The 143,250-nt window shown below is 44.6% G+C and overlaps 2 protein-coding genes across 2 annotated transcripts; both read left to right on the top strand.

Moving 5' to 3' along the window:
- Window positions 1–3,149: 3,149 nt before the first annotated feature.
- MMP17 (matrix metallopeptidase 17) lies at window positions 3,150–35,611 on the top strand. The gene is made up of 9 exons (XM_032229910.1): window positions 3,150–3,210; window positions 7,138–7,264; window positions 14,810–15,093; window positions 18,107–18,283; window positions 19,670–19,769; window positions 25,958–26,040; window positions 32,869–33,021; window positions 34,289–34,546; window positions 35,275–35,611. The coding sequence occupies exons 1-9, from the start codon at window positions 3,165–3,167 to the stop codon at window positions 35,595–35,597; spliced, it is 1,551 nt and encodes a 516-aa protein (XP_032085801.1). The 5' UTR covers window positions 3,150–3,164; the 3' UTR covers window positions 35,598–35,611.
- Window positions 35,612–53,483: 17,872 nt separating this feature from the next.
- ULK1 (unc-51 like autophagy activating kinase 1) lies at window positions 53,484–142,838 on the top strand. Its single transcript, XM_032229225.1, has 31 exons — window positions 53,484–53,834; window positions 54,476–54,547; window positions 54,990–55,086; window positions 56,527–56,619; window positions 56,751–56,792; window positions 73,714–73,746; window positions 73,950–73,986; window positions 76,981–77,154; window positions 78,110–78,183; window positions 87,213–87,314; window positions 101,023–101,081; window positions 104,882–104,964; window positions 105,950–106,000; window positions 115,373–115,461; window positions 116,853–117,012; window positions 119,463–119,523; window positions 120,756–120,845; window positions 121,820–121,948; window positions 125,995–126,149; window positions 127,358–127,441; window positions 128,891–129,153; window positions 130,082–130,266; window positions 130,689–130,792; window positions 130,947–131,090; window positions 132,233–132,420; window positions 138,096–138,274; window positions 138,399–138,517; window positions 140,396–140,553; window positions 141,727–141,862; window positions 141,973–142,058; window positions 142,792–142,838. The coding sequence occupies exons 3-30, from the start codon at window positions 54,997–54,999 to the stop codon at window positions 142,026–142,028; spliced, it is 3,138 nt and encodes a 1,045-aa protein (XP_032085116.1). The 5' UTR covers window positions 53,484–53,834; window positions 54,476–54,547; window positions 54,990–54,996; the 3' UTR covers window positions 142,029–142,058; window positions 142,792–142,838.
- The last annotated feature ends 412 nt before the right edge of the window (window positions 142,839–143,250 follow it).

The raw sequence follows: 143,250 nt of genomic DNA, 5'->3' as shown, positions 1-143,250 counted from the left end.
TATTCTATTCCATTCCATATTCTATTCCATTCCATATTCTATTCCATTCCATATTCTATTCTATTCCATTCTATTCCATTCCATTCCAAATTCAATTCTATTCCATTCCATTTCATTCCATATTCTATTCTATTCCATTCTATTCTATTCCATTCCATTCTATTCTATTCCATTCCATTCCATATTCTATTCTATTCCATTCTATTCCATTCCATATTCTATTCCATTCTAATCCATTCCATATTCTATTCTATTCTTCTATTCTATTCTATTCCATATTCCATTCTATTCCATTCCATATTCTATTCTATTCCATTCTATTCCATATTCTCTTCTATTCTATTCCATTCCATATTCTATTCTATTCTATTCCATATTCTATTCTTGAAGTTTTTAAAAAGAGATTGGATAACCATTTGTTTTAAGTGGTGTAGGGTTTCCTGCCTGAGCAAAAGGTTGGACTAGAAGACCTCCAAGGTCCCTTCCAACTCTGTTATTCTGTTCAATTTGATGGGATGATAGTCAGATGCTGAATCTTCTGACCAGAAGATCTAAAAAGAGAGTGAGCTTAGAGTTGTATCAAACTCTTCCCTCACATGTTACAAGATTCCCTAAGCAGGGAAGGTAACCAAGGTCGTGGTTGAGTGGCGATGGCGGCCTGGCTCCGGTGCTAGTCCAGCCTTCTGATTGACACCTGTCTGTCCCGTCCCATTTCTTCTTCCCTCAAAGCTGAATGGGTAGTCATGGCGATGGCCGCGGTGCAAACCTTCCGTTAGGCGTGCAAATGTTGCTTCTGCATTCTAGTCATTGCTTAAACCTATTATGGATGATTAGCAAACTCTGTGCAACCGTAAACAGCCTGAAAGAGGATCTAGGGCAATTTAAGCGGTGTGGGAAGAGTCCCTTTTGATTCTCGGTGTATCTCTGCAACGGGATCCACTTTTCTGTTGTCTCAATTTTCCCTCCTTTTCTAAGCGCAAGGTTTCTCTCGTTTGCGAAGGAAGCTCTTTTTCTCCGCTCAGCACTGCTCCTATTAAGATCTTCCCTTACCCTCCGTTGAATTCTCAAATTGATGAGCTGCCAGGTCCGACAAAGTAGAAAATCAAAGATGGAGGCGCGCGGGCTGCGGGCCGTAATCCGAGATGTTTTCTTAGTTGGTTGAGAGAATTAAATGTCAGCCCTGGAACGCATGAAGGTCACTGGATTTTATTACCTAAAGTAATGTACACAGATCTGCCTTGACACGTCCATTGATCAGGCAGGGACAGCCATTGAGTGGGAGCTGGGTGGAGATATGCAAATGAGTGAGACTAGAGGATAGGATAGGAGAAGTCAAATCAATTCAGGATAGGATAGAACAGGGTAAAGTAAAGGCAAAGGTTCCCCTCTCATACATGTACTAGTCATTCCCAACTCTAGGGCGCGGTGCTCATTTCCGTTTCAAAGCCGAAGAGCCAGCGCTATCCAAAAACGTCTCCGTGGTCTGTGGCCGGCATGACTCAACGCCGAAGGCACACGGAACACTGTTCTCTTCCCACCAAAGATGGATCCTATTTTTCTACTTGCATTTTTTACGTGCTTTCAAACAGCTAGGTTGGCAGAAGCTGGGACAAGTCACGGGAGCTCATTCCGTTATGCGGCGCTAGGGATTTGAACCACCAAACTGCTGACCTTTCTGATTAATAAGCTCAGCACTTTAGCTACTGTCCCTTCCTAGGATAGGATAGGATAGGATAGGATAAGTCAAATCAAGTAAGGATAGGATAAGATAAGCCAAGTTCTCAGGATAGGATAGAATAGGGTAGGGTAGGGTAGGATAGGATTGGATAGGATAGGATAGGATAGGATAAGCCAAGTTCTCAGGATAGGATAGGATAGGATAGGATTGGATAGGATAGGATAGGATAGGATAGGATAGGATAGGATAGGATAGGATAGGATAGGATAAGCCAAGTTCTCAGGATAGGATAGAATAGGGTAGGGTAGGATAGAATAGGATAGGATTGGATAGGATAGAATTGGATAGGATAGGATAGGATAAGCCAAGTTCTCAGGATAGGATAGGATAGGATAGGATAGGATAGGATAGGATAGGATAGGATAAGACAAATCAAGTCAGGATAGGATAGGATAGGATACATCAGTTCTCAGGACAGGATAGGATAGGATAAGTCAAGTTCTCAGGATAGGATAGGATAAGTCAAATCAACTCAGGATAGAATAGGATAGGATAAATCAAGTCAGGATAGGATATGATATGAAAAGTCAAGACAAGATAAGATAACCTTTAAAATGATCCATGCGCATACATAACAAACATATATACATGCCGTATTAATATATAGTTCAAGCATCACTTAAGTGCCATGTCCTGGATAGAATAAACCATATGATGAATGGTTGAGAGAACTAGGTCCGTCTAATCTAATGGGGAAAAGGGTTAGGGATGACATGATAGCAGTGTTCCAATCTCTCAGGGGCTGCCCCAAAGAAGAGGGAGTCAAGCTGTTCTCCAAAGCGCCTGAAGGTGGGACAAGAAGCAATGGGTGGAAACTAAGCAAAAAGGCATCCAACATGGAACTAAGGAGAAATTTCCTAGCAGTTAGAAGAATTAATCAGTGGAATGACTTGCCTCCAGAAGTTGTGGGTGCTCCATCACTGGAGGTTTTCAAGAAAAGATTGGACAACCCTTTGTCAGGAATGGTACAGGGTCTCCTGCCTGGGCAGGGGGTTGGACTAGAAGACCCCCAAGGTCCCTTCCAACTCTGTTATTCTGTTCTGTTTGGTTCTGCTTGAGCAGCGGGTTGGACTAGAAGACCTCCTAGGCTCCCTCCCAACCCTATTGTCCTATCTTCTAGAACAGTATTTCTCAACCTTGGCAACTTGAAGATGTCTGGACTTCAACTCCCAGAATTCCCCAGCCAGCATTCGCTGGCTGGGGAATTCTGGGAGTTGAAGTCCAGACATCTTCAAGTTGCCAAGGTTGAGAAACACTGTTCTAGATGAAGCAGAATCAAAAGGACTTTGGGCTTTTCTGAATCCTCTTCTTTCTTTCTCCCTCTTTTCATTTCCAACAGGATTGGCTGACCAAGTTTGGCTACCTGCCTCCACCGGATCCCATCACAGGACAACTGCAGACCCAAGAAGAGCTCACCAAAGCCATTATGGTCATGCAACAGTTTGGAGGGCTTGAAGCCACGGGGATTCTAGGTGAGTCAAGAACCAGGAATGATTTGGGACAGCGGTCACCAACTGGTGGTCCATGGACCACTGGTAGCCCACAAGAAAATTTGGGTGGTCCACAGAAAAATCAATTGCATTTTTTATATTGCACTCAATCAGGGGTCCTCAAACTACGTCCCCTGGGATGGATACGTGCAATGAATGCTTATGTTGCTGCAGAGAGTCTCCCCCTTTGGGGTCTTTTTGTGTGGGTCAGAGGGGGGCAGAAATTCCGACGTGGGGTCTGCTTCAGCCCCCTGGTCTGGGGCTTTGGCCGAAGGCTGGAGGGAAGCACCGCTGATGGTGAAGAGCCGGAGGGCCTCGTTCCAGTGGGACGGCATCATGGCCTGGAACTGGCTGACCATCTCAGCCTGCTGAGCCTCCAGGCGGCGGCACCTGGCCTTTCACTCCCGCAGGTCTTCCCTCTGCTTGGAAAGCCTATGCTGGTAGTCCTCAGTGAGGAACTTCTGCTGAGCCTCCTTCTCGGTCAGATCCAATTTGAACTGAGCTGTTTTGCCAACTCTTTCTCCTGGTGGCTGCTTAGCTCCAGCAACTGCTTCCCGTTGGGGCCCTAAGGAGCCCGGGTGGGCAGGGGAGGAGGGGCTGGGAGGGGAGGGGAGAGTAGAGGATGGCGAGGCGCCCCTTGATGTGAGTGACATTGAGTTGGCCACGCCCACCCAAGTCACATGACCACCTAGCCACGCCCACACAGCCAGTCATTAGGCAGATCGTATTAGTGGTCTGCGGGATTTAAAATTATGAATTTAGTGGTCCCTGAGGTCCGAAAGGTTGGGAACCCCTGGTTTGGGAGACAATAGTTCCATTTATGTTCCAGGTAAAGATAAAGGCTCCCCAGTGGTGGGATTCAGCCAGTTCATACCATTCAGGAGAATCGGTTGTTAACTTTCTGAGCAGTTTGGTGAACTGGTTGTTGGAAGAAATCATGAGGGCAGAGAGCCGGTTGTTCAATTATTTGAATCCCACCGGTGATGGGATGCAGGCATCACGGGAGAGGCCTCCCCTACATCTTCAAGGAAAAACATTCTGTGCTGAGGAGTTGAAGGACAAGCCATAAATCCATGGATGCCTTTTGGGCTTTCCCAGACCAATCTCGGAAATTGGAGGCTTCAAGCCAGGGAATTCAAGGACAGCCTTCTGATAAGATCTATTGATAGCACGAAGGCCCTTCGTCATGAAGGAAAGCAGTGGCTGCCAACTCTAGGATTGAAGTCTGATGCCCCGCACTCTCTAGATGCAGATCCTCTGGCATTTTCTCCAGCCCTTGGGTGTGGTCATGGGATGAGAACTGTGGGGTCCTCGGGGGTCTCTGAGCTTGTTGGTTTCCTTGCAGGCATTTCATTAGCAAGCTAGAAAAGGCTAGCACTGATGATAGCAATAGCAGTAGACTTATATACCGCTTCATAGGCCTTTCAGGCCTCTCTAAGCGGTTTACAGAGAGTCAGCATATTGCCCCCAACAATCTGGGTCCTCAGATGTTAGCTAGTTGGATAATGAAAGGTCTGCAAAGAAACCTCCAAGCTTAGAGACCAGCAAGGACCTCCCCCTCCTCTTCCTCTCCACAACCCCACTCCCTTGTAGCACTGATGATGTTATCTAGTTAGGTAGTGAAATGTCTGCAAGAAAACTGCAAAGCTCAGAGACCAACAAGGACCTCACACTCCTCCTCCTCCTTCTGCTCTTCTTCCTCCTCTTCTTCTTCTTCTTCACAACCTCCCCTCCCTTCTAGCACTGATAACATTACCTAATTGGGTAATGAAACATCTGCAAACAAACCATCCAGCTCAGAGACCACCAAGGACATCATCATCATCATCATCATCATCATCATCATCATCATCATCATCATCATCCCTCTTCCTCCCCTCCCCTTCCTCCTACTCTTCCTCTACCCAAATCCCTTCCTACACTAATGACATCACCTAGTTCAATAATGAAACTTCTGCAAGCAAACTGCCAAGCTCAGAAACCATCAAGGACCTTATCATCATCATCATCATCATCATCATCATCATCATCCTTTCTCTTCCTCTTCCTCCTCTTTCTCCCCTCCCCTTTCCTCCTCCTCTTCCTCTCCACAATCCACCCACCCCCAGCACTGATGACGTTACCTAGTTGGGTAATGAAATACCTGCAAGCAAACCACCGAGCTCAGAGACCACCAAGGACCTTACACTCCTTCTCCTCCTCCTCCTCCTCCTCCTCCTCCTCCTCCTCCTCCTCACAACTCCCCTCCTTTCTAGCACTGATGATGTTACCTAGTTGGGTAATGAAACATCTGCAAGCAAACCACCAAAGCTCAGAGGCCACCAAGGAAAGGAAAACACTCCTTGTATATGTTGCGTCCTCCCGTGCCAGCTGACGGGCGGGGCCGGAGCAGCTGTTACCTGATTGGCTGCGGCGCACCTGCCGGCTGGCGGGAGAACAGCCGATCACCCATTGGCTGGCCAACTGACAGCTCGGGTATATAAAGAGCTGTCAGTTGGTCAGGGTCTGTCCGCGTTCTGAATCCTCTCTGTAGCTGGACCTGTTACAATAAATCTGTTAGAAACCGTTACTGTTACAACGACAACTCTAGCCTCGTTACTTAAAAGTATAAGATCGCCCCCTTGCCAGCATGGAAAGTCCAAAAGCCGCATTGCCCTGCCTGTAAAACCAGCCAGCTTTCCCATCACCCATGCCATCCTCTGCCCTCAGATGGCCTTCTGCTCATTAGAGAGCCCCCCCTCTTGTGAACAAGGAGGACGGGACCGCTGATTGGCTGCTTAGGGGACTCCGCAACCCCTGCCTCTTTTCTGGCAGCCCTCTTCAAAGGCTCTTCGCCCCATCCTCCAGCAGCCCTTGGCCAGAGTTCTTGTCGCCTTGTTTCTTAATTAAGGAGCTGTCATTATTATTATGGAGTTTTTTCCCCCCTTTTCTTTTCCTTTCCTTTCCCATCTTATTAGATGCTCCAAGTCGCCTGGGAGCGAAACGAAGAACGGTTGAGTCTCTTCTTCTTTTTTCTTCCAAACACATCCGCTCTCCAAGGGCTGAGATGGAAAAGGCACGCCACTTAAGGTTCAAAACCGAGCGTGCAGCAGCTTCTTCTCTTTGGAAAGGCTAATCGAAAGAACATTTCTTGCAAAAGTTATTATTGTTTTTTCTCTTTCCCATTTCTGGCCTTGTTGTTGTTTCTTAATACTTTTTTATTTTTTTAAATGCAAATAATACAAAAGTAATACACACACACACACACACACACACACTAAGAGTCTGAGGCTTGGGCTTCCTCAAAACTTCTTATTAAAGTTCTTCTTCTTATTAAAGAAGCCATGTTGGCACATCTGGGAAAACCTGGATCTGAAAGTTTCCCGGTTTTCCCACCCAGTTGAAAGTTCATGATCTTGCCCCCAAACCCACAAGTCCATCACATGGTCCAATCTTCCACTGCCATGCTGACAGTTCCATCCATCCAGTTCTGGTCAGATGCAGAGACAAAGATGACCTTGAGTTTCCAAGAAGAATGTTACTATGGCTACATATTACCCAACTCCGTGTAATTCCCCTTCCCATTTCCCCACAATAGAAATGTGGACAATAGAAAGAGTGGCAGGCCTGAAGTCCAAAAGAAAAGATGGCTTGCAGGCCTGACAACATATATATCTAAATACAAAAAGAAAAGAAAGAAAGAAAAAGGAAAAAAAAAACTAATATTACAGTGCATCCCCATCCCCTGGAGACCCTGTTTTCCCCCATTATATTTCTCCTTCTGTAACAACTAAAAAATATACAATATATTCTAATTATGCCCCTATCCCCACCAAAACAACATATATTCTTGAGTAGGTTTATTCCCTTTGCCTTCCACCAACACTGATTTTGTAAAAAATAAAAAAAACACTTATATTTCATCTGTAGATGAAGCCACCTTCAAACTGATGAAGACACCACGTTGCTCTTTGCCGGATCTTGGGGAATCAAAGACGAGGAAGAAGCGGTATACCCAAGGGGCTGCCAAATGGAACAAAAGGAATTTATCCTGGAGGTAGGAAATGAAATCATTCATGCCATTCACGTCATCCCTTTGGGTGAGGGATGAAGGAAGGTCTTCTCACCAAGGATCAGGGGTGGGTTGCTGTCGATGTTACTGCTTTATACGCCCGCTTTGCACAGTTGCTTGTAAATTGATCTGCACATGCGCAAAAGAGATGGACTAAAAAACATGCCGGTAATGGCAGCAGAGATCAGAGAACTGGTTCGGGGGCATGGCCAGCCTGTGTCACTGCCAATTCTGCAACCCAGGCCAACATGCCATTATCAATTCATCCAAACCGGTGCGAACCAGTAGCAACCTATCTCTGCCAAGGATAGTATAATCACCTGGGCTGATGCCATTTAACACAGGTTGGATGAAAACACTCTCAAATTTAGTCTCTGTTATAATTAAAAGTGGTGAGGTGTCTTGGTTCCTTCAGCCTCCAGAAAGAGCTTTGGTTTGCTTGTGGTCAAAACTGAAGAGTTCTACCATGATTCCCCGGAAATAAGACAGGGTCTAATTTTCTTTCAACTCCCCCCCCCCCCCCAAAATAAGCGCTTGGCCTTACTTTCGGGCAGGTCTCATTATTTTTGAGGTGCAGGAGGCGGCAAGTGTGGTCACCTCATGGCTGCTGCTGTGTTGCAATAGTTTTGGGGAGGGATTATTTTTGGGGGAGATCGTATTTTAGAGCATGCGCTCAAAAGCCTGACTGGACTTATTATCCCGAGAGGTCTTATTTTTGGGGAAACAGGGTAGCTTGTTGGGTTGTTTGGTAAGTTTTGTTGGTCAGGTTACAAATCGTGATTTGGCGAGGAAATAATAGAAAGATTAGAAGTTTATAGATGTTTAAACAATATAATGAAGATTACTCAATTTTGATGAATGTGATAAAGATTATTAACATTGTTAATAACATTGTTATTAACATAATAACATAATTATATTGTGTTATATTAACATATTATTAACATAATAACAATACTGTAATAACATTGTTACTGTGAATTGGATTAATATGAATGATACCCAGAACCAACTATGTTCAAACATATTATGGATGCATATTTAAAAAAATTATATTATATATAGTATTATATATATATAGTAAAAATTATATTATATACATAGTGTGTGTGTGTGTGTGTGTGTGTGTATATATATATATATAGTCTATGTGTATATGTATGTATGTATGTATGTATATATGTGTGTGTGTTTGTATGTGTGTGTGTGTGTATAGATAGATAGATAGATAGATAGATGATAGATAGATAGATAGATAGAGAGGGAGGGAGGGAGGGAGGGAGGGAGGGAGGGAGGGAGATATAGTATATATAAGCTCCTGTTACTTGTCCCGGCTTCTGCCAACCTAGCAGTTCGAAAGCACATAAAAAATGCAAGGAGAAAAATAGGAACCACCTTTGGGGGGAAGGTAACAGCGTTCCGTGCGCCTTCAGCATTGAGTCATGCTGGCCACAAGACCACGGAGACATCTTCGGACAATGCTGGCTCTTCGGCTTTGAAACAGCACCGCCCTCTAGAGTCGGGAACGACTAGTACATATGTGTGAGAGGAACCTTTACCTTTTCATATATGTATAAAAACTGAAAGCAGAAGGATCTAGGAATTAGGCTGAAGAGGCAGTGGGGGGAGGGGGAAATAGAAGGGGAAGTTTTCGCAGAATGGGTTGTGAGTTACTAAACCCTCTTAACTACCGTTCCCCTGCCACCGAGGTCTTTGGATCTGAACCTAGATCGTGTGGGGAAAGAGATCAATTTGGCCATTGGGCATGATTTATTTCCTCTCTAGGACTCTTAACATCAATGTGAGCCAGGGAGCTCTCTCTCCGGAGAGAATTTTGCACAATGAACAAGTTCTTCCATTGGCTTCTCTTGACCTCAGCAACACATCCAAATTCAGTGATGTGGCCAGAGCTCCCTCTACTGCCGCTTTGGAGAGTTGGTGGCGAGTTTGTGATGATACCGATCAAGAAGAGTGTAAGGAAGGAAAGCGTGGAGGAAGAAGCCCTCCCGAGAGGTCCTCAGGCTGCAGCTCCATCACTGGAGGTCTTCAAAAAAAGAAAATTGGATAGCCGTTTGTCCAAGATGCAAGATGGTCTCCTGCCTTAGGCAAAGAGTTAGACTAGAAGACCTCCAAGGTCCCTTCCACTCCTAGGATTCCTTGCCGCTGTGTGCCTGAGCAGCATCCTAGGTTTTCCAAAAATCTTGCAGAAGGAAGGAGCCTCTTCTCCAACTACTGCTCCCCAAAGATGGTGGCTACAGCCACCCATTGATTTCTGGACCAGAACAAAGCCCAGAAGGCTGGTTGGTGTCCATAGCAGAAAGGGTGTAAACAAGGCAGCGGAGCGGAACTGAGGATCGCAGAGTGATTAGAGGAGAACAGAGAAGCTCTGGCTTCTTCTCAAGGCTCCACAGTGAAGATCAACAAGCTTGCCATGATCCCGTTGTGTTGAGCCCCTTCAGGTTCAGCGACTAAGCCACTAGTCACTGTAGGAACTGTGGTTGGTTAAGTGAACATGGAGTAAGGAGAAAGAGAGAGGAGGGAGGGAGGGAGGGCCTACTACCTGTTTGTTTCCCCCTCCTCCCTCCACCCTGCCTCTTTATCCTCCTTCTCCTTCCCCCTCCTCCTCCCTGCCTCTTTATCCTCCTCTTCCTCCTCCTTCCCCCTCTCTTTCTCCTCCCCTCCTTTTCCTCCTCCTTCTCCCTCCTCTTTTTCCTCCCCTCTTTATCCTCATCCTCACTTCCTTTTTTCTTCCTCCTCCTCTTCCTCCCTTCCTTTTTTCCTCCTCCTCCTCCTCTTCCTCCTCCTTCCTCCTCCTTCCCCTTCCTCTTTCTCCTCCCCTCCTTTTCCTCCTCCTCCTCCCTTCCTTTTTTCCTCCTCCTCCTCCTTTTTCTCCTCTTCCTTCTCTTTCTCTTTCCCTCCTCTTCCTCCTCCTCCTCCTCCCTTCCTTTTCTCTTCCTCCTCCTCCTGCTCTTCCTTCCCTCCTCTTCTTCCTCCTCCTCCTCTTCCTCCTCCCCTCCTTCCCCCCTCCTTCTTTTACCATTCCAGGTGTCAGGAGAGCTGCAGAGTCCTGACTTGCTCTTCTGGAGGCCTCCACCATCGTTATATGATGGTATTATAGGCCATCTTTAATATCTTGTCCCTCCATCTTCTTCCATTTCTGCTTCACCTTCTTTGACCTGACTTTGTTTTCCCAATTTGTCATTTTCCCTGGAGTCAAGAATGGAAAGAAGGAAGAGCCCTCTGGCCTACTTCTCATGAGGACATTCTGAGTCCCCAAACAGCAACTATGGGACTGCAAACCTGTACCAGCCTGGCCGCTCACTCAGCTGCATCCACCTCTGGACAGGTGTAAACCTGTTGAGACCTGGTGGGGAGACAAAGCAAAGAAACTCCATCCTCCTTTGCCTGCTTCCTCTGAATTATTTCCTCTCCTGCTTCAGATTCCCCCGCCTGAATCTGGTCGGACATAAAAGAGGTTAAAAACGCAATCCATTAATAAAGCAGCGCCTGGAGCTAGGTCTTCTTTTATGGCTGCGGATGTTCAGTGGAGGATAAGAAGACCTTTGCAGGTGCCAAAAGCGGAAAGAAAATGCTTTACCTGCATGTGGAGATAATGAGCCATTTATGGGCTTCTGGGCGAGCAGCGAGAGTTTATTCGTTGACACTTTGAACTGACGAATTTCTCCACTTGGCTTCCTGCGAATGCGGACCTTGCCAAATCAGAAATGAATTTCGGTCCCTTGTGATGACTGGATGAAAAGCCACCAGCTTCCCAAAAAAATCAGCTGTTTTCCACCCCAGTTTTATCAGAAAGCTCGACCAGCAACTAGTGGACTCTGCTCTGTGTCATAGTCCAATAGATTGCCGTCTTTCAGCCTTCATCCTTAAAGGAGCCAGAAGGAAGGGAGGGAGGGAGGGAGGGAGAGAGAGAGAGACAGGGGTAAGAAGGAAGGGGGGAGGGAGAAAGGAAAGGAAAGAGAAAGGAAAGAGAAAGAGGAGCGAGGGATGAAGGAAGGAAGGAGATTAAAGAAGGGAGAGAGAGAAGAAGGAAGGAGATGATGGAGGGTGGAAAGAAGGAGAGGAAGGGAAGAGAGGGAGGAAGGAGAAAGAAAGAAAGAAAGAGAGAGAGAGAGAGAAAGGAAGGAAGGAAGGAAGGAAGGAAGGTTGATTGATTCGCAGGATTTTTTAAAATAGCAATAGCAATAGCTGTTAGACTTATATACTGCTTCATAGGGCTTTCAGCCCTCTCTAAGCAGTTTACAGAGTCAGCATATCGCCCCCACAATCTGGGTCCTCATTTTACCCACCTCGGAAGGATGGAAGGCTGAGTCAACCCTGAGCCGGTGAGATTTGAACCACTGAACTGCAGATAGCAGTCAGCTGAAGTGGCCTGCAGTACTGCACTCTACCCACTGCGCCACCTTCAAAAAGAGTTACTCATATGAAGCTAAGCTCATAATGCTGTATTATCTGTGAGTGAGGGTTTTTTCCAGTGGTTTATGGCAACTGTTGAGAGTTGAGCTTTGCTGACGAAAACAAATCACTTTTTCATTAAATCATTTTGCAAGCAAGCTCTTGGAGGCAGGGGAATAAAACACCAGCTCTGGACAGATTGTTTAAAAAACGGTGAAGCTCTCCGCTTCTATGGACGGCACTTGAATCCAGCCGGCTCTAGATAAGCAGATCCGTTTTTTTCGCTGTAGGAGATGCTCTCTGCAGAAATGCGGAGAGCATGATGTATAGATTGCTCTATCCAGGGCGAAGGATGCATAGCTTTAAACAAATGACTTGAAATTTACTTTATTGATCAGTTCAGCTTTCTTTAAGTAGCCATCGTGCTTCATTTTTAAATAATTGTCTGGTTTTATGGCTTTTTTTGTAAGCCATAAAGGCTTACAAAAAAGTCATAAAACCAGACAATTATTTAAAAATGAAGCATGAGAGCTAGTTAAAGAAAACTGAGCTGATCAGCTCAGAGGGACGCAGTGGCTCAGAGGCCAAGACACTGAGCTTGTCAATCAGAAAGGTCAGCAGTTCAGCGGTTCGAATCCCTAGCGCTGCGTAATGCAGTGAGCTCCCGTTACTTGTCCCAGCTTCTGCCAACCTAGCAGTTTGAAAGCACATAAAAAATGCAAGTAGAAAAATAGGAATCACCTTTGGTGGGAAGGGAACAGTGTTCTGTGCACCTTCGGCATTGAGTCATGCCAGCCACATGACCATGGAGACGTCTTCGGACAGCGCTGGCTCTTCGGCTTTGAAACGGAGGTGAGCACCGCTCCCTAGAGTCAGGAACGACTAGCACAGATGTGCAAGGGGAACCTTTACCTTTATGCCATAAATAACTTAATGGAGTTAAATAAGGAGGTTGGCATTACTCCAGGGAGTCCTTAACTTATGACCATCATTTGAGCCCCAAATGTCCGTGGTTAAGTGAGACATTTGATCAAATGAGTTTTGTCCCGTTTAACAACCTTTCTTGCCACAGTTGTTAAGTGAATCATAGGCAGTTGATTAGTTTAAAAACCCAGTTGTTAAGTGAATCTAACTTCTCCATTGTGTTTGCTTGTCAGTAGGTTGCAAAAAGGGATCACGAGACTCCGAGACATGGCAACGGTCATAAGTATGAACCCATTGCCAAGCATCTGAATTTTGATTCCATGAGCATAGCTATGCGGCTGTGAAAAACGGTCATAAGTCACTTTTTTTCAGTGCCATTGTAACTTTGGACTGTCACTAAATGAACTGTTGTAAGTCAAGAATTTTCAAAATTCTTAGCTAAGTTTTTTCCATTTTTTTTTTCCAATTCTGGGAGTTGCAGGACCACAAGCTACGAAAGGCAGAGATATATTGTAGTGGTTGAAAGATGGATGTCCCAAAGGTCCTTAATTTTCCAAGAGACTCCTGGACTTTCTGGTTTTTTCCCTTGAATGCGTTTCGTATTCTCATCCAAGAAGCTTCTTCAGTTCTGACTGGATGGTGGGGAACGGAAGGATTGATACTCCTTGCAGACAGCTAGTCATTTGCATCCTTTTGGATGGTCACTGAGGCCACCTGGAGGTTTATTTGTGTCCTCAGAGTCACCTGAGTGGTGCAAATGGGTTGAAAGAGGGGTCAAAGAGGCCATCAATGTCAAAATTGGCACCCTTCTCTCAACAGAGGAGGAAGGATCTGACATTGTCTATCTCCAGTCTACAACACAGGAATCCTTTCAGCAGTTCCGAGAAGGCTCCGCATCCATTTGCACCACTCAGGTGACCCTGAGGACACAGACAAGCCTCCAAGCAGACTCAATGGCCCTCTAAAAGGATGCAAATGACCAGCTGTCTGCAAGGAGTGGAAATCCTTCCATTCCCCACCACCCTGTCAAAGTAGAAGAAGCTTCTTGGATGAGAAGTGAAAAGTCTTCAAAGAAAAACCAGAAAAACCAGTTGCCTCTTGAAAAAAAGCACCTTTGGGACAACCACAACCTGGACGACTGAGAATCTCCATATTCCTTCCCTTCCCTTCCCTTCCTCCTTTCCTTTCCTTTCTTTTCCTTCCTCCTTCCCTTCCTTCCCTTCCCTTCCTTCTTTCCTTCCTTCTTTCCTTTCCCTTCTTTTACTTCCCTTCCCTTCCCTTCCGTTCCTCCGTTCCTTCCCTTCCTCCTTTCCTTTCCTTCCCTTCCTCCTTTCCTTTCTTTTCCTTCCCTTCCTCCTTTCCTTCCCTTCCCTTTCTTTTCCTTCCTCCTTTCCTTTCCTTCCTTTCCTCCTTTCCTTTCCTTTCTTTTACTTCCCTTTTCTTTCCTTTCCTTCCCTTCCTCCTTTCCTTTCCTTTCTTTTCCTTCTCTTCCTCCTTTCCTTTCCTTTCTTTTCCTTCTCTTCCTCCTTTCCTTTCCTTTCTTTTCCTTCTCTTCCTCCTTTCCTTTCCTTCCCTTCCTCCATTTCTTTCCTTCCCTTCCTCCTTTCCTTTCCTTTCTTTTCCTTCCCTTCCTCCTTTCCTTTCCTTTCCTTCCCTTTCTTTTCCTTCCTCCTTCCCTTCCCTTTCCTTCCCTTCCCTCCTTTCCCTTCCTTTCCTTCTCTTCCTCCTTTCCTTTTCTTCCTTTCCTTCCCTTCCTCCTTTTCTTTCCTTTCCTTTCTTTTCCTTCCCTTCCTCCTTCCCTTCCCTTCCGTCCTCCTTTCCTTTCTCTTCCTTCCCTTCCCTTCCTTCTTTCCTTTCCTTTTCTTCCCTTCCCTTCCCTTCCCTTTTTTCCTTTCCTTTTCTTTCCTTTCCTTCCCTTCCCTTCCCTTCTTTCCCCAAAGTGCTCTTTCACGAGACAACTAGACTTTCTTGTTTTTCTCTGAAGACATTTCACTTCTCATCCAAGAAGCTTCTTCAGCTCTTGCTCAGTTGGATGAAAAGCAAAACGTCTTCAAAGGGGGAAAAACCCCCAGAAAGTCCAGTTGCCTCTTGGAAAAAAAAAAGCACCTTTGGGGCAACCATGGCCTGGAGGACTAAGAATCTCCATAGACATTTGAAAGGATGCTTTGTTGATCCAAGTTTCTTCTCTTTCAGGGTTCGGACATTCCCCAAAGAATCCCACCTGGGCCACGACACGGTTCGCGCCCTGATGTACTACGCCTTGAAGGTGTGGAGTGACATCACACCCCTGAATTTCCATGAAGTGGCCGGCAACAATGCGGACATCCAGATTGACTTCTCCAAAACCGATCACAATGATGACTACCCCTTTGATGGCCCTGGGGGCACGGTAGCCCATGCGTTCTTCCCAGGAGAACATCATACTGCTGGAGACACTCACTTTGATGACGATGAATATTGGACCTTCCGGTCATCAGGTACATGGGCCAGGAGAAGGACCAAGGACCACCCTCAAGGAGCAAAGTGTTTGAAACCATGGGATGGATGATTGAGGGAACTTGGGCACATCTAGTCTGATGAAGAGAAGGTCTAAGGGTGACATGATAGCAGTCTTCCAGTACTTGAGGGGCTGTCACAGTGAAGAAGGGGTTGACTTGTTCTCCAAAGTCATCTGGAGGCAGGACAAGAAGTAATGGATGGAAACTTAGGAGAGATCCAATCTAGAACTTAGGAGAAATTCCTGACAGTGAAAACAATCAATGGAACAACTTGCCTTCAGAAGTTGTGGATGCTCCATCTCTGGAAGCTTTCAAGAAGAGATTGGGCAGCTACTTGTCCAGAATAGCAATAGCACTTAGACTTATATACCACTTCACAGTGCTTTACTCTAAGCGGTTTACAGAGCCAGCCTCTTGCCCCCAACAATCTGGCTCCTCATTTTACCCACCTCGGAAGGACGGAAGGCTGAGTCAACCTTGAGCCTGGTGAGATTCAATCTGCCAAATTGCAGGCAGGCGGCAGGCAGCAGAAGGAGCCTGCAGTACTGCATTCTAACCACTGCACCACCACGGCTCTTGGTATAGCATCTCCTATTGAGCAAGGGATTGGACTAAAAGGTCCCCCTCCAACCCTATCGTTCTCTGTTCTTCTTCATTCTAATTTATAAAAGATGGTTTTGCATCAGTGTTAACAATGCAGGAATGAAAGAGTAAGAATAAGACCAAAGCAAGATAGGCTAAAAGTATCCAACCATGGAGACTCAACAGGATAGGGAAAAGCCAAGATGTTGCACTGTCAACATCTAGATTGCAGAGGCAAACTGGAGTTGCGGAAGAGTTGGCTCAATAGAGTTGGGGTTGAATTTAAGAAGATGAGACTAGAATAGAATAGAATAGAGACTAGATTAGACTAGACTAGAGAGTTAGAAGGGACCTTGGAGGTCTTCTAGTCCAACCCCCTGCTTAGGCAGGAAACACTACACCACTTCAGACAAATGGTTGTCCAGTCTCATCTTTAAAACTTCCAGTGTTGGAGCATTCACAACATCAGTACTCAACGTTTGCTAACAGTTGCAAAACTTACAATAGCTCACGGCACTTTCTAACAGCCAGCTTCCAAAACACTCAGATCAGATCAGCCGAGCATCTAACGAAACAGAGAGAGAACTAACAGTCGTTCTGGCTCCCTCTTATGGCCGATTGAGGAAAACAGCAACCAATCACATTTTACAGTATGATTCAATGAAACAGGTACAACATTGTTACATGATTTATATATTGCCAACTCAACCATTAGATTATATTCCTAACAATCTGTATTCAAACTGTTCCACTGATTAATCATTCTCACTGTCAGGAATATTTTCCTTAATTCTAGGTTGCTTCTCTCCTTGATGAGTTTCCATCCTTTGCTTCTTGTCCTGCCCTCAGGTGCTTTGGAGAATAGGTGGACTCCCTCTTCTTTGGGGCAGCCCCTCAAATATTGGAACACTGCTATCATGTCACCCTTAGTCAGTGGTGCAATTCAACCAGTTTAACAACCAGTTCGATGAATGCGTGATTGGCGCATGCACGCAGCCTTCAAAACCCACTCATTTTAAGCTAAAACTTACCTTCTATTGCAACTCCAGTGAGTAAAACAGCTGAGGTGCGACAATCCACTGTGCTGAGCCAATCAACTGAGCTGAAAACCATGGAAATATAGGACAGAAGAGCGCAGGGGTGGGTGGGCAGTGCCAACTGATAATTGGAACTACCAGTTCTCCCACCCCTGCCCCTAGTTCCGTCATGGCGAATGTATGCACCAGCTGACTTTGGCCTTCTTTTAAGGCTGTTTTAGGCTGTTTTTCGCCCTCTGGAGGCTTTCTTGAAGCCTCCAGAGTGTGGGGAAAAAAACGGAAGTTCGGGAACAGACTTCCGGTTTGCTCATAGGGCCGGTTTTCGCCCTCCTGAAGGCTCCTAAAGCCTCCTGAAGGCTCAGGAGGGCAAAAAACAACCCTCCAAGCAAACCGGAAGTCCATTCCCGAACTTCCTGTTTGCCCTTAGGGCTGGTTTTTCACACTCTGGAGGCTTCAGGGAGGCTCCTGAAGCCTCCAGGGGGCAGGGAGGCTGTTTTTGCCCTCCCCAGGCTCCTAGAAAGCCTCTGGAGCCTGGGGAGGGCAAAAAAGCACTCCAAAAGCAGGGGGAAGTGCTGGTCGCACACACAGGCACACTGGGGTTGTATGCACATGCGGGCTGGGGTCACGCACATAGCATTATGGGTGTGGGCACACCCGCGCACGACCCCACTGTGCTTCCCTTGCTTTTGGTGCGCGATCCAAAAAAGGTTAGCCATCCCTGCCCTAGCCCTTCTTTTCATCAGACTAGACCAGGGGTCAGCAAACTGTGGCTCTGGAGCCACATGTGGCTCTTTCATCCCGCTGCTGTGGCTCCCTGTTGCCAGTCGGCACCACAATTTTGAGAGGAGCTTCCGGTTTGGGGAAGGGGGAAGCAGGGTGCACCAAAAGGAGACTCTATGGCAAGGGGCGGGTTTTCTCATGATAGGGCTTTTGGTTAGGGCAGGAAGAGGAAAAAGGATGCCGCACTAGGAGGAGACTCTATGGTGGGGAAACCAGACATCCGGTCGGCTCCAGAATTGAACAGGGGGCTTCCGGTTAGGACCTTTGTGGCTCTTTGAGTATTTAAGATTGCTGACCCCTGGGGTAGACATACCCAGTTCCCGCAACCGTTCTTTATATGTTGTACCACAATAGCAGGAGAGTTGCGTCAACCGATAGCACAGGCTGACTTCCCACCAGACAGCCATAGCAAGCAACAGTCAGGCCTACCTTAAATCAACATTTTCAGCCAAGGACTATCTAGGACTGTCTTACGGTGCCAATGGAAGACCCAGTAATTTTTTTAAATTTTATATGTGTACGAGAACCTACGGGAAAGTTAGAAGTTCCTCATTTATGCATCGGTCTACATCGCTCTTCCCTCTTAATTTCAGATACCGACGGGATGGATCTGTTCGCTGTGGCAGTCCACGAATTTGGCCACGCCATCGGCTTAACCCACATCTCTGCCACCGAATCAATCATGAGGCCGTACTACCAGGGACCTGTTGGAGACCCCTTGAAATATGATTTGCCGTATGAAGACAAAGTGCGGATTTGGCAGTTGTACGGTGAATGTCCGACGCCTCCCAGCTAATTGGAGAAGGGCACATGTTTTATTATTTTAAAAATAAAAACCCTAAAAGGCCATTACAGGTAGTCCTCAACTTACAACTGTTTCTTCGGCACAACAGTACTGAAAAGAGGGATTTATGCCTGTTTTTCACATTTACAACCATTGCAGCATCTCCGTGATCACGTGATCAAAACTTCGATGCTTGGCAACTGGCATGTACTTATGACGGTTGCAGTGTCCTGGGGTGTCCCCTTTTTGCGACCCTCTGACAAGCAAAGTCAATGGGGAAGGCAGTGTCAGCTTGCAAAACATCCCTGGCCTGCTCTCGAGTTGCCATAGACAGGATGGGGGGGGGAATTGAATGGAGCAACCAGAAGAACATTCCACGCATACCTTTCTCAAGGCTGTCTCCCAGGTTACCTGCAACAACCGGAGGGGTGTGACAGCCCGCAAAAGTGCTTCATTGGAGAATGTGATTTATGACACACCCTGGGAGGAGGGGGGGAAAACAGGGTCATAATTGGGCCGTAAGTTACATGGGGTCAGAGCTGGCTTCACTTGCTGACATGTTGCTCCTAATAAATAACTGGATTTCTTTGGACGCTTGGCTGTCAGAATCCTGACAGCAAGATTCACTTGACAACCGTCTTACTAACATAGCAGCTGCAGGGATTCAGTTAGCAACTATGGCAAGAAAGGTCCTGAAATAGGGCAAAATTAACTTAAGAACTTTCTCGCCTAGCAACAGAAGTTTGGGACCCCATTGTGGTCATAAATCGAGGACTACTTGCATTGACGTTGATCCAGAGTTATGGTTCTTGTGGCTCTTTCTCCCATTACATAAAAGTGAGAATGGCAGTATCCAATTCTTTAATGCAGAGGTCTTCAAACTTGGCAACTTTAAGACTTGTGGACTTCAATTCCCAGAATTCTCCAGCCAGCTCTACTTTGACTTATATACCACTTTGCAGTGCTCTACAGCACACCTCTAAGCAGTTTACAGAGTCAGCCTCTTGTCCCCAACAATCTGGCTCCTCATTTTACCCACCTTGGAAGGACGGAAGGCTGAGTCAACCTTGAGCCTGGTGAGATTCGATCTGCCAAACTGCTGGCAGCCGGTGATCAGCAGAAGTAGGCTGCAAGTACTGCGCTCTACTAACCACTGCGCCACTACGGCTCATCAATCTAGCTCTGCACTGGTGACAGGAAGGGCATCTGGCCAGTAAACACCTAGCCCCATTCAGTTGCCCAGACTCCACTTTGCAAAGGATTATGGGGTTGTTAAAAGATGATCTTGGAAATTGCTGTCCCTGGAAACATGGCCTGGATGATCTGCTTGACATCCATTTTGCTTTAATCCATCCTTGTTTTTCCTCTGCAGGAGTCAGAGAATCTGTGTCTCCGACGGCCAAGCCTGAAATATCGAACGCAGGTGACCATCCCGTCCTCCCAGATTTCCCTGAGAATCGCTCCACTGTCCCGTAAGCTCAATTGTACATCCCCATTTCTTTGGGAAGGAATAGAAGCTGAAAGGACCATTGAACTAGAATCGGGCGAAATTTGGGTTTCGCATCAGCAGAACAGATGTATTCTGCCATCTCAACTCCAGATGTCCTCTCTTCAATTTAGAGCAGGAAATAGTTGACTTCATGAATCGGGTGCATCTATCAAAGATGTAGGCCTTTCTATAGAATGAATGAGCTGGAAGGGACCTTGGAGGTCTTCTAGTCCAGCCCCCTGCTCAAGCAGGAGAACTTATAATATTTCAGATAAGTGACTGTCTAGACTCCTCTTAAAATTCTCCAGGGATGAAGCACCCATGATTACTGGAAGCAACTTCTGTTCCACTGGTTAATTGTCCTCACTGTCAGGAAATGTCTCCTTAATTCCAGGTTGCTTCTCTCCTTGATTAGTTTCCATCCATTGTTTCTTGTCCTGCCTTCAGGTGCTTTGGTGAATAATTTGACACCTCCCCCCTCTTTGTGGCAGCCCCTCAAGTGCTTCAAACAAGGAAGGTGCGTAGCAGCCATCAGATGTCCGCAGAAATGGTGGATATTATGGAGTTGAAGATCAAATTCTGGAGAGGAGACATCTAAGATAGATTGGTAGATGGGGTTATTGTGTCCTAAATTCCCATTTTGGAAAGATTGGGAATCCAGTTTTAAACACTAATGGGACCATGAGGATATAACCATGAGTTTCAAACACAATCTTTGTTTGAACCTGGTTTTCTTGGAGAGATCTCATATGGACCTGATGTTTGATGAACATCACCTTGGAGTCCAAGATTCCTTGCGATTTTTCACCACTGCTCCACAAAATGACGTTTGCCTCCTTCATCCCGTTCTTTGGGGAGAGACCCATACTTGGCCAATAAGAAGAGGTGGCTTTCTGATTGGAAGACAAAAGTGGCCACTCTTTAGAAGAGGAAGAAGAAGAAGAAGAAGAAGAAGAAGAAGAAGAAGAAGAAGAAGAAGAGGAGGAGGAGGAGGAGGAGGAGGAGGAGGAGGAGGAGGAGGAGGAGGAGGAGGAGGAGGAGGAGGAGGAGGAGGAGGAGGAAGAGGAAGAAGAAGAGGAAGAGGAAGAGGAACAACAACAACAACAACCTCCTTGAAAATGGCCAATCTCTCGTGTCCCATTTTCACAAACCCCAGTGATGAAGAGACATTAGCGGTGCTTTCTCCTTCAAAGTCATTTTATTTTTATTTTTCGCAGGAAGCAGAGTGCAGGCCACAGCTTCCAAGCCTGCTCAGTTGCACCCAATTTCTCTCCTCTCTTCGGCAGATGTAATTTTGTGATAACTTCAGATGAATTTGAGTAAATTAGAGCTGCAGAATTTTGCTTTTTTTTAAAAAAATGCCAGGACAATAGGTCATTCCCATCCTATATGCTGCCTGGATTTTGCAAACCTGCTTGATAACGAGTCCCTCCCAGGATGTTAATTTAAAAAATAAATAAATAAAGGGAGAAGACCTTTAAGGTAGACAAACATAGGTCGCCTCCGCTTCCTTGGTTCTCCTTGGCACATTCCAAATATCTCTTGCAGAAATTGACAAGAATTAAAAGAATTTTCATTTGAGTTTGAGCCAAAGGTAGATGCAATCCTAAGTTGCATTAACAGAGGGATACAATCAAGATGAAGGGAGGTACTAATACCACTCTATAAAGCCTTAGTAAGATCACATCTAGAGTACTGCATCCAGTTTTGGTCACCACACTACAAAAAAGATGTTGAGACTCTAGAAAGAGTGCAGAAAAAAGCACCCAAGATGATAGCAATAGCAATAGCAGTTAGACTTATATACCGCTTCATAGGGCTTTCAGCCCTCTCTAAGCGGTTTACAGAGTCAGCATATTGCCCCCACAGTCTGGGTCCTCATTTTACCCACCTCGGAAGGATGGAAGGCTGAGTCAACCTTGAGCCAGTGAGATTTGAACCGCTGAACTGCAAATAACAGTCAGCTGAAGTGGCTTGCAGTACTGCACCCTAACCACTGCGGCACCTCGGCTGATGAGGGGACTGGAGGCCAAAACATACCATGGACGGTTGCAGGAACTGGGCATAGCTAGTCTAGTGAAGAGAAGGACCAGGGGAGACAGGAGAACAGCCTTCCAATACTTGAGGGGCTGCCCCAGAGAAGAGGGGGTCAAGCTATTTCCCAAAGCACCCGAAGGCCAGACAAGGAATAATGGATGGAAACTGACCAAGGAGAGATTCAACTGAGAAATAAGGAGAAATTTCCTGACAGTGAGAACAATCAACCCATGGAACAGAAGTTGCCATCACAAGTTGTGGGAGCTTCATCACTGGAGGCTTTCTTTTTTTTTTTTTTTTATTAAATGTTTTATTCATTTTCAATTTTGTACATTCACTTATATACTGGATATTTGCAATAATAATAATATAATAGTAAGAAAAGAAAAACCCCAACCTAAACACAACTCATAAACCCAACCTATCGCTTTCATACACCCCTTCTTCTCCCCCTCCAACTTTCCTTTCTCCCTCCAACGATCACCCCTCCTACTTCCCTTTCCCCTCCTATCTTCCTTTCTCGCCTTCCTCACCCTCCTTCCCCTCTCATCCTCCTTACATTCCCCTCTTCCTCCCTCCTTACTTCTCCCTCTTCCTTTCCTCTACTTCTCACTATGGTGCATTTCTCTATTCCTTAATCTATTCAGTTACACTAAAAAGAAAAAAGAAAGGAAAAAAGCAAAAAGAAAAAAAAAGAGAAAAATAAAAAGAAAATATAAGGATCAACAGTATACAAGTGTATTCTTCTTATTCTATATATTGAAACTATATCTCCACCCGCCCACCCACCCCCAATGAACCCCCCTCCCTAACCCCCTCCAACTTCCCAGGTCCCACACCCGGCACAGTTCAGTACCATTCACCTTCAAAATATCTTATTAACAATAATAATGAAAATAAAATAAAAAGAACAGTCCGAAAAAGAAAAAGAAAAAAACGAAAAAGTAAATAAAAAAAAAAATTAAAAATCTTTTGCATTATGCTCAGCCTCCCATCATTCTTAAAATTTAAACAGTGTGAATCATTCCATTTATATTTTGTCCTCGTCCCTTACTTCTTTGATATTTACCCCCATCTTCCTGTAGACTCTCCAGATAGCCTTTCTTAACCTTATATTCAAATATTAGTTTATACAAAAATCAATTTATCTTCAAATACAGAGCAGTCTAATCATACTTTCGCTACTCATCTTCCTACCCTTCGTTTCACGTCTCCATTCCTCCCAAGCCCAAATTGCATAAGATTAGGATCTCGCTCTTCACTTTAAAATCCTGAGCTTTTTATGTTATACTTCAAGCATGTAAATCCGTAAAATGTGTGCCCAAAATCCATACCAGTTCATTCAATCCCAAGATCCCTTCATCAATATCCCGCTCCACCTTCCTTTCTGCCCCACTCCTCCCAACTCCATTCATCCCAAACTGCAATTCAAATAAATCTTAGTCCCCGCTTTCCTCACAGAAAACACTTCATGCGCAGTTTGGATTGAGATTCAAATAAGTCTTGTAAAAGTCCCGTATAATATCTGTCTAGAATAAGCAATGCTTCTTTCCATTCCTCATCATTACACAGCTTTACCATTTCATACCAAACAGAAATCCTAAAGTTTTAATCAGTCCAAAAGCTTAGAAAGTATTTTAAAGACATCGCTGGATCTATATTCTTTACTCTTCTGCCCTTTCGGAAAGAGAAGGCTACCCTCTCCCTTATAACCACGTGTCCCGCTGCTTTGAAAATATGGCTGAATCCTCAGTTTCCGCTCTTCTGCCTCTCCAGTAGGGGGAGAACAACTCCCTCCTTCTTGTAACCAAGTGACTTGCTGCTTGTCTTTCCTTCACCTTGTCCTTCCGCGTTTCCGAGTGAGTCAAGAAGCCCCGCCTTCAGAGTTTTATAATAAAAGTCCCGAGCTTCCAAAACAGAATTAATACGAAATCTTTGATTTTCAAATGTAACTGTGATTCCAACTGGAGCTTCCCATTTATACTGTATTTGACGATTTCTAAGTTCTTGGGTTAAAAAAGTATAGCCTCTCCTTGCTTGCAGCATCTGGAGCGGGATTTCTTTAAAGACAAACAAATCATGGCCATCGATTCGGAGCCTGTTATTGTAAAACTTTTGAGTGATCGCATTTCTGGATTCTCTTGTGAAAAAGTATATAATTATGTCTCTTGGAAGCTGTCGTTGCTCTGCTACACGCGAATTCTGGCGATAGATTTTTCGAATATTCCAATCAAAATTGAGTCCCGGACCTCCCACCGCTTGGCTGAAAGCTTCTACAAACGTCTGTTTCAAGTTCTCTCCTTTCTTTTCGGGCAGTCCTCTGACTCTTATTGCAGACGCCTTTCTGTTATAATTTATCATTGTAAGTTGTGTTTGAGTATCTCTAATCTCTTGTTGTAATGCTTGGATATTAGAAGTCAAATTAAAATTAGCCCCCTCCAAAGTTTCCAGTTTAGTCTCCATTTCTTCGATATAATCTGTCAAAGTAGACGTAACTTCAAACATATCCGCCTTTATTTGGGCAATTTTAGTCTGTATTTTATCGCATAAATCCAGCACAAATTCTTTAATTTCTTGTTTAAAGTCATTAATTATTTGAAAGAAAAGCTCCTGTGTCAAGGAATCTCCAGTAGGTGGTGTAGGAGACAAAGGCAGCGATTTACTAACAAGTTCTTTAAGCACATGCGGGGGGGATTTTTTTGCCTGCTTAGACCTGGGAGGCATTATAGATAAAAGCTGAGAATAAACAGATAAACAGTGTCTTCAGCTGGTCAGTTCTCAATAAATTATTTGTAGATTTTGCTTGATAATGAGTAGCAGTCTCCGGGGAGATAAAGCCGGTTAATTACGTCATCAATCACCAACACAGTAAAAACGCCATTTTGTATCCCAATTGCACAGAGAAGTTTCAAAGGAAAAACAAGGCTGGTGTTTAGATAGTTATAAAAAAAAAAACATCACAGGAGTGAGACCCGCTCGTGTTAGCTTAAGTTGCTTTAAACAATTTATCATTGTCCTGAGTGGGGGGGGTCGCCTGTCTAGGGCTGCAAAAAGGCAGCTGCGAGGAACTGGCTGGAGATAAGAGCTCAGTTACGCTGGATCTCTTCTCCGTTCGCAGCCCAAAAAAAAAAGAAAGGGGGCTGTGAACTACGAATAAATCCTAGCACCTGAGCTTCTGCCTGCCCCTTTCTGCCAGAAAGGGGTGATATCTATTGATCTTAATTAGATATACAGACCAGAACTCTGAGAGGGGCTCCGTTGAGCTCCTTCGGCGACAGGCTCCTCCCACAGGAAGTCATCACTGGAGGCTTTCAAGAGGAGACTGTACTGCCATCTGTTGGAAATGGTGTAGGGTCTTCTGCTTGAGCTGGGGGTTTCACTAGATGATGTACAAGGTCCCTTCCAACTATGTTAATTGATTAATCTGTTTTAGTGAATAACCAGCTAAATATGAGGCAGCAGTATGTGGCGGCAGCCAAAAAAGCCAATGCAATCCTAAATTGCATCTACAGAGGGATACAATCAAGATCAAGTGAGGTACTAATATCACTCTATAAAGCCTTAGTAAGACCACACCTAGACTTCTGCATCCAGTTTTGGTCACCACAGTATAAGAAAGATATTGAGACTCTAGAAAAAGTGCAGAGAAGAGCAACCAGGATGATGAGGGGACTGGGGATAAAATCTACGATGAACGGTTGCAGGAACTGGGCATGGCTAGTCTAGTGAAGAGAAGGACCAGGGGAGACAGAATAGCAGTCTTCCAATATTTGTGGGGTTGCCACAGAGATGAGGGGGTGAAGCTATTTCCTAAAGCACCTGAAGGCCAGACAAGGAATAATGGATGGAAACTGACCAAGAGATTCAACCTGGAAATAAGGAGAAGTTTCCTGACAGCGAGAACAATTAACAGAAGGAACAGAAGTTGCCTTCCAAAGTTGTGGCAGCTTCATCCCTGGAGGCTTTTAAGAAGAGACTGGACTGCCATTGGTCAGAAATGCTTTAGGGTCTCCTGCTTGGGCATGGGGGTTGGACTAGATGACCTGTAAGGTCCCTTCCAACTCTGTTAATCTGTTAGATGACGGCTTTGTGATATTTTTTGTCATATTTTTCAATCTCCCCCTTTTCCGTCAGGTTTAGAAGAGACGTGCCAAATAGATGCAGCACCCACTTCGATGCCGTGGCTCAAATCCGGGGAGAGGTTTTCTTTTTCAAAGGTGAGCTAATGTCAGAAATACAGGTGACGTGCTCGACTTACAATCGTTTCGTTCAGTGACCATTCGAAGTTACGACGGCAATGGTACCAGTGACCGGTGATTGTTTTTCACACTCACAACCGTTGTGACATTCCCCTGTGGTCACATGATCAAAATTCAGACACTTGGCAACTGGCCTGGACTGTATTTATGATGGGTGTAGATGGGATCACCTTTGGGGACCTTCTGAGAAGGAAAGACAAGGGGGTAGAGAAATAGGGGGTCCTGGGTGCTCTCTGAGCTGGGTAGTTTTCTTGCAGGCATTTCATGACCTAACTAGGTAACATAATCAGTGCTAGAAGGGAGTGGGGCAGAGAGTGGGAGGAGGAGGAGGAGGAGGAGGAGGAGGAGGAGGAGGAGGAGGAGGAGGAGGAGGAGGAGGAAGAAGAATTACTGTGGAGTCCTTGGTGCTCTCTGAGCTGGGTGGTTTTGAGTTCTGGGGGACTTTAATTTGCCATCGCTCGGTGAACGCTCTGATGGGGCGCAGGAGTTCATGGCTTCCATGACAGCCATGGGCTTGACCCAGGTAATTCGGGGCCCAACCCATGCAGCGGGTCACATGCTCGACCTCGTATTCCTCTCGGAGCAGTGGATGTGTGATCTTGGTCTGAGGGGTAATGAGATCATACCCCTGTCGTGGTCAGACCACTGCCTACTGAGGCTTGACTTCCGGAGGCCAAACCCCCACCGTAGGGAGGAGGAACCGACCAGGTGGTTCCACCCCAGGCGACTTATGGACCCGTTGAGGTTCCAGACGGAGCTTGGGGTTATTCCTGATACTTTCGCCCACAGTTCGGCGGAGACTCTGGTTGCCGCCTGGTATTCGGCGGCGTCGGAGTCTCTTGATCGGATTGCGCCACTACGGCCCCTCCGGGTCAGCGGATCCCGGAGACCTCCTTGGTTCACCGAGGAGCTCCGGGAGAAGAAACGCCGGAGGAGACGCCTAGAGCACCTGTGGAGGTCCGATAAGTCCGAGGCGAACCGAGCACTTCTGACTACCTGCACCAAGGACTACGTCCGGGCACTAAGAGCTGCCAAAAGAACACACATCTCCGCCTTGGTAGCGTCCGCCGAGTCACGCCCAGCCGCCCTGTTTAGGATCACCCGCTCCCTCCTTAATAGGAGGGATGCGGGAGACTCCTTGCAGGGTAGGGCTGGGGACTATGCTCAGTTCTTGGCGGACAAAGTGGCTCGGTTTCGGTCGGACTTGGACTCCACCGCAGTAGACCCAGCCGAGACACAGGAGGATTACTTGGCAAATCATCTCTGGGTTGAGTTCCAGGATGTTGCCTCTGGGGATGTGGACAAGGCCATTCGAGCTGTAAGTGCCTCCACCTGTATTCTGGACCCGTGTCCCTCCTGGCTGGTTGCCAACAGCAGGGAGGTGACACATGGCTGGATCCAGGCGGTCGTGACCGCCTCCCTTCGGGAGGGGCACTTCCCCGCCGTACTCAAAACGGCGGTGGTGAGACCCCTCCTGAAGAAACCATCCTTGGATCCAGCCATTTTAAACAACTTTCGTCCTGTCTCCAACCTCCCCTTTATTGGGAAGGTTGTGGAGAAGGTGGTGGCCTTCCAGCTTCAACGGGCCTTGGAGGAAGCTAGTTATCTTGACCCCTTCCAGTCCGGCTTCAGACCTGGTTACAGCACAGAAACCGCTTTGGTCGCATTGACCGATGATCTCTGGAGGGCCAGAGATGGAGGCTATGCGTCCATCCTGGTTCTCCTTGACCTCTCAGCGGCTTTCGATACCATCGACCATGGTATCCTTCTGCGACGACTGCGGGAGGTGGGGGTGGGAGGCACTGTTTTGCAGTGGTTCTCCTCCTACCTCTCGGACAGGTCGCAGTCGGTGTTGGTCGGGGGGCAGAGATCGTCCCTGAGGCCCCTAACATGCGGGGTGCCGCAGGGTTCGGTCTTATCTCCCCTACTATTTAACATATACATGAAACCGCTGGGCGAGATCATTCGGAGGCACGGGATAAAATACCACCAATATGCGGACGATACGCAACTGTATCTGTCCGCCCCGTGCCAACTCAATGAAGCGGTGGACGTGATGAACCAGGGTCTTGAGGCCGTTAAGAACTGGATGAGCGCTAACAAACTGGTACTCAACCCGGACAAGACCGAGTGGCTGTTGTGTTTCCCTCCCAACAATTTGGCCAATGTTCCAACACTTAGGCTGGGGGGTCAAATTTTATACCCCTCAGATAGGGTCCGCAACCTAGGAGTCCTCCTGGATCCACAGCTGACTTTTGACCACCAGTTGTCAGCTGTGACCAGGGGGGCATTTGCCCAGGTTCGCCTGGTCCGTCAGTTGCGGCCCTACCTAAACCGGGAGGCTCTCGCAACAGTCACTCGAGCCCTTGTGATCTCTAGGCTGGAATACTGCAATGGGCTCTACATGGGGTTGCCCTTGAAGTGCATCCGGTGACTGCAGTTAGTCCAGAATGCAGCCGCACGAGTGATAGTGGGCGCACCGCGGTTCGCCCACGCTACACCCATCCTCCGCGAGCTGCACTGGCTACCTGTCGATCTCCGGGTGCGCTTCAGGGTACTGATGACCACCTTTAAAGCACTCCATGGTAGTGGATCTGGGTACTTGAGAGACCGCCTTCTGCCGATTACCTCCCTCCGACCGATTAGATCGCACAGACTGGGCCTCCTCCGAATGTCAATGTCGACTGGCGACTACACGGAGGAGAGCCTTTTCTGTTGCAGCTCCGACCCTGTGGAACGACCTCCCCATCGAGATCCGCACCCTCACCACCATCCAGACCTTCCGCGCAGCCCTCAAGACCTGGCTCTCCCATCAGGCCTGGGGATAGGTTCCCAATTTACCCGCCCGAGTGTTGACTGTTGAATGAAAGTTGTGTTTTATTATTTTCTTCTGTTCGCACATTGTTTGTCTTCTGATATTGCACCCCCTTCCCTGTGATTGTAAGCCGCCCTGAGTCCCCTCAGGGAAAAGGGCGGCCTATAAATCTTAATAAAATGTAAAAAATGTAAATGTTTCCTTGCAGACGTTTCATGGCCCAACTAGGCAACATCATCAGTGCTAGGAGGGAATGGGGGAGGAAGAGGAGGAGGACTGTGGAGTCCTTGCTGCTCTCTGAGCTTGGTGGTTTCCTTTCAGACGTTTCATGACCAAACTAGGTGACATCATCAGTGCTAGAAGGAAGTGGGGTTTCTGGAGTGGAGTAGAGGAGGAGGATTGTATAATCCTTGATGCTCCCTGAGTTTAGTGGTTTCGTGACCAAAGTAGGTTACATCATCAATACTCAAGTAAAACTCGCTTCCTTTTAGCACTGATGATGTAACTTAGTTGGGTCATGAAACGTCTGCAAGAAAACCACCAAGCTCAGAGAGCATGAAGGACCCCACATCCATCCTCCTTCTCCTCCCTTCCCCCTTCAGTCTAGAAATCCCACTCCCTTCTAGCACTGATGATGTTACCTAGTTAGGTCATGAAATGTCTGCAAGAAAACCACCAAGCTCAGAGAGCACCACGGACCCCACAATCTTCCTCCTCCTACTCCCTTCTAGCACTGATGATGTTAGCTAGTTGGGTTACAAAACATCTGCAAGAAACCCCCCAAGCTCAGAGAATATCTGGGAGCCCACTGACATGAAGAATGTCAGCCTCTGCCAAGTTCAATTTCTCTGGGTTTCCTGCCTTGTAATCATTCTTTCCCCAAATTCCTCCCCTGGTGAATCTCGACCAAGTTTTACCTTTTTAATGGCCTCCAACAGGAATTTCTCATCCCAGTTTAGAGCTGCCACGAACGAAACCTGTAAGCGTTGGTATGCGAAGCGCGTGCCGTCTCCAACCTCTGCATCCCTCATGCCGTTTCTCCTCCTGTCAAATTAGTTTCTGGAGCACATTGAACTTTGAGCTTCCAAAATATCATTTTAGGAGAAGAAGCCACTTAAATCATTGGCATTTCTCCCAAAGACATCGGAAACGAAATGGTCTGATCCCCCATGGCGCGGTAAAAGCCTCATTTCCGATGTTGATTTTATCACATCAAGTTCTCATAAGGATTGAGGCACGCGGTGGCACAGTGGCTATGACGCTGAGCTAGTTGATCAAAAAAGTCGGCAGTTCGGCGGTTTGAATCCCTAGCGCTGCGTAACGGAGTGAGCTCCCGTGACTTGTCCCAGCTTCTGCCAAGTTCGAAAGCACGTTAAAAAATGCAAGTAGGAAAATAGGAACCACCTTTGGTGGGAAGGTAACAGTGTTCCGTGCACCTTCGGCATTGAGTCATGCCGGCCACATGACCATGGAGATGTCTTCGGGCAGCGCTGGCTCTTTGGCTTTGAAAGGGAGATGAGCAGCGCCCCCTAGAGTCGGGAACGACTAGAATATATGTGCAAGGGGAAAGTATAAAGATGCAAAGGGGCCACCTTGGCTCCCTGGCTTATTCCATCTTCCCATCTTCCCTCCCTTTCGCTGTTATGTAAGGATTTATAAATCCCACTTCCTTGGGATGGGGGTGTTATTCCCACATCGATCAATGTCAAATAAAGCGAAGGAGGAAAGAAGGAGCAAAGCAATCTGAATTTACAGAATGGTAATTTAATTTAAAAAAAAATTTTAAGAGCTATTCTGCAGATGTTTCAGGGGCTAGACATTCTGCTCGGTTCTCTGTTTTTCAGTTGGGGCTTAATGTCCCCCAAGAGTGTAAATGCAATGTCACCAGCTGCTAACACTGGAGAAGGCCGATGATCTCCTGGATATGTATTTTTTTGGGAGTGGTGGGGTGGACTATCTTGACTTCCAAAAAGGTTTTTTTTTTTTTTTTTTTTTTTTTTTTGCTATGGGGAGATTTGGCCTTGCAGTCTCTGCCTTTGAGACGCCAGAAATTCTTCAAAGAGCCATACATGTCCTCCACTGAGCTATGCAAATCTCTACAGCAGTGGGGACAGATTTAATCCTTTCTCGCTACCTTTTTGGGTTTAGTCCAGAATCAGAATAGAGCTGGAAGGGACCTTGGAGGTCTTCTAGCAATAGCAGTTAGCAATAGCAGTTAGACTTACATACCGCTTCATAGGGCTTTCAGCCCTCTCTAAGCGGTTTACAGAGTCAGCATATTGCCCCCAACATCAATCCGGGTCCTCATTTTACCCACCTCGGAAGGATGGAAGGCTGAGTCAACCCTGAGCCGGTGAGATTTGAACAGCCGAACTGCAGAAATGCAGTCAGCTGAAGTAGCCTGAAGTGCTGCATTTATCCACTGCGCCACTTCGGCTCTTCTAGTCCAACCCTTTGCTCAAGCAGGGCACCCTATGCCCGGGATGGCTAAACTTTTCCAGACTGAGTGCTTGCATGCAAACCTCCGAAATGCAATACCCGCACAGCCCCAGGGGTGTGCCCCACCCCCTGGGCATGCATGCAGTCACTCCGCATGTGCCCCACCCCCATGCAGGCCCACCTTGCACGCACCCCCCCCCCATGCACATGCATATGGCCACTTGCATGCCCCCTACGTATGCTATGCGGGGCAGAGACCCGATGACCAGCTGGCTGGCAGGAAGGGCTCACGCATGCGCGGTGGGGCTGAACTAGGGCGACGGCTCGCCTGCCCATAGAGAGGGTGGTACATGCCACCTGTGGCCATCACAACCTTTTGCCATTTCAGACAAGTGACTGTTCAGTCTTTTCTTTAAAAACCTCCAGTGATGGAGTGCCCACAATTTCTGTCCCACTGGTGAATTGTCCTCTCAGTTAGGAAGTTTCTCCTTAATTCCAGGTTGCTTCTCTCCTTGATTAGTTTCCATCTGTTGTTTCTTATCTTGCCTTCTGGTGCTTTGGAGAATAGGTTGACACCCCCCCCCTACTCTCTGGGGCAGCCCCTCAAATACTGGAATACTGCTATCATGTCTCCCCTAATTCTTCTTTTCCTTAGACTAGCCAGACCCAAATCCTCCAATCGTTCTTCATATGTTTTGGTCTCCAGGTTTCGTCATCTTAGTTGCTCTTCTTTCTACTTCTTCCAATGTCTCAACATCTTTTTTGTAATGTGGTGACCAAATTGGATGCCATATTCCAGGTGTTGCGTTACCAAGGCTTTATAAAGCACTTTGGCAATCTTAAGATGGATGAACTTCAACTCCCAGAATTCCCCAGAGCCTGACTTCTCTAGATAAGACTCTATGGTTGTTGGATAGTTTAACCTAAGCTTTAAACCGATGTTTTTCAACCTTGGCAACTTTAAGATGAGTGGGCTTCAGTTCCCAGAATTCCCCAACCCTCCACAGCCATTGCAATTGATTGGGGAATTCTGGGAGTTGAAATCCAATAATCTTAAAAGTTTCCCAGGTTGGACAACCCTGGTCTACTCACTTCTGGAGAGGAGAGAAAGTCTAAAAGGTAAAGGTTCCCCTCACACATATGTGCTAGTCATTCCTGACTCTAGGGGGCAGTGCTCATCTCCTTTTCAAAGCCGAAGAGCCAGCGCTGTCCGAAGATGTCTCTGTGGTCGTGTGGCCAGCATGACTCAATGCTGAAGGCGCACAGAATGCTGTTACCTTCCCACCAAAGGTGGTTCCTCTTTTTCTACTTTCATTTTTTACATGCTTTCAAACTGCTAGGTTGGCAGAAGCTGGGACAAGTAACGGGAGCTCACTCCGTTACGCGGTGCTAGGGATTCGAACCGCCAAACCACCAACATTTCTGATTGACAAGCTCAGCATTTTAGCCACTGAGTCTAGTGGCATGCTAATCCTCACTTTTGGTTGTCTTGTGAATAAGTCATCATTACTAACTGGTGTTTTCCCATCCAGGCAAGTATTTTTGGAGACTTACTCGCAACAAGAATTTGGTGTCCCTTCAGCCAGCTCAGATTCATCGTTTCTGGAAGGGATTGCCTCTTAACTTGGACAGTGTGGACGCGGTATATGAGAGGACCCATGACCACAAGATAGTCTTCTTCAAAGGTAGAAGGAGGAAACATCTCCCATGCTTTCTATTTGTGACTCTCCTTTCCCTAAATGTTTGGTTTCCATACTGTGATGGAAAGTTTGTTTCATTCCTTACTGGACATTCATGTGGAAGGTTGTTTTCATTCCCTTAATGCCACGTGAGCTGATGCCATCACTGACTTACAGCATTCTGGGCAAGGTTGGCCCTGTGGGAAGCTAACCCCCTCCTAGAAGAATAGCAATAGCAATACACTTATATACCGCTTCACAGTGCTTTCCAGCCCTCTCTAAGCAGCTTGCAGAGTCAGCCTCTTGCCTCCCACAATTCGAGTCCTCATTTCACAAACCTCAGAAGGATGGAAGGCTGAGTCAACCTCGAGCCAGTCAGGATTGAACTGCTGGCAGGGGACAGAGGAAGGAAGGAAGGAAGGAAGGAAGGAGAAAAGGAAAAGCAAAGCAATAGGAATAGCACTTATATACCACTTCATAATGTTTTTACAGCCCTAAGTGATTTACAGAGTCAGCTTCTTGCCTCCAACAATCTGGGTCCTCATTTGACCAACCTTGGAAGGATGGAAGGCTGAGTCAGCCTTCAGCCTAGTGAGATTCAAACTGCCAAATTGCAGGCAGCCAGCGGTGAGCAGAAGTAGTTTGCAAGTACTGCATTTTAACCCCTGCGCCACTGCAGCTCTGAAATATTTTGAGAACTATTTTAAAAAGGCAGGATAAAATATTTCCCCTAAAAGAGAAATACAAACCTTAAGGGAGACAGAAACTCAGAGCCTCAGCTCCCTGCCCCCCTCCCCTCTCCTCCCTCCCTGAAGCAGGTACTGAGCTGGGGCAGCTTTAGAAATGCAGATTTGGTAATCCATTACTGCCTGCAGCAGGCTTTGAACAGAGGTAGGGTTAGCCTTCAGCCACAATAGGAATTGCCCAACAAACCCCTTCATTGCATCAGCCAAACTTCAACCAAACTTAGCTCAGTCAAATTCCTAGGGTTTGTACATGGCCCTATGGGAATCTGACAGTAGCCCATAGAATACATATTTTTGCACAGGAACAGGAAGCTCAAGGGCAAAGCCCAAGAGAGGGTATAAATACCTCTCTCTTTCAACTCCATGTGCTTCATGGTTCTGCTTCCTCATTGAACCATCTTTCCAAATCAGCCTCCATGTTTCCAGTGTCTTTCTCCCCGCTTGGAACGGAACCGAGATGGATATTTCTTCCAACAGCCCAAAAGGAGGGAGACATGATTGCTTCCTTACCTCTTTCTTCTCCCCAGGAGACCGCTATTGGGTGTTCAAAGACAACAATGTTGAAGAAGGCTACCCTCGGCCCATCTCGGATTTTGGCTTGCCCCTAGGAGGCATCGACGCAGCCTTCTCCTGGGCTCAGAACGACAGGACCTATTTCTTCAAAGACCATCTCTACTGGTGTTACGATGACCACCAGCAGAGAATGGAGGCCGGCTATCCTTTAGAAAGCACGCTGTGGAAAGGCATTCCCAGCCAGCTGGACGATGCCACGCACTGGTCAGATGGTGAGTTTGGACGTTCAGAGAGGTTTTTTTGAGACAACTTTGGCTGGAAGTAAGGAGACCGCTGGGAATATCTCCCAATTAGGACAGGACACCAATATACATACCGGTGGTCTTACAGATTAACAGAGTTGGAAGTGAATTGTCCCATGGTGAGTTGCCCTTGGTGAATTGGCCATGTTGAGTTGACTCTGGGGAATTGTCCCACGGCAAGTTGGCCATAGTGAATTGGCCATGGTGAGTTGGCTGTGGTGAGTTGCCCCATGGCAAGTTGGCCACATTGAATTGGCTGTGGTGAGTTGGCCGTGGTGAGTTGCCCCATGGCAAGTTGTCCGCATTGAATTGGCTGTGTTGAGTTGGCCGCGTTGAGTGGCTGTGGTGAGTTGTCTGATGGCGAGTTGGCCATGATGAGTTGACCACATTGAGATAGCTGTGGCGAGTTGTCTCATAGTGAGTTGGCCCCATTGAGTTGGCTGTGTTGAGTTGGCCATGTTGAGTTGGCTGTGGTGAGCTGTCCCATAGCGAGTTGGTCACATTGAGTTGGCTGTGTTGAGTTGTCCGTAATGAGTTGGCCACGTTGAGTTGGCTGTGGCGAGTTGTCCCATAGTGAGTTGGCCACATTGAGTTGTCGGTGTTGAGCTAGCTGCATGGAGTTGGCGGTGGTGAGTTGTCCCATTCCGTGTCTGGACATAAACTTTTTTCTCTCTTTCTGTCTCTCTCTCTCCTTCCAGGGGCCACCTACTTTTTCAAGGGCAAGGAGTATTGGAAAGTTACGGACAGCAACCTGGAGTCTGAATCAGGCTATCCCCGCTCGATCGCGAAAGACTGGCTGGTGTGCAGCGACATGCAGGCCGATGCGCCCGAGCCAGCCGAGCGCTCCAGGACCGGGGGCCGCTCCAAGCAGGGATACCATGACGAAAGCCGATCGGAAAGCGAAGTCTGCTCTTGCACCTCCTCTTCCTCCGACCTCCCACCCTGCACCTCCCTCAGACTCTGCGGCGGCTTGCTCTTGCTCACTCTTTGGACAGCGGTATTGGTGCACGGACCTCTATGACCCAAGGGTGTCGCTTCAGACTGCAGCAATTCAGGGGCGCCAACGGACGCTGGGGGGAGGAACCAATGACCTCCTAGGTCTCCCCGCCGCAGCGGTGTTCCGAAAGCAACATCTAACGTTCTTAGCAATGGGATGTGGAATTAGTTTCAGATTCTCCATGAGAAGCAAAAGAGCATTTTTCATGATCCTGATGAATTAAGTATTGTCATCCTGATTTCCTTCGGTTGGCTGAGATGGGTTGACGGTTCCCATTTTTATTTTATTTTGTTTTTATTTTATTCTTTTTTTAAAGCTCACTTGCTTTTCACGCCAGACTTCGCAGGTTTTCTCACATCCTCCGGTCTCCTCTTCCCCCAGCATACAAACCTACGAATAAAAAGTTTTTTTTTCACCTGCCCACATAGTCATCCTATTCCCACGGGGTTATTTATTCTCTCTCTTGCTCGGGGTATTTAAACTACAACCCCCTGCCCATCAATCTTACGAAAACAAAAGGGGGAGAAATCAGCCTTTAATTTCAGGATCGGTCAAGGTGGGACCGCTGAGAATTTAGTCCCCAGGGAATTGGGGGAAAGTTGGAGGGCGGTATTACTGTTAGTCTTCATATTATGACCACAGTGGGGTCCAAAAGGTCCGTGATTAAGCCAAGCCCTTGCTAAGTGAGTTTTGCCCCATTTGACCATATGTTTCTGCCATCGTTGTTAAGGGAACCGTGCAGTCGCTAGGTGAATCTGCAAAGGTGACTTTGGGTTGTCGGGAGCTGGCTGGGAAGGTCAGAAAAGTGGCTCATGTCACCCCCGGGACGCTGCAACTGTAAAAAGTACATGCAAGTTGCCAAGCACCTGAATTTTGATCGTAGGATAGGATAAAATAACACTACATTAGAATGGAAGAGCGTAGAATAGAAGAGAGAAGAGGGGAGGGAAGGGAAGAGAAAATGGAATAGAGTGGAGTGGAAGGGAAGGGAAGAGAAGAGGAATATGGAATGGAATGGAAGAGAATGGAGTGAAGTGGAAGGGAAGAGAAGAGAGGAATATGGAATGGAATGGAAGAGAATGGAATGGAGTGGAGTGGAAGGGAAGGGAAGAAAAGGAAAGAGAAGAGAAGAGGGATATGGAATAGAGTGGAGTGGAGTGGAGTGGAGTGGAGTGGAGTGGAAGGGACGGGAAGGGAAGAGAAGAGAAGAGAAGAGAGAGGAGGAGGGAAGGGAAGGGAATAGAAGAGAAGAGAAGAGAAGAGAAGAGAAGAGAAGAGAAGAGAGATATGGAATGGAGTGGAAGGGAAGGGGAAGGGAAGGGAAGAGAAGAGAGATATGGAATGGAATGGAAGAGAAGAGAATGGAGTGGGAGGGAAGGGGAAGGGGAAAAGGGAAGGGAAGAGAAGAGAAAGAGAAGACAAGAGAAGAGAAATATGGAATGGAATAAAAGAGAAGAGAATGGAATGGAGTGGAAGGGAAGGGAAGGGAAGAGTAGAGTAGAACAGAACAGAACAGAACAGAACAATAACTTTATTATCATTTTGAATGCACATTAATCAGCATACATTAAAATGAACTTCCGTTGCCTACAGCTCTCAAAAGGTCTCCACCTCCAATACCCACGACATAATCTAACGGAATAAATAAATAAATACAGAGAAATGCAGAATTCTGCATAAACCCACATCAGAGGTGAAATCAATTTACCTTTGCTATCGGTTTGGAAGCCATATGAGCACGTGCACACTTTGATTGCATGCGCCACCTCTGCTCATGCTCAGGACCTTCCCTGCATGCACAGAGCATCAAGAGGGGATGAGCCTGCTATCAAGCGCGCCTGCAAAGTTAAGAAGAACAGCCGGGGGGGGGGAAGGGGGGAAATCCGCTGTGCCAGGCGATTTAGATTAGCTGGAAAGCAGGAAATCCAACGATCCCAGCTAATATAAATCCCGCGTCACAGCTGATTGTCAGAAATAGAGATTCGCCTGAACCTGTAGCATTTCACCCCTGACCCACATATATTAATTATATCATGTAATCATGGGGATTCTACAACGGTCGCTAAGTGTGAAAAACAAACCTGTCACATTTTTTCAGTTCTAACTGATTGTAACTTGAACCACGGAACAAATGGTTGTAAGTCGAGGACTACATGCACCGCTAGTTCTCGACTTACAACAGTTCGCTTAGTGACTCTCCAAAATTACGAAGGCAATGAACAAAGAGAGTTAGGATGATTTTTTCACACTTACGACCGCCGTTGTAGCGCCCCAGGAACACGTGATTGAAATTCAGTCGCTTGGCAACGGAATCACGTTTATGATGGTCCCGGCGTCCCGGGTTCTTATGATCCTCTTTTGCGACCTTCTGACAAGCGAAGTCAATGGGGGGGGAAGCCAGATTCACTTAACAACCGTGTGACTAACTTAATCACTAAAATGACGACTACAACAATAAAAAACACAAAACGGGGCAAAACCCACTTAACAAACGTCTCACTTAGCAGCATAAATGTTGGGCTCAATTGTGGCCATTAAGTTGAAGACTACCTGCATTGCCCAATTATGATTTTAAAAGCGAGGGAAAAAAAAAAGTCATGAATTGCCAGATGAGGGCAGCAGAGATTATAAAATTTGGCAGAACAAAGCGAGAACTTTAGAAACAAAAGTGATTGATGACACACCCTGGGGGTAGGGGAGGACTTTGCATCAAAAGTCTTAAAACGCCCGTGAGGAGCATCCTTGGTCATCGGAAAATTAAACTCCAACTTCAACCAGCTCCAGGAGATTCTAAAAACCTGAATTGGCGTCGCTTGAGCGGGATTGCCCAGAAAGTTGTTTTTTTGTGATATTGAATCCAGGGATGTAATCCTACGACATTGCGTTATCTGCATGAAAACATGCTGTGGGGATTCCCAAGGAGAGAGGAGGGGAGGGCCAACTGTGGAGATGGGAGACTTTCTGGAAATTGCGGCTTTTGAAAAGAAACTCATCTTGGTTGAAGTCTGTAGAGATTCTCAGCCATCCAGGTCCTGGTTGTCCCAAAGGTGCTTTTTCAGGAGGCAACTGGACCTTCTTGTTTGTTTTGTTTTGAAGATGTTTCCCTTCTCATCCAAGAAGCTTCTTCAGCTTCCCCACCATCCAGTCAGAGCTGAAGAAGCTTCTTGGATGACAAGTAAAATGTCTTCAAAAGAAAAAAAAAACCAGAAAGTCCGGTTGCCTCTTGAAAAAGCACCTTTGGGACAACCATCTCTACAGACTTTTAGCTATACAATTTGGGATGAACTCCCTTTGAATGGTGTGGAAGTAAGAATGGATTTCCAGAAAAAAAAACTGGAACCATTTGCACCACTCAGGTGACCCTGAGGACACAGAGAAACCTCCAAGTGGCCTCAATGACCCTCTAAAAGGATGCAAATGGCCAGCTGTCTGCAAGGAGTATAAATCTTTCTGTTCCCCACCATCCAGTCAGAGCTGAAGAAGCTTCTTGGATGAGAAGTGAAATGTCTTCAAAAGAAAAAACAACAACAAGAAAGTCTTGGTTGAAGGCTGAAGATTTCGATTTCAACACACAATGGAGAACAAACTAGATGGACATCTCTCCACCATCCAGAGCCTAAATGGAGAAATAGGTTGATTTGTATGTCACACACTAAGCTGTGTTTTGCTACTCTTAGGTGTGCATGAAGCCCTGATGGATTGGAGTCCTACCTCACCATCTGTGCACCATTTTGATAAGACTCCTGATCAGGCTCATGCAACCTTTAATGTCAGAATCAAATAACCCTCTCCATAATTTATGTTGAGACGCTGGAAAGAGTGCAGAGAAGAGCAACGAAGATGATTAAGGGACTGGAAACTAAGAATATGAAGAATGATTGCAGGAATTGAGCATGTTTAGTCTAGTGAAAAGAAGATGTAGGGGGGAATATGATCCAATATTTGAGGGGTTGCCACAAAAATGATGGGGACAAACTATTTACCAACGCATCAAAAAGCAAAAACAAGACAAGAATGAATGGATGCAATAACTGCAACCAATTTTGGTCGCCATATTACAAAAAAGATGTTGGAAAAAGTTCAGAGAAGAGCAACTAAGATGATCAAAGGCCTGGAGACTAAAAGATACGAAGAGCAGCTGCAGGATTTGGGGTTTGGCTAGTCTAAATAAGAGAAGACTTAGGGGTGACATAATAGCAGCATTCCAGTATTTGAGGGGCTGCCATAAAGAAGAGGGGGGGGGGGGTCAATTTATTTTCCAAAGCACCAGAAGGCAGGACAAGAAACCATGGCTGGAAACTAATCAAAGAGAGAAGCAACCTGGAATTAAGGAGAAACTTCCTAACAGTGAGGACAATTAACAAGTGGAACAGAAGTTGCCTCCATAAATTGTGGGCACTCCATCACTGGATGTTTTTAAGAAGAGACTAAATAGACAGTTATCTTAAATGGTATAGGGTCTCCTGCTTGAGCAGAGGGTTGGACTAAAAGACCTCCAGCTCCTTCCCTTCCACTTCATTCCATTCCATTCCATATTCCTCTTCTCTTTTCTTCCTTCCATTCTCTTCTATTCTATTCCATTCCATCTCCCTCTTCTCTTCTCTTCTCCTCTTTCCTCTCGTCTCCTCTCCTCTCCCCGTCCATTCCATTCTATTATCAAGGAGAGAAGCAACCTAGAACTAAGGAGAAATTTCCTAATGGAGAGAACAATCAATCAGAGGAAGACCTTGCCTTCAGAAGCAGTGGATGCCCTATCTCTGGAGGCTTCCAAGAAGAGACTGGGCAGCTATTTATCTGAAATGGCTTAGACTCTCCTGCTCATACAGGGAGTTGGATTAGATGACCTCCAAGGTCCCATCCAACTCTGTTATTCTGCGCTCTAATTTAATGCAACATGCAAGGCTAATGTCACCTTCTCAGGACAGATTTGGTAGTGTTGGCACCTTGCCTTGGATTCTTGACCCCAAATAGTTGGATTCTCTCAATTGTGACCCTTCTTAGCTTGGATTCTAGCCAGGTGGAATCTCTCCCTTCCCTATTTTCTGTCTTTCTTTCTTTCTTACCTGCGTCTTTGATACACAATGAATGCAGACATTAGTTCCACCTGCTGATAAGGATCTTGGCAGTCAACCATAGGACAATAAAAACAAACTGGGAATTAATGGCTGGCACAGAGAGGGTTCAAACACCTAGTTTGTTGATATGGACCATTGCCAGCTCAACAGATTTGCTGATAACCAACTAACTGGGCAATAAAACGAGTGGTAAAATGTGTTACAACTGCATTTCTTAGGAAATCGGGAGGAGGAACTGCAACGATCTCTAGAAGGCCTTTGGTGTTGGTTGGTGGTGAGAACGTTGTCCTCCCACCTCCTACTTTGATTCAATATTCAAATCTTTATTGTCATAGTACAACATGTGTACCATGAGATTGGCTGAGCCTCCCTTCATGCACAATACAACTGAGCCTCCCCAACACAACACAACTCACAGTGAAAGACAAAAAGACTCCCCAACCCAGTGAATCCTACTAGCAAACACACAGTTCTATTGCACCTATTGTGACCTGATAGCACATCACCCTGATCCCGCAAGTCAATCATACTATGTTGTTGTAGAGTTATTGACAGCCCATGGATAAAAACTGTTCTTCAGCCTGTTTGTGCAGCTGCCTATGCTTCTAGTTAACCCTGGCATGCCTCGAGCAATTTCAACCAAACTTAGTATGCAGATGGCTTACTCTCTGGAAACAAATACTGTGGGGAGTAAGATTCCTCTAACTCCCCTCGGGGTGTGTGTTCTGTTAAGATACAGCCTGTCGTGCCTTCAAATGACTTCTACTGTACTGTTGTAAAATGGATTCTACTGTACAGGTAACGGCTTCACAGTGCTCCACAAGGGTGCTCCCTCTGGTAAAGAGGAAAATCCAACATTAGAAATTATGTTTGATCAGGACATTTCCCTGCTTTAATAAATAAATACCCGGGCAACGCCGGGATATCAGCTAGAAGAAGATAATATTTGTAGCTCGGGGTTGAATTGTGGAATCCTTGGTGCTGTCTGAGTTGGGTCCTTTTCTACTATCTCTGATGATGTTACCTAGTTGGGTTATGAAACATCTCAAAAAAACCAACCCAGCTCCAAGAGAGTACCAAGAACTCTGCAGCAGCCAAGTGAGTTCTCCCTATGGACATGATCTCATCCTTACTCTATGAAAAAAATTGCTTCTTTTCCTGTATGACGCAGCTGAGCTGCACATGGGTGTCCTCCCTGGTCATGCTGTGGTAACGTGATCTTACCGAGTCACTTTTACTAAATTGAGTTGTGCGACTCTTTGCAAATCCCAAGACGGGCCAGGGAAAGGGCGACTGACGTCACGCCCCTTGGATGGGGAGCAGATCTTGGGTTGCTGCCAACGTCATTGGGAGTGACAAGAGAGAATTGGCATCTGCCTGGCATCTCCTGCACACCTCTGGATCACTCCAGATGAGAAAAAAAAGAGCAGGTGAAGTTTGAAATACGATCCTTAAATTGTTTGCTTCTGGCAGGGCAACTCCAACCGCATCTGCTAACATGACCTTGTTTCAAAGGATACAAAACAGGTTGAGCCACTCTGGAATAATTGCAAGGTAGTGCAGACAAAAAGTGGGGAGATAGTTCTCCGAGATATTTTAGAGTTTAAGAAGGCCATCTCTTCTCTTCTTTACGATGGCCAGTTTTCAACTGCTCAGGTGTCCTTGTAGAATTGATTGATGGTCTTGAGCTGGTCTTGGTAGATCCGAGAGTTGGATCGGATCTGGACTTAGTGGAGAGACCCAACAGGCCAAGAGAATAGACCGATCTGTCAAAATACATCCGGGAGGATGTCGTTCAAATCACCTCTGAAGCTAAGGATGCTTCATGGTTGTTTGGGCTGGTGCCGTCACTCATAGTTGATTTCCTTTTGGTGTTGATGGTTGAGTTGGACATGAGACCTCACATCTGGGATCTGGGGGTTCCAAGGGAGATCCCTATGACCATGTGAGGAGAGGCAGGTAAATCTTAAAGTCCGTCCTTTCTGATGCACTCTTTGGGATATTCATTAAAGGTAGAATATATTGATGAAACAGTTTAGACCAGAATCTCTTTTTTTGCCCTTCCAATTACATTTTATATATTATTTAATACTGGATATGGAGATATGCTGAAATTATCTGTCTTTCTTCCACCCTTCCTCTCATTTTCCTCCTTCCCTCCTTTATTTCTTTCTCTTTCTTTGTTTCCTTCCTTCCTTCCTTTCTTTCTGTCCTCCCTCCTTCCCTCCCTTCCCTCCTTTCCTTTTTTCCTTCCTTCCACCCTTCCCCTCATTTTCCTCCCTCCCTCCCTCCTTTCTTTCCTCCCTCCCACTTTCTTTCCTTCCTTCCTTTCTTTCCTCCCTCTTTTTTCCTTCCTTCCACCCTTTCCTCATGTTCCTCCCTCCTTTCTCTTTCTTTCTTTCCTCCCTCCCTTCCTTCCTTTCCTTTTTTCCTTCCTTCCACCCTTCCTCTTTTTTCCCTCCCTCTCCCTCCCTCTCCCTTTTTTCTTTTTCCTTCCTTCCCACCCTTTCTTTCTTCTCCCCCCCTTTCTCTCTCGCCCTCCCCCTTCCTTTCCTCCTTTGTTTTTCTTTCCTTCCCTCCCTCCCTCCTCCCTCTCTCCCTCCTGTGCTTTCTCATTACTGTACTTATTTTCTTTTACTTACTTTTCTTTCAAGCTTGTTAATTGTACTTTTGGGGAAAATTAGGCGTTTTGTGCATTTTTCAAATTTGCTAGGAAATCATTACATTTTCCTTCAAAATGAAGTGTCCCTTTCTAAATTGATACAGAGAGCATTAGGGGAGCAGAACCAAACTCTGCCTTTGTGCCTCTGGATCATGCTATAAGTGAATTTCCAGGTGAAAATGGAAAATTACTGGCTTCAGTTGCAATTCCCGTGCAGTGTGTATAGTGCACTTATACTATACCCACATACATATGCCCAGAAGTCTAAAATTGGAATATTTAAGTCAGTGACTGCCCTCTCTACACCTATTATGCACAGATATGTGACGTGGCTACTTCCCAGTTCTTGCTACCTGCTTTATATTGTCTGCAACTGCAAGTAGGGTATGCCTATGCTTCCCATAGCTGTGGTGCAAAAGTTTGGAACGACCACTAGGTGGCAGCCACATGCAAGCCTTTTCTGCCTCTCTACTGCCCTCTAGAAGTCATCTGAATTGTTGCAACCCAGATTTGGTGCTCCTACCTATGACCATGTCTCCTCTCATGCTTCTTCTGAATCCCAGCATGGATGATATCTCATCACAACATCTCTTGCTAATGATGTAACAGAGAGAACAACACAACTAGCCTGGCGTCCACATCTTAGTTTTGCCTATGAGCAACCAAAGTGTGAATACACAACACTCCGATGGACTCCTAGTGCTCCTTGTGGTCAGCAGATCGGGGAAGGCCCATTTCCCAGGCTGGGGCCAATTCATTAATTTAATGACATAATTAATTCCCAGGATTCTTTGTGAATCAGCTGAGAACTTTTCCTACCTCATCGCTGGAGCTAAAGACCTCAGTGTTCTGTCTTGCTTTTCGACAGCAGGGACCTTGTGACTGGTCAGCAGCTCAACGCTAGCATTCTTATTATTATTAATAATAATAATATTTATTTTGGCCCTTGTTTACTTTTGTTGAAAGATCAAACTGGTAGAGGATGACTCACTCCGGTGCTGGAATCAAACTGACTCATTAGAGGAAGGCAAGAAGCGTCAGATCTAGAAACGCAGTTACTTCACCAATGATTTCCAGAAATTCAACTTCCAAAGGTGCGCTAATGAAGTGTTGAGTTAAAAACACCCAGTCGGCTGGCAATGCAATAGTCAAAGAGCGAATAGGAAATGCTTTAAAATCAAACGTTTTTCAACCTTGACAACTTGTAAGACGCGTGGATTTCAACTCCCAGAATTCATGCTGGCTGAGGGATTCTGGGAGTTGAAGTCCACAGATCTTAAAAGCTGGGAAGGTTGAAAAACCTTGCTTTAAAAGTGTGCTTCTTCTGCCAAAAAAATCAGGATGGATTTGTCAATGAAGCTGGCAGAAATCTGTCCCTCTTCTCTCCTCTCCCCTCTCCTTTCCTCTCTCTTGTTTTCTTTTTTCTTCTGTGTATTTTTTTCTCTTCTCTTCCCTTCTCCTCTCTCGTTTTCTTTTTTCTTCTGTGTATTTTCCCTTCTCTTCTTTCTCTTCTTTTTCATCTTCTGTGTATCTTCTCTCTTGGCTTCATCCCTTCTCTCTCATTTTCTTTTTTCTTCTATGTATCTTCTCTTCTCTTCTTTTTTCTTGTGTATTTTCCCTTTTCTTCTTTCTCTTCTTTTTCTTCTTCTGTGTATCTTCTCTATCATTTTCTTTTTTCTTCTGTGGATCTTCTCTTCTTCTCTCCTCTTTTTTTCTTCTGTGTATTTTCCCTTCTCTCTTGTTTTTCTTCTTCTGTGTATCTTTTCTCTTCTCTCTCGTTTTCTTTCTTCTTTGTGTATTTTCCCTTCCCTTCTCTCCTCCCTTCTATTTCCTCTTCTCTCTTCTCTTCCCTTCTCCTCTCCTCCCTTCTATTTCCTCTTCTCTTCATGCCCATCTCCATGTCCACCTCCATGCTTTGCTATGTGGCTGGTGCCTATCATCGCACAGAGGGAATCACAATTGCAGCCCTAAGCATTTCCTGTTTATCTCCTGTTCAACCACTAACAGCATCCCAACTTAGACAAGGTCACCCTTAGAAGATAAGAGGCTGCCACCTATTACACCAATCTGGATTATTATTATTATTATTATTATTGTTGTTGTTGTTGTTGTACAATTGTATCACAGCGGCCAGTTGTTTCGCCGGATTTGGCATTGGTTACTAGTCGGGCCCCACCCAGGGGCCTAGGACGTTGTAACGTATTTTCGTAATATGCGTGCAGATCCAAGCAGTGCGGCTTTTTGCATTTGACTGATGGTGATTTTATTATTATTATTATTATTATTTTGGGGGGGGAATGCCCCCTAGCAAGATAAAAGAACATGGCATATCAAATAGCCAAGGAAGGGCACCAAGGAAGGGGAGCTGGAGACAGAAGAGAGGGCTTCAAACTCTTCCATGTGTTCTGGGACACGGTGGCTCAGTGGCTAAGATGCTGAGTTTGTCGATCAGAAAGGTCGGCAGTTTGGCGGTTCGAATCCCTAGTGCTGTATAACGGAGTGAGCTCCTGTTACTTGTCTCAGCTTCTGCCAAACTAGCAGTTCGAAAGCACATAAAAATGCAAGTCGAAAAATAGGAACCACCTTTGATGGGAAGGGAACAGCATTCCGTACGCCTTCGGCATTGAGTCATGCCGGCCACATGACCACGGAGACATCTTCGGACAGAGCTGGCTCTTCGGCTTTGTAATGGAGATGAGCACTGCCCCCTAGAGGCGGGAATGCCTACACTTATGTGCGAGGGGAACCTTTACCTTTATGTAGTGTACACTATGTAGTGTAAACTAGCAGTTTTTGGAAAGAGCTGGAAGAAAACTTTTATACTTGCAAGGAAGCCGTGTTCTTTATCAGAGTGGGGAAGTTTTGCTTCTGAACAAACTGAAACTTCTTGATGTGGGTTTTTGCAAGGTGTGCAAAACAGCCGATGGAGAGAACAGCAAGCAGCTTCTTGTGGTGAACCAAACGGACAACCTCTGAGCTTCACTCTTGCAGCTCACTTCCTGTTCCTATCCAGCCTGTGTCACGTCTGGCTCTTACAGCCTTCCAAATATTTCTCAGGGCAGCTCCCCATCCAGGCTGAGTCGACACTTTCATAAGCTGACAGCTGTTCCCAGGACAGACACTAAGATTGGCCTGTTTGAAGGAGCTTGAGCTGATGACAAGGGAAGGGCAGAGGAACAATTGCGCAGCTTGGACAGAGATGGACAGAATTGAAGAAGCTGAGGTCACCAAAAATAAATCAGGGCATGGGGGTAAACCTCAACCATATCACCCGCTTCCTCAAATAATTAGACATATGATTGATTGATAGATAGATAGATAGATAGATAGATAGATAGATAGATAGATAGATGAGAGAGCAAGAGATTATAGTGAGAATATAGATAATAGATAAATGATGATAAATATAAATGTAAATATATACATATAGATAGATAGATAGATAGATAGATAGATAGATAGATAGATAGATAGATAGATAGTTAGATGAGAGAGCGAGATATTATAGAGAGAATAGATGGATAATAGATAGATAAATAAATATAAGTACAAATACACATACACATATGACAGATAGATAGATAGATAGATAGATAGATAGATAGATAGGATTGATTGATTGATTGATTATATGGATTGATGGATGGATAGATAGATATGGATGGATGGATGGATGGATGGATAGATAGATGGATGATATGGATGGATGGATGGACGGATGGACGGATGGACAGACAGATAAAGACAGGATGATATTGGATGGATGGATGGATAATAGATGGATACAGCAGATACATGAAATATGTGATTAGATAGATAGATGTAGATAGATGAGATTGATATAGAGATAGATAGAATAATAAAATGATACATAGAGGAAATAGGGATAGGTAGGTAGGTAGGTAGGTAGATACCAGTAAGACAGACAGACAGACGGATGGTAGATAAGATAGATAAAATAGATAAGTTGATGAAAGATAGATGACTTGAGGTGACTTGGAAGAACATTCTAGAAGAATGGAATGGCAAACCATGTTTGGGTTGTTATCATGAAGACTATGTGGACATATGTATTGCTGTGGTGGCACTGTGGTTAAAATGTGGGCTAATTCAGCCGACTGCCAGCACCTCGATCATGAACGGCTCAAGGTTGACTCAGCCTCCCATCCTTCCGAGGTGGGTAAAATGAGGATCCCGGTTCTTGGGGGCAAGTGGCTGACTCTGCAAACCCCTTAGAGAGAGCTAGAAAGCACTGTGAAGCAGCATATAAGTCTAAGTACTACAGCTGCATCAAAGAAACTACTGAGAGATTATCTTGGCTACACATTCAGGTGAATATATTTATTCTGGAAAGATCAACAAAATGTTCAGGGGATTTAGAGGGGTTGAGTTCCCCATACCATGGAATCAGAAAGGGATCTAACCCAGACACCATGCTTATAAATGGTGTAGATGTGTAGACTCAGGAGGTGGTAGAAGAATCAGTAAAACCATGGTCAGGTGGTTTAGCAAGGACCTGGGTCTTGCTGACTGGAAAATCTGGGAGCGGTCATCAAAGAACATCTGGTGAGCTCCAGGTAAGGCTAGATTGACCACAGGAATTAGCCTAACAAAGGGAAGGATTACTCAACAACCATCCTTCAACTTTTTGACGTCTTTCTCCCAGAATGACTCCGGTGGAATTCTCCCAAACTCATGCACACCTCCCGTCTGTCCTTGCAGCCAGGGTATTGTCTGTGGCATCACTAAATTCATTATATAATCAAACAACTGCTTAGCATAATGAGCCCAATCTTGATAATTAAGCAGTGATACATCCAATACTTTCAAAGCTGAAAGGAAGACAAGAGTTAACCCCTATTTTATCCAAAACCAGGATTATTTAGGCCAATGTTAGAGGAAATTGCACTGGTAGGTTAAATTTTGATAAAGAGAGTCCAATGCACCAAGTCAACATAACCACATACTTTATATCAACCTCCTCCTTCTCTTCTTCTTGTCCTCCTTCCTCTCACCTTCTTCTACCTCTTCTTTCTCCTCCTGCTCTTTTCCTTCTCTTCCTTCTCCATCTTCCTTCTTCCTCCTATTTCCTCTTCTTCCTTCCTCCTCTTCCTCCTTCTCCTTTTCCTTCTCCTTCCTCTTCTCCCTTCTCCTTCCTCCTCCTCCTTCCTCCCTCTGCCTTCTTCTACCTCTTCCTCTCCTTCCCCTCCCCCTTCTTCCTCCTCTTCCTTCCTCAGCCCCTCCTCTTCCTCCTTCTTCCCAAATGTTTTATGTTTGACCAATATTTTTGAAGTCCTCCCTTTTGTTAGGACCAACTTCAATAAGATCTAAGGACAAGCAACGTTAGAACTAACGAACCCAGGACTGGATGACTCATAGCTTCCTTGGCAGATGACCATGAATTGGTAGCAATTTTTCAATGAACTGTTCTTCCTGGCACATATCTCGCATCTGACTATCGATAGTGGATGGAATAGCATAGACTACAAACTTCCACCTGTATTGGGCTGACAGTAGATCCAGGGACTATCCAAGTTTATTAGACCACAACTCCCATCTAGCAGGTAGGCTGAGGCTGATGGTCATTGGAGATGGAAAGACGCAGATGGAAAGAAATGTCCTTACTGAAGGCCTGCTTCTCTGATTCAAGATACCAGAGATAAAACCTTCCCTTGGATGCTGTTGAGGAATGTATGGATCCATAGGGCAGTGTTTTTAAAATTTTAACATTTTCTAATGGTGGTGTGCCTCGTGATTTTTTTCATGAAAAAAGTGTGCCTTTGCACAAAAAAGGTTGAAAAACACTGCCATAGGGGACGAAAGAAAGATTCAGGCCAGAATAATTGTTTAACACACTCAAGTAGGCATCTATCTTGGTAATCAGTTGTTTGAGGAAAAACTGTAATGAAAGTTGACCACAAGGTGAAGATTATTGAGCAGTGGGATTTGGCGGTTTAGAAAAAGAGAATACAAGTTTAGAGTCAATCTATCATTTTCAAATCGGAGAAATCCTTCCTCGCTCTCATTTCCCTCCCTCCCTTTCTTCCCTCCCATTATAACTGCAGAAAAAACAATGGCTACCAACCTGCCTTCCATTGAGGACCTGCACACTGCACACAAAAACTGGGCTGTGAAAATATCTAGACCCCTCGTATCCTAGACATAAATTGTTTCAACTCCTACCCTCACAACGACGCTATAGGGTGCTGCACACCAGAACAACTAGACACAAGGACAGTTTTCCCCCCTGAACTCTGCTAAACAATTAATTCTCCCAACACTGTCAAACTATTTACCAAGTCTGTATTACTATTACTATTAGTCTTCTCATCGTTCCTAACACCCATCTCCTCCCACGTATGATTGTATGACTGCAACTTTGTAGCTTGTATCATAACGGTTTATACTGATTGTTTCCTAGTGTGATTTGATTGCTTATTTGTACCCTATGACTATCATTAAGTGTTGTACCTTATGATTCTTGACGAATGTATCTTTTCTTTTTATGTACACTGAAAGCACCTCATGCACCAAATTATGCACTAAAGACAAATTCCTTGTGTGTCCAATCACACTTGGCCAATAAAGAATTCTATTCTATTCTGTTCTGTTCCTATTCTTTTCTATTTCTCTTCTATTTCTATTTGTATTTCTATTCTATTCTACTCTCAATTTTACTCTACTCTGTTCTGTTTCTATTCTATCCTACCCTCCCATTTTCCTTCCTTCCTCCCTCCCTCTCATTTTCCTCCCTCCCTCCCCTCTTCCTCCCTCCCTCCCTTGTCCCATCTCTTTCCCCTCCCTCCCAAGATTGGAGGAAGAGCCACAGATGGTACACCTGGTGTGTCTCAGCCCACAGCAGGGGGGAGGTGTGGAAAGCATTTCAGAAGGAGAGAAAGACATTCAGATTTGCAAGATTCTGTTAATGGAGCCTTGCAATAAAGAGCCAGCCAGCTCTCCTCTTCTGGACTGCCTCGAAGGGCTGAAACATATTTTATCACTTTTTTGCACTCTGCAGTTATCAATGGGAATGCGAGAATCAAACCTTGAGCCGCCTGCTAAGGGCCCAGGAGGTTGTGAATTCAATCCTAGATAGAGGCAGATGTAGGGTCTCCTATTTGGGCAGGGGGTTGGACTAGATGACCTGCAAGGTCCCTTACAACTCTGTTAATCTTTTTTCCCAATTTTTTTTTATTCTCTTACATACCATTTTAAGTATACATTCACATAGTTGTTATTCTTCTTTACATTTGTCATTCTTATACATTTGTTATTCCATTTAATAGGTTATAATATACAGTTTGGGTTGCTTTATTTACCATCCCTTCCGCCTGTTGTAACACCACCTTATTTTTCCTTTCTTTTCTCCCTCCCTCCACTACTTCCTTCCTTCCTCCTCTCCTTCCCCTTCCTTCTTCCCTTACCTCTCTCCTACTCCTACTCTTCCTCTTCCTACCCTCTCTCCTCTTTCTTCCACCATCCTCTCCTTCCCTCTTTCTTCCTTCCCTCCTCTTCCTCTTGTCCTCTCTCCCTTTCTTTTTCTGTTGTTATAGGCATCTCTTTCAAATCTCAATTTATGTTTTCTTGGGATGGTATTTCCGTAAACCCCAATATAGTTTAGTATCATTTCTTATTCCCTTACCTCTTCCCTACTTCTACTCTTCCTCTTCCCCTTCCTATCCTCTCTCCTTCTCTTTCTCTCCCTTCTACCCTGCTCTCCTTACCTCTTTCTTCCTTCAACTCTGTTAATCTGTTAATGCACCTTCCCAGCCAACGCTGCCCCCCTCCTCCGCTGGCATTTACATCTGTCTTTTTTGCCTGAAAACAGTGGCTTGGCCTTGTCTTTGTTTGTTTGTTTGTAAACAGAACCTTGCCCTCTTGGGACAGGAGGCCACGGGGAAAGAGTAGGCGAGACGGACTCTTCCTTCAGGAGAAGTCTAAACAAATCCAGAATTCATTTCAGAACAAGACCAGTAGCAGGTATTAGAATACAAATCTGCCTCGTAGGTGTTTGGGTTAATCATTAGAGCAGATTACGACAGCAGTGGGAACTTCAGGGAATGGCAGTATTAATAAAAGAGCAGGGCGACTAATATAATAGTAGGGATTCTAGCCATTAAAAGAAGACTTAATATATTTTCTAGAAAAACATCACAAAATTCCCTTCCTAAGGATGGGGGATTGGGGGAGACGTGTAGTAGATGCAGAGAGTTGGGATGAAGTGGTAAATGTTTTGGTGTTTATAAACGGGTGGCTTTTAGGGTGATACTATGAATATTTCAAGTGAGTTTTCTCCTCCGATATTATGGGGAGGGGAATCTCCTTCTTCTCCATTATTATGAAAAAACTTCTCTTCCTTCCCCATCTCTACCAAAATTATGAGAAATAATTTCCTTTTTTCCTTTCTCTTCTTCTCTTTCTTCTTTTCCTTCCCCTTTTCTCTTCCTCTCCTTCTCCTCTTCCTTCTCCTCCTTCTTTTGTTTCTCTTCCTTCTTCCTCTCCTTTTCCTCCTTTCTTCTCCTTCCATTCTTCCTCCTCCTTTACTTTCTCTTGCTTCTCTTCCTTCCTCTTCTTCCTTCTCTTTGTTCCCTTCTCCTTGCATTCTTCCTCTTTCTTTCCTCCACCTCTCCTCTATCCTTCTCCTCTTTCTTTACTTTCTCTCGCTTCTTCTCCTTCTCCCTCTTCTTTTCCTTTTCCTCCTTCCCTTTTCCCCCTTCTTCTTCCATTCTTCCTCTTCCTTCTCTGCTCTTCCTTTACTTTTTCTGGCTTCTTCCTCCTCCTCCTTCCTTTTTCCTCCTCCTCCTTGCATTCTTCCTCTTTCTTTCCTCCACCTCTCCTCTATCCTTCTCCTTTCTTTACTTTCTCTCACTTCTTCTCCTTCTTCCTCTTCTTTTCCTCCTCCCCCTTTCCCCCATTCTTCTCCTTTCATTCTTCCTCTTCCTTCTCTCCTCTTCCTTTACTTTTTCTGGCTTCTTCCTCCTTCTTCCTTTTCCTTCTCCTTCTCTTTCTTCCCCTCCTTCTCCTTCCATTCCTCCTCTTCCTTTACTTTCTCTCGCTTCTCTTCCTCCTTCTTCCTCTTCTCTTCCATCTCCTCCCCCTCCTTCTCCTCCCCTTCTCTCAGCTAGGAACATTATTTTTTTTAAAAAACCCTTCCCATCAAGGGGGCATGGGCCAGGGCTAACTTCCATTGACCTCTCCCCCCCATCTTAGACCCTCCTATCTCACTCTTTCTCTCTCCTCCCCCATCAGTCTCCCACCCCTTTGCTCTCCCTGTCCCCCTAAGAGGAGCCTCCCTCTCCTCCCTTTTCCTTCTCCTTCTCTCAGCCAGGAACATTATTTAAAAAATAATAATAATCTCCTTTTCCTTTCTCTTTTTCTCTTCCTCCTTCTCTCTCTTCTTCTCCTTTTTTCTCTTCTTCCTTCTCCTTCTTTTGTTTGTTTTCCCTTCTCCTTCCCTCCTTCCTCTTCATTCTCCCAGCTAGGAACATTTTTTTTTTTAAAGAAAACCTTCCCATCAAGGGGGCGTGCGCCAGGGCCAAACTTCAAGTTGCTGGCTGTTCCATCGCCCCCAGCCCTGCCTTGGACCCTCCCTCTCTCTCCTCCCCCTCTCCCATCAGTCTCCCCCTCCCTGCGCTCCCTGTCCCCTTAAGAGGAGCCTCTCCCTCCCCCCCTCCCTTCTCCTTCTCTCAGCTAGGAACATTATTTAAATAATAATAATAATCTCCTTTGCCTTTCTCTTCTTCTCTTCCTCCTTCTCTCTCTTCTTCTCCTTTTTCTCTTCTTCATTTCTTTGTTTCTCCTCCTCCTTCCCTCCTTTTCCTGCCTTCTCCTTCCCTCCTTCCACTTCATTCTCTCAGCTAGGAATATTTTTTTTTTTAAAAAAAACCCTCCCATCAAGGGGAGGTGAGCCAGGGCCAACTTCAAGTGGCGGACTGTTCCATCGCCTCCACCCCTGCCTTGGATCCTCCCTCCCTCTCTCTCCTCCCCCTCCCCCCATCCCACCCCCCTGCTCCCCCTGTCCCCTTAAGAGGAGCCCTTCCTCCTCCAGCCCCCAGCCTCCTTCTCCCCAGCTCAGCCTCTCCTCTCCTCCTGGGCGAGCGGGCGCCTGACTCACCCGCGGCGGCTGCGCCTTTAAAAGGCCGCCCTCGCCGCCTCCCCGGCTGCTTCGGAGAGGCTGGACCTGGCTGGCTGACAAGCGGCCCTGGGCTCGGCGGCGCCTGCGCTGCCCTCGCGATCGACCGAGCGGACCAGCGCCTCCTCCAACCCAGCCAAGCAGAAGCCCCGCCAGCAGCGCAGCGCAAGGCAGCCGGGGAGCCGCTCGCCCGCCCGCCCTTCCTCGCCCGCCTTGGACGCTTCCCCGCCGCCTTTGGGGGGCGGACGCCCCTCCGTCCTTCTCGCCAGCCCAGCCGCCGCATCCTCCCTCGCCCCGGGGCGCATCTGGCCAGAGGTGGCGCGGCCGGCGGGGGCGCCGCGGGGGTCGCACAGCCTCGCCCGGCATCGCCCCGAAAGGCCACGGCGCTTAAGGTGGCTTCCCAGGAGGGTTGCGGGGGGGGGGGAATGGGGAGGGAGCTGGTGGGATGGGAGGGGGGGTGAGGATTTTCCCACCCCCTTTTCCTTTTGTTGGGAGGGGGAGGACTTTTAATAAAGTCTCTCCCCCCCCTCTTTTGGGGATCCCGAAGGTGGGGCTTGGGAATTGGGGGGTGGGGGTGGAAAGGGGCTTTTGGCTTTTAAGGAGGGTGAGGGGTGGGGGTGAGGATTTCGCCACCCCCTTTTGTTGGGAGGGAGGACTTTTAATGCTCTTTTGGGGAGAGGGGATGTTGGGAGGGGAGGACTTTTAATAAAGTCTCTTCCACCCCCTTTTGGGGATCCTGAAGGTGGGGCTTAGGAATGGGAGGGGGCAAGGGGGCTTTTGGCTTTTAAGGAGGCTTGGGGCTGGGGGGGGGAGCAACGGGGTGGTGGTTTGCCCATCCCCATTCCATTTTACTGCCGAGGGGGGCAGCACTTTAATAAGGCCTCCCCTTCCCCCTTTTGGGGGATCTTGGCGACTGCTCTTAAGGTGGCTTGGGGAGGGGGGAAGTTTTCCCACCCCCTTTTCCTTTGGGGGCGGGACTTTAATAAAGTGTTTTTTCTCTCCCCCCCTCCCCCTTCTTCTTGGGATCTTGAAGGTGGCCTTGGCGACGGATCGGAGCGGCTCCCGGGGGCGATGAGCGCCTCGCCTCCGCCTGGGGGCGTTTAAGGTGGGGAGCGAGCTTGTCGCACCGGCTTTGGGGAGTGGGGTTGGCTTGGTTTAAGGGTCCCCCCAAGCGCTTATTTCCCTGGCCCGCAGAATTAGTGGAGGTGGGAGGCTGCCAGGATAGTCCCACGATCTCTTTCCAACCAAGGGCAGGGGGCCATATGGGTATTAAACTCCCCCACTCCCCAGACACACATACCTGGGTCTTCCAGGAAAAACCTTTGCTTTTTCAAGTTTCTAGTTCCTGGCGAGATTGATTCGCAGGGGAGGGAGAGAGGAGCCTCTTTGAAAACCGGCTCCTGGGTCCCCCCCCCCTCTTATGGGAAAGAAAAAAATTGGCCCTCTCAATGCTTGGATTTCCTCCCCACCCCATATCTCCCCCCTTCTCCGTTCCAATTTTGTAATATTTTTTAAAAACTTGTTTATTTTGTGCTACCCGCCTTCAGAAACGACATGGAAGCGGTTGGAAAATTTGAATTCAGCAGGAAAGATCTGATCGGGCATGGAGCTTTTGCTGTGGTCTTCAAAGGGAGGCACAAAGAGGTAAATGAGGATTTTATTTTATTTTAAAAGTTCAAAAGAAAATGGGAGGGATTTGGGGTGATTTTTCTACTGGGAACAAGGAGGGGGGCATTCTCTCTCTCCCTCTCTCTCTCTCTCTCTCTCTCTCTCTCTCTCTCTCTCTCTGTGAAATGACAATATCTGATATGACGGTGAAAAAAGGAGTCCTTGAATCGTTGATTCAACCAACTTGGTGCAAACAAACGGGCAAAGGAACAAGATAAAACTTCTAAATCTAAGTTGGGACTTTAGACAAGCTCCTTCCCCCCAGTTCCTTCTAAGAAACTTCTCTAACTTTTCAAGCAACCCCAAAATTTCAAATTAATCCACAAGTAAGCCGGACGATGCAGGTCACGGCATGCCTCTCTTAAGATCCCCAAAGATCTGTTAAAATCTGCTAAGATTTTCTCAAGGAAATGCAAAATGGGTAGAGACTGAATCATGGGGCTGATGCAATTAGGGGAAAGACATGGAGAATTTGCTTAGGCACAAAGCAAAGCAGGCCTTATCTTACAGGATTGGCAAGGTTTCCCTATCTCAAAGCAGCCACAAAGCAAGGGAAAAAACTCTTTGTTGTGTCTCGGAGGATCTATAAATAAATATATTTCGGGTTTCTATTTGGTCGCTATGGGAGACTTAAGAATCTTTAGGCAAGACACCTGGAGTGCTTTTAGGGTGGGAGCAGGGAGTAAGGCCTGCATTTTATGTATGAATAAGTTATTGGTGGGCACATCTCCAAAGTCTTATGATTGGAGGAAGAAAGGTGATAAAGGTTTTGTTTCGCCATTTTTGTTTTGAGTAGGAAGGATCTTGGCAAAGAGTTTGCAAAATTAGAATGGCTTCTATAGCAGCCATTCGTGCTAAAAACAAGCATCTCCGGATTGTCTATTGTATCCTCTCCCGCATTGCTTGTAATAAAGTAAATGTGCAATTATCTATTTGGGGACTTGAAGGGCAAAGAGATGAAGACAGAAGGAGATTCACATCCTTCGTAAGGCTTGTTGCTAGAAATAAGGCCTTATTTCATTTGGAACAGGTTTTGGTGCTGGAGATCCTGTTAAGAAGGGAAAGAAAATTAAATCAGGGAGGGCAAGTCTGAACTTGTCTTGGCTAAAGACTAGAAAACCAAATAAACCCAACCGTTTCAGACCAACTTTTATACTGTCAATTATTATCAAATTTGTTTGCCTGCCTATCTCGAGGCTCCGAGTGACTCAAACTACCCAAAATGTTGTTTGTCTGCGTTTGACCCAGTCTGCGGTACAAAATATCTTGTACCATGGGTTTTGGGGCATAGCTGCTTGTGAATAGGTCAACAAACTCTCATGAACCCAGCTTGGTGGGTCTGTGGAAGTGTGTGATGGAAAACCCCGGGGGAGGGGGGCCCTATTCACCGTCTTCCCTTGATATTCCAACTTTCAGAAGCCCGAAGTTGAAGTGGCCATCAAATGCATCAACAAGAAAAACTTGGCGAAATCCCAGACTCTCTTGGGGAAGGAGATCAAGATATTGAAGGTAAATTGAAGGGAAAAGGGGAAGTGACTTCGGAGAAAGAACTTTGGAGTCCACTTGAATTACGAACTGTGTTTTTGTTTGTTTGATAAGTAACGGTTCTTTCCCCCCCCCTCCAATCTCTCTCTTTCTAGGAACTGAAACATGATAACATCGTGGCTCTCTACGACTTCCAGGTATTTTGCTCCAAATTCAGGTCCAAAGATTTATGTGGGGAAGAGAGAGGAGGGTTGATGGGCCAAGCCAACGGGGGAAGAGAGGGTGTTGTTTAATTAGCTTTTTATAGGAGATGACTACAAGGATGAAGATTTGATCCAAATACCAGCTAGGTTGACCTCTAACCCATGGGGCTGGAGGTCTTCAGCTGAAATGGATAACTTTGTGTATGGAATACTAGCTGGATACCCGTGCTTCACTGCAAAATTATGTGATCGGGCTTGATAAATTGACCCTTAAAGCTTGAAAATTAATGAGTAGTTACGATGGGGCTTGATACATTGACACTTAAACCTTGGACATTAATGTAGAATGTGTAACTCCTTAGCATCACGGCGTGTTAATATAAGGCAACTGGCGGTTGGAACAGAGTTCTTTTCAGGTGGGGAGGGGGAGTAGAACTCCTTAGCATCAGAGTGTGTTAATTACTGTATAAGAAATACTAATGATCTAATGGCCATTTCGAAAAATCCTTTCTCAGAGAGTACCTAGAAGCCAAGAGGAACATACGTGCCAAATTTCACATTTGTAGGCTTTACGGTTCTGGGGATTTCGTGATGACTGTGTGGCATTTGGCTTTTATATATATATATATATATAATATTCTTTGTTGGCCAAGTGTGATTGGACATATAAGGAATTGGTTCAAACAACAAAGGGATATAATGATGAGGTACCCATCGGAGAAGGTAGTAGAAAAAATGAGAAGGATAATAGTAGTACCTTACTACATGGGTAAAATATCTTTAAATATAAGACAACGCTATGGGAATTAGGTGTTCAGCAAAATGATGGCATGTAGAAAAAAAAATCTCTGGGCTAAGCTGTTTTGGCCTGCAGTGGCAAAAAAGGGCCATCCTAAATAGCTTTTAAGGTTTGTTGTTGTTGTAACCTTAAAAAGCTGCAAGTTATTTTACAAAAAAAAAAAAAGAAAATTGGCTGGCTTAAGAGTGCATTGCTATAATTTTGGGATCTAGGGTATTTGCATGGCTCTTGCCTAAAATCTCATTGCTGGCATTGTTACTGTTGCTGGTTTAACCTGTTTATTTCATTTGGGAAGCTCGGGGCCCTTCGTTCAGTTACATTGTGATTTATCTTTTTTTAAACCAAAACCAAAATTATAAAGTATTGTAGATGAAGCCGGAACAGGAAGGGCATTTCCTGTTTTGTATTTGTGTTTTGATTTTTTTTTTCTGAGGAGCCTTTTAGTCAAGTATAAAATGATGGATCCCATTGCATTCAAAGGTATCTAGCTTTCTCGCGTATTGAGCTGTTTTATCTCCTTGTGTGGAAATGACTTTGGCATGGATGTTTATATTGTGGTGCCTGGGCACATCTCCACCCTCTTCAGGAAGCATGCAGAAAAGGCTGGGTTAGTTTCCCAAGGAAATTGACCAATGTTGTTTGCCTCTGCAGGGTTTGCAATGCTATGCAATTGTCTGTCTCTTCATAACATTCATGAGCTTTTTCTTCTTTCAAAACACGGAGGGAGGGAAGGGACATGGTAGAGTTATGTTAAAACATGCTATTAGGAAGAATGTGTGTAGAGATATTTCACCTCCCCCCTCTCTCTCCCACTCTTTCTCTTTCTGTCTCTTTCTCTATCTCCCCTTTTCTCTCTCTGTCTCTCTCCCTCTCCCCCCTCTCTGTCTCTTTCTCTCTCTGTCTCTCCCTCCCTCTCCCCTTTTCTGTCTCTCTGTCTCTGTCTCTTTTTCTCTCTCTGTCTCTCTCCCTCTCCCCCCGCTCTGTCTCTTTCTCTCTCTGTCTCTCTTTTTCTCTGTCTGTCTGTCTCTCTCCCTCCCTCTCTCCCCTATGTCTTTCTGTCTCTTTCTCTCTGTCTCTCTTTTTCTCTCTCTCTGTCTCCCTCCCTCTCTCCCCTCTCTTCTCTGTCTCTCTTCCTCCCTCTCCCCCCCCCTCTCTCTTTGTGTGTGTTTGTGTACACAAGGCACTCTGCTTGGTGGCAGAATTGCCTAAATCCTATTTGGAACCCAGATCCCTGGGCCAACTTCCATGCCCGGGCCTTTGTTTTGAGATTAGTGGCCTTTAATTGCCTTGTTGCTTTCCCACAGGCGGGGGTTGGTTGCGCGCACGAGAGAGAGAGAGAGAGAGAGAGAGAGAGAGAGAGAGAGAGAGAGAGAGAGAGAGAGAGAGAGAGAGAGAGAGAGAGAGAGAGAGAGACTGGCTGGCTTCTTGCAATTGTGCATCAGAGGTTTGTTTGCCTGTCTGGCCCGTCATGTGGTCTCCAGGCCTCCTTGTTTGTTGACATTCTTTTACCCGCTCTGATTGGCCGAGAGCGGCTCTTGCATCACGCTTTGCAATTTGATGCCGCTGGAACTTTGTGGCGTGAGCCACTGCCGGCACCCTGCCTGCCAGTGAAGCATGCTGGGAACGGTAGTCTTTGGTTGCAAGGGGTGGCTTTTGTTGGTAGGGTTCGCTGTTTTTTCTTTTTGCAATTTATTTTTATTTTATTTATTTTGCTCCTCCTCCTCCTCCTCCTCCTCCTCCTCCTCCTCCTCCTCCTCCTCCTCCTTCTCTCCCATCATTATTCATCCATCCATCTCCTCCTCCTCTTCCTTACAATTTCTCCTCTTCCCTTCTTTTTCTTCTCCTTCTTCTCCTCCTCCTCTTCTTCCTCTTCCCTCCCCTTCCTTTTCCTTATCCTCTTATTCCTCCTTCCTTTATTTATTTTATTTATTTTGTTAAGCATGTATTAGATAACATATGAGTATAAACATGATTTTGGATACATGAAATAGATACGAATACAAGGGAATATTAGGACATGGACGGTGGCACACTGCTGCGCTTATGCATGCCCCTTAAAGACCTCTTAGGAATGAGGTGGGGTAGACAGTATAAGGTTAAAGTTACGGGGGTTTGGGGAAGAAACCACAGAATCAGGTAGAGCATTCCAGGCATTGACCAATTGAACAACAAGTTATTGAACAACAATTTAACAATGCTTTCCTCGTCCCTTCACCCCCTTCCTCCCTCCCTCCCTCCAGAATTTTTTCTTGCTTCAATCTGGGTTGGAAGAAATAATAAAGAAGGGAAAAAAGTTTGATTTATTAGTTTGTCAAAGAGCAAACTTTGGTATAAAGTATGAACATGGACATGAACGAAAGAAATGGATACAACTAAATGGGGACAGTAGGACAGGGACGGAAGGCGCACTGGTGCGCTTATGCACGCCCCCTACGGACCTCTTAGGAATGGGGTGAGGTCCATGCTAGACAGTTTAAGATTAAAGTTATCGGGGTTTGAGGATGTAACAACAGAGTCAGGTAGAACATTCCAGGCGTTGACCACTCTGCTGCTGAAGTCGTATTTTCTGCAATCGAGTTTGGAGTGGTTTACCTTGAGTTTGTATCAATTGTTTGCCCGTGTATTGTTGCGGTTGAAGCTGAAGTAGTCCTTGACAGGTAGGATGTTGTAGCAAACAATTCTGTGTACTATGCTTAGATCCTAGCGCAGGCGGCGCAATTCCAGATTGTCCAAGGCCAAAATGTTGAGCCTGGTGGCGTAAGGGATTCTATTGTGAGCAGAGGAGTGGAGGACTCTTCTCATGAAATACCTCTGGATTTCAGAATAAAAATCCAATACAAAATTGGATTTGGAACTCTAGTTGCAAGGCAACTGAGTTGAAACTCCAAATTCTATCAACTTTTAAAAGAGAAAGTGTGGAGTCAGCTTGATTCATCTAAGTTGAATCTGATGCCTGTAAATAACTGTGAATTAATTGGAATTCTGCACCCACATCAAAAGGTTTTTGTTGAATCACCTCTGGAAGCAAATTGATCCTATTTGACAATCCGGACATCCATGTCTCATCAGAATGATTTCTGGAGTTGCAGTTCCAGGTTGTCCAAGGCCAAAATTTTGAGCCTGGTGGCGTAAGGGATTCTATTGTGAGCAGAGGAGTGGAGGACTCTTCTCGTGAAATACCTCTGGACTCACTCAATTGTATTAATGTCTGATACACAGTGTGGATTCCAAGCCAATGAGCTGTATTCGAGGATTGGTCTGGCAATTGTGAGCTTTCTCTTAGCGTGATGGGATTGATCACATTTTTTCAGATTCGTTGATCAGGTGGCTTGATAGCAGCCTTCCAAAATTTGAGGGGCTGCCACAAAAAAGAAAGAGGGGGGGTCAACTCTATTCCCCAAAGCCCCTGAAAGCAGGATGAGAAGGAACAGATGGAAGCTTATCAACCCAGATCCAAAGCAGAAATAGAGAGAAATTTCCAGACAGTGAGGACAATTAATTACTGGAATGGTTTGCCTTCAAAAGTTTTGGGTGCTCCATCACTGGAGGCTTTTAAAGAAGAGACTGCAGAGTGATTGGTCCAGAATGGGATAGGGTTTCCTGCTTGAGCAGGGGTTGGACTAGAAGACCTCCAAGGTCCCTTCAGCTATATGCTATATTCTTTAGTTTTCCCCACCCCATCCCCCAACTTGGAAACAGTGTAGACCACCATCAAGCTTCTTTTCTGAGAGCTGTGGCATTAAATAATGCAGCATAAGAGTACGGGACACCAATGTTGTGCACTGTGTAAGGTTGCCAGTCTGCCTATTTGATTCGGTGCTGCGGCAGCGTGCATGGGAAAACACAGCTGTCTTTGACTTGGAAAACAAGGAATTTGGACAGTGGGTTGTGTTTTCTGTTATGTGATAGGTGTTTATTTAAAGAAGTGGTTTCTCTCCCAGGCTTTAACTCAAAAGAGCCCAGAAGAGTTTTTGTTTGGAATTGCATTGCCTTCACCGTTTAAAAGACATGACGCACACAAAAAAAGGAGAATTAAGCAGATATTCTGTATCCTCACAGCTGAAGAAGAAAAAATTTGAGGGTTTAACCAAGCTTTGGTTTTGTTCAGTGGCTTAAGCTTTAAACCAGGGATCACCAATCTTTCAGACCTCAGGGTCCACTAAATTCATCATTTTAAATCCCAAGGAACACTAATGCGATCTGCCTAATGACCGGTTGGACCATGGCTAGGAGGTCATGTGACTGGGTGGGCGTGGCCAACTTGATGTCACTCATGTTGAGGAGCATTGCCCTGGCCTCTACTCGCCCCTCCCCTCCCAGCCACTCCTCACCTGCCCACCCGGGCTTCTTAGGGGCCCAACAGGAAGCAGTTGCTGGAGCTAAGCAGCCACCACAGAAAGAGTTGGCAAAACAGTTCAGTTCAGATTGGATCTGACCGAGAAGGAGGCTCAGTAGAAGCACCTCAGTGAGGACTACAAGCATAGGCTTTCCAAGCAGAGGGAAGACCTGCAGGAGTGCAAGGCCAGGTACCGGCCCCTGGAGGTTCCTCAGCGGGCTGAGATGGTCAGCCACTTCCAGGCCATGATGCAGTCCCACTGGAACGATCGCCACCAGCGGCTCTTCACTCCAGCCTTCGCCCAAAGCCCCCCACCAGGAGGCTGAAGCAGACCCCAAGTCAGAATTTGTGCCTCCCTCCGACCTGCACAAAAAGACCCTGAAGGGGGAGACTCTGCAGCAACACAAGCGTTCATTGCATGCATCCGTCCCAGCAGCCATTGTTTGAGGATTTAGTGCAATATAAAAAATGCAAATAATTTTTCTGCAGATCACCAACACCAGTTGGTGATTGCTGCTCTAAACCAGAGGTCCCCAACCTGTGGGCCCCAGCTTGCAACCGGACTGTGGGCTATTTGCAACCGGGCTGCGTGAGTGGCAGTTATGCCTGCCCCTCACACAAAATTGTTCTGAATCCAGCTGTTGTGGCTTGTAGACTGTGGTTGATGGATAAGGGCGATATATGGACATTTGGTACTTCAACGTTGCTTCCCTGCAGCTATGTGGGACCTTCTGATCAAAAGCTCAGATAAATCTCTCACAACATGCCCAATTTCCCATTTTAAATTGTTTTTGGTCTGAAAATGTCATCAGAGGGAGATTCCACCTGGATATTTTCTTCTTCTTCTTCTTCTTCTTCTTCTTCTTCTTCTTCTTCTTCTTCTTCTTCTTCTTCCTCTTCCTCTTCCTCTTCCTCTTCCTCTTCCTCTTCCTCTTCCTCTTCCTCTTCCTCTTCTCCTTCTCCTTCTCCTCCTTCTTCTTCTCCCCCTTCCCCTTCTCTTTCTCTTTCTCCTTCTCCTCCTCCTCCTCCCATGTCTGTCATCTGACATTAGTAATCATGTTGGCGATCCTATTTTGATCAAAAGTTGAATGAAAAAGTGCTGCTGAGTTTTGTCCAAACTTTGATTTTGAAGCCATGATGTTCTTCTTCTGCCTGGACCTCCTTTGCCTTCAGTCTTTCCCTTGAGGATTAAGTGAAGGATGGTGTATTTTCCCAGGTGTTGCATCACATGTTCAAAATATTCTAACTTTCATTTTTTTTATGGTTTTGAATCTGGATGGAAATTTCCTTGACAGTGAATCCATTTTTTCTCGTGGAGTTGCGGGTTCTTCATCACTGGAGTTTTTCAAGAAAAGATTGGAGAACCATTTGTTACGGGATGGTTTGAAGACTCCTGATTGGGCAGACTAGATGACCTCCAAGGTCCCTTCCAACCCTGTGATTCTTCGTCCCTCTGCTTGCATTTCCTCAAAACAGACCACAAATAATCTCCAGATATTTTTTGGAAAAGCTTCCATGGGATAAAGCCACCGATATATAAAAGGAGGATGTTTTAGAGTGGGAAGAATTGTTCTCTTTTACCTTCTTAAGGAGCCACAGACTTAACAAGAACTAATTTTGGAATTGAAGAAAGAAAGCTGGGGTTAATTTTTGTTTTTTTAACTAAGTATTGAGCGAGCACTTCCCAAGTGCGGTTACAAAATCTAGGTAGTGTTGAAACCAGGATGGCGTGAGCTAATCTCCTGCTTGTCACCTCATGGTGTTGTTTTCAGTGGCCAAGGATTGAATGGGTGCCAAATCTGATGAGAAGAGGAGATTTCAAAGGAAGTTGGGCAGAATCAGCCCCTCTGAAACTGGGATCACATGGAGCTATGAAGCCACAGTGGGCTACGTCTGGCTGAGTTTATGCTTCAGTCTGTCCTGTGAAAGTGTTTACTAGCTTCTCTTCCACGTTCTTCCCTCCCTCCCTTTTTCCATCTCCTTTCCTCCTTCTCATTTCTCTGTCCCATTTCCTTCCTTCCCTCTCCCTCTCTCTTCTCCCTCCCTTCCTTCCTTCCTTCCATCCATCCATCCATCCATCCATCCATCCATCCATCTATCTCTTTTCCTCCTCATTTCTCTGTCCTTCCTTCCCTCTCCCTCCTTCTCCTTCCTTTGTTTATTTTTTCCCTCCTTGATACCTCCTGTCTTCATTCATTTTTCTGTGTCCTTCTTTCCTCCATTCTTCTCATTTCTCTCTCCCTTCCTTCCCCCATGAAACTCTAAGCGTGCCTCTGAAAGCTGTATCTAAAAGGGTGACCCACTTAAAACTTTACTTATGTATTATTGAAATGTATTAATGGGCCTTCATTGCTCGAACTCCCAAGGAGGCAGTCTCTGCTGTATGGAGTATTTTTAGAACTTATACTTGAAGCTTTCTCTAAAAGGTTTTTTGCTACAGCTATGAATTTTTGAGGATTGGAGGGAAGGAAGCATGAAGGCAGTTACGTTAGTTTGGAGCAATCGATATAATTTTTAATCCCTTCTTTATTATTTTATAAATAACACAAGGCAGCAAACATACGTAATACTTTCCTCCTCCTACTCTATTTCCATCTGGTGGGTTGGGCTGAGAGAGAGAGGGACTGGTCCAAAGTCACCATGCTGCTTATTTTCCTAAAGTGGGACTAGAATTCACAGTCTCCTGGTGATTATCCCAAAATCTCCCAGTTGGCTTTCACCTCTAAGGTGGGACTAGAACTCACAGTCTCCTGGTGATTATCCCAAAATCTCCCAATTGCTTTTTCTCTCTAAGATAGAACTAGAACTCACAGTCTCCTGGTTTCTACACCAGCACCTTAACCACAGCACCAAACTGGCTCTCATGGATATGCATGGATATATGGCGGTGTCTTCACTTGATGTGTCTAGCTAAGTTATGGCTTGTATAAACATGGTTTGTTAAGGTGCCAATAACTGGTTGGTTGTCTGTAAAGCATTAAGCTATAACCCATAGCTTATGAGTGCCATTGGTCTCCTAGCACAGAGCCCAGCTGAAATCCTGGTGCAGCTAGGAATCTGAAGATACTGCCTTAATGTGGTTGTTATTTGTAAATGAATATTTTTTGTCTGAAATTCATTGTAAATCATGATGTGATTTGCAAGCAGTAAATATCCCAGCCTTGAGCAGGTATGATAATTAGCACTACAGGTTTGCACGCTTCTTCCTGAAATAATAACTATAGCGAAAACAATATATAAGACCCCCCCCCCCACAACTTCCAGTGACTTTCTCTTGCAGTCAAAAATGGTGGTTTTCTACCCCAGGACTACGAAGTGAGTTTCTTTGCAATCTTTTGCAATTTAGCAAGGTGTGTCATTGTTTGGTTTGGGGGTAGTGGTGCCTCAGATAGAAAGTCCATACAGAGAGTGGTAAGGACAACCGAGATGATTATAGGAAGCTCGCTTCCTGTTATTCAGGATGCTGCTTATAAGCGCTATGTGCTTAGAGCTCAAAACATTGTTAGAGACCCCACACACCCACTCCACGGTCTATTTCTGTTCCTCTCCTCTGGGAGGAGGTTTTGAAGTATTTCTAGCAGGACTGCCAGATTCTGTAACAGCTTTGTTCCCTAAGCCATCCGTCTGGTGAACTCATAGGATTCTTTTTTTTCCTGCCCTGTATATGTATACATTCGAACTAGACTGTGATGTTTCTCTGTGTCGTGTGTGTGTGTATGCATAAGTTATGCTTTGAGAGCTGAATGTATTTAAATTTCATTTTAATGTATGCTGATTAGTGTACAATTAAAGTGACAATAAAATTTTATTCCATTCTATTGTCTCTTCTCTTCTATAGTCTGTGCTAATTCTGTTCTATTCTTTTTTCTACTCTACTCTAAATTCTGTGCTAACTCTATTCTATTCTTTATTCTATTCTCTCTATTCTCTCCTCTTCTATATAGTCTGTGCTAATTGTGTTCTATTCTCTATTCTGTTTTTTATTCTCTCCTCTTCTTTTCTCTTCTCTCCTATATTCTGTGCTAATTCTGTTCTATTCTTTTTTCTCTCTACACTCTAAATTCTGAGCTATTTCTAGTCTCTAATCTTTATTCTATTCTCGCCTCTCCTCTTCTATATTCTGTGCTAATTCTGTTCTATTCTTTTCTCTCTCTACACTCTAAATTCTGTGCTAATTCTATTCTATTCTCTATTCTATTTTTTTATTCTATTCTCTCCTCTTCTATATTCGGTGCTAATTCTGTTCTATTCTTTTTGCTACTCTATACTCTACTCTACATTCTGTGCAATATTATCCTAATCTCTCCTCTCCTCTCTCCTCTCCTCTCCACTCTTCTCTTCCTCTTCCAATTCCATTCCTAGAAACATTGCAAAATCTTCAGCTGTTAGGAGCGTCAAATCAAAATTGCCCCACGAGAGTGGCACAAGGTCATGATTTATCCAGGCAGGTAGGCAGGTGGGCGGGGCCGTTTTGTTATTCTAAAAAGAAGAAGATGTAGTGACGATTTGCTGACTCACCCGTCATTCCTTTGCTGTGTCTTTTCCTAAGCTCGGCACCTGAGTGTCCACCAGGGTGACACAAGCCACAAAATTGACAGCTGCCATTATTCATAGGGCCTGGAGGGTGACTTCATTCCTATTTCTCAAGAATAATTGAACTCTGGCATGGAGCTTCTTGAAGAGCAAGGCGGATCTTGACCTTATTTACATAATTTCATTTTTTGGGGGAAATACGGGTAATCCTCGACTTACGACAGCTCACTTAGTGACCGTTCGAAGTGACAACGGCATGGGAAAAAAAGTGACCCATGACCGTTTTCCACACTTACGATTGTCGCAGCATCCCCGCTGTCCCTGTGATCAAAATTCAGACGCTTGGCCACTGACTCGTATTTATGACGGTTTCACGGTTTAACAACCATGTTGATAACTGAACAACTGGAGTGATTCGCTTAGCGATTGTGGCAAGACAGGCCGTAAAACGGGACAAAACTCAACTTCACGATATATCCCACTTGGCAGCAGATATATTGGGCTCAATCGTGGTCTTAAGCCAAAGTTGCCGGTGGTTTTTGGCTCAGGTGACTCTGGTGCACGCTGCACCATAGGAAAAGACGGAGCGAAAGAGCGATTGAGGTTTTTTTTTTTTAACCCAGTTCCTTTCTTCTTACTACCTTGTAAGAAGCCGAGGTGGTGCAGTGGTTAGAGTGCAGGACTGCAGGCTACTTCAGCTGACTGCTAGCTGCAGTTCAAATCTTACCAGGCTCAAGGTTGACTCAGCCTTCTGTCCTTCCAAGGCTGGTAAAATGAGGACCCAGATTGTTGTGGGCAAGAGGCTGACTCTCTAAATTTTCCTTCCCTCCCCTCTCCCTCTCTCCCTCCCTCCCTCCCTTCCTTCCTCTGTCCCCTGCCAGCAGTTCGATCCTGACCGTCTCAAGGTTGACCTTTCATCCTTCTGTGGTGGGTAAAATGAGGACTCATATTGTTGGGGCAAGAGGCTGACTCTCTAAACCGCTTAGAGAGGGCTGGAGAGCAAAGTGAAGCGGTATATAAGTGCTATTTCTTTGCTCTTCATTTGCTTTGCTCTTCATTTCCCCTTCTTCCCTTGCTCCCTTCCTCTGTCCCCTGCCAGCATTTTGATCCTGACTGGTTCAAGGTTGACTCAGCCTTCCATCCTTCCGAAGAGGGTAAAATGGGGACCCAGGTTGTTGGGGGCTATATTCTGACTTTAATAAACCACTTAGAGAGGGCTGTGAAGAACTATGAAGTGATATATAAGTGCTATTCCTATTGCTTTACTCTTCATTTTTCCTTCCTTCCCTCCCTCCCCTCTCCCTCCCTCCCTCCCTCCCTTCCTTCCTCTCTCTGTCCCCTGTCAGCAGTTCGATCCTGACCATCTCAAGGTTGACCTTTCATCCTTCTGTGGTGGGTAAAATGAAGACTCATATTGTTGGGGCAAGAGGCTGACTCTGTAAACTACTTAGAGAGGGCTGGGAAGCACTGTGAAGCAGTATATAAGTCTAAGTGCTATTGCTATTGTTCCTGTCCAAATCGGCAGAGAACCAGAGCAGGTCTGATAGGCTGCTGAAGAGATTTCTATCATTCCATTATGTATGATGTTGAGCTCTATGTAGCTCAATGTATGTCACACCTTGGACACTTAATTAGGGGGTTGACTAATCCATGACACACAAGTTTTGTGAAGTTTTCTTGGCACGTCCAATCTGCTTTTCTCAGCGATCAAGGTCACCCAGGCACTGTTCTAAAAATACCGTTCTTTTCTTTGCCTCCCTTAGAAAATTATTTTGGACTGTCTTCTTCCTTCCTTGACTGTATTAAAAAAAACTTTGGGAGGGATCATATTCTTAGCTAAGTTCAATTAATTATTTTTTTTTTGGCTTTGAATAGAACTATTTATGCTGAAAGAGTAAAGGAAGGAGGGGAAGAGGAAGGGTGTTGAGGAAGGGAGATAAGGAAGGAAGGAGAGAGGGAGGGAGGAGAAGGAAGGGAAGGAGGGTAGAAGGAAAGAAGGAAGGGGAGGCAAGGGAGGGAAAGAAGGAAGGGAGGGAGAAGAGAGGGAGGGAAAGAAAGACGAGGAAGGGAGGAAGAGAAGGAGGAAAGGAGAGGGAGGAGGGGAGGGAGGAAAAGGGAAGGAAGGAGGGTGGAAGGAACAATGGAATGAAGGGGAGGCAAGGGAGGAAAAGCAGGAAGGGAGAAGAGAGGGAGGGAAAGGAAGGCAAGGGAGGGAGGAAGAGGAAAGAAGAGGGAGGAAAGGAGAGGAGGGAGAAGGAAGAGAGGGGAAGGGAGGAAGGAGAGGGAGGGAGGAGAAGAAGGAGGAAGGGAGAGTGTAAGGAACGATGGAATGAAGGGGAGGAAAGGGGAGAGGGAGAGAAAGGCAGGCAAGAGAGGGAGGAGAAGGAGGAAAGAGGGAGGGGGGAGGGAGTAAAAGGAAAGAAGGAAGAAGGAGGGGAGGGAAGGATGGAAAGAAGGAAGGAGAGATGGAGGGAGGAGAAAAAAGGGAGGGTGGAAGGAACAAAGGAATAAAGAGGGAGCAAGGAAGGGAAAGGAAAAAAGGAAGGGAAGAGAGGGAGGGAAGAAAGAAGAGGGAGGGAGGGGTTGAGTGAAGAGAAGGGAAGGGAAGGAAGGAAATAACGTTATGACTTCTTTTCATACTATTTAAACACAGGAGATTGCTTTTGAGGTGAGAAATTGTAGCTGGCCTCAAGGGACCTGGCAAACTAATCAATGTTTGAAGATCAGGGCCTGGTTACCCAAGATTAGCATGGATCTTTGCCTCTACTTGCCTGTTCCTTGTTATGATGGATTTATTCCACTAGCCCCTTCAGGAACTGATGAAACCTGCCTTGAGGAATGGCAAACTTGCTTCTGGGTTGCTTGCATTTTTTTTAAAGTTAAACACAGCTTCCTGTTTGCTGGTTCCCAGCTCCCGATCAGGCAGCTCGGAATTTGGACGGATGCAATGATAGACAGTCTAGAGCTTGTAAGTCCTTCAGTAGGAAAACAAGTTGGGTGAAGGTTGCTTGCCATTGGAGCCTAAATGGAAGTACACCCGCTTGGTCAGCAAAAATACTACCGGTTGTAGACTGTGCCAATTAATGCCTGCCGGCTTTACACCTTGCATTAGTCTCGGGTGTGGTTGAATTGGAGCATAGTGTGTTGTGTAAACTTAAAATTTGGAGAGAGGTGTTTTTGGATGAATGTCAGAAGATGGTTTGGTTGTAGCTTGGTGTCTTGTGTGGATTTAGAATCTGGAGAGAAGAGTTTCAGATGAATGTCAGAAGATGGTTTGTTTGGAGCTTGGGGTCGTGCGGACCTAAATTCCAGGAGCGGCATTCCATACTAGAAAACCGGAAGTAGAGATAGCAAACATTTAAGTCTGTGTTACCATCAGGTGAAGATCTGCATTTTGGCAGGGTGGATTTGATCGCTACACTCAACTCGGCACATGAAGGGAGTTGAACCGTTGGTGGCTTTGTGCACTGCAGGTCCACCTCTCAGGTTTGGGTGGCATTGCACAACGCTGGGACGGTTTGTGAACCGAGGCCTCGCATGTAAAGGCAGCGTGTCGAGGACAGCAGAGTGGAAGGACCAGGAAGGCGACCTGTTTACTGGATTACGTGGCGTTGTGAATGCTGCATTCCTGCAGATTCATAGCCCAAATGTGAATAACCAGGAAGGAAGTTTTAAATGACCACTTGGGCTCGGAAGTGTGATTATTCTGGATTGAAAAGATGGATGTCCTCTCCTGCTCAGCCAGAGCAACAATTGCTCTAGGCCAGGGGTGTGTTCGACCTTGGGGGGCTGGGGTGGGTGTGGCCAGCTCGACATCACTCATGTCGGGGTTGCGCCTATGGCGGCTCGAGCACTCTGCCAGCGAAAACAGACTGCTGAGCTCCTTTTTCAGCTGGAATGGCCTCCTGCAACCCTGTGCCAGCAAAAATGAAACTTTGGGAGGGGACCCCTTTGTTTTCGCTGGCAAAGGCGCTTGCGGGCCGGTCCTTCACTGTTTCCAGGGTGGTCTGCGGGCCAGATCTAACAATGTTGTGGGCTGGATCCAGCCCCCAGGCTTTGAGTTTGACACCCCTGCTCTAGCCAACTACAGGCACCGTATTTTTGGAGTATAAGATGCACCGGAGGATAAGACACACCAAAGATTTTGAAAATAAAGTTTTTGCACTCTGCAGACCTCCCAAAAATGGCCCATTTTTCGTGAAAACCGGCCCATTTTTTTTTTCAAAAAAAAAAAGGGCATGAATAGCCTTTAGGAGGCTTATAGAGTGCTCTTGGGGATGGGGGGGGGCAAAATTGAGCAAAAAACAGCCTATTTTAGCTCATATCTGCCCTCCCCAGTCCCCAGGAGCACTTTGCAAGCCTCCTAAAGGCTATGCACAGCCATTTTGGTGAAGGGGGCGGGGATTCAGGAGGCAGAAATGCTGGTTTCAGTGTATAATACGCACCCAGATTTTCACCCTCTTTTTTGAAGGAAAAAGGTGCGTCTTATACTCAGAAAAATATGGTAGTTCTCGACTTACAAGGGACAAAGCAAGCCAGATATTGGACCAATGCAGAACATTCAATGAGCAAGATTAGCATAGACTAGGATGGGAAGATTAGCATAGACTAGGATTGCATGTTGTGGAATGGACTGTGGGAAGGGCAGCCATTTTGAGAAAGGCCAACCCATCCATTTTGTGGGAGCGCTCAGAACACGACTCTCTGAATCCAAAACGGGACGCAATTCTCCGCATAGGTTGTGTCCGTCCTGGTTGTTCTTGAGACTTCTGCTTTACGTTTTCTCAAACATCTGCTTCTCATGTAGTCCATCCTCTGAGGAAGAAACTCTAGTAATTCCACCGTGTTTTTATTAAGCCCAATGAAAAGCTGATGGATTCTCCTTGCTCTGAACACCCTGCCTAACTGGATTCACATGTCATGGTTTGACGTGTTGAGTGGATTGTGTGGCCTCCGCTTATTCGGATTCATTCAAGATGCCTCATGCGCCTGACAAATCCGGTCCATGTAATTGCAATTTTTATTTGCAAACTAGCCAATAAGCCGGCATTGCTTGGATATTTATTTATAGGGGGAAAATGTCTGGACCAAAAGTAATTTCTAATGTTGGATTTACCAGAGGGAGCACCATTTTGGATTACTGTGAAGCCGTTACCGTGGCAACTCCACTGCTACAGTAGAATCCATTTTACGGTAGTACAGTAGAAGCCATTTAAAGGCACAACAGGCTGCATCTTAACAGAACACACACCCTGGGAGGTGTTAGAGATGTCTTACCCCCACAATATTTGTTTCCAGAGAGTAAGTCATCTGTGTACCAAGTTTGGTTGAAATTGTTCCAGGAGTTCCAGAGTTATGCTGGAATACATACACATACACACACACACACACACACAAAAATACATATTTCTTGTAAGAAATACGTCCTGTAAATATCTTCAGGAAGACTTAAAAGGATGGCTTTTCTCTTCCTATCTGTGATGGCTTTGTAAGATCTGAGAAGCTGGAGAGAATCTATTGTCTGTTGCGTGAATTCTTGGACATATCAAACCACGACAAGGAAAGATATCCTCCTGCATATATTTGTCCTAGCACATCCAATGGAAGAAAACATTTTTTTCCCTCCTCCTTCCCAAAACAAGAACCTTTCAGGGAAGTTCTTAATAAATAGAAGTCTGTAGACATTCTCAGTCATCCAGGTAATTATTGTCCCAAAGGTGTTTTTTCAGGAGGCAACTGGACTTTCTTGTTTTTTCTTTGGAAGATGTTTCGCTTCTCATCCAAGAGGTTTCTTCAGTTCTGACTGGATAAGGATTTATACTCCTCGCAGACAACTGGTCATTTGCATCCTTCAGCTCTGATGGGATAGTGGGGAATGGAAGCTGAAGAAGCTTCTTCTCCAAAAGAAAAAAACCAGAAAGTCTAGTTGCCTCCTGAAAAAGTACCTTTGGGACAACCATGACCTGGATGATGGAGAATCTCTACCGACTTGTAGCTATGCAATTTGGGATGAAGACTCTTGGAATAGTGTGGGAGGAGGAATGGATTTGCAGAGGAAAAAATTGCAGACTACATTTGCACCACTCAGGTGACCCTGAGGACACAGACAAACCTCCAAGTGGCCTCAGTGGCCATCCAAAAGGATGCAAATGTCCAGCCGCCTGCAAGGAGTATAAATCCTTCCATTCCCCACCACCCAGTCAGAGCTGAAGAAGCTTCTTGGATGTGAAGTGAAATGTCTTCAAAGAAAAAACAAGGAAGTCCAGTTGCTTCCTAAAAAAAAAAGCACCTTTGGGATTCTTAACAAATAGTGAAGTTTTGTGCGCATTGTTGACTACAAAGGAGCATAGGGGGTCCTATCTAGCATCCGTCTTTCCTTCAAACACAATCCTAAAGAAATAAATCCTGACAGTTTACCCAAATGTGTCCTCCCCACCAAAAAAATACCCCAACCCAAAACAAAACCCCACTTAATCATTCATGTATTAACTGTAGCTAGAATTGTATTTGCACGACATTGGGAAAGTGTAGAGATTCCTATTGATGAGAAGATAATAAGGAATGTATTAGAATGTGCAGAAATGAACAGATTAATATTAGCAATTAAGGAGAAGAGGAAACTGAATATTATATGATTTGGGAAGTATTTTACCAATGGTTGGAGAGAGAAAGAGGAGTTTGGAAATGAAGAAACTTAAAAAATAAAGTAGACAATACACTTAGAGATATAAATAAGAGGGAAACTGTTATTATGTTTATGAGAAGAATAATGCTGTTTAATGTTAATATGATATTACTAGAAGATAGTAAGAAGAAAAATTGAGAGTTTTATAATGCTTTATAATACTAAACTTAGGGAAATAATGTTAATATGAAAGATGTGGCAAAAGGGGAACAATGTTGCACAGAGATGTTTGTAGCCAGGCGACACAGTGCATAAGGTGGAATGTTGATTTTTGTAATTGAAAAATAATAAAACTCTATAAAAAATAATAGCAGATTTTTCCTTCATTCTGGGCCAACCTGGAGAAACAGTGTCTGTTTCTCTTGCCTGCAAAGCTGGAGGAGATATTTGCAAAGTTGTCTGGTTTTTCTCCCACGGTGAGCTTAGCGGACTTGACAAGTCTGGTCATGTCCGACTTCAAATGTTTATTTATTTGTATGCGATATTTTTTCCTTCCTACTTTGAATCATTCAAATTCCGAACGGCCACGATATGAAATAATGACTTTGTTTTTGTTTTTTAGGAAATGGCAAACTCCGTTTATTTGGTGATGGAGGTGAGTGATTCTGAGTTAGGTTTTTAATTTTGCCCCCTTTAAAAAAAAAGAATTCATGCATGGTTTTATTTATTTATTAACGTTTTATGCTGCTTTCATCTCGAACGGCAGAGTGCTGGTTGTTATTTTATTTATCGACCTGAATGTTGAATAATTTGGCTTAGCTGATGAATTCTTGTTTCTGTTTATTCTCCCCTCTTTAGTACTGCAACGGTGGGGATTTGGCTGACTATTTGCACAGTACGTATTCTAAGAGTTGTTATTATTATTCCATAATATTAGCATCAATATTAGGAAACAGAAAATAATATCAGGCACAAAATCACTTGTCAAATGGGATCCATCCATGCAGTTTGATAGGAGTGTCCAGATGGTATTCCACTAGCAAGTCTGTCCTGGACTTCTAATTTTGTTGTTGTTGTTGTTGTTGTTGTTGCTTTTTCCTTTTTAATCACAGGTATAATTAATGCAAATAGGGCCTATTTTCATCCAGACTAAACAATCAAAACATAGGTGGTCTCCAAGTCTAGCAAAATTTGTACTGACAGCTTTAGTTTATAGAAATCGTTTGGAACCTTTAGTAAATTGTTAAATTTTGTAAGGTTCCCCCCCCCCCCTTTATATATGTACATATTGTTTATCCTCTATCTCAGAGGTTGGCAACCTGCAGCTCTGGAGCTGCATGTGGCTCTTTCATCCCTCTGCTGCGGCTCCCTGTTGTCGGTTGGTTCCATAATCGATAGGGCTTTCAGTTAGGACAGGTAGAGGAAAAAACTAGGAGGAGACTCTATGGTGGGGGAACGGGACTTCCGGTCGGCTTCAGAATTGAATTGGCTTCCGGTTAGGACCTTTGTGGCTCATTGAGTGTTTAAGGTTGCCGACCCCTGCTCTATCTAAACACTTTGAGCAGCAGATTAATCAAGAAATATCTGAAATGAACAAGGCAGGAAAAAAGGGGCATAATTACCGTATTTGTCGGAGTTTAAGACGCACCAAGATTTTGAAGAGGCAAATTTTTAAAAAAAGGTTTTGCACTCTGCAGACCTCCCAAAAATGGCCCGTTTTTTTGTGAAAATGGCCCCGTTTCCCCCCCCCCCCAAAAAGGGCATGAATAGCTTTTAGGAGGCTTGTAGAGTGCTCCTGGGGTGCGCCCTCCCAAAACGAGCAAAAATGGCCCCATTTTTTGCCAAAACATGCCTGTTTTTTGTCAAAAAAGGGCATGCATAACTTTTAGGAAGCTTATAGAGTGCTCCTGGGGGGGAGAGCAAAATTGAGGAAAAAAAGGCTCATTTTTTGCTCATTTTTGTCCTCCCCAGCCCCCAGGAGTGCTCTGGAAGCCTCCTAAAAGCTATGCATGGCCATTTTGGTGAAGGGGGCGGGGTTTTGGGAGGCAAAAAATGTTGTAGACATTTTTTTTATTTTTTAGACATTTATTACGATTTATAGGCCGCCCTTCTCCCTGAGGGGACTCAGGGCGGCTTACAATCACGGGAAGGGGGTGCAATAATACAAGACAAACAGTGAGTAAACAAGATAGATAATAAAACACCAACTTGCATTCAACAGTCAACCAACACTCGGGCGGGTAATTTAAAAACTTATCCCCAGGCCTGCTGGGAGAGCTGTATTCAGTGTATAAGACGCGCCCAGATTTTCAGCCTCTTTTTTGAGGGAAAAAGGTGCGTCTTATGCTCCGAAAAATGCGGTATTTGAATGGGCGTTCTCCCATGCTGGAATATTTAAGACAGAATGACTGGAGTTCATTCCCAATTCATGATATTTAGAAATATGTTTTTGTTCAAACTCTGGTATAAGCCAGCCATCTGATTAGAATAAAAAAACCTCACTAGACATTTTTGATATAGTTGGCTGTGTGTTTGTCCAGCCACATACATAAAAAAAAACTTTTCAAAGAGACTTTTGAAGTCTTCACGATCTCCAGACAGAGACCTGGCCCTTTTGATACATTTCTTAAGCTCTTTGTAATTCTCATCAGCTTAATGCATTCAAGTCCTCCGTGGCCGCCATCCTTTCAAAATAAAAAGCTTTTAAAAACACGCTAACAAAAAGATGAAAGCAATGTCGTTGTGTTGATTAATCATCCTTGCCCGGCTCGTCCTGGCCTGGGTTGAGACCCATTGTGTGTTAATCCAGGTGTTGTTGTTTTTTGGGGTTTAATCTTGCACCACGTCAACAGGCTAAAACAAGAGATGTAGAAAGGTAAAAAAAATGGGGTAAAACTCACTTAGCAACAGAAATGTGGAGCTTAGTTGTGCTCGTAAGTCAAGGAGTACCTGTATCAAGGAACAGGTTGTGTTAATCCAGATGTTGGTTCTTACACCACGTAAAATTTAACGTTAGAGGAAGAAGGTAGCTCACTGGTTTCATTGTTGACAGCTTCTCACTGTTGGAATCTAATCAGAATAAGAGCTGGAAGGAACCTTGGAGGTCTTCTAGTCCAACCCCTTACTCAAGCAGGAGACCCTATCTCATTTCAGACAAGTGGCTGTCCAGTCTCTTCCTAAAAACCTCCAGTGATGGAGCACCCACAATTTCTGGAGACAAGCTGGTTAATTGTTTCCACTATCAGGAAGTTTCTCCTTAATTCTAGATTGTTTCTCTCCTTCATTAGTTTCCATCCATTGTTTCTTGTCCTGCCCTCTGGTGCTTTGGAGAATAGTTTGACTCCCTCTTCTTTGTGGCAGCTCCTCAGATATCGGAAGACTACTATCATGTCTCCCCTAGTCCCCTAGTTTGGCTAGTAGACTAGCCAAACCTCAATCTTCCAACCATTTTGCATATGTTTTAGTCTGCAGGCCTTTAATCATCTTAGTTGCTCTTCTTTGCACTTTTCTCAACGTCTCAACATCTTTTTTGTAATGTGGAGAGCAAAACTGGATGCAGTATTTCAGGGGGTGGCCTTATTAAGGTTTTATAAAGCAATGCTAATTGATTTCTGCTCTATGCCTCTGTTTTTACAGCCAGGGATTATGTTAGCTTTTTTGGCTGCTGCCACACACTTCTGGCTCATATTCAAGTGATCATCCACTAAGACTCCAAGGTCCCTCTCTCAGTTACTGTTACTGTTTTTGAGCCAAGTTTCACCCAATCTGTACTTGTACCTTTGGTTTATCCTGTCCAGGTATAAAACCTTTGGCAGTAAAATCTGTTTGGCAATAATCAGTAATAATCAGCATATTTCACCACTGTTTCCCCCTCTCTTCCTTTGGACAGGTATGAGAACTCTCAGCGAAGACACAATCCGTCTCTTTTTCCAGCAAATTGCAGGCGCCATGAGAGTTTTGCATAGCAAAGGCATCATTCACAGGGATCTCAAGCCCCAGAATATTCTGCTTTCCTTCACGGGCAGCAAGAAGTTGAACCCGAATAACATCCGGATCAAGATCGGTAAGTGGGAGATGAAAGGAATGAAAGATGCTATGAAAAAAAACAGAGAGAGGGAGGGAGAGATGGAAAGAGAGAGAGATGAAGTTGGAAGGAGAGAGAGGTGAAAAGAGAGAGAGAGATAGGTGGGAAGAGAGAGAGAGACATGGAAAGAGAGATATGGAGATAGATGAAAAGAGAAGAGAGATGAAAGGAGAGAGATGGAAAGAGTGAGATGGAGATAGATGGGAAGAGAAGAGAGAGAGATGGAAAGAGAGATGGAGATAGATGGGAAGAGAGATGGAAAGAGAGAGATGGAGATGGAAATGGAAAGAGAGAAAAAAGATTGAGAGGGGGGGATGGAGAGAGAGAGATTGTTTACAACATGATCTAAATTTCTAGTCCTGTTCGTTTTTTTTCTGGGGTGATAGTGGTAAACCCCATGGATTTCAATGAATTCTAATTTCTAGGAAGTATGATTTGCTTTTGCCATCACCAATGGAAAAATATGGGTTCGTTAATTTGGGTCCAGGCCAGGGGTAGGTTCCTGTACCGGTTAGTACTGGTTTGCTATGCGTGCACTTCGCTCACATGCATCCCGGCTGCATATTGCTCAAGCATGCGCAGTTGACTAAAAATATGTCGGCAATGGCAGAAGACACTGGAAAATTGGTTTGTGGATATGGCTGGCCCGGGTTACTGCCGGTTCTGTGAGTCCAGCCAAATTCAACCAAACTGGGATGAACCGGTAACAGCCCACCTCTGGTCCAGACTGATCTCCCATCTTTTCCTTATTGCAATAATCCTTCCCCCCAAAAAAACTGTTATGGTTTTATCAATTTTTAAAAAAGCATAAAAGGAAGAAGGGATGGGGAGGGAAGGAGGAAAACGGCTTTTCATATTTAATGGTTTTTGCCAAAACCAATTGTAATTTTCCATCCTGTCTTTCCTCCCTTCCCCTATTTGATTCTCGGTGCAGCTGATTTTGGATTTGCACGCTACCTACAGAATAATATGATGGCGGCGACGCTATGCGGGTCTCCCATGTACATGGTAAGGGCAGCATGGCTTATTTGCATTTTCTTTTTCCCCAATGGGCTTTAGAGTTGAAAAACGAGGAAAGCGCCCCAAATTGTTGCTGTTTCTATTGTTCGAGAAAAGAAAAAAAAAGAAACCACACTAAAGGGCGCAGCAATGGGGATAAGGACAACAACTTTTTACATTTAGCGGTGTTTGATAAGGACACTTATCATTTAACATGGGAAAGGAAATGGGTACAGTCTGTGAGGGGGCAACCTTGGTTTTGCTGTCGTGTCCTTTTTTCTGTTATTGTGTCCGAGGTTACATACACAAAGCTACGTGGTCTTCCATCTCAATAGAATAGAGTAGAGTGCAGAGTAGGGTAGAGTAGAGTAGCGTAGCATAGAACAGAATAGAATAAGGAATCGAATAGAGTAGAATAGAATAGAATTCTTTATTGGCCAAGTGTGATTGGACACACAAGGAATTTGTCTTTGGTGCTGATGCTCTCAGTGTACATAATAAGAAATTCATCACGAATCATAAGGTACAATACTTAAGGATAGTCAGAGGATACAAGTAAGCAATCAGGAAACAATCAGTATCAATATAAATCGTAAGGATACAAGCAACAAAGATATAGTCATAAGTGGGAGGAGATGGGTGATAGGAACGATGAGAAGACTAATAGTAATAGTAATGCAGACTTAGTAAGTAGTTTGACAGTGTTGATTGAGGGAATTAGTTGTTTAGTAGAGTGATGGCGTTTGGGAAAAAACTGTCCTTGTGTCTAATTGTCTTGGTGTGCAGTGCCCTATAGTGTCTCGTTTTGAAGGTAGGAGTTGAAACAACTTATGTTCAGGATGTGAGGGGTCTGTAAATATTTTCACAGCCCTCTTTTTGACTCGTGCAGTATCTGTATTTTGAGGACCTAAAAAGGGTGAGGATTGTATTTGTTTACCTAGGAAGTTGCATGATTCCTGGGAGAGAGATGATCTGATTGTCCGTAGTAGTAACTGTGAGAAGGGTCTTGGAGTCCTAGAGGACAATCACTTAAATAAGGGCCAGCCGTGTGCAGCAGCTGCCAAAAAAGCCAACACAGTTCTAGACTGCATCAACAGAGGAATAGAATCAAGATCATGTGAAGCGTTGATACCACTTTATAAGGCCTTGGTAAGGCCACACTTGGAATCCTGCATCCAGTTTTGGTCCCCACGATGTAAAAAACATGTTGAGACTCTAGAAAGAGTGCAGAGAAGAGCAACAAAGAGGATTAGAGGGCTGGAGGCTAAAACATATGAAGAACGGTTGCAGGAACTGGGCATGGCTAGTTTAATGAAAAGACAGACTAAGGGAGACATGATAGCAGTGTTCCAAAATCTCAGGGGATGCCACAAAGAAGAGGGAGTCAAGCTATTCTCCAAAGCACCTGAAGAACAAGAAGCAATGGGTGGAAACTAATCAAGAAGAAAAGCAACTTAGAATTAAGGAGAAATTTCCTGACAGTTAGAACAATTAACCTGTGGAACAACTTGCCTCCAGAAGTTGTGAATGTTCCAACACTGGAAGTTTCTAAGATGTTGGACTACCATTTGTCTGAAGTGGTGTAGAGTTTCCTGCCTAAGCAGGGGGTTGGACTAGAAGACCTCCAAGGTCCCTTCCAACTCTGTTATTCTATTCTAATTTATTTAAAAATTGATGTGGTCGTGCTCCAGTGACCCTGGATGGCATTGCAAAGATTAAAACAAGACACTCTCCAATGCTTCTGTTTTACTCTTCGATGAATTCTGGATTCTTCTCTGTTTTGGAAACTGAACTGGATGATCTCAAAGGTTCCTTCCACAGGTTCCGTTTTGTGACTCGTGGCTGTGGATTCTTGCTTTGGGCGGGTGGCGGGGTTGGAATAGATGACCTCGAGGGTGCCCTTCACAGTTTACGTTCTATGATTCTCTGCATGTGTACAATGCAGGCAGTCCTTGGCTGGCTACCATTTGTTCAGCAAAAATGTAGAGAAGAGCGTTATTGATGTGCAACTAAGTCGTAAAAGAGATCCTCTTGATGCTCTTAAATTAGGGGTTGTATATTCAGATTATGTGAGATGGAAGAGGTTCGTATTTGATAAGGATCAAGTGAGCCAGAATGATTTCTGACTTTCTGCCATCCTACCCATGGATCACCCTCCTAGGAAGCTGGCCGGAAGCACTGGAAACGACAAACCTGATCTCAGCAGTTCAGTAGCGTCGAAGCGCCCACAACTTTGTTGAATGTGAGTCCTCCGGGAGTCAGATTTGGGGTGCGTTCTGTAAGTGAAGCCGGTTGGAAGCCCATTGATTCAGAAATGGTTGCTCTATGGCTCTCCGTTTTGCCTAATTGAAGGTTACAGACAGACACGCGAGTTTTGAGCAGCCGATAGACTCTGTTATTCTGCATCCAGAACACGAGTTCTTCACGGCGGGAGTCACCCAGCAAGAAAGAGGAAGCAGATGTAAGACGTGAGCGGAGTGTCTGATTCAGGACTGGAGGCAAATAATATCCCTCCAGCCCTCTTCATTCATTAGGAAGATTTATGATGCAGATCTGGTTGGACAACTTTCTCCAATGTGCAAAGAGGTTGTTACGGAAAAGGCAATCGAGTGGATAGATCTGTCCAGTATCCCTAGAGCTGGATTTGCGTTTGTAAACCACGTTGGTTGAACCAGTCCGAGGCTCTTGGGGCTGTTGCCATCTACCAAGATAAGGGATTTGGCAACTCGAAGGTTGGAGAGGAATCCTTCAAGGATCTCAGCATGTTTAGTCTGTGGAATAGATAATTACAGGGAGATGTACCACCCATTTTGAAACTTTAGAAGGGATGTCATAAGAGGCTGGAAAAAAACAGAGAGAGGGGGAGAGAGAGAGAGAGAGAGAGAGAGAGAGAGATGGAAAGAGAGATGGAGAGAGTAATGGAGTGACAGAGATGGAGAGAAAGAGATAGAAAGAGAGATGGAAAGAGAGAGATGGAGAGAGTAATGGAAAGAGAGAGATGGAGAGAGAAAGATGGAAAGGGAGAGAGATGAAGAGAGATAAGGAGTGAGAGAGATGGAGTTAGAGAGATGGAGAGAAAGAGAGATAGAAAGATAGAGAGATGGAAAGAGAAAGATGGAGAGAGAGATGGAAAGAGAGAGATGGAGAGAGAGAGAGATGGAGAGAGAAAGATGGAAAGAGTGAGAGATGGAAAGAGAAAGATGGAGAGAGGGATAGAAAGAGAATTGGAGTGAGAGAGAGGAGAGAGAGAGATGGAAAGAGATGGAGTGAGAGAGATGGAAAGAGAAAGATGGAGAGAGAAATGGAGTGAGAGAGATTGTTTACAATTTGATCTAAGATTCTAGTCCTGTTTGTGCAAAGAAAGAGGTTGTTATGGAAAAGGCAATTTATAGATCCCTCCAGTATCCCTCGAGTTGGGTTTATCTGTGTAAACCATATTGGTTGAATCAGTTCAAGGCTCTCGGGGCTGTTTAGCATCTACCAAGATAAAGAGATTTGGAAACTTGAAGGTTGGCGACGAGTCCTTCAAGGATCTCGTCTGTGGAATAGATAATTACAGGGAGATGCACCACCCTTTTTGAAACCTTAGAAGGGATGTCATAAAAGAGACTCAATTTGTTCTCTGTTGCTCCTGAGGGGAGGAACAGAACTGGTGAGTTCAAACTGCAAATGTTAAGTTCATAGTAGACATCAGAAGGAACTTGATGGGTGCTCTGAACCAGTGGAACAGGCTGCCACATGAAGTAAGGAGTTGGCCTTCAGGTCTCCCAACAAAGGCTGGATGGTCATTTGTGGTAGATACTCTAATGCAGGGGACCCCAATCCCCAGGCCATGACCCACCACTGGACTAGCTTCCCTCGCATGTGAAACTCCTCTTGCACGAATGGTGGCCATTTTGCGTGCATGAACGAAACTTCCCTTGCACGGGGGGAAGCCATCTTGTACTCATACACAAAACTTCCCTCATGTGAGTGGCGGCCATCTTGCGCTCTCACATGAAACTTCCCTCACGTGAGCGGCAGCCATCTTGTGCTCACGCATGAAACTTCCCTCACGTAAGCGGCAGCCATCTTGTGCTCACGCATGAAACTTCCCTCACGTAAGCGGCGAACATCTTGTGCTCACACATGAAACTTCCCTCGTGTGAGCAGCAGCACTTCCCTGAAACTTCCGTCGCACGAACCGTGGCCATCTTGCGCTCATGTACAAAACTTCTCTTGTATGAACAACGGCCATCTTGCGCTCCTGCACGAAGCTTCAATTGGAGCCATGCATGCTCTGGCACACCCCGCCTACCACTCACAAACAACTATTCCTTCCCCCCCACCTTCACACACTGCTGGGCTGCTAAGCCACAAAATTTGAGGACTGTTGCTGTAGTGGATTCTGGACTGGGTAGAGGGTTGAGCTAGATGACCTCTAAGGTTGCTTCCAACCTTCTCTTGAGTCATGTTCAGACCTCTACACTGAGCCAAAGCCGAAATGCATCATGTTAAATTCTGCGGAATTTGAGATGGGAATAGCCAATTCATGTAGATACTGTTAAGTTGGGAGGAGCCAATGGCTGTTGATGATCTTCTGGTTGATAGAAGCCCAGCCTTAAATACCACTTAAATTTCCAGTTGCAATCTATGTCTGTGAAAGTTTGACCATAAGAAAGGCTGAACGCTAAAGAATGGAGGCCTTTGAACTCTGGTGCTGGAGAAGACTCCTGCGAGTCCCTTGGACTGCAAGACAATCAAACCGGTCAGTCCTAGAGGAGATCCACCCTGACTACTCTTTAGAAGGCCAGATCTTGAAGAGGAAACTCAAAGACTTTGGCCACCTCATGAGAAGGAAGGACTCCCTGGAGAAGAGCCTCATGCTGGGAAAGATGGAGAGCAAAAGAAGAAGGGGACGGCAGAGAAGGAGGTGGCTGGATGGAGTCACCAAAGCAGTCAGTGTGAGCTTCAATGGACTCCAGAGGATGGTAGAGGACAGGATGGCCTGGAGGAACATTGTCCATGGGGTAGCGATGGGTTGGATACAACTTCGCAACTAACAACAACAAATACCACTTGCCCTATCCTTTGTTGTGAGCTTGGGGTTGCATTTGACTGCCACGGTATGACACAATAAGGACAAGATGGACCTTGGTCTGATCCAACCCTGTTCCTCCTCTTGTTCTTACATGACCCTGGCCTGGCCTTCATGGTTTGTTCTAATGTTTTATGGTCTTGAAATGGAATGTACAGGTCGGAAAGTTTGAACAGGTTCCTCAATGCCTCAACTGACCAGACTGCCTGCAGGGCATTTGCAACACATGGTCTGAGAGCCTTGGAGGAAGCCTTCAGAGGGGGGGGGGAGAGAACCTGACATTAGAAGCCCTTCTTTACCCTCCTGGGAGGAGGAGAGAGGAAAAAGTGAGATTTGAGACAGGCTGAGCACCAAAGAATTGATGCTTTTGAACGGTTGCAGGAATTGGGCATGGCTAGAGGGCTGTAATGGTATGTGCAAAAGACTTTGGGAGATGGAGCAAGGTGATACTGTTTAGGGAACAGTCAGATGAGAGAAGGCATGGCCCAGAGCTACATAAGGGGCAGAGAAAGAGACTCAGAAGAGACACCCTCCCCAGTTTCTTAGGCTGTTAAGCAGGTGGCAGTAATGGAAGGAGAGAAAGACCATGAAAGACAGGGAGGAGAGATGCTGCCTAGGGAATGGTCAGATAAGAGACAGCATAGCCAAGAGCTACAAAAGGGGCAGAGAAAGAGTCTCAGAAGGGACCCTCCCTAGTTTCTTAGGCTGTAAAGTAGGTGGTAGTAATGGAATGTGGGTAATACCGTGGAAGACGGGGAGAAGAGATGCTGCCTAGGGAATGGTCAGATAAGAGACCGCATAGCCCAGAGCTGCATAATGGGTGGAGGAAGAGACTCAGAAGGGACCCTCCCTAATTTCTTGGGCTGTAAAGGAGACGGCTTGTAATGGTGTGTGGGAAAAACCTTAGGAGAGGGGAGGGAAAATATGCTGCCTAGGGAATGATCAGATAAGTTTACTCCGTAGTTTCTCCAGCTGTAAAGGTGGCAGCAGGATTTTTTTTTAACTTTCAGATTTGTAAGGCACTCTCAATGTAGCTTTTACCATAAAGTTGAATAACCTCACCTGGTTTCCTGTCTGGTGTAGCTGGTAAGGCTGAAACTTATGAATCAGGGAGGGGTCCAAAGGAATAAACTGGAGGCTGTTTTCCCTTCAGTTAACTGGCTGAAATAAACACACACACACACACAAAAACACCTAGTAGTTGGCAGGGCCATCAGCATTCTGAAGCCAAAGGGTCATTTTGTGGGGGGGGCATTCTGCTGGGCTCGGGGGCGTTGCGTTTTGTGTTGTTGGTTGCTGACTTCACCCAAAGCACACAATGCCTTCCTGTGCATATCTACTACGGATGCTGCCAGTGTGTGTGTGTGTGTGTGTGTGTGTGTGTGTGTGTGTGTGTTTGTTTGCAAGCAAAGCCAGAGACGGCAGAGTTATTAATAATATCATGATATAATAGAATGAGATACTCAGCCATGTTATATTTTTAACACAAAGCTTGGTGGGGGTTTTAAATATAGGTAGTCCTTGACTTACAACCACAATTGAGCCTGACATTTCTCTGGCTGAGTGCGACAGGTACTGAGTGGGGTTTGACTCATTTTACAACCCTTCTTGCCATAATTGTTAAGTGAATCACCGCAACTGTTAACTTAGCAGGACGGTTGTTAAGCGAACCTGGCCTCCCCATTGATTTTGCTGGTCGGAAGGTCGCAAAAGGAGATCACGGGACTAGGGAAGTGACTGTTTTCAGTGCCATTGTGACTTTGGATGGTCACTAAGTGAACAGTCGTAAGTCAAGGACCATCTGTGTGGTGTGGTGCGTTATGTGATGGGGACGTAATTAGCAAAAGGATTGTTCTGACCAAGGTTTCCTGAGAGCATGAAGCCAACTCCTTGTCCAGACAAAACCCCCTTTTATTAATTGACTGTGAATTCTGCTTATTCATATTCAGCAAAGTCTTTCAATGGACGATTTACAGTCACAGACCTTATCTGGCTTGGAGAGCTGACAGGCAGATGTCTGCAGAACTTGGCAAGGAGTCTCAGAGAGTCACGAACCAATTAAGCGAATGAATGGTCTCCTGCAAACTCCACTCCTCTTTCTCCCCTCTTTTATTCCTTTTGGGCGGGGCCATTCATCGTCCACCTGTGGCCTTACTCCCAAGTCGACCCCTGTTCTTTAGCTCTTCCCTTTGTCTGGCAACTCTGTGCATGCACACACTGGGAACAGGCTTCAGCTGTTCTTCTGCCTCACTGATCTCCAACTCTGAAGGCAGCTGATAACTGTCAGACAGCCCTGGCCCCCTCTCTGCCTCCGACACAGAGCCCTCATTAGAGCCTTCCCCAGACTCCAGGACTGGCCCATCTTCCTCCCCAACCTTCTCACTGTCCAAATCTGCTGCCAGCTCTGCTGGCTGCTGGCAGGCCGCAACAAGGATTGTGGGGGGAAATTTAGGATGTGAAATTTAAGATGGGCCTTTTGCCTTTAAGGGGGAAAGATGCACGAAAACCCATGAATAGGGAGCCACTGTGGATTGGCCCCCATTTTTTTTCTTTAGAATGCTAATCGTGGAGCCAGATGTGATCTTAAGAGGTCATCTAGTCCACCACCCCTTGCTCAGGTTCCTTCGAACATCCAGAAATGGTGTAGCGTCCCCTGCTTGAGCAGGGGGTGGGGTGGGCTAGATGACCTACAAGGTCCCTTCCAACTTTGTTATTCTGTAGTCTATATCTCCTGAAAATCTGTCCCTCCAGCTTCTGTTTGCAAGTCCTCCAGTCAAGGAGCTCAGCTTCTTTTCCCAGCGAGCCCGGTTAACCTACCTTGCAGGCTCGTTGTTGGAAGTAGAGCAGGGTGGGACTCCCCCCCCCCCCCAAGTTGACATGCTTGAATGAGAAAAGCCAACTTAAAAAAAAAATATTTGGAGTCCCGTCGGTTATGAGTTTATCAGAATGTTTGGCAATGCATGTCGTGATTCTATCTTGCTGTTTCAACTTGTTTGGCAGCTGGCAAGTGCCGCCTGGTTAAAATGTTTTTAGGCATGCTTCGTTCTTTGTTTTGGTACAAAGGTGTGTTGGCATTTTATTCCCCCCCCTCTCCCCCGGTGGTTGGCTGGAGGCCAATGATTCATCGGCCAACCAAATGAAAACCAGGCCACTGAATTGCATAGAGAGAACATTTGAATCTCTCTTTTTATTTTTTTTCCCCAGCTTTAGCTGACCCAGAGGATAAAGTAGAGGGCTGGCTTTTTAGTTTAGTTTTATTTTTTTGGGTCCGTGTGGGATTAAATTCTGGGCTTTCTTTCCGCATTCAAGCCGACTCTGAACCAGATTATTGTGTAGCTTTCTCCTCCCTTTCATTAACTACCCAGTTTTAATTGGCAAAGAAAACTTAAATCCACCGGCTTTCTCAAATCCTCTCCTGGAAGGGCGGCTCGCAGGATTTGGGGTGACTTCAAAGCAGATGAGACCACACACAAGACCTCTGTAGAAAGAGTGCAGAGAAGAGCAACAAAGATGATTAGGGGACTGGAGACTAAAACATATGAAGAACGGTTACAGGAACTGGATATGTCTAGTTTAATGAAAAGAAGGACTAGGGGAGACAGGATAGTAGTGTTCCGATATCTCAGGGGCTGCCCCAAAGAAGAGGGAGTCAAACTATTCTCCGAAGCACCTGAGGGCAGAACAAGAAGCAACGGGTAGAAACTAATCAAGGAGAGAAGCAACTTAGAACTAAGGAGAAATTTCCTGACAGTTAGAACAATTAACCAGTGGAACAGCTTGCCTCCAGAAGTTGTGAATGCTCCAACACTGGAAGTTTGTAAGAAGATGTTGGATAACCATTTGTCTGAAGTGGTACAGGGTTTCCTGCCTATGCAGGGGGTTGGACTAGAAGACCTCCAAGGTCCCTTCCAACTTTGTTTATTCTATGTTAAGGTACATGCTTTTTTCTGCTCCATTGCAGGCCCCAGAAGTAATTATGTCTCAACATTACGATGCCAAAGCTGATCTGTGGAGCATTGGGACGATAATCTACCAGTGCCTGACGGGGAAAGCACCATTTCAGGTAAGAGGAAAAGTTCATTTCTGTCCATTTCTCCTCTGACTTTGGGAATCTCTTAAGTATGTTGTTGCTTGTCCCAAAAGTACTTTTTTTTTAAAGAGGCAACTGGACTTTCTGGTTTTTCTTTGAAGTCATTTCGCTTCTCATTCGAAGAAGCTTCTTCAGCTCTGACTGGATGGTGGGGAATGGAAGGATTTATACTCCTTCAGACAGCTGGTCATTTGCATCCTTTTGAAAGAGGGGTTGAGGCCCCTTGGAGATTTATCTTTATCCTCAGGGTCACTTCAATGGAATGGATTTCCAGAGGGGAAAAACTGCAGACTGCAAGAACCATTTGCACCATTCAGGTGACCCTGAGGACACAGGTAAACCTCCAAGTGGCCTCAATGACTCTCCAAAAGGATGCAAATGACCAGCTGCCTGCAAGGAATATAAATCCTTCCATTCCCCACCATCCTTTCAGAGCTGAAGAAGCTTCTTAAATGAGAAGCGAAATGTCTCCAGAGAAAAAACAGAAAGTCCAGTTGCTTCCTGAAAAAAGCACTTTGGAGACTCTCGTGGATAGGCTTAGGTCCCAAACCCTCATGGATATCGAGTCTTCTCTTGAGCTGCTTTTGGTGCTCTTTGAGTTTGGTTGCAACTTTGCAACCAAACCAACCATGACCTGGAGGACTGAGAATCTCCATAGACAGTTCCTGTTGCTTCTTAAGACAGTCACAGTTTCCACACTGTGTCAAAGTTTGGTTTCCAGTGGACACAGGCTCGATTTTGATCAGTGTTTTTCAAAGTCGGCAACCTTAAGATGGGTTGCCGACTTCAACGCCCAAAATTCCCTAGCCGTCAAGTATGGACTTCAGTTCCCAGAATTCCACAGACAGCATGCTTTAACTTTGTGTGTGTGTGTGTGTGTGTCTGTACATAAAAGCAGCAGAATAGGGATGAAAAGTAGGCCACCCGGCGATCCTTCCATTCTGCACCATTGGGGGGGGGGGAATTTTGGGGAAAGAAGGCTGATGTCTCCCAAGAGAGATAAAGGTAGAAGGCAAAATGAACGCCTTTGAATGGAGGACAGTTGAGCCCAAAATTTCCATTGCTAAGCAAGACAGTTGTTAAGTGAATTTTGCCCTATTTTATGACCTTTCTTGCCACAGTTGTTAAGGGAATCACTGCAGTTGTTAAGTTAGTAACCCATTTATCAAGTGAATCTGACTTCCCCTTTGAATTTGCTTGTCAGAAGGTTGCCAAAGTTAAACACATGACCACTGAATGTTGCAACCGTCATAAAGATGAACCAGTTGCCAAACATCTGGATTTTGATCAGATGACCATGGGGATGCTGCAGTGGTCGCAAGTGTGAAAAACGGCCGTAGGTCCCTTTTTTCACTGCTGTTGTAACTTAGAATGGTCACTAAATGAACTGTTGTAAGTAGAGGACAACTTGCATTGTCCTTTTGAAGCCTGGAGAAGAAGATAGTATCTCTGTGACCACCGAGGATTGAGCTATGAAGTTCTCTCTCTTTGTAGCAAAGGATTTGCTTCCTAAAATGTGAAATATTTAACTCTTCCTGGCTGGACTAGAAGACCTCCAAAGTCCCTTCCAGATTCTATTCTATTCTATTCCACTCCACTCTATTTCTATTCTTTTCCTTTATTAAATTCCATTCCAATTACTCTACTCTACTCTACTCTACTCTACTCTACTCTACTCTACTCTACTTTACTCTACTCTATTCTATCTACTCCATTCCACTCTATTTCTGTTTCTGTTCTTTTCCTTTATTAAATTCCATTCCAATATCTTATTTTATCTACTCTACTCTACTCTACTCTACTCTACTCTACTCTACTCTACTCTACTCTACTCTACTCGGTTGTTCTTTGTATGTTTGGTCCTAGGGAGAGGAAGAGAAAAAGTTTTGGGTAGGAGATTAAGCAAATATTCTTTTGTTATGAGTTTACATAGCTGGAGGGCCACTGGCTTGGTCCCCTCTGGAGATAGCTACAGGCGTTTGAAGTTGTTCCTGAATAAATAGCCCAAGGAATGACCCAACAAATATGTTTTTTGTGTAAACATTTTCAAGTGATTCTACATTGTTCAGCCCCAGAGACCTTTTAGCAACTGTATTGTGTTCAACGGGATGATTCTGATGATTCCTAGAACGCTGTGTTCCAATTTGTAGCACCAGATTCCTTGTGAATCTTCACTTCTTGCTTTGGGTATTGTGATCTGTTTCTGATGCCTGATGATTGCATGGGACAGTTGTTCTCCCTTGACCTCTTCTTGGTTGCAAAGTGTAACCCTGCTGAGGAAATTCCATGGATGACTTTGATGCCATCTTTGTGACCTTCTCATTTTGTCTTAGCCCATCTATGTGTTGGGGTTAAGTTGACCTTTTGGGACAACTAAAATGATATGAGTGGAGAAGGAAAAAAAACCTTAAATTGGACAGTTGATGTGTTTAATCTGGAGTGGAGAAGACTTCAGAACAGAATAACAGAGTTGGAAGGGACTTTGGAGGTCTTCTAGTCCAACCCCCTGCTCAGGTAGGAAACACTATACCATTTCAGGCAAATGGTTGTCCAATCCCTTTTTAAAAACTTCCAGTGTTGGAGCACCCACAACTTCTGGAGGGAAGCCTTTCCACTGGCTAATTATTCTCACTGTCAGGACATTTCTCCTTAGTTGTAGGTTGGTTCTCTCCTTGATTGGTTTCCATCCATTGCTTCTTTTATTGCCTTCAAGTGCTTTGAAGAACAGGTTGACCTCCCCTCTTGTTTATGGCAGCCCCTCAAATGTTGGAAGACTGCTATCATGTCCCGTATAGTCCTTCATTTCATTAAACTAGACCTACTGTCAGCATCCCTCCATTATATAATTAGGAAAGAAAGACCAAGAGATTCCATGTGTTGGAAATCAAAAGTACTTTTACTAATTACAAATGGTTAGCGAGCAGTTGCGAAGCGAAGTCTGTTTAATTAGGCGCGAAAGCAATTGATATATAGAATAGTCCATTCCCCACCCCTTGGGATCATAGCCTCAGGCCAATCATAAGTCCTTCAAGTGTCAGGTGCGAGATAACTTCAAAAGGCATCACGAAGATGGAATGTCGGGGCCGTTGGTCCAGGCGGGAAGCACCCACGCATGCGTAGTCCAACCATCCAGTAAATACTAGAACATTCCTCCAGCACATCGAATAACCCCTCCCAAATACCAAACCCTCCCTCCCCGTTTCATGACAGCTGAAGCAGTAGCAAAGCAGAAGCTGACACCTACCCAATTCCTGCAACCGTTCTTCATATGTTCCTCACTCAACTTCATTCAAACCCACTGGCTCCTGCAGGGCTTTCTTAAGACAATGAGGCAGAATTATTCACATTTCTTCCAGGTCAGGACAAGAAGCAAGGAATATAGGCTTCACTGAAGGTGTTTAAATAGGTTTGTGTGTGTGGCTTTTGAAGATGTTGTAGTGGACTTCTGGGCTGGGGTCATGCTAAATGATTTTCAATATCCCTCCCAATTCCATTCTTCAACTGTATGAAATCCTGTTTGACGGCTTAGCATATTGTGTGAATTCATCTTCCTGTAGTTTATTGCTTTCAACTTAAGTTGTTAAGGGCACCATTTGAGATCTCCTTTCTTCGATGGGGCTAAATTTGTACCTTGTCTGGTTGACGCTTGTCCCTTGTACATTCCAAAGCTGTGTGTGTGAAGGCCTCTTGAGTATCTGGAAAAGCACCAGGTTGACTTAGAATATTCTTATGGTTACTATTAGTAGAGGAGGAATTCATCATTAGAATAGCCTGTCTTGTTGATGTTTGGATTCCTTCTTGATCACAAAGTCCCCTTTGAATCTAGGGAGATTCTTGGGTTTTCATGGACATGTCCATCAAGTTTTCTCCAGAACAGTATAAAACAGTGGTCACCAACTGGTGATCCGCGAGAAAGTTTTGGTGGTCCACAGAAAAATCATTTGCATTTTTTATATTGCACTAAATCAGGGGTCCTCAGACTACGTCCACTGGGATGGATACGTGCAGTGAACGTTTGTGTTGCTGCAGAAAGTCTCCCCCTTTGGGGACTTTTTGTGCGGGTTTGAGGGGGGAGAAATTCCGACTTGGGGTCTGCTTCAACCTCCTGGTGGGGGGCTTTGGGCAAAGGCTGGAGGGAAGGGCCGCTGGTGGGGAAGAGCTAGAGGGCCTCGTTCCAGTGGGACTGCATCATGGCCTGGAACTGGCTGACCATATCAGCCTGCTGAGGCTCCAGGCACCGGTACCTGGCCTTGCACTCCTGCAGGTCTTCCCTATGCTTGGAAAGCTTATGCTCGTAGTCCTCAGTGAGGTGCTTATGCTGAGCCTTCTTGGTCAAATCCAATTTGAATTGAGCCAGCTGTTTTGCTAACTCTTTTGTGTGGTGGCTGCTTAGCTCCAGCAACTGCTTCATGTTGGGCCCCTAAGGAGCCCAAGCGGGCAGGTGAGGAGGGGAGGGGCAAGTAGAGGCTGTCGAGGCACCCCTCAATGTGAGTGCCATCAAGTTGGCCATGTCCACTCAGTCACATGACCACCTTGCCACGCCCACCCACCCAGTCATTAGGCAGATCATATTCGTGGTCCGCGGGATTTAAAATTATGAATTTAGTGGTCCCTGAGGTCCGAAAGGTTGGGGACCCCTGGTATAAAGTGATTTTTGTTGACTTTTGGGGGACTTTTGGGGGACAGTCCTGAGAGTCGATTCTGGGGTTCTCCTTTCCAAGAAAGGAATCCAGGTCAACCACCCTTAATCAACTCGGGTCCCACCTTCAACATTGTTATCTACACAACAGCTGAGAGCCAGAGGCCATGAGCTAACACCCTTATCTATTTTTTGTGGTGCAGAGAGAGCTGAATGCTGATGAGACGAGAGGATGAATAGAAAGCTATCAAAAGGCAGAGATGCCTGCCTTCCAGCGAGCTTAAAAAAAAAAAGTTAATAAAAGAGACCTTAAAATTCTGTCCTGGGAAAAAGGAAGGGAAAATTCAAAACAGTCAGATTTGCATAGGTTGCCCGAAGCCATTTCGTGTTATGCAAATGTCGCCTCCCCAGGAGGACTTTGAAAGAATGGGGTCCTTCCATCATTCCACAATAAATCGAACAAAAGTTTCCATAAAGTTGTAGAGAAGACAGACAAAGAGTATTGTTCTTCATGGACTCCTGTAGTTTTAAGGGATTTTATTTTAATACTTTTTTGTTTCATGGTATCGTGAGTTCCCCAGGGCACATGTCCTGCAACAGGTGGAAACAATGAATAAATACACTCCACAAAAGTCCATTTTTCCCCTGTTTTATTTATTTTATTTATATAACATATACAAATTCAATTTCCATCAAACAGTATGTGATCTGGGTACAGTTGTTTTTAAGCAGTCCTACTACAGGTATTGAAGTCTTCAGCAGTTCAAATCTCTAGCGCCACATAACTGAGAGGGCTCCTGTTACAGAGTTGGAAGGTACCTTGGAGGTCTTCTAGTCCAATCCCCTGCCTAGACAGTAAACCCTATACCGTTCCAGACAAACAACTATCCAACATCTTCTTAAAGACATGCAGTGTTGGGACATTCACAACTTCTGGAGGCAAGTTGTTCCACTGATTAATTGTTCTAACTGTCAGGAAATTTCTCCTTAGTTCTAAGTTGCTTCTCTCCTTGATTAGTTTCCACCCATTGCTTATTGTTCCTCTTCTTTGTGGCAGTCCCTGAGATATTGGAACACTGCTATCATGTCTCCCCTAGTCCTTCTTTTCATTGAGCTAGACATACCCAGTTCCTGCAACCGTTCTTCATATGTTTTAGCCTCCAGTCTCCTAATCCTCTTTGTTGCTCTTCTCTGCACTTTTTCTAGAGTCTCCACATCTTTTCTACATCGTGGCGACCAAAACTGGATGCCGTATTCCAAGTGTGGCCTTACCAAGGCCTTATAAAGTGGTATCAACACTTCACACGATCTTAATTCTATCCCTCTATTGATGCAGCCTATACCTGTGTTGGCTTTTGTTAGCTTTCTAGTTCTGGTTGCTTTTATAATGTAAAGATGTTGTAACCTCTTCTCTTTCCCTTTTCCCCCACGCATGGGATGGGCTCTGAAACCTTATCAAACCAGTAAAGAAAACCCTGGTTTATGAGCCGGTCTCCCTAAGCCCCAATCAGGCATGGCATCATAGCTTAAACCGAGCTGGAGAAAAAGATGCACGAGATTTGAGAATGTCAATTCTTATAAATAGAACTTCATGTTCGATACTCGGCAGCTGTTGACATTTTTCAGAGTGTTTTTCTGGTCTTTTATGCCATAAAATATGCTTATCGGAAATTCTGGATTCTTGGATGCCTGGCTCCTTGTTTCAAGTCTAACCTGTTGGAGAGGATCCCATGTTTAATCCTGTAAAAACATAACGAAGCAGAGAAGCAAACACTTCTCTGCCTTTTGTTTAAGCGACATGTTTCCTATGCTTTGCTATATTCTTATCTGCTGCTGGTTCAGCAACTCCTTTTTGGCCAACTTGAGTAGGTATTTTGGGTCTGGCAGGAAAGGGAAGATGTCCTCAGTGTCCCAGCTGCCTCTGCCCTACCTAGCTGCCCTCTTGGCTTTCTGGAAATTGAGTTCTTAGAAGTCTCCATCAGCTTGGCCAAAGGTTGCTCAGAAATCCTGGAAGCAACCAAGACATCCCAGCGAAGAAGGTTAAAAGAGGAATGAAAAGAGGGATAGTTCTGAGGTCCTCCTGAATTCATGTTTCAGAAGATCTTTTTAGATTTACTGTAGAAGACCCTCCAAAGTATAAGACGCACCTAGCTTTTGGGGAGGAAAAAAAGAGGAAAAAATCTGCCTCTGCCTCCCAGCAATTTGCCTCCTTGCAGCAAACAGAAAACAGTACAGACAATATACACTGTTCGTGGTGTTACATTTCAGACTGTACAGATGCTGTTAAAATTGATGTGGCTTTCTGGAAGTATGGATATTCTCTGCTATTTAAAGGAAGCTACAATAGCACTGGGCCTCTTCAGATCAAGCATTTATTTAAAAAGCTTCTTCATTTTGTTAAGTTGTCTAGAACAATAATAAAGCAGTCTTTAAAAAATAAGTAATAATTTGAACATTCTATAGGCATTTATAGTTATTGACTTACCTCCTTGCAGCAAACAGCAAACAGCCAGATTAGCACAAGAAAAAAAATCTGCCTCTGCCTCCCAGCAATTTGCCTCCTTGCAGCAAGCAGCGCTTTTCACTTTCAATTTCAGTTTCAGTGCGGGCCTCCCGATGATCAGCTGTTCAGGCTGCAGGATTGCCATGGCCTATTGCCACCTCCACAAGCCCCATTTTCCCCGTTTACTGCAAGGAGGTAAATTGCTGGGAGGCAGAGGCCAAAGGGTGGTAGGGGCCCGTGGATGGGCAGGGCTACATTCGGTGTATAAATTTTTATTTATTTATTTATTTATTTATTAGGCTTATATACCGCTTCATAGGGCTTTCAGCAAATTTTAGCAAATTGAGTCAGCAACTTTCCCCCACAGTCTGGGTCCTCATTTCACCCACCTCGGAAGGATGGAAGGCTGAGTCGACCTTGAGCCGGTGAGATTTGAACCGCTGAACTGCAGATCACAGTCAGCTGAAGTAGCCTGCAGTACTCCACCCTAACCACTGCGCCACTTCGGCTCTTATTATATTATATTATTATTATATGCACCCAAATTTTCATCCTCTTTTGAGGGGGGAGAAGTATGTCTTATTTAGTATTTAGTTTGTTAAACATGTAAAAAATAATAGGTATAAGTATAAACGTAGACATGAATGAGGCAAATGAGTATAGATAAATGGAGACGGTAGGACAAGGATAGAAGGCACGCTGGTGCACTTATGCACACCCCCTTTACTCACCTCTTAGGAATGGGCTGAGGTCCACGGTAGAGAGTTTGAGGTTGAAGCTGGGGTGGTGGTGTTGGGGCTGTAACAATGGACTCAGGTAGAGCATTCCAGGCGTCGACCACTCTGTTGCTGAAGTTGTATTTCCTGCAATCGAGTTTGGAGCGGTTTACCTTGAGTTTGTATCGATTGTTTGCCTGTGTGTTATTGCAGTTGAAGCTGAAGAAGTCGTTGACAGGTAGGACGTTGTAGCAGACAATTTTGTGTACTATGCTTAGGTCAGACCATAATCGGCGTAGTTCCAGGTTGTCCAAGGCCAACATTTCGAGCCTGGTGGCGTAAGTGATTCTGTTGTGAGCAGAGGAGTGGAGGACTTTTCTCGTGAAATACCTCTGAACACACTCAATCGTATTAATGTCCGATACACAGTGTGGATTCCAGGCAGACGAGCTGTATTTGAGATGTAGCAGTAGACGTCTTAATCCCATACATGTTGTTTGTTAGGATGGTTTTGGACAACGTTGAGTAAACCAATGAAGATTGAAGTGGTTTGCTTGGTGAAATTATAATCCATGGTCTACAAACACTGGATTTACTCCAAACTTAGCTGTGGTGGCTGGGCATAATTTATCATTCATGATCACTTGATGGAAAGAATCTCTTTCTCCAAGGATCATGGAGAGTTAATGGGAACCATGGGCAACTATGAGGCAGCACAAGATGGCTTCATCCAGGTTTGCTTCAGAATTGACAGTCAATAGGTGCATTACTCAGAACGCTGACACCCTTCCTTCCTTCCTTCCTTCCTTCCTTCCTTCCTTCCTTCCTTCCTTCCTTCCTTCCTTCCTTCTTGTGTAGTGATTAGAATGCAGTATTGCAGGCTAATTCTGCCAACTGCCAGCAGATTTTGACTGGTTCAAGGTTGACTCAACCTTCCATCCTTCCTCGGTAAATCCGAGGATCCAGATTGTAGGGGGCAATAGGCTGACCCTAAACCACTTCATAGTAAAGCACTATGAAGCGGTATATAAGTCTTAAGAGTAGCTGTTGCTACTCTTTTCTGACACTATAGAGTATTTTGGGCCTGGATCAGCCATGATAGCAGCCATGTTTGGATGACACTTCTTGGCATCCTTTCCAGGTTTCAGTTGTGCAGTTGGCAGATTTGGCCCAAAAACAATCAGACTTTGTCTTTCCCAGGTTTGTAAGTAAACTGCAGTTGGTTGGCCGCCTCCATTGTGTTGTGCAAGCTGCAATGGCTGTTGGCGTACCAGCAGGATGTGTAAATCTGAGGCCAAATCTGACTTCTCCAATGACTGAAGATTAGTGCTAAACTTAGATTGCATTCTTGGGATACAGTGGTAGAGCTCAAAGGCAAAAATTTGCACATCGAAGGAATGTTCCTGTAGTTGAAGGGCATTAGATGAATGGGTATTTCCCCCCAAACTTAGCAGCTTTAAGATGCAAGGTCTTCAACTCCCAGGATTCTCCAACCAGTATAGATGGACCTGAACTCCCAGAATTCCTCAGTTAGCATGAGTGGATCACAACTCCAAGAATCCCCTAGCCAGCTTTGATGGACTTCAAAGCCCAGAATTCCCCAGCTACCATGGTTGGACTTCAACTTCCAGAAATTGTAGAACAAGTGTAGAACAAGAAGCAATGGGTGGAAACTAATCAAGGAGAGAAGCAACTTAGAACTGAGGAGAAATTTCCTGACAGCTAGAATAATTAATCAGTGGAAGAGAAATTGCCTCCAGAAGTTCTGAATGCTCCAACACTGGAAGTCTTTAAGAAGATGCTGGATAACCATTTGTCTGAAATGGTATAGGGTTTCCTGCCTAGGCAGAGTGGGTTGGACTAGAAGTTCTCCAAGGTCCCTTCGAACTCTGCTATTGTGTTGTGTTGTGTTGTGTTGTATTGTATTGTATTAAATTGCTAGCCAATATGGATGGCTTGTAACTGTCAGAATTGTCCAGTTGGGGAATTCTGGGAGTTGAAGTCTGTTCTGACTGAGGCTTCCCAAGATCATGAAGCAAACTCCTTGTCCGGATAAAAAACCCTTTTATTAATTGACTGTGAATTCTGCTCATTCACATCCAGCAAAGCCTTTCAAGTGAGGATTTACAGTCACAGATCTTATCTGGCTTGGAGAGCTGCCAGGCCGATATCTGCAGAACTTGGTAAGGAGTCTCGGAGAATCATGAACCAATTAAGCCAAGTAATGGTCTCCTGCAAACTCCATTCCCCTTTTGCTCCCCTTTCATTTCCTCTGAGCGAACTAATTGTCTCCTGCAAAGTCCACTTCCCTATCGTTCCCCTTTTATTTCCTTTGGGTGGCCATTCATAATCCACCTGTGGCCTTATTCCCAAGTCGGCCCCTCCCAAGCGGGACACAACAAAGTCTACCTCTCCTAAAATTGCCACGTTTGAAAAACACCGGTCTAGAGTTTGGGGCCATTTTCTTCCTCCCCTTTTCCTCTCTTGGCCAAGCTTCTTCACATGCATCATAAGGGGTATTAACACTCTCTGGGCCCACCTGCTTTTTCTATCACTTTATTTGGGGAACAGATTCCAGCTGAAGGAGAGCTGATCTGTTTGAGCCATTTTCTTCCAAACAGACGAGAGACGCTGGCCCTTCTGGAATTTGTCATTTGACCCACTTTCCCTCCAGGCCAAAGGAGGAGGGGAGACCCTGAGCTCGCCCCACCCACCGCATTCAGGGTGCCCCCAATGGATTGTGCCTCTCCTCGTGTTGCAAACATCTTATTTTTAAGCCGGTGCACGTCACTGAAAAGGCTGGGTGGATGCATACGTAAAGATAGACCCAGCTATGAAGCTGATCAGAAGCTTATTATGGCATCTTCTCTCGCTCTTTTCTTGAAACTGAGCTCAACAACATGGCATCTGTTAAGTCGATGGGAGAAAGTTGATTTGCTTAACAACCAAATGATTCACTTTAACAATGACAGTGATTCACGTAACAATCGATGGCAAGAAGATTGTGACATCGGTTGTGACTTAGCATCTGTCTTGCTTAACCATGGAAATTCTGATCCCGATTGTGATCATAAGTCGAGCGAGAGATGATAGATAGGATAGATGGATGGATGGATGGATGGATTGATTGATGGATAGGAGACAGAGAGATGTGGATGATAGATAAGGTAGACAAAATAGATTGTGAGTTTGATCCTAGGTGGAGGCAGATATTTCTCTCTCTCGGCACATTGAGAATATATCTGCTGAGGGCGGGTCTTGACGTCACAATGACACGACATGCAACCTTGGGGCTCCAGGATTGCTGTTGATATCTCTGTTCCTGGACGGTCCTTTTGGACCTAAACTGTTCTGAAGGAACAGTGATAGAGAAGAGCATGTCCTGCTGATCTCAGGGGCATTGCAAAGCCCCTGATTGATCCAGGAGAAAGCTCTTTTTGCCAGCTACAAGAGAAGCATCCAAAATGGCTGCAGAAGGTTGGGACAAGTCCCTGAAACAGAAGCAGTACAGGAGTGTGTCAAAATGGTGAGAAAATTTTTTATTATTAGAGAAGGGAAAACCCAAAAGACTTTGAGTTTAAAATAAAATTGAAGACAGAAGAATATAAGCGGCAAATTAACCTTGGTTTAAAACTATAGTTTTATCTTTTCTACCTTAACTTTGTTTGTTTTTTATGGATGGACTTTTTACAAATACCTCTTACTTTTAAACTAGACTGGTCTCTTTTTTTCCTTCTTCCTCTATACTTTTTCCATTTTTTGTATTCGTGGATTAAAAGTATCATTTTTTTCCTCTTTTGGAACTTGGAGTTTACAGAGAGAGGCAAAAACAGATGAAAAAGAGGTAACACTGCCATCTAGTGGCTAGAGGCTTGACAATATCTGATAAAGCTATAAGCTTTGTTTACTGAAAGGGTCAGTGGAAAACATTTTGTTTATACAGGTGTTCCTTTGAAGAAAAGAGAAAGCTTTGATTTGAAAAATTCCACTGAATTTGTTTGAAACCTAAAAAGTCTCTGATGTTTTGGCTGTGTTTATAACCTGGAAAATGGCACAATGTGAAAAAGAAAAGGCACTAACTTTGCAAAGAATTTTCTTAGAAATTCAAAAAGTTTTAATAATCACAGAGAGAATTGAAAAGAGACTTGAAATTATAGATTAAAATACAGAAAGTATGGGGACAGTGATTAAGTTTGAGGACAGAGCTCAAAAAATCACAGAGATATATGAAAGTGATAAGAAAATTGTTGACACTGACAGCAAACTGAGAGTGGAGGGAAATGACAAGTGTGAAATATGGAAAGGAGAGATCGATGAACCGGAACTTTATTTCAGATTTCAGAACATAGATGAAGAAAGGAGAGAAAATTTGGCAGAAATAATGAGAGTAATCTCGGCAGAAGCACTAATGATAACGAAAGTTAAGCTGATAAAAGGAGCAGATAGAGGGTTTTGAATCCTTATAAGACATGCAATGAACAACAAGTTCTTAAGAGAAGTCCACATAAGACTTATCAAGAAAACGCTTAGAATACAGACTTTACAAATGGCAAGAGATATTGGACTACACTATTTCTGGAAGGATACAGGAGGATGAAATGAAATGTCACAATAAATTTTAGTTAAATGTAGTTAAAGTGCTATGTACAATGTAATAATAGCTATAGTCAAATAAATGATTAATAATGATAACAAAGATTGATAATATGAAATGTTATACAATAATGTAAGTGAAGATTATGGAGATGATGTGGAAAAGCCTTTTTATAAAAGATAAACAATTCTATGTAGAATAGAATATAAAGATGTAATATCATTGGATGATTTCAGGATGATGTAATAAAGTCATAATATAAATTTACTTCAAATTTAAGATGCCTTATGTTGACAGGATGTAATAATAGCTAGGCTTATTGGATGTTTAATAATTATAACAATTTGTATACATGTACATTAGATTGATGATACTAATAATGGGGAAAAACATGGAATTGAAAATCATTAGAGAATGTTAATGCTAAAATGATAGAAAGAATAGGATAAAAAAATAACCCTTTATTATTGGATATATTGAAGATGATACAATGAATCATTATATTAATGGTTATATATTTAGAATACCTTGTCTAAAATTGAGAGACAATAGTGATAATCAAACAAAGGAAGCATAATAAAAATGTATACAAAGATATCTTGATGGACAATATGTGAATTTTGATAAAATTCAAGCGATGGCTATAGAAAGGATGCAGAAAGACCTTGTAACCAATCCGATATACTGTATGTAGTTGAAGAGGCTTTTATGTTATATGTCTTGTGTGTTTGTGTTTGTTTGAAAATAAAAATTTTATTAATTAAAAAAAAAACATATCTGCTGAAAAAAACTTTGCATTGGTGACAGGAAGGGCATCTGGCCAGTAAATAATCATCTCCATTCAGTTGCCCAGACTCCACTCTGCAAGGGATTGTGGGGTTGTTAAAAGAGGATGATGATAAGTAGGTAGGTGGGCAGACAGACAGACAGAGACGGGTGAGTGGGTGGATGTATAAATAGGTGAGTGGATGGATGGAGAGATGGATGAGTGGATGGGTAGAGGGATGAGTAGAAAGATCTGTAAATGGGTGGATAGATAGATGGTAGAAGACGGAAGGAAGGAAAAGAAAGAAAGGAAAGAAAGAAAATCAGGGAGGAGAGGGATGAATGCTCATCACCACCTCATCTCATCCTCCCCAAATCCCTCGGTAAGCTTTCCCCTGGTTGATGGACCTCCAGGATGGACAGGCTGACTTTTGGCTAATCCTTTCTTTTCCCTCCCTCTGCAGGCCAGCAGTCCTCAAGACCTGCGTCTCTTCTACGAGAAAAACAAGTTGCTGGTGCCAAAGTAAGTTTTCCAAGCCGGCCGGCCTTTTTTTCCCTTCCCTCTCCCCTCCTTCCCGCTCCCCCTCCCTCCCCTCTTCTCACCGCCTGTTCCTTGTTGTGTTTTCAATCGGCACCTGTCCTCTCATGTGCTCTGCCTCCCGGTTTAGCAACCACTTGGCAACGGGCCTTTTCTGCTCTCTAGCTAGGAATGACGGATCTCGGCAAATGGCACGCCAACTTGGTTACCCCGGCTGACCTGGCCGGGTCTAAATATTTCATGCCGGCGGGGCGGGGCGGGGAGAAAAAAGCAGAGTGGCGAGGATCCCAAACCTTTGCCAGATCCACTCGTTTCGGCCAAGCATAACAAGCATCTTGGGGTTTTATTTATTTTTTCCTTCCTTTCTTCCCAACCCAAAGTAAATGGAGAACAAGCATTATTCCAAGTTCTCCGTGCTCCTTGTTTTCCCGGGCTCATCTTAAAAAGGCTGCAGTGAGTGCTGAGCCCATATAATAGTCTTGGATGAGAAGTTCTAGAAAAAGGGAATTTTTAGACAGAGTGGCAAGCTTTTTTTCTTCAGGTTTGAGTCGTGGTTTAGAGCAACTATGGTTTGTTGAGGAGTCCTAGAGGGCAGGTCTATGTGCTAGAGGAGGGTTTCCAAAATTGAGCAATGTTAAGATGGGTGGGCTTCAACTCCCAGAATTCCACAGCCAGCTTGTTTTAAGACAGGTGGACTTCAATTCCCAGAATTCCCCTTGTTTTAAGATTTTAATTATTTTGTTATTATATTTTTGCCTAAGGGAAGCAGTGGCTAAGACGCTGAGCTTGTCAATCAGAAAGGTCGGCAGTTTGGCGGTTCGAATCCCTAGTGCCTCGTAACAGAGTGAGCTCCCGTTACTTGTCCCAGCTTCTGCCAACCTAGCAGTTCGAAAGCATGTAAAAAATGCAAGTAGAAAAATAGGAACCACTTTTGGTGGGAAGGTAACAGCGTTCTGTGCTCCTTCGGCATTTAGTCATGCCGGCCACATGACCATGGAGACGTCTTCGGACAGCGCTGGCTTTTTGGCTTTGAAACGGAGATGAACACTGCCCCCTAGAGTTAGGAACAACTAGCAGATCTATGCGAGGGGAACCTTTACCTTTACTTAAATTTTTGTCACTTATCTTGCTGTGAGGCAATTCTGGGGGAAGATGGGTGGAACCTAAATACCAATATTCCCCAGCCAGTATCCTGGCTGGGGAATTCTGGAAGTTACAGTCCATACATGCATCTTAACAATGCTAAGATTGAAAAAATAGGAATGGGGTATGTCTAGTCTAATGAAAAGAAAGATTAGGGGAGACATGATAGCAGTCTTCCAATATCTCAGGGGCTGCCACAAAGAAGAGGGAGTCAAGCTGTTCTCCAAAGCACCTGAGGAACAAGAAGCAATGGGTGGAAACTAATCAAGGAGAGAAGCAACTTAGAACTAAGGAGAAATTTCCTGACAGTGAGAACAATTAATCAGTGGAACAGCTTGCCTCCAGAAGTTGTGAATGCTCCCACAGTGGAGGTTTTTAATGAGATGTTGGATAGCCATTTATCTGAAGTGGTGTAGGGTTTCCTACATAAGCAGGGGGTTGGACTAGAAGACCTCCAGGGTCCCTTCTTTATTACCCGATGTTCAAAACCCTGTACTAGATGATGGAAGCAAAGCCAGAGGGAATGACTTTGCCGGTCTTGTAATAGCATGCAGTTGGCTGCAGGCCAAGAAGGAAGCCGAGGTTAGCCAAAAATGCAATTTAAATTTCATTTGATTTGATGCCGGTGACGTTTTTCCATTTCATTTTGGAAGAAACTAAAGGGCATTAAGCCTGGTTAATTGGCTGGCTCTCTGCGTACTTTTAATCATTTGTCTTTTGATCAGATTAAAGCCTCCGGGGTGGGAAGCTTTTGAAGCGGCCATTGAGATGGATCCAAATTTTTGTGAGACAACCTGTGACCAATTTTAGGTGGCCTTTAGGTCAGTGGTCACCAACTGGTGGTCCACGAGAAAATGTTGGTGGTCTGCAGAAAAACTATTTGCATTTTTTATGTTGCACTAAATCAGGAGTTCTCAAACTATAGCCCCTGGGACAGATACATGCAACGAACTCTTGTGTTGCTGCAGAGAGTCTCCTCCTCTGGGGTCTTTTTGTGAGGGGCAGAGTGGAGCAGAAATTCCGACTTGGGGTCTGCTTCGGCCTCCTGGTGGGGGACTTTGGGCGAAGGCTGGAGAGAAGATCAGCTGGTAGACAAGAGCCAGAGGGCCTCGTTCCAGTGGGATGGCATCATGGCCTGGAACTGACTGGCCATCTCAACCTGCTGAGCCTCCAGGCGGCAGCACTTGGCCTTGCACTCCCGCAGGTCTTCCCTCTGCTTGGAAAGCCTATGCTCCTAGTCCTCAGTGAGGTGTTTCTGCTGGGCCTCCTTCTCAGCCAGATCCAATTTGAACTGAGAAGTTTTGCCAACTCTTTCTTTGGTGGCTGCTTAGGTCCAGCAACTGCTTCCTGTTGGGGCCCTAAAGAGCCCTGGCTGGCAGGCGGGGAAGGACTGGGAGGGGGGAGGAGCAGTTAGAGGCCCTCAAGGTGCCTTTTGATGTGAGTGTCATTGAGTTGGCCACACCCATTCAGTCACACAGCCACCTAGCCACACTCACCCACTAGGCCGATCATATTAGTGGTCCTTGAGGTCCAAAAGGTTGAGGATTCCTCCTTTAGGTCATTTGCAAAAATGGGTGTGTTCCTCGCGCCTCCACCCCACCCATAAATCAGATCAGAAGTTGGGTAACTTTGCTTAATATCCCCATAAGATGTGGGTTTGATTTGGAGATGATGATGATGATGATTACTATTACTATTATTATTGTTGTTATTATTATTATTACTATTATTATTACTATTATTTGCAAATATGTGATTTAAACCAACATGCCATCTCAGGCAGGAGAGATTGAGAATGGGTCTGTTTAGCATTGTTTATTTTGCTATTTTTTAAAAAAAATCTTGTTATTAAATAAAAAACTTTGATGGCGGTACGGAGAGTCCTCATTTAGCAACTGCCTCTTTTAGTGACCATTCGGATTCATGGAAGGGATGTAAAAGTAACGTTTGTGACCCGAACTTGTCTTGACAACGTTCCATAAAGCAAAGTAAAGCTGAAGCTAGATCGTAAGCGGGGGTTGCAGTTTCACTTAGCGACTGCTTCACTTAACAACTGAGTTGCTAGTCCCCATTCTAGAGACTAAATGAGGACTCCCTGTATATGTTTATACTATAAAAGTGCTGGGAAGAAAGAAAATGGTTGCAGAGGTGGCGCAGTGCTTAGAATGAAGAATTGCAGGCTAACTCTGCCGACTGCCAGCAGTTCGATCCTGACCAGCTCAAGGGTGACTCAGCCTTCCATCCTCCCGAGGTCGGTAAAACGAAGATTCAGATTGTTGGGGTCAAGAGGCTGACTCTGTAAACTGCTTAGAGAGGGCTGTAAATGCACTGTGAAGCAATTGCTCTCCCTTCCTTCCTTCCTTCCTTCCTTCCTTCCTTCCTTCCTTCCTTCCGAGTGGTTAGAATGCATTATTGCAGACTAATTCTGCCGCCTACCAGGAGTTCGATCCTGACCGGCTCAATGTTGACTCAGCCTTCCATTCTTCCTTCCCTTCCAATCCTGTTATTCTGCATTCTGGAAATGTTACATATTTGGTTGCTGTTTGTGTTTGTATGTATATTACTAGGCATCCGGAATGTTAAAATGAGGGTGCTTTACCTTCCTCCTTTTTAAAACTGTTGTTTATTTCTTTGTTTTGAAGCATCCCAAGGGAAACCTCTGCCCATTTGAGACAACTCCTCTTAGGGCTGTTGCAACGAAATTACAAAGACCGAATGGATTTTGGTAAGCGTTTTGACGTTGCTTAAATCTAAAGGGGGAAACCAGGGCAAGCCAGTTTATTTTACATTCCTTGGCTTCTCTTTCTTTTCCTTTCAAAAACAAACTGAAATCACCTCATAAAGCCAACTTCTGATTGAGAATGTATATTTGACTCTTCATGTAATAATGGCAGCTAGGATTGTGTATGCACAACCCTGGAAAAGGGAAGAGATTCCTACAGATGAGAATGTGATCAGGAAAATATTAGAATGTGCAGAAATGAATAGGTTGACACTTGCAATTAAAGAGAAGGAGCAAACTGAATATTCTAGTAAGGTAAAGGTTCCCCTCGCACATATGTGCTAGTCGTTCCCGACTCTAGGGGGCAGTGCTCATCTCTGTTTCAAAGCGGAAGAGCCAGCGCTGTCCGAAGACGTCTCCGTGGTCATGTGGCCGGCATGACTCAATGCCCAAGACGCACAGAATACTGTTCCCTTCCCACCAAATGTGGTCCCTATTTTTCTACTTGCATTTTTATATGCTTTCAAACTGCTAGGTTGGCAGAAGCTGGGACAAGTAACGAGAGCTCCCTCCGTTACGCAGCGCTAAGGATTCGAACTGCCGAACCGCTGAGCTTCTGATTGACAAGCTCAGCGTCTTAGCTACCGAGCCACTGCGTCCCTTGAATATTATAGTCTATGGGAACTATTCTATCGATGTTTAGAGAACAAATATGAAAGTTAGAAATGAAAGTAGAAAGTAGTGAAACATAGAAAATATATAGAATTAAACAATTTAAGAAATGGATTGTTACAGTATCAGATATCATCAGATATGTTATGCTTATCAGTATTAAGTCAAGAGCAGGGGAAAAACGAGTATGGTTGTAAATATAATTGTTATTGCACAAGATATTTGTATTCAGGCAACACACTGTTTAATGGAAGATGGATTGTTTGTATTAAAATTTTAAAAAAATGTTTTATTTTTGATTTTATTTTATTTTTAGATGAATTTTTCCACCACCCCTTCCTGGATGCCAGTACTTCTATGAAAAAATGTAAGTTTCTTTCATGCTTTTTCTCTTTGGGGTTGATACGTCGCTGTATAGCACATAGGCACACGCAAAGCGAATTTAGCGATGAGAGCTTTAGTACGTTTTCCTGGCTTTCCCTTTGAGATGGTTAAGGGAGAAACAGCCTTCTCCCATCTGCTAATAGTTACTAGAGGAGATTTTATTCATTTAGTTACTTGTTATATTTATTTGACGCCCATCTCATAATGAAACCGAACTGCGGGCAGCTTACTGTATTAAAACATAGATTTTTATTTTTATTTGCTCTTTATGGATTGGGGGGTTGGCTATGATTAGGACTAAATACTGTCTCTTGCATTTGAATAGAAATAGGAGTACAAATTAGGAATTATTAGGGATAGAAGAGAATGGAATGGAATAGAATTCTTTATTGGCCAAATGTGATTGGACACACAAGGAATTTGTCTTCAGTGCATAAGATCTCAGTGTACATAAAAGATATAAGCGATAATCATGTTTAAGATTGTGGTAAGGGATAATCATGTTTAAAAGGGTGGCCTAGTGGCTAAGACGCTGAGCTTGTCGATCAGAAAGGTCAGCAGTTCGAATCCCTAGCGCCATGTAATTGAGTGAGCTCCCGTTACTTGTCCCAGTTTCTGCCAACCTAGCAGTTCAAAAGCACATAAAAAATGCAAGTAGAAAAATAGGAACCACTTTTGGTGGGAAGGGAACAGTGTTCTGTGTGCCTTTGGCATTGAGTCATGCCGGCCACATGACCACAGAGACGTCTTCGGAGAGTGCTGGCTCTTCGGCTTTGAAATGGAGATGAGCACTGCCCCCTAGAGTCGGGAACAACTAGCACATATGTGCGAGGGGAACCTTTGCCTTTTAATCATGTTTTAACATTTAAGAAAATGTTTAAGAATGTTTAAGTTTGTGGTTGTCTGACATTTTGTCTGGGCCGCGTTGAATCAGGAGGAATTGTCTTGGATCGCACATGAAACATATCAAGAAGCTAATGTATGATAAGTACTGGTAGTCCTTGACTTACAACAGTTCATTTAGTGACAGTTCAAAGCTTTGAAAAATGTGACTTAGGATCATTTTTCACTTGGCAAGTGACTCATAGTTATGACGGTTGCAGTGTCCTTCTGACGAGCAAACTCAATGGGGAAGCCAGATTCACTTAACAACTGTGTTCCTAACGGAACTGCAGTGACTCGTTTGTCATTGGTGGCAAAAAAAAGGTTGTAAAACGGGACAAAATCTACTTAACAAATGTCTCACTTAATGACAGAAATTTTGGAATTGATTGTGGTCGTAAATCAAGGACTACCTGTAACAAACTTCCTTTATTTACTATATATTTTGTATCATCTTATGGGACCACATGAATAATAGAATAACAGAGTTGGAAGGGACCTTGGAGGTCTTCTAGTCCAACCCCCTGCTCAGACAAATGGTTGTCCAGTCTTTTCTTGACTAGCTGTCCAGGGCCTTGGGTGTCCCGTGTATTATAGGTTGGACACAGCTTCTTAAGATTAAAAACAATTATTCCTTTCCAAGCCCCTGTTGGTCAAGTAAACAGAACTTAAGTTTAAATTTTCTAGTTATAGTTCTACCTATGCCTATCTTTCTTAAATTTTGGGAAAGAGCCCTTTTATTTATGGTGTTCAACAACACCTGTTTTCTCCTGAAAAAATGGGTTAGATAGCTCTTGTTTTCAACGGTGTTTAAAATCTGATAATTTGATTACCTTTCCAAAACATAAAGATATTTTCTCGCTGTAGCTTCAAAATGAGGTCAGGATAATTTCATGCGGATGTTACCTCGGTTTGTGTTGTCCGTGAAAACTGCTTTTGGAGAATTCTTTTATTTAGAGTTGGAGTTTTCTACTTTTTCACTCCCTTTTTCTCACCTGGGGCTGACCTAATGGATGATAAGGTATGCTTAAATGGGACAGACATTTGCTTGCGGGAGAAAGAGAGACAGAGAGAGATTCAAAATCACGAATGCGCATTGGTTTTGCAGAATCAGAAGGAGATTAAAAGCCCTTAAAAGGAGAAAAACTCATGGTCTCTGTCAGATTTCTCCACCAAGAAAGAACTGGTAAAAAAGATTTTAACCAAGAAGCAGAGTTGTTATAGTATAGCCTTTATTGTCATTTTACATCATGTATACAGCTGGTGTAATCCAATACAAAAAATGCATCAATAGTATAAAGAATAATCCTTAGGCAAGTAATTAGGAAAAAAGAAAAAGAAAGAAAAAGAAATACTAGTCATACGTTTCTGCATTTGCGTGGAGTGATTGTGGTTGTGTTTAAGAGTCTGACAGCCCAAGGATAGAAACTATTTAGAATAGAATAGAATAGAATAGAATAGAATAGAATAGAATAGCAGAGTTGGAAGGGACCTTGGAGGTTTTCTAGTCCAACCCCCTGCTCAAGCAGGAGACCCTAGACCACTTTAAACAAATGGTTATCCAACATCTTCTTTAAAACGTCCAGTGTTGGAGCACTCACAACGTCCGGAGGCAAGTTGTTCCACTGGTTAATTGTTCTAACTGACAGGAAATTTCTCCTTAGTTCTAAGTTGTTTCTCTACTTTATTAGTTTCCACTCATTGCTTCTTGTCCTACCTGCAGGTCCTTTGGAGAATAATTTGACTCCCTCTTCTTTGTGGCAGCCCCTGAAATATTGGAAGACTGCTATCCTGTCTCCCTTGGTTCTTCATTTCATTAAACTAGACATACCCAGTTCCTGCAACCGTTCTTCGTATGTTTTAGCCTCCAGTCCTCTCATCATCTTCGTTGCTCTTCTCTGCACTCTTTCTAAAGTCTCAACATTGTAATACTCTAGAAAGAGTGCAAAGAGGAGTAACAAAGAGGATTAGGGTACTGGAGGCTAAAACATACGAAGAACGGTTGCAGGAACTGGATATGACTAGTTTAATGAAAAGTAGGAATATTTTTAAACCTATTTGCTCGGCTGGGTATGCTTTGATGTCTTCTGCCCCTTGTTTGAAACCATGGTTGGTTCATCTGGGGATAGGCCTTAGTTTCTATGGGGTGCAGATGTCCTTAAAGGTCTATAAATCAATAGTATAAATACTAAATTAAATCAATTAAATGGGAAATTAAATGCTACAGCTTGGTTTACAAAGGAAAAGATAAAAATCAGGAATTGGGTGCATATTATTTATTTATTTGTGCAATCTTTCCACCGCCCCAGTCCTCAAGGATACCAGGTGGTTTAGGAATAATTAATTTGTTCGGTTTCCTGATTTCCACTGGCTTGTTAGAACAAACTGTGGTTTAAACAAAGCCTGAATCAAGATGCAGTCTGCAACCAGCAGGAGATATGTAGGATGAAGGATATATTGGGTTTTAAGGGTGCTAGATAACCTCTGGGAAAATTAAGGTTGCAAAGTAGGGGTCTAGAATGCTTTCTGTTATCATCACTTCTTCCAATACTGAATCTTTCATCTTTAACTGCACTCAGGTGTCACTCATGCAGGCAGAAAAAAGTTCTCCTGGTTTAGGGTGGCCTCCAAGCCTTCTCGGTCCTTGCCTTCACCAGCAGGGCCCCCCTTGGGTTGTAGGACAGAGAAGGGTGGCCATTCTCCAAAGCGGAAAACATACTCCCGTTCCAAGGATGTTCAAAGGTTAGGAGATCCTCCTATCCCAATGGTTCTTCCACCGCGGACAAAGGTTACGACCAGACCAGAGACGTTTGTTGGCCAAGGAAGAGCTTCTCAACCCAAGCCTTCGTTGATACCAGCCCGGAAGACTCTTCAAACAGGGCCACCATCTGCTCCCAACCTCCAGCGCATGAGCCAACAGGGCTCTTCAAGCAAGCCAGAAAGAATCTTCTTGGCTTGGCCTTCATTCCCCTCTTTACCGACCACCTCTGAAAAGCTACACAGCCTCACTCCGCGAAAGGCACAAACCCACCTTCGCAACCACCAGAAATGGATTCCTGTGGTCCAACCACCATCTCCAACACCGTCAACTCAGATGTCCAGGGAAACGGGTTCTCGAAAACGTCGGCACCAGCAATTGTTGCTGGTCCCATTGCTTCCCAAGTCACGTCCGTCCCATAACTGGGTATAGATCGGGAGCCAATGGTCAACTCACAAAGAATCCCTGGCCTGCTCTTGAGTTGCCATAGGCAAGGGGGAGAAACTGATGGAGCAGCGTGACAGTCACAACCAGAAGCGCATTCCATTCGTATCTTTCTCAAGGTTGTCTCCCAGGTTACCTGCAACAGCCAGAGTGGTGTGATCTCTACAGCGTGCGAAAGTGCTCCATTGGTGAATGTGATTGATATATGACACATCCTGGAGGGGAGGGGGGGAAAACAGGGTCATACTTGGACCGTAAATTATGTGGGGTCAGAGCTGGTTTCTCTTGAGCCAACATGTTGCTCCTAATAAATAATTGGATTTCTTTTGAAGCTTGGCTCGAGGCTCATGATTTAATTAGGGCATCCTTCGGAACCCTGACACCAACGTTTTCATACTAACAAAAGGGAGTGATGCTATAGTGCGAAAAACAGGAGAAAGAAGTTGTCTCACCTCCATCTTTCAGGAGTTGACAGTGATGTGGGCATATAGAAAGATAGTCATAAGCTACACCCACTGCTAATTAGGACACTAATTAGCAAATTGGGGTTACGAGAGAACCGCTTACCATGCGACTGCTGTTGGGAAGTCCTTGGGTTGCGAAATACCATGTGTCCACTTGTGAACCTACCTCTTGGGAAGAGGACAAGAGTGTCAACTTTGACATAGGCACCGAGAAGACAATTTCAAGAAAGAAGGTGGGTTGGACTGTCAGATCCTTGGAGGTAGTATTGAAGAGTGACGGTGATTGAATAAATGGATCAGGTCAATTCTCAGGTAGATGTCTCCTGAAGCCCTTCCTTGTTCAAAGCAGCCTCTGCAGGGACCTTCTCTTCATGGCATTTGAAATGTCCACCATTGCTCAGAGAAGGGCATTGATGTTCTTCATCGAAGATCTCCAGCTAAAAGGTCTTCAGCATTTGGAGAAGAACCTGGTTTTGATGTATTTGGAGAAGATGATCCAACTCAGGATAGATCCTTCAAACCTCCAGCTACAGTCAAGAATTTCATTTGTACGGTGGCCTCCCACCCAAACATCATTTCATACCTATGTAACCTTATAACCTTCTTTTAATTTACCTATCTGGGATTGCAGGGATGGAGACCTTGAGGTTCTTAAGTATTGTTGGATTACAGGTAGTTCTCAACTTACGACCATTTATTTAGTGACCATTCAAAATTATACAAGCATTGAGTAAAGTATCTTATGACCATTATGGTCCTTGAATGATTATCACAACTTCCCATGGTCACATGATCCAAATTCATGCACTTGGGTCCTTCAAGCAGAGGCAACGGGGGTGGGGGGGAACCAGATTTGCTTAATGACTATGCGATTCCCTTAACAACAGCAGTGAATGCCTTACCCATGGTGGCAAAAAAGGCAGGAAAATCGGGCTTGATTCATTTAACAACCAATGGAAATTCTGGACCAAATTGTGGTTGTAAGTTGAGGACTATCCATATGAAGGAGGAAAAGGCATATTCAACTCCACCATCAACCATGGAGACTCTCTCTTGGACCAATAATTCTGTCCTAGCCCAACCTACCTTAAAGGTAGTTCGTTGTGAAGAAAAATTGCTTTGAGAGTTGTTTTAAACTCCTAAAGAAATTAATGGGATATTAATTAAACAAGTAAGTAATAAATTCATGGTCCAGCATACAAGAACCAGATATTTTCATCCCTGCAGCCTTAAAAAATGTGAAAACTTTATTAACAATTATAAAGACATCTTGCCAGATTTTCCTTCTGTTTCTAAGATTTCTTCTATTTTCTCCTTCTCCTCCTCCTTCTGCTCCCCTTCCTCCTCTCCTCCTCCTCCTCTTCTTATTCTTCTCCTCTTCCTCCTCCTCCCCCCATCTCTCTATGTATTTTTTATTTGTTTTGCTAACTTTGAGCCTGTTTTATATGTGTATTTTTTAAAAAAAATATGTGGCTGTAGTTCATTTGTTTACATGGCTGACTTTATTTTTGTTATGTGTTTGTGTATTTATATCTTTGTGTAAACTGAGCCCTGTGTGTTTTGAATTCTTAACGGGAAAATAAAGCCAAAGAGAAAACAACATTGGACTTAAGATGTGTTTTGATTTCGGAGTTGTGTTTTGCTCTCTTACCAAAGAAAAAGGAGAAAGTTGACCAGATGTTCAGTGAATTGATGGTGCAGAGTTTCTAGCCAGTTTAGGAAAGGGACATATACATATGTCTATTAAAAAATCTTAAATTAAATCCTGGTAGCCCTCAACTTATGATCACAATTGAGCCTGAAATTGACGTTGTTAAATGATAAATTTGTTAAGTAAGTTTTCCACATTTTACGACCTTACTAGCCATCGCTATTAAGTGTATCACTGCAATTGTTAAACACCAATCTTAGATGAATCTGGCTTCTTTGTTGATTTTGCTTGACAGACGGTCACAAAAAGGGAATCACTTCACCCTGGGGTACAGCAAACCATCATAAATATGAGCTGGTTGGCCCCATGTCTATATTTTGATCACACAATCATGGAGATGTTGCAATGGTTATAAGTGTGAAAAATGATCGTAAGTCACTTTTTTCAGTGTTGTTGTAACTTTGAACATTCCCTAAGTGAAGTTAAGGACTACCTATATACCATAATTGGGAACAAACAGATTAACAGAGTTGGAAGGGACCTTGTAGGTCATCTAGTCCAACCCCCTCCCCAAGTAGGAGACACCAAAGACAACTTCTGTTCCATCGGTTGATTGTTCTTACTGTCAGGAAATTCCTCCTTATTTCCAGGTTGAATCTTTCCTGGGTCAGTTTCCATCCATTATTCCTTGTCTGGCTTTCAGGTGCTTTGGAGAATGGCTTGACCCCCTCCTCTCTGGGGCAGCCCCTCAAATATAGGAAGACTGCTATCCTGTCTCCCCTGGTTCTTCTCTTCTCTAGACTAGCCAGGCCCAGTTCCTGCAACGGTCCGTCGTATGTTTTAGTCTTCAGGCCTTTGATCATCTTAGATAGATTCAGATTAACAGAGTTGGAAGGAACCTTGTAGGTCATCTAGTCTATCCCCCTGCTCGAGCAGGAGACCCTACACCATTTCTCACAGATGGCAGTCCCGTCTCTTCTTGAAAGCCCCCAGTGATGAAGTTTCCACAACTTCTGAAGGCAACTTCTATTCCATCAGTTGATGGCTCTCAATGTCTGAAAATTTTTCCTTATTTCCAGGTTGAATCTCTCCTTGTTCATCTTTGCCCCTCCCATGTGCTTGAGAAACCTACTTACAGGTCATGCTTGCAAGAGCCTTGCGTGCTAATTTTGGCTAGTATTAAATTAGGTTGACAATTCAGTGTATCATAATGGATGCCTGTTTAATTCCTTTTTTTTGAAGGTAGTCTGAAAAATAAACATCCCAAAACAGGCTGATGATCTGTTGTATCATGAAGAGGAGTGGGTCAAGCTATTTTCCAAAGCACCCGGAAGGCCAGACAAGGAATAATGGATGGAAACTGAACAAGGAGAGATTCAACCTAGAAATAAGGATAAATTTTCTGACAGTGAGAGCAATCAACCAATGGAACAGAAGTTGCCTTCGGAAGTTGTGGGAGCTTCATCACTAGAAGCTTTCAATAAGAGACCAGACTGCCATTTGTCAGAAATGGTGTAGGGTCTCCTGCTTGGGCGGAGGGTTGGACTAGATGACCTACAAGGTCCCTTCCAACTCTGTTATTCTATTAAACTATCCATGTGAAGATAAACCTATAACTCACTCAAAACATGCACCTACCCATCCAGCTTATCTTTTCACATCTGGTTCTCTCCAGATGTTTTCTCAGAACTCTCAGCTTTGGCGTCTTCTCACATCTGGAGAGACGCTGCTGGGCTCTCTGATCTTTTTTAAACAGGAAATGCTGGAGAATGAATTTTATGCAAAGCGTGTCCTCTGATCCCTGGTTGTGTTCCTCCTTAAATTCAATGTGAATTGGAGCCTTTCTCTGTTCCCTGGGCTGCTTCTAACCCAAACAATGTCCCTTCACCTTAGTGATTTTCCCACACCCGGAATTAAATGCCGAATGAAATCTCGGAATCCCATCTTAATCTGTTTCTTAATCTGGTAGGTTTTTGGAAGCAATGAGAATTTTTAAAAAAATACGACTTGTGAATGGACTAAATATAGTGAATTTTGCATCTTGAATGGAACATTGACTTGGGGATCTAAAATTCCGTGTGGGGGATTAATAAGTCAAAAGCACTATATATTTATCTGCTTGGCTAGGAAGCCAGGAAGGAGCTAATGAGCAGTTGGAAGAATGAAAGGTTTAATTAATGGGCAGATTGTGGCATTTGTTCCTTAGATGATTCTTGGCTTCACATCAAAGGACAATCAACTCTATTGGGTCAAGCCCCAGGCAGGGGGCAACCAGTCACCTCCCTCTCTGATTTAAAACTCCAGAGCTATTCTATTTCGCTCCCTCTTTTATTTATGGGTTATTAGTCAATCCGATTAAAAGCATTTGTCGCCTGCCTGAAGACCAAGATTGGTTTAATGCTTAAGGCAGCAGACTAGAAACTAAGGGACTGTGAGTTCTAGTCCCACTTTAGCCATGCAAACTGGCTGGGTGACTTGGGGCCAATCGCCAGGAGACAGTGAGTTCTAGCCCCGCGTAAGCCATGAAAGTGAACTGAATGACTTTGGGCCAATCACCAAGAGACTGTGAATTCTAGTTCCTCCTTAGTCATGAAAACTGGCTGGGTGACTTTGGGCCAATCGCCAGGAGACAGCGAGTTCTAATCCCACTTTAGTCATGCAAGCTGGCTGGGCGACTTTGTGCCAATCACTAGGAGACAGTGAGTTCTAGTCCCGCCTGAGCCATGAAAGAGAACTGAATGACTTTGTGCCAATAATCAAGAGACAGTGAATTCTAGTCCCATCTTAGCCATGAAAGCTGGCTGGGTGACTTTGGGCCAATCGCCAGGAGACAGTAAGCTCTAGTTCCTCCTTAGCCAAGCAAGCTGGCTGGGTGACTTTGGGCCAATTGCCAGGAGACAGTGAGTTCTAGTCCCACTTTAGCCATGCCAGCTGGCTGGTTGTCCTTGGGCCGGTCTCTCTCAGCCGAGCAAACCCCACACTCTCTAGCACCGATGATGTTACCTCGTTGGGTCATGAAACGTCTGGAAGCGAACCACCAAGCTCAGAGAGCACGAAGGACGTCACAGTTCTGAGCTAGAGATACCTTCTTCTGTTGAAGTCTTTTAAAATGTGCCTTTTCCCTCTCTTCCCTCCTTCCCTACCCCTTTTCTACAGCTGCTTCTGTGCCAATGCCTTCTTACCCAAGCTTGGGCTCCGGAAGCTCTTCTAGCAGTTCCTCCACTTCTCACTTAGCATCACCTCCTGTGAGTATATTCAGCAGTTCCCTCTCCCACAGATGGTTCCTTTAGGACAGGGATGGCCAATCTTTTTTGGACCGAGTGCACATGTGCAATGCCAACTCCTAAAATTGTCATTCTGCGGAAAGGGGGGGGGGGAGCGCATTCCATGCATACTTTCAGCTGTAGTGGGATCTCAGATTACTGCAGCAGGCTTGGGAGGGGTGCACCTCATTGGGAAATGTGATTTATGACACAGACTGAGGGGAGGGAAGGAACAGGGGCAAAGTTCAGCTATAATTCAAATGAGGCTCGGATCTGACTGCGAAAAGATCTTCCCAAATGGTGCTCCTGATAAATGACTAATTTGCTTTTGAAGTTTGGTCCGAGGCTCATGAATCTATTAGAGCATTTTTGGGGGGAAACCTGACATTGAAATGCATCCGTGCATGCCCGAACCCCCAAAGTGCAATGGGTGCACAGCCCTCCTGCATGCGTCCCACTCCCTGCGCATGCATGCAGGCCCCTCACATGTGCCACACACCCCACATGCACCCGTGTCCCCCCTGTGCATGCGTGCACCCCCATGTATGTCCACATACCCACTTGCAGTTGCCCCACGCATGCACGCAGACCCACGCATGTACCCCACATTTGTGGCAGAGACCTGATAACCAGCTGGCTGGCGGGAGGCATGCACGCACGCGCGGTGGAGCTGAACTAGGGCGACGGCTCACGTGCCCCCAGAGAGGGCATTGAGTACCACCAGGCGGCTCATGTGCAAAAGATTCACCATCACGGCTTTAGGACTTGAAGTACGCCAAACTCACCCTGCAGCATGTATCAGTGACGTTTCTAATGTACCTGGGGGCGGGGGGGGGGGTTGTACTCAAAACTAGACATTGTGGCTGGCTGTGACAGGAAATGCTTTTGACAATTACCATATTTTTCGGACTATAAGACAATGATTTTGAAGAGGTAGACTTTAAAAAAGTTTTTGCACTCTACAGGTCTCCCAAACCCTCTGCACACCTCGTTTTTTTGTAAAAAAAAAAAAAAGATATGCATAGGTTTGGGAGGCTCTTGGAGTGTTCCTGGGGACTGAGGGGGAGGGAAGGAGCAAAAACGGCCCCTTTTTTGCTTGTTATTGCCCTCCCCAGCCCCCAGGAACACTCTGGAAGCCTCCTAAAGGCTATGCACATCCATTTTTGCGGAGGGGGCAGGGTTCCGGTACGCCAAAAATGCTGTATTCAGTCTATAAGACCCTCCCAGATTTTCACCCTCTTTTGAGGGAAAAAGGCGCATCTTATATGCTGAAAAATGTGGTAGCAAAGCATTGGCAACGACGACTAACATTCCTTGTCCAACAATGTGTTTTTTTTTTCCAACCTGGATCTCCTTCTCTTTTCCCTGAGAAGTCGCTTGGTGAGATGCCCCATCTCCAGGAGAAGACCCCAGCCTCCCCACAGCCAGACTCCCCAGCTTTTCTCCACCGGTCAAAGGAATCAGCGGAAAGCAGCAGCAAAAATTCATCCTGCGACACCGATGACTTTGTGATGGTGCCAGCCCAGTTTACAAGTAAGAGAAGTTTGATGCTAAAGCTGGGGGGAACTTGGGTGGAACACGGGTGGTAGAGAAATGGTGCATTTTGGAACATCGGTGTTCTCACCTAGGCGTCCCCCAAAAGCACGAAGCAGATTCCTGGTCCCGACAACCCACCCACCCCACTTTTCTGTGTGCTTTTTTTTTTTATTTGTTTTTTTTTATTTTAAACACACAAATACAAAGACATGGACTACATTTATACAACATGCCAGAACTTTGGAAGGGGAGGTAATAAAGAAGATATTAGACTGTGCAGAAATGAATAGGTTGATATTGAGAATAAAGGACAGAGAGGAATCGGTGTGCTAACAGGCAATTTGAAGAGTGGCTTGAAAAAAGATATCAATAGAAAGGAACAGAACATGAAATAAGTATCTCAGACAACACATGATTAAAACAAGGGGAGGGGAAATAAGAAAATACCAAAATGTAAATGTACAGGTGGAAAAATGATATGAATTGACAAATGTTAAATAGCAATTATAAGAATGTATATCTAAGAATGAATTTGAAAGGAAACATAAAAAAACTTTTTACAAAAAAACCCATGCCAGCTTTGTTCCTTCTTATAGCAGTTTTAGATTGGTACATATTTTTATATACAATATTTTTCCTCCTAATACAGTGTTTCTCAACCTTGGCAACTTGAAGATGTCCGGACTTCAACTCCCAGAATTCCCCAGCCAGCGAATGCTGGCTGGGGAATTCTGGGAGTTGAAGTCCGGACATCTTCAAGTTGCCAAGGTTGAGAAACACTGTCCTAATACCTTATCATTGAGTTTCACCATTTTTAACTCTCTTATTTCACTATCATTTACTTATCTACCTAAATTTTGGCTAATTACCTCAGACAAACTTTATCCCTCTTTTATGTATATAACATTTATCCTTTATTTATAATTTTTATCTTTCTTAGGTACTCATTGTTAATCTTTGTTTCTTTCCTCCAGCCACTTGTACCTTTCTTCCCATACCAAATAATATTCTGTCTCTTCCTTTCCTTAGATTTCTTTTGTTAACTTGTCCTTCTCAGCACAGTCCAGAATCTTTCTTATTATTTCATCTTCACTTGGTGTTGTCTTATTCTTCTGACAAAACCCTTTTTATTAGACCAGGAAAGAGAAGAGAGTAAAAGAGGGCTTAATTGAAGAACAAGAATAGAAGAAAAAGGAATTAAAAATAAAAAAAAATAACTAGATGGTTTTATTAGGGTAAAATGGATTAAAAAAAAGGAATCATAAAATGATAATTTGGTATAACTTTGAAGGGGCAATTAGTGATACTATTTATGCAATAAGAAGAAAATAAGTTTAAGATGAAAAATATGGAAAGAGAATAATAGAGCTGAAATTGGAAATAGAATTATGATATAAAATGTATTATGTGCAAAAGAGGATGTAAAAGGAAAAAACTGGACAAAACTATGTTCATAAATATGTTATTTGTATTTAAAAAATTGTAATAAAAACTTTTATTTAAAAAAAACCTTTTTTATTAAACGAATGTGAATTCCTCTCATTCAGCAAAGGCCTGGCAAACAGTCTTTCAAAGGAATATTTATGAATACAGACCTTATCTATCTTGGAAAGCTGCCATGTCAATGTTTTCCAAATGAGGTGCTGTGCAAGGAAAGGCTGGGCACAGAGTCTCTGAGATTCACAGACAGATCTTCACACTCCTGAAACAAACCGAACGAACAAATTGTTTCCTGCAAAAGCCTACTCTCCTTTTGCTCCTCTTTTATTTCCTATGGGAGGGGCCAATCACCTTCCACCTGTGGCCTTACTCCCGAGTCGACCCTTGTTCCTTAGCTGTTCTTTTCTTCTGGCAGCTCTGCGCATGCACACACTGGGAACAGGCTCCAGCTGTTCCTCTACCTTACTGCTGTCTAACTCCGAAGGCAGCTGGTCACTGCCAGGCGGCCTCGGCCCTGTCTCTGCCTCCGATGCAGAGCCCTTGACTGACCCATGTTCCTCCCCAAATTCCTCACTGCCCAACTCTGCTGTCAGCTCAACTGGAGGCCACCACAGTTTTTTTTGGCTCAAATTCAACAGAAGCTGCTCAACTCCAGAACACAAGATAGACCTCTTGATCATATGCCAGGATAAAACCACCATATAAAGCAGAAATATTTTTCCCCCTAGGGCGGATTAATTACTTTCTGTTATTTCCTTCCCCTTTCTCTCCCCCCCCCCCCCCCCCCCCCCGATTAGAAGGATGTTTAACTTTCTGTTTCTCTGTCTTGGAGCTTCGTAGCTGATCAGCTGTTTAAAGAAATCTCCTCCTGCCTTCAAAAATTCTGACTCCGGCCTGGCTTGTTATGGGTATATCTGTGCATAGTTTTGCAAGGTGGATATAAACATGCATTGTTTTTTTAAAAAAAAAAACAAAATTCCTTTTTCTTTTTTCCTGTTTGATTTTAGGTGACATCGCTACGGAAGTTACCGGAGGCAAATTGATCCAGGACAGTCTGATGGGAAGTGGGTAAGGTGGAAAAAAAAAAGCGCTTTTAGTTTTGTTTTCGCGATGCAATTTGATTGTAATGAGCTAAAGATTCGATGTCCCCTGGTTGGTGTGTCATACTTTGGAGCTGTTTTTGCAACAGAATAAACAAACCACCAGTTTGGCATCCTTAAAATAAACAACTAAAGGAAGATTTCAACATTCAGTAAAGATATACAAGTAGTACCAGCAGATGCTTCTGCTTTGAAATCTGAGCTCCAAGATGACGCTTTTGTGACTTCTGTATAGTTTTAAAGTTTTATGAAGACCGTCATATCTTAATATTTTCTCAAGCAAGCTCCAGATTCATTGAGACTTACAACGCTTAGATGCTTCCAACTATTCCGCCAGCAAGATTGGCAAAGATGTTTAAAGACAAACCAGCTAAATGTTGGAAATGGCACCAGATACCTGGGTCGTATTACCATAAGTGGTGGATGTGTGTAGAAGCCAAAAAATATTGGACAAAAATACATACTTGGTTGGAGAAGAGGATACAACAATTAAGGCATATTTCGGAAACCTGACAAACATATTGATTTGAAATTTGGCTCGAGACTCATGAATCAATTAGGGCATTTTTGGGAAACCTGACAATTGGACCAAAATACATGTGTGTTTGGAGAAGATGATACAACAACATATCGATTTGAAACCCCAAATATTATTGCTGGGGATTTTACTAGACATATATAGTAAAGAAAATGTGTATCTAATTATTAATTCAATAACTAGCAGCTAGAATTGTATATGCACAAAATTGGAAAAATGAAGAGATTCCCACGGAGGAGAATGTGATTAGGAAAATATTAGAACGTGCAGAAATGAATACATTAACAGTTGCAATTAAAGAGAAGGAACAAACTGAATATTATATTATATGGGAAGTATTCTACCAATGGCTAGAGAATAAATATGAAAGTTAAGAAGAGGATTCTTATAGTATTAGATATGTTATGTATATCAGTATTAAGAGTAGATAAATAATGAATATGGCTGTACATTTTAATTGTTATTGCACAAGACATTTGTATGCAGATGACACACTGTTTCATGGAAGATGGATTGTTTGTATTAAAATTACACACACACACACACACACACACACACACGAAAGAAACCTCCAACTGTTGATAGAGTTGGTTGGTAACCATCATCTCTCTGGTGTAAATGCATTAGTGATTCATGTTTCTTCTGTCCTTGGACTTCTGTAGGAGCTCCCTGGTGACTTCTGCTGACTTGGAAAGCCAAGGAAGGACTCCATCTCCTTCTCCTCCATACAGCAGTTCTCCCAGCCCATCCGGGTAAGACAGAATCTGAGATGCTATTCCTCACCCTCCCAATGAAAACCATAAGACTGTGCCCTGGCTTGTCCACCCCACTTACGCTAGCGTGGGATGTCCTACCCAGATGGACTTTCCTGGTTCTTGGTCTCATTTGTAGCCAGAGAAATAGGAAGAGGAGTTCTGTGAACTTCCACAAGGAGAAGAAATAGTCCTCCTTTCTCAAGGACAGGACCATTCCTTGCTCTGGAGGGATCATCCTTCTATTTCAAGTTGTCTTTCTTCAACCAGAATGACCCTGAGGGTAGATTTAAAGTGAGGTCTCATTAGATCTTCTCCAGCTATTGGAGAACAACTACACTACTTTAGACATTACACTAAGCAAAACATTGGTTTAAGGCTTAATCTAAAGGCAAAACATATCAAGAACGGTTGCAGGAATTGGGTATGTCTAGTTTAATTAAAAGAAGGACTAAGGGTGACATGATAGCAGTGTTCCAATCTCAGGGGCTGCCAGAAAGAAGAGGGAGTCAAGCTATTCTCCAAAGCACCTGAAGGCAGGATAAGAACCAATAAGTGGAAACTAATCAAGCAGAAGAGAAGCAACTTAGAACTAAGGAGAAATTTCCTGACAGTGAGAACAATTAACCAGTGGAACAGCTTGCCTCCAGAAGTTGTGAATGCTCCAACACTGGAAGTTTTAAAGAAGATGTTGGCTAACCATTTGTCTGAAATGGTGTAGGGTTTCTTGCCTAAGGGGGTTGGACTAGAAGACCTCCAAGGTCCCTTCCAACGCTGTTATTCTATACTTGTTCTATACTTGTTTTAATGGGTGAACTCTAGAATTTGCTCAACAAGCTGGGATTAAAGCAAACCACAGTTTAAGGCGACAGGACACTGCAGAACTTTTCTCCTTCATCCTCCCCATGCCCAGGGAGTTCAGTAGTCCTGGCTTTGCTGTAACCATCACTTGTCTATCTTCTGTCTCTTCATAGGCGATCCAGCCAATTTTCACCCGGCACTAGACCTGGACAATCAATACCCATTCCAGTCCCTACACAGATCCAAAATTACCGCCGGATTGAGCAGAATCTTCAATCCCCCAATCAATATACTTTGCCTCGGTGAGTATTGGGCTCTTAGGGAGATGGGCTCTGATTTAACCTCTTTGCCAGCGATGATGTGATGCAATGTGGGGAGAAGGTGGGTTTCCAGGAGGGAGGGGGCTGCATTCCAGGGGAATAAGAGGCAACTCAGCCTGGATGTTATGTGTGGGAGAAAGAGTGAAAGGAGCGCCTCCCTAATAGCTCCCGGAGTATATTGTAGAGGCAGATAGTTTTGAGTGTTCAGCCTGGCAAGATTCTGTGTATAGGTGTGAAACAATAAATAACTTAGCTTGGAAGGATTGTTATGATTCATTCTTGGTTTGGGGCTTGGTTGGCAGTTATATGACTATGAAATAGGTAGGTAGGTAGGTATTTAGATGATAGATAGATAGATAGATAGATAGATAGATAGATAGATAGATAGATAGATAGATAGATAGATAGATAGATAGATAGATAGAAAGATAGATCTACAGGCAGGCAGGCAGAGGGATGGAGGAATGGAAGGAGGGATGGAGGATTAGACAGGGATAGAGGGATAGACAGACAGAGAGTAAACACAGTGTGAGGGCATGTAGTCTGGATTCCCAAGAGAATTTAGAGCCAACTCAGATTGGATATTATCTGTAAGGGAAAGAAGCTGAAGGCAGCCTCTCCTTAACAGTTCCCAAAGTATATTGTAGAGACAGATAGTAGAGTCCTCAGTCTGGCAATATTCTGTCTGTAGGTGGGAAATAATTAAAAAAAACCTCAGCTTGGAAGAATCACCATGTTTCATTCTAGCTTTTGGGCCTGACAGATTCATGCAACTACAGGATTGTCAGAAGAGGCTTAAAAATACGGACCAGGTCAACGTTGATGCATTATTTTGCAAGCTCTTAAACTCTTTCAAGTTTAATTTGAGTGTCAGACTTTTGATGAGACACAGCTGTGAACCAGAGCCTATTTCAACTTTGTGGGTAGTGTCGGGATGAGAATTTAAAATTGGTTTCTTTTCACTTCGGGGTTTGCACTGAACATCCAATGCAATTAATGTTAATGCAATTAAACCAAACAAATTGATGCAATTAAACCCAGTGAAATGATTCAATTAAACCCCACAAATGTGATTCTTCTGCCAGATGTGGCTTTGATCATTTCCCATTTTATGACATGAAAAGCTGTACTTGATCACTCAACTTCGGAGGACATCTGGGGAACATACCTCCAAAGTTGTGCAGCGGGGTGGCAGTGCTCAAACAAGTTGCCAGCTTTGCATTTTGTGGGAGAATCCCAGCTGTTTGCACAAGACGAAACTCCTCTTAGTTTTGGAGCACGGGATGGGACGTTTCTGTTTTGCGTCACCTTAAATGTGATCACCTCATCTTGGGTTATGAGTATGTGTTAGGGAACTTTGCCATGTTGGATTTTCTGGGCAGAGATAGATAGATAGATAGATAGATAGATAGATAGATAGATAGATAGATAGATAGATAGATAGATAGATAGATGATAGATGATAGATAGATAGATAGATAGATAGATAGATAGATAGATAGATAGATAGATAGATAGATAGATAGATAGAATACAATAGCAGAGTTGGAAGGGACCTTGGAGGTCTTCTAGTCCAACCTCCTGCCTAGGCAGGAAACCCTATACCATTTCAGACAAATGGCTATCCAACATCTTCTTAAAGGCTTCCAGTGTTGGGGCATTCACAACTTCTGGAGGCAACTTCTGTTCCACTGATTAATTATTCTTTCAGGAGATTTCTCCTCAGTTCTAAGTTGCTTCTCTCCATGGTTAGTTTCCACCCATTGCTTCTTGTTCTAACCTCAGGTGCCTTGGAGAATAAAGATAGATAGATAGATAGATAGATAGATAGATAGATAGATAGATAGATAGATAGATAGATAGAATATCTATCTCCCTCCCTTCCCCCTCTACCTACCTACCTACCTACCTATCTACCAACCATATCTATCTCTATCTATGTATCTACCTACATCTCTCCCTCTCCCTCCCTCCCTCCCTCCCTCCCTACCTCCCTACCTATCTACCAACCATATCTATCTCTATCTATGTACCTACCTACATCTCTCTCTCTCTCCCTACCTATCTACCTATGTACCAACCATATCTATCTCTACCTATGTACCTACCTACCTACCTACCTACCTACATCCGTCTGTCTGTCTGCCTGCCTGCCTGCCTGCCTGCCTGCCTGCCTGCCTGCCTGCCTACCTACCTACCTACCTACCTACCTGGAAAATCCAACATGGCAAAGTGTGTGCGCACGTGTGTATTTATATTATTTGTTTGGGCTCACCTGCTTAGTCAGACATCTCAGCCGTTTCTCTGATGTGTCATTATCCGTAATTATAGAGAACATGTCAGAGCCATGCTTTTGGCATGCAGTTTTTGGATTCGGGAGCCAGTCATGTTGCCTGAATGTCTGGCTTAGAGGCATGGGATGGAGTCTATTCATCTTGTGTAGGTGGCACCTTTTCGTTGAGGGACGCAGCCTCTGAAAGCTACCAGCCTTCTTTGGCTTGGAAGAAAAAGATGGATGACATGAAGCCCACCTGTGAATTCTTCTGGGCTTTGGTTAGCCGAGTGTCTGTGTGTCTGGCAAAGGATGGAAACAGGTTGGACTTCGACAAGTCAATGGGTGGAAACCAATCAAGGAGAGAAGCAACTTAGAACTAAGGAGAAATTTCCTGACAGTTAGAACAATTAATCAGTGGAACAACTTGACTCCAGAGGTTTTTAAGAAGATGTTGGATAGCCATTTGTCTAAAACGGTATAGGGTTTCCTGCCTAGGCAGGGGGTTGGACTAGAAGACCTCCAAGGTACCTTCTAACTCTGCTATTGTATTGTATTGGATCTAATTCTAACAGTAGGAACCACATTTAACATTCTTTAGTCAAAGAGGGGAGACTCAGTGTTTTGGCTAAGGGTTAAAAAAAACTTGGTTGTTGGGGTGAGTATGTGAGATTTTCTTTACTTGACGCCTATTTGGAGATACGTTGTATGAGGGGTCCTTGGTGCTCTCTGAGCTTCCTTGTTTTCCTGCAGACGTTTCACTACCCAACTAGGTAACATCATCAGTGCTAGAAGGCAGTGTGGTTTGTGGAGTGGCAGAGAGAAGGAGAAAAGGAAGGAGGACTGAGGGGTCCTTGGTGCTCTCTGAGCTTGCTTGTTTTCTTGCAGATATTTCACTACCCAACCAGGTAACTTTGTCAGTGCTAGAAGAGAAAGGGGTTTGTGGAGTGGCAGAGAGAGGTGAAGAGGAAAAGGTAGACTGTGGGGTCCTTGGTGCTCTTAGCTTTTCTTGCAGACATTTCATTAACCAACTAGGTAACATTATCAGTGCTGGAAGGGAATGGAGTTTGTGGAGAAGGAGAAGAGGAGGAGGAGGAGGACTGTAGGATCCTTGGTGCTCTCTGAAGTTGGTTATTTTCTTGCAGACATTTCATTACCCAACTAGGTAGTATCACCAATGCTATTCTATGTGTCTATCAATGCTAGCACTGTTGATGTTACCTACTTTGGGCAATGAACCATCTGGAAGAAAAAACTACTAAGTTCAAGAGAGTACCATGGATCCTACTGTCGTCCTCCCCCTCCCCATTCCACAAACTCCCCTCCCTTCTAGCACTGATGATGTTACCTAGTTGGGCAATGATACATCTGGAAGAAAACAACCAAGCTCAGAGAGCACCAAGGATCCCACAGACCTCCTCCAAATATTCTCCTTTATTACGTAGATACGTTGTATGTTTTATGGGTTGTTTCTATTCCCAAAAGCAGGGCTCAATTAGCTTGTATTATTCCTTAGGAATATCATGATTTAACCTGATACAAAACGCAGGTGTATACTATAAAGAGGGATAGTGATGGGACAATTATGTCCAGAAGCTGTAGAGTCCAGATGGAGATGGAAGACAGCAATTTTTGGTCTCCTCTCTTGTCATGGCACTTGAAGGTCAACAACGCAAGGTGGAATGGGTGATCCTCTGTCGATTCTTCTCTTCCTGCTATGCACAATCTGGAACTAACAACTTCTCTTTTCCATTAGGTCTAATCCTGTCAAACGATCTGGCAGCACGAGTCCACTTGGCTTCCTGAAAGCCAGCCCGTCCCCCCCGTTTTCGGCTGGGGAGCATGGAACAGTGCCATCCCCTAGAAGGTTCTCCTTTGGTGGTGCCAAGCCTTACACACCTTCTCCTCAAGGTAGGCTATCCAGAAGGGTATGTTGGACGTTGGGAGGGCTGGAAAAAGACCCAAGAATTTAATGGAACCTAGCATTGGTTTGATGGATTTTCATAAGTTGGGTTTTGTAGGATTTGTTCTCCTGACATGGGGACATCCCTTGTCTCCATGTCCCCACAAACACAAATCAGGTGTTCTGACTTCAGCTTCCCAAAAGCACGAAGCCAATGCCTCGTCCTGATAAAACCCCTTTTATTTAGTTTTAAAGTGAATTCCTCTCCAGCAAAGTCCCGGCCAACTGTCTTTCATGAGATTTCACAACTACAGACCTTTATCGGGCTTGGAGAGCTACCAGGCCAATATCTTCCAAATGCCAAGCTGTAGCAGCAATTACTTGGCAAGAAGTCAGGAACAGATCTTCACCTGAACTAATGGTCTCCTGCAAACTCCACTCCCCTTTTGCTCCTCTTTATTCCCTATGGCAGGGGGCATTCACCATCTACCTGTGGCTTTATTCCCAAGTCGACTTGTTCCTCAACTGTTCCCTTCATCTGGCAACTCTGTGCATGTGCACACTGGGAACAGGCTCCAGCTGTTCTTCTGCCTCACTGATGTCTGACTCTAAAGGCAGCTGATAACTTTTAGACAGTCTTGGTCCCATCTCTGCCCCTGACCCACAGCCCTCATCAGAGCCTTCCCCAGACTCCAGGACTGGCCCATCTTCCTCCCCAACCTCCTCACTGTCCGAATCTGCTGCCAGATTTGCTGTCCACTGGCAGGCCACAACATCAGATTCTCTAGATGGAGCTGCAGGTTCAAATTCTCCATCTTTTAGTACAGGGCTGCCAAACTCCCAGCCTGTGGGCTGGATGCATCACCTGCTGGTCACACCTACTCCTGGTTTAGCGAAGGGGGGAAAAGAAGAGGGAGGGAGGAATGACAACAGCAATAGAAATAGCACTTGTATACCGCTTCACAGTGCTTTCCAGCCCTCTCTAAGTGGTTTACAGAGTCAGCCTCTGGCCCCAACAATCTGGGTCCTCATTTTACTCACCTCAGAAGGATGGCAGGCTGAGTCAACCTTGAGCCCCAGTGAGAATTGAACTGCTGGCAGTGGGCAGTCAGCAGAATTAGCCTGCAGTACAGCATTCTAACCACTGCGCCACCACGGCTCTTCTCCCCCTCTGAGTGTATGATTTCTCATCATTCTGGTTTTCCTTTTCCTGAAGTTGGAACAATTCCAGAACAGTCAGACCAGATGATCATCCCGTGTCCTCTCGGAGCTGAGTTGAGAACTCGGGTGCCCATATCAGGTACGTCTGAGGTCGAATCGTTCTTTGAAATGGCTCCACCACTCCATTTTCTGGGCACTCTTATTATCTATCCTATCCTATCCTATCCTATCCTATCTATCCTATCCATCTATCTATCATCTATCTATCATCTATCTCTCTCTCTCTCTCTCTCTCTCTCTCTCTCTCTCTCTCTCTATCTATCTATCTATCTATCTATCTATCTATCTATCTATCTATCTATCTATCTCTCTGTATCTATCCTTCTGTCATCTATCTATCTATCTATCTATCTATCTATCTATCTATCTATCTATCTATCTATCTATCTATCTATCTATCTATCTATCTATCTATCTTTCATCTGTCTGTCAGTCCATCCGTCCATCTATCTATCATCTATATTTATCATCTATCATTCACTGTATCTATCAGTCCATCATCTGTCTGTCTGTCTGTCTGTCTGTCTGTCTGTCTGTCTATCTATCTATCTATCTATCTATCTATCTATCTTCTATCTATCATTCTTGGTATCGATCATTCCGTCCTCTCTCTCTCTCTCCCTCCCACCCACCATCCATCCATCCATCCATCCATCCATCCATCTATCTTATCATCTATCATTCTCTCTGTATCTATCCATCCATCATCTGTCTCCATCTATCCATCCATCGACCTACTCACCCACCCACCCTTTCATCTATCCATCCATCCATCCATCCATCCATCCATCCATCCATCCATCCATCCATCCATCCATCCATCTATCATCTATCAATCTCTCTCTCTGGGTCGTTTCCCATGTAAGATTGAGATTGTCTTGGCAACATTTCAGCGAGGTCTCACTCGCCATCTTCAGGCTGGGTTTTGGGCTTAAAGCGTGGTCGGAGCTGCCTTCTTTCTATAAATCTTGGTGGGGGTGTGTGGAGTGCTGGCTTTGTTTCAGTAGGTGGAATGATTGGTTGTGTGGTTGTATCATGATTGGTAGATTGGTGCTGGCTCTGTGTCCATTGTTTTGTATTGTAACGGCCTCGGTGGTGGGTGGAGCTCATTTGTTGACTAGGGCTGGTTTCCAGAAGTCTGGTAGGTGGGAGGAATTGTCACATTTATTTATGTTGTGGGGGTGTTTCTTTATTTCGATAGCTTCCATAATTATTCTCTTGTTGAAGTGTTCAGTTTTGGAGATTAATTTGGTTCCTTCAAAATTAATTTCATGTCCTGTAGCTTTAAGGTGCTGGAAAAGGGAGGTTTATATATGTATGTATGTATGTATGTATGTATGTATGTGCGTGCGTGCGTGCGTATGCATGCATGCATGCCTGCCTGTCTGTCTGTCTGTCTGTGTCTGTGTCTGTGTCTGTGTGTGTGTGTGTGTGTGTGTGTAATCTCTTGCCAGATAGTTGGCCTTGATGTTTCTTGCTTCCTTTCTGCTCTTCACTCCCTCTTCTGTTTTATTCCTCTTCCCTTCAGATGCTTCAGGATCAGACCCTTCTATGCGAGGACTGGGCTACCGTCTTCACAGCGCTCCCAACCTCTCCGACTTCCATTCCTGCCGGCAAAAAGTCACCAAACAGTACTCGGATCCTCTGGTCCCCCACTTCAGCCCCATCCCAGCTGCTCAAGCCACGCGTCTATCCAGCCTTCAGTCTGGTCGGCCCCTCAGGTCTTCTCCAAAGCTCTCCGAATTCATGCAGAGGACTCCCTTGCCCACCATTTTGGGTTCTCCAACCAAGGTACTCCACCCTTCCTCAGGGCCCCTTCAGATGGAATTGGAAAGTTCTAAATTGGGAGGTTGTGTCAATCTAAACTGCCCCCAATCACAGCCGTATGAGAGAGAGAGGGGGACTGGCCCGAAGTCACCCAGCTAACTTTCCTGCCTAAAGTGGAACTAGAACTCCTAGTCTCCGGGTGATTGCCACAAAGTCACCCGGCCAACTTCCATGTCTTAAGGAAGGACTACAATTCACGGTCTCCTGATGATTGGCCCAGGTAGTTCAGCCAGTTCTCATGCCTAAGGCAGAACTGGAACTCCCAATCTCCCAATTGCCCCAAAGTCATCCAGCCAACTTCCTTGTCTCTTAAGGAAGGACTAGAACTCCCAATCTCCTGGTGATTGCCCCAAAGTCACCCAGCCAACTTCCTTGTCTTAAGGAAGGACTAGAACTCCCAATCTCCCGGTGATTGCCCCAAAGTCACCCAGCCAACTTCCTTGCCTTAAGGAAGGACTAGAACTCCCAATCTCCCGGTGATTGCCCCAAAGTCACCCAGCCAACTTCCTTGCCTTAAGGAAGGACTAGAACTCCCAATCGCCTGGTGATTGTCCCAAAGTCAACCAGCCAACTTCCTTGCCTTAAGGAAGGACTAGAACTCACGGTCTCCTGGTTTCTCATCAAGCACCTTTATCCCTCCACCAAACTAGTTTTTTTGGGAGAAGAGAATGAGGGGGTCACCTCAATTGAGCAATTCTTTCGCTGCTTAGCAAATCCTCCTTGTTGTATGGTGTCTTACACAAGTTCCAAAAATGTTCGGTGTGACCAGAAGCCTAAAAAAACCCAGATTGCGTTTTCTAAATGTCCCATTTCTATCCATTTTGATCACGTCTTCCTTTTAATGTTTGGGATTTAATGTTTGGGTTTTGTTTTTGTTTTTTTTAAAATCTAGGCAAGGTCCCCCTTTGAATTCAGTAAAAACTCCAGCTCCCAAAACCTGTTCACTCTCTTGGCCCACCAAGCTGTTGTCATCACGCCAACGAGAAACAAGACCCTGCCAGATTTGAAAGAAATGGGGCACTTGCCTTACCAACAAGGGGGTCTCAGCTTGAGGCCAATGGAAGACGCCAAAGGCAGGTGGGAATCCTCACAAGCAAAAATAAAAGTCAAAGTTGGCTTGCAGACAGACTAACCCAGTCACATGTGGGGTCCTTAGAGGTTTCTGAGCTTGGTTTGTTTCCTTGCAGATGTTTCATGACCCAACTAGGTAACATCATCAATGCTAGAAGTGGGTGGGGTTTGCACTTTTTTGCCTTTCAAAATGGGCTGCGGCGGAAAAGATACTCATTTTTGATGAGTTTCCCCAATGTGCTGCTGCACATTCACATCCTTCACACAACAGCCAGAAAGGTTACCCCCGCCCCCAAACTGAAGATGCTCTCCAAATTCATGAAGACCTAACCCTAAACGAGTTTGTCCCCCAATGGGATTTTTCCCACTTGTTTTACCAGGCAATGTGGGCGGGGCCGTCTCTAAAATGACATTTTCTCATTTTTCAGATCACTCAGCACTGGCCGCCTCACCGACCTGCTTCTGAAAGCTGCTTTTGGGGAAAATGGCAATAATGATAGCCTCAACAACGAGAAGCCCATGGAGATAACAGGTGCTGGAAACTGAGAAATTTGGGGGTGTCTTCGTGGTTGGGAGAGGGGTGGTTTCATCCTCAACTGATCCGCCCCCCCCTTTTTTTTTAGTCTACAAAACTTTTCTCCTGCATCCATGAAACTTGAGTTGAGATGTTCATCCTTTCTCCCTAGCTCCTTCCATGGGTTGTGGAGGAATCCTTCACTCGGGGGCCAGAGAAGGTGGCTCAGGAAGCCCTTCACCAGTGGTCTTCACCGTTGGGTCACCTCCTGCTGGGACAACACCACCGCAAACCACCCGAACCAGAATGTATTCAGGTACCCCAAACTGTTCTGACCCAGGTTTCCTTAAAAATCAAGAATCAGTCTTGGTCCCAGCAAAACCTCTTTTATTTACACGACTGTGAATTCCTTTCATTTACAGTCAGCAAGGCTTAGCAAACAGTCTTTCCGAGGAACATTTATCAACACGAACCTTATCTCGCTTGGAGAGCTGCCAGATAACTAGTGTCCAAACGCAGGGCAAGGCAACACTTGGCACAGAGTCTCTTATAGTCACAAACAGAACTTTCCACTCTTGAAACGACCAAAGGAATGAATTGTTTCCTGCAAAAGCCCCCCCCCCCCCGGTTCGTTCCTCTTTTGTTTCCTCTGGGAGGGGCCAGTCACCTCCAAGGTGTGGCTTTACTCCCAAGTTGACCCTGATTTCTTAGTTGTTCTTGTCTTCTGGCAGCTCTGCGCAGGCGCACACTGGGAACAGGCTCCAGCTGTTCTTCTGCCTCACTGCTGTCTAGCTCCCTCTCTGCTTCCTAAGCAGAGCCTTGTCTGAGCTTTCCTCAGCCCCAGGACTGGCCCACGTTCCTCCCCAACCTCCTCACTGTCCAACTCTGCTGCCAGCTCCACTAGTTGCCGACGGGCCACAACACCAAACCACGAAGTAGATAGAAACATTGTAGTCGGTTTCTTTATGTTGTACAATGAAGAAATTATTAGTGAACAATTATTAGCTCAGGGTTCAACTGTGAGGCCTTAGCGTCCTCTGAGCTTGATGGTTTCCTGCAGATGTTTCATTCCCCAACTAGGTTACCCCATCAGTGTCAGGAAGGAGTATGGTTTGAGGAGGAGGAGGAGGAGGACTGTGAGGTCCTTAGTGCAAATGTTTCTTGATCCAACTAGGTAATATCATCAATGCTTGGAAGGTGTGGGGTTTGGGGAGCAGGAGGAAGAGGAGGACTGTGGGATACTTGGTGGCCCATGAGCTTTTGATTGTTTTCTTGCAGACATTTCATGACCCAACTAGGTAACATCATCAGTGCTGTGGCATTCCCACAGTTTACTAAAAAAAAAAAACACCACACATTTAGATGTGAAGTTGAGGGCTTTTGTTTTCCTTTGGTTGTTCAACTTCCTAAGTTTTGTATTGTATATTCTGCTTTTTGGTGTTTTTTTTCCCCCCTTAGTCGGATCCTCAAGCTCTCTTAGTTCCGGAGGATCTTTCAGTGGGCGCCACTTCATTATGGGAGCCGGTGGGGAAATCCTTGAAGCTCCATCAGGGCTCAGATATACTTTGGCTGACCCAATTGCTGCTAACCTGGAAGGAGCCGTCACCTTTGAGGCACCTGAGCTACCAGAGGAGACCCTCATGGAAGTGAGTTTCTTTTTTCATTTATTTATTTATTTTTATTTTTCAAAGCATAAATATCATCTTTGCAACATTTCTACATTGTTAAATATCCATTATACTCCTTTTATCCGTACATATAAACCTTTATATATCTATATATGTCCATTTTTACATATTTTCATTGACTTCTATTATTATTTATACTTTGATTTCTTCTATTCACATTGCTCTTTCCATCTACTTATTTCTATATAATACATCTTATATCCTTCTATATAGATATCTCTCTCTTATAGTTCTTATTCTGTACTATTTTATAGGCAATCTATCTTACATTCCCCCCCCCCTCTTGTTAATTCTGTGGTTTAATTGTTATTTTCTGATTCTTTAATTTTTTCCCCTCCCTTTATTGCTTTCTTATTCTTTGCATCTTTCCTCTCGCCATTTGTACCACGAATTCCATACCGAATAGTACTTGTGTGAGTTTCATTTCCCCCCAACCCACATTTAAAACAGTAAAAAAAGGTCAACTTTTAGGCTTTCATCTGCCCTCAACCGTAGACTTCACAGGCAGCGGTGGGTTTCATATTTTGTTACCACCGGTTAGCCGCGCATGTGCCCGCCTGTTTCGTGCATGCCCCTTCTGCACATGCACCTGGCCTCAAAAATGTGCCTTAATAACTCTGGGAAGTCGGGGGGGGGGAAGGGAGGTGGGGTGTTAGGGGGGAGGGGGGATATATAGTATGTGTTTTAAAGTAACGCGACTGCACTTGTATACTGTTGCTCTTTAATTTCACTGTAAAAATAGGACAAGCTGAATATATTAATAGATAGTAGAAATACACCGAAGGGAGGAGTAGAGGGATAGAAGAAAGAGGGGTAGAGAGGGTGGGAGAGAGGATGGGAGGGAGGGTGAGAAGGAAGGGAGGGAGTGTACTGGGAGAGAGGAGTGGTAGAGGGGGAGGGGAAGTAGGGTAGAGGGGAATGTTGGAGGGAAGATGGAAAGTTGGAGGGGGGCGAAAGAAAGGGTGTATGGAGGGTCGAAGAGGTACATTGGGTTTCTATTTTGGGGGGTATTGTTGACAAGAGGAATGGCTGTGTTTATTGTTTAATGTTATATGGCCCCAGTTATGCACAGTATATATGTGACTGTACGAAATGAAAATGGAAATAAAAACACATTTACAAAAAAAAAAATGTGCCTTAATAAGACGACATAGAGCTGGAGCGAGTGGGCAGGCCCACCCACGATTTCCGCTACTGGTTCAGGCAAACGGGTCCAAACTGGCTGAATACCACCTCTTCTTGAAGGACAGGGGTGTCACTCAAGGCCTGTGGACCCACAGAATGCTTAGATCTGGCTCACGGGGCCGCCTTGGAAACAACGAAGGATCGGCCCATGGTGCCTCTACCAGCGAAAATAGAGCCGCATGCGACCCTCCCGGGCTCCGTTTTCAGCTGTGACGGCCTCCTGCAGGTCTCTGCCAGCGAAAAACCTTGGGAAGCTCCGCTTTCGCTGACAGAGGGCTGCAGGAGGCCATCGTGGATGAAAACGGAGACTCGGACGAAGGACGTTGAGCTGGCCGTGCCCCCTGGCCACGCCCATCCTGGCCATGGCCAAACACCCCGAGGTCAAACACAAGATTCCTTCACCACCACAACCTGAACTGTCATTGTACACTGAAGGTCGCATTTAATGTCGTTGTACAAGGTGCAATGACAATAAAGTAAACAACTCAAGTTTGCGGCCCTCAGTTAAATTGAGTTTGACGCCCATGTTGTAGGAGAAGATCCATGTTAGTTTCCTTCTACAGTCAGAACAGAACAGGATAGGAAAGGATAGAATGCAGGATAGGATAGAATGGAATAGAATAGAATGCAGGATAGAATAGAATAGAATGCAGAATAGAATGCAGAATAGAATAGAATAGAATAGAATGCAGGATAGGATAGAATAGAATACAGAATAGAATAGAATACAGAATAGAATAGAATAGAATACAGAATAGAATAAAGAATTAGGAATAGAATAGAATACTTTATTGGCCATGTGTGATTGAACACACAAGGAATTTGTCTTTGGTGCATATGCTCTCAGTATACATAAAAGACACAAATCATAAGGTACAACACTTATAAATCGTAAGGATACAAGCAACAAAGTTACAGTCATACAGTCATAAGTGGGAGGAACGATGATAGGGTGATAGGAACGATGAGAAGAAGCATCGTGTTCAACTAGATAGATGGAGAACCTCATCCATAGAAGCTTCCTGGTTGACTTGCAGCCAGTCTCTTCTTCCCAGGACGGACTAGATCCAAATTCTACACCAATCCTCAACCAAAGAAACTGTCCACTTTACTTCCTGTGGGAGGAGCCTGTCGCCGAGGAGCTCAACCGAGCCCCTCTTAGAGTTCTGGTCTGTATATCTAATTAAGATCAATAGATATCATCCCTTTCTGGCAGAAAGGGACAGGCAGAAGCTCAGGTGTTAGGATTTATTCGTAGTTTACAGCCCTTTTTTCTTTTTTTTGGGCTGTGAACGAAGAAGAGATCTAGCGTAACTGAGCTCTTATCTCCAGCCAGTTCTTCGCAGCTGCCTTTTTGCAGCCCTAGACAGCCGACTCCCGCACTCAGGACAATGATAAATTGTTTTTAAGATAATACGAGCGGGTCTTACTCCTGTGATGTTTTTTATATAACTATCTAAACACCAGCCTTGTTTTTCCTTTAAACTTCTCTGCGCAATTGGGATACAAAATGGCGTTTTTACTGTGTTGGTGATTGATGACGTAATTAACTGGCTTTATTTCCCCGGAGACTGCTACTCATTAACAAGCAAAATCTACAAATAATTTATTGAGAACTGACCAGCTGAAGACACTGTTTATCTGTTTATTCTCAGATTTTATCTATAATGCCTCCCAGGTCTAAACAGGCAAAAAAATCCTCCCCGATTGTGCTTAAAGAATTTGTTAGTAAATCGCTGCCTTTGTCTCCTACGCCACCTACTGGAGATTCTTTGACACAGGAGCTCTTCTTTCAAATAATTAATGACTTTAAAAAAGAAATCAAAGAATTTGTGCTGGATTTATGCGATAAAATACAGACCAAAATTGCCCAAATAAATGCGGATATGTTTGAACCCATGTCTACTTTGACAGATTATATTGAAGAAATGGAGACTAAATTGGAAACTTTGGAGGGGGCTAATTTTAAATTGACTTCTAATATTCAAGCCTTACAACAAGAGATTATTGACACTCAAACACAAATTACAATGATAAATTATAACAGAAAGGCGTCTGCAATAAGAGTCAGAGGACTGCCTGAAAAGAAAGGAGAAAACCTGAAACAGACTTTTGTAGAAGCTTTCACCCAAGAGGTGGGAGGTCCGGGACTCAATTTTGATTGGAATATTCGAAAAATCTATCGCCAAAATTCGCATACAGCAGTGCAACGACGGCTTCCAAGAGACATAATTATATACTTTTTCACAAAAGAATCCAGAGATGCGATCTCACAAAAGTTTTACAATAGCAGGCTCCGAATCGACGGCCATGATTTGTTTGTTTTTAAAGAAATTCCGCTCCGGATGCTGCAAGCAAGGAAAGGCTATACTTTTTTAACCCAAGAACTCAGAAATCGTCAAATAAAGTATAGGTGGGAGGCTCCAGTTGGAATCACAGTTACATTTGAAAATCAAAGATTTCGTATCAATTCTGTTTCGGAAGCCTGGGATTTTTATTATAAAACTCTGAAGGTGGGGCTTCCTGACTCATCCGGAAACGCGGAAGGACAAGGCGAAGGAAAGACAAGCAGCAAGTTACTTGGTTACAAGAAGGAGGGAGTTGTTCTCCCCCTATTGGAGAGACAGAAGAGCGGAAACTGAGGATTCAGTCATATTTTCAAAGCAGTGGGACATGTGGTTACAAGGGAGAGGGTAGCCTTCTCTTTCCGAAGGGCAGAAGAGTAAAGAATATAGACCCAGCGATGTTTTTAAAATACTTTCTAAGCTTTTGGACTGATTATTTCTGTTTGGTAAATGGTAAAGCTGTGCACTGATGAGGAATCGCTTATTGCTTATTCCAGACAGACATTATAGGGGACTTTTATAAGATTTACTTTAATCTTAAACCAAACTGCGCATGAATTGTGGCTTGGGAGGAATGGAGGGGGGAAGAGTGTGGCAGAAAGGGTGGAACGGGATATTGATGAAGGGATCTTGGGATTGAATGAACTGGTATGGATTTTGGGTGCACATTTTACGGATTTACATGCTTGAAGTATAACATAAAAAGCTCAGGATTTTAAAGTGAAGAGCGAGATCCTAATCTTATGCAATTTCGGCCTGGGTGGAATGGAGACGTGAAATGAAGGGTAGGAAGATGAGTAGCGAAAGTATGACTAGATTGCTCTGTATTTGAAGATAAATTGATTTTCGTATAAACTCATATTTGAATATAAGGTTAAGAAAGGTTTTTTTGGAGAATCTACAGGAAGATGGGGGTAAATATCAAAGAAGTAAGGGACGAGGACAAAATAAAAATGGAATGATTCACACTGATTAAATTTTATGAATGATGGGAGGCTGAGCATAATGCAAAAGATTTTAAAAAAAAAAATTTTTTTTTATTTATTTACTTTTTCGGGTTTTTTTTTTTCTTTTTTCTTTTTTTTCTTTTTTGGAGTGTTCTTTTTATTTTATTTTTATCATTATTGTTAATAAGATATTTTGAAGGTGAAGAGTATTGAACTGTGCCGGGTGTGGGACCTGGGAAGTCGAAGGGGGTTAGGGAGGGGGGTTCATTGGGGGTGGGTGGGTGGGTGAAGATTTCAATATATAGAATAAGAAGAATACACTTGTATACTGTTGATTCTTATATTTTCTTTTTATTTTTCTCGTTTCTTTTTTCTTTTTTCCTTTCTTTTTTTTTCATTTTAGTGTAATCGAATAGATCAAGGAAGAGAGAAACGCACCATAGTGAGAAATAGAGGGTAGGAAGAGGGAGAAGTAAGGAGGGAGGAAGAGGGGAATGTAAGGAGGATGAGAGGGGTAGGAGGTGAGAAAGGAAAATAGGAGGGGAAAGGGAAGTAGGAGGGGTGATTGTTGGAGGGAGAAAGGAAAGTTGGAGGGGAGAAGAAGGGGTGTATGAGTTGTGTTTAGGTTGGGGGGTGTTTTTTTTTTTCTTACTATTATATTATTATTATTGCAAATATCCAGTATATAAGTGAATGTACTACATTGAAAATGAAAATGAATAAAATAAATTTGAGAAAAAAAGAAACTGTCCACTTTGAGGTTGTCCACTTCAGCTTATTCCAAAATTTGATTGGGAGACAAAATAGCCATCATGCAATATCCACCACCTTGGCTTGAAAGCACATGGTTAGACCTTCAGTATCTTAACAGACCTAATGAGAAGGAAGAAGGACTCCTTGGAGAAGAGCCTCATGCTGAGAATGATGGAGGGCAAAAGAAGAAGAAGGGGACAGCAGAGAAGGAGGTGGCTGGATGGAGTCACCGAAGCAGTCAGCGTGAGCTTCAATGGACTCCAGAGGATGGGAGAGGACAGGAAGGCCTGGGGGAACATGGTCCATGGGGTCACGATGGGTGGGACACAACTTTGCAACTAACAACGAGAACAATTTTAGCAGACAGAGCCTTCTAACGTTGTGTCCACCTCTGCCTTTTCAGCAAGAGCACACGGACATCTTGTGCAGCTTGAGGTTCACATTGGCTTTTGTCCACTATGTGATGGAGCTCGCCGCCATCAAAGGTAGCGCCAATGAGATGTCCAGCTCAGTGGCCTCAGAGTACCAGCTCCAGGAAAGCGTCGTTGCTGACCAAATCAGTTTGCTCAGCAAGGAATGGAGGTAAATAGCAACACCCAGGTGGGAGGTCCAACCTGTGGCTTCAACCCAAGGGTAGGGAAGTAAACGAACAACGGTGTGGTTTCCTTCTGCATCTCCACTGACCTCTTGTTTTGTTGTGTTGAAGCTACGCAGAACAGCTGGTCTTGTACTTGAAAGTGGCTGAATTGCTGTCCGCCGGACTTCAGATGGCCATTGACCAGATCCGGGCAGGCAAGCTGTGTCTCTCTTCCACCGTCAAGCAAAGTAAGTATTTGTGGACCTAAAACCGTGCAAGGAATTTTTCATTTCCCCAACAAGCCTTTCGAAGACAGTTTTAAGTAGCCGTAGAGGCGAGAATTTGTCTTTGCTTACCTTCTGGCCATTGGGAGAATTGGGTGCGTCTTCCATCATCTTAGTAATTATTGTCGCTCAGAATTTCTGTCATGGTTAAGGCACGAGGGTAGACACTGGGAGGGCAGGAGTTCTAGTTCGCAGTTACGAAGCCGGTGAGATGGTTTTGGGACAGTCGGTTTCTTTCAGCCGTAGGAAGGAGGCAGTGGCAAACCTGCTCTGAAAACCCCCGCTAAGAAGACTGCAAGGGCTTGTTCAGGCAGAAGGGAGGAAGGAAGAAAGGAAGGGGGGAAGGAAGGAAAGACAAGGAAGGAAGGGGAGAAGGAATGGAAGGAAGAAAAGAAGGAAAGACAAGGAGGGAAGTAGGAAAGGAAGGAAAGAAAGACAAGGAAGGAAAGGAAGGAAAGAAGAAAAGACAAGGGAGGGAGGAAAGACAGGGAAGGAAAGAAAAAGGGAAGGAAGGAAAGAAAGAGGGAGGGAGGAAAGATGCGGAAGGAAGGAAGAAAGGGAAGGAAGGAAAGAAAGAAGGAGGAAAGGAAGGAAGGAAAGACAAGGAAAGAGGGAGGGAGGAAGGAAGGAAGGAACCCTCGCAGATTGAGAATGAGTATATCCACCTCAATAATAGAACCATCTACTAGATCCCTGGGACCTCCATGTTTGGTGACATAATCTGGTCTTGAAAGGGAATGGCGCTAATCTAATTTTCATCTTCTCCCCTGTGGTCTATACTTGTTCCTTTCCCATCTTTTTCCAGTTGGAGACGGTTCTATTTTGGTTTTATATTTAGTTTGTTCTGAAAGGCAAATGCGGTTCTGTTGTTTTGTCCAAGATCCTGATTGCTAATCTCGGAGAAAGAAAAATAACACCTAAATTAACCTGATAGGAATTTCTCAGCACTTAGCTATGTGCTAAGCTAAGGGTTTAAAGATAATTGATGTGGGTGCGACTTAATAATTACAGAGTTGGGCCCAGGATCTTACATTAATGTGCCATCACTCAGCCAGTTGACTCATTCTTTGGCAAGGGTTGTTTCAGGGTAGAGGGGGAATCATAGGAAGGAGATGACGCCTGTCTTTTAATGTCACCTTTTAGAAATGCATACTTGGTTTTTCATTCCAAAGCATTCAAAATCAATAGAGAATTCAGCAGGGGAAAAAAAACTGCTTTAAAAAGAAAAATGCACAGAGCAACCTTTTTAAAAAGAGGCAAGTGAAGCAGAAGTAAAATAAAACATAGAATGAAGAGGCAGAAAAAATACTTAAAAGGTGCTCTTAAACAGACACGGTGGCTCAGTGGCTAAGACTTGAGCTTGTCAATCAGAAAGGTCGGCAGTTCGAATCCCTAGCGCCACATAACGGAGGGAGCTCCCGTGACTTGTCCCAGCTTCTCCCAACCTAGCAGTTCAAAAGCACGTAAAATATGCAAGTAGGAAAATAGGAACCACCTTTGGTGGGAAGGGAACAGCGTTCCGTGCGCCTTCGGCATTGAGTTATGCTGGCCACATGACTGCCCCCTAGAGTCAGGAATGAGTAGCACATATGTGCGAGGGGAACCTTTACCTTTTACCGTATTAAGAGGCAAAAAACCCAAGATCGACAAGCTCAGCATCTTAGCCACTGAGCCACCGCATCCCTTCTTAATAGGGTACTCAAGGTTAATTGATTGCAATCGGTCCAGGGACATTCAGGGAATATTCCAGAAAAGAAAGACTTGGGAGTCTTGCAGGAAGCGTGCAACCGATTTTCCTTTCTGGTGAGTGACTTCCTTCCTTCCTTCCTGTCCTTCCTGTAGTTGTGAGAAAACTCAACGATCTGTATAAAAGCAGCGTCACTTCGTGCCATCACCTGAACTTAAGGTTGCAGAGGTGGTTCATGGACAAGCAGAAGCTCATGGACCGCATCAACAGCATCACAGCGGAGAAGCTCATCTTCAGCCACGCTGTGCAGATGGTAGGTGAGACCTGACCGGGTGTGGCATGGTAGGATGATGGTGTTGGTGGTGTTGGTGGCAGCAGTGGGGACTCAGATATGTCTCTGGGTGTGAACTCAAGTGTTTTGATCTTAAGGCAATTAAATGTCAGGGTTCCAAATAACACCCAAAATTAAATCAGAGTCCAAGGCAAAGTATTGCTCAAAGTCCCAATTTATGAAGAGAGCCATGTTGGCACATCTGGGAAAACCCGAATCTGAAAGCTTCCCGGTTTTCCTCACCCAGTTGAAAGTTCATGAACCTACCCCAACACCTACAAGTCCATCATATAGTCCAATCTTCCACTGCCATGCTGGCAGTTCCGCCCCTCCAGTTCTGGTCAGGTGCTGAGGTGCAGAGACAAAGGATGACCTTGGCTTTCTAGAAAGGAATTTTGTTATGGCTACGTAGCATCTAACTCCGTACCATCCCCCCTCCCATTTTCCCACAGTAGAAAAGGCATAGTAGAATAATAGAAAGTGTGGCAGGCCAAAGATCCAAAAGGAATATGGCTAAAAGGCCTGACATTAGGAGCATAGCAATAGCACTTAGACTTATGTACCGCTTCTCGGTGCTTTACAGCCTTCTCTAAGCAGTTTGCAGAGTCAGCCTCTTGCCCCCCAACAATCTGGGTCTTCATTTTGCCGACCTCGGAAGGATGAGTCAACCTTGAGCCAGTCAGGATCGAACTGATGAGAGTGGGCAGAGTTAGTCTGCAATGCTCCATTCTAACCACTGGGACTGAAGGAAGGCAGGCAGGCAGGCAGGCAAATAGCACTAGCAATAGCATTTAGACTTATATACCACTTTAAAGTCCTCTCTAAGCAGTTTACAGAGTAGCCTATTGCACCCAACAATCTGGGTCCTCATTTTACTGACCTTGGAAGGATGGAAGGTAGAGTCAATAGCCATAGCCCTTAGACTTATATATTGCTTCACAGTGCTTTGCAGCCCTCTCTAAGCGGTTTACAGAGTCAGCCTCTTGCTTCCAACAATCTGGGTCCTCATTTTTCTGACCTCAGAAGAATGGAAGGTTGAGTCAACCTTGAGCCGGTGAGACACGAACTGCCGAACTGCTGGCAGCCTGCAGTACTGCATTCTAACCACTGCGCCAACCCAGCTCCTTAGAACCTCAAGATGTTTTTCCTTCCCAGGTCCAGGCTGCTGCTTTGGATGAGATGTTCCACCACCGAGAAGACTGTGTCCAAAGATACCAGAAAGCGTTGCTCTTGATGGAAGGTCTCTTGAACTTCATCACCGAGCAAGGAGATGTTGAGAACATCAATAAATGTAAGGAGGGCCAGGAATGAGACTTGTGTGACTTGTGAACATTTTGCGAGTTTTGAACATTTTAGGGATGGTCAGTTAATTGTATTCCTCATATCCTTCTGTCTTCTTAGGTAAAATGTGCATTGAACGACGGCTGTCCAGCTTGCTAACAGGAATCTGTGCATGACAATAGGATGTATTTATTTTTTCCACACAGGTAATTGTTTTGGTTCCTAAAATCCTTGGGAGTTAAACCCTGCCCCCTTTCGAAGACGTCTCAGAAGGGACATCTTCTTGGAAGCCGTTATTGGTTTCCCATTTGGCTGTTGGCCCACCAGCGGTCAGCAGAGCTGGCAGTGGATTCGGAGAGTGAGGAGGTTGGGGAGGAACATGGGCCAGTCCTGGAGTCTGGGGAAGACTCTGATGAGGACTCTGCGTCGGAGGCAGAGAGGGGACCAAAGGCCTATACCAGTTATCAGCTGCCTTCAGAGTCAGACATCAGTGAGGCAGAAGAACAGCTAGAGCCTGTTCCCAGTGTGTGCATGTGCAGAGCTGCCAGACAAAGGGAACAGCTAAAGAACGGGCCTACTTGGGAGTAACAAGTAGTGGACACTGAATGGCCCCTCCCAGAGGAAATAAAAGAGGAATGAAAGGGGAGTGGAGTTTTCAGGAGACCATCAGTTCGCTTCATTGGTTCGTGACTCTCTGAGACCCCTTGCCAAGTTTTGCAGATATCAGGCTGGCAGCTCTCCAAACCAGATAAGGTCTGTGACTGTAAATCCTCCCTTGAAAGACTTTGCTGGATGCGAATGAGCAGAATTCACAGTCAATTACTAAAAGGGGTTTTTGTCAGGACAAGGAGTTTGCTTCAGGCTCTTGGGAAGCCTCGGTCAGAATATTGGCAGGGAAATCTTTCCCGGATATCCATTCTGTTCCTTTTTCTCTTTCAGGAGTAGCGCCTCTTTCCTGCTAAGCCTGGTGTAAACTGTGGGACAGGTAGATACAGGAAGGACCCTTTTCCAACCAGTGAAAAGGGGCTGAGGAAACTAAGGACCAAACCTGCTTCGCAGCCACTGGGTTTTTTTTTGTGTTGTTTGTGAAGAAGAACAGATGGGCTTATGGCCATGCCAGTTTGGCCCTCTTCATTTGGAGATACTTTCGTCTACTGCGGGCAGTGGACACCTGGGGGGCTTCTTGTGATTGGAAAGGTGAAGCTCAGCCAGGGAAGGATGTCCCTGGTGGTGAACAAACCTGTTCTTCTACAGATCTTTGTCTGATTGCACGCTTGGGCCCTGTCCACCACCTCTCCACAATCTCAATATACTTGATGTCCTTCAACATCTCCCAGGCTTCTCCTCTCTCTTTGCATGTGGGAGAAGATCTGGAGCTCAGCTGTGCTTCAGCGTACT

The sequence above is a fragment of the Thamnophis elegans genome, chromosome 13 (assembly GCF_009769535.1).
Source record: "Thamnophis elegans isolate rThaEle1 chromosome 13, rThaEle1.pri, whole genome shotgun sequence".
NCBI classification, from domain to species: Eukaryota; Metazoa; Chordata; class Lepidosauria; order Squamata; family Colubridae; genus Thamnophis; species Thamnophis elegans.
This window is presented reverse-complemented; position numbering and strand designations above follow the sequence as displayed.

What these genes read in the sequence shown, in the direction of transcription:
- MMP17 (XM_032229910.1), top strand. Translation starts at nt 3,165, where the DNA reads ATGGTCATGCAACAGTTTGGAGGGCTTGAAGCCACGGGGATTCTAG. An exon ending in AGAGGTTTTCTTTTTCAAAG is followed by an intron (nt 26,041 to 32,868) that starts GTGAGCTAATGT and finishes TTTCCCATCCAG; the next exon opens with GCAAGTATTTTTGGAGACTT. An exon ending in CAAGATAGTCTTCTTCAAAG is followed by an intron (nt 33,022 to 34,288) that starts GTAGAAGGAGGA and finishes TCTTCTCCCCAG; the next exon opens with GAGACCGCTATTGGGTGTTC.
- ULK1 (XM_032229225.1), top strand. Translation starts at nt 54,997, where the DNA reads ATGGAAGCGGTTGGAAAATTTGAATTCAGCAGGAAAGATCTGATCGGG. An exon ending in TTTGGCTGACTATTTGCACA is followed by an intron (nt 73,987 to 76,980) that starts GTACGTATTCTA and finishes TCCTTTGGACAG; the next exon opens with GTATGAGAACTCTCAGCGAA. An exon ending in GAAGCCCATGGAGATAACAG is followed by an intron (nt 130,793 to 130,946) that starts GTGCTGGAAACT and finishes CTTTCTCCCTAG; the next exon opens with CTCCTTCCATGGGTTGTGGA.